Here is a 111469-nt window from a genome sequence, read left to right on the forward strand (position 1 = left end):
AAAAAAAAATCTTCTCAGTGTTCTGTGAAATAATCGAGTGCGTCGATAGTAAATTTATTGCTGTTCATGCGGCAAGGTGTAGACTGTAGATGTTCATTTCGCCACGTTATGCAACCTATAGGTCTCGGATCTACATCCTATATGTGTTGTATATTCTGCACACATATAGATAAATGTCCATTATGTAACACTTATGTACTTCAGAAACATGTATTGGTTAAATGGAAAAGTAGATTACCCACTGGCAGAGTCTGGCCATTCACATAGTGCTCGTAGTTTATATATTGATTGGTTAACCATAGAAAATCTTATCATAAAGTTGACTGTGGTACAACATTCGAACTGTGTTTTAAGAGAACGGTTTGCATATAGCAGACGGCGAATTTACACTACACACCAGAGTGGACTTTTGTTACAAACGACAGCATGACGGTAACAGGATGTGTTGCGAGTTGCGACCCGACCATCCGACATCAATTTTGGCCATCGATCGTTCGATACAAACGAAAAAAACTGTACACGGTCCTAGAATTTGTTACCCCCACCGTAAACAGTAAGGAAGAAGCCACAAAACCACACCTACTCAACGGCGTTTATGTCATTGCTCTACCATTGAATCAGAGCTAACTGTACTATGGTCAGAGTCATTAAATCAACTCTGAATTATTATTTCCTGCTATTCCATACCCTTTCATAGGGTTAACCCATGGTTATAAATATGATATGCTGAACTTGCAACACAGGTTTCCAAATACTGTATTGTAACCTGTCTAAATTCCAGATTCGTTTATGCGAAAGTACCAAGTAAAACAATCGTAGCCGTTGTGACTGTTTTTTTATTTTGGTCCATATTGTCATTTCAGAATACATAACACCGTTAAAGAGTACGAATATATATGTAGGGCGATTACTCATTTTGGAGGGAAGCTAAACGTACTTTCTTTCTGAACCAAAAGAAGTTTTGGAATGGTGAAAAATTAAACAGCACAATTTTGCACAAGTATTGTGCTACACACCACTGTAAGCGTATAAACTGTACACAATATTATAAGCGAGGAATCGGAAACATTTCAAAATTTGTTTTATAGTGTTCGTCTCAATATTAGGAAGTATAACAAACACAACATACTCTATTTTAACTTCAATATTATTTTAACACTACAGCGGCAAATAGTAAACTTCTATTAGCACAAAGTATCACTTGGTGAAGTTTCAAATCTTGAAATATGTAGAATCTTAAATCCAAAAGGTCAACCATAAATCTAACTGCTTTTACAAACTATGCGCTACACGATTGCATACTAAATGCTTAAAGTTAAATTTACTAATTCCAATTTGTTACATAGATTGCACTTTAAATATTGGCAGATAGATAGAGCATCCATGATTTTTAGCGGCGCAAACGCTTCTGTCACACCCACGTACTGATCTTAGAAGTTAGGTAAAATAGGAAGAACTTCAGGAGCAGATCGCATAAGAAAAAAATCTTATTTATAATTAAGTTACCAATGCCAGGACAATTAGTTTTGAAGCTAGCATTGTTTGAAACTTTATATACAAAAGATCAGGTACTTTCCTAACGCTTTGGTTAACTTAAATCGATGGTTTTGGTAAAACTGAAATCAAGAATTAACCAAGAAGATTGTCAGTGTTTTTGTTAGCGACCTGTTTTTCTACAAGGGTATTTAATCTAAGTCACTTTCAGATGACGATGATGATGAACTGGATGAACCTTCCTTCTTCTGAAAGAAATATTTGTGTCGGCAATGCACAAAAAATACAACTAAAAGCATATTACACAGGTATCATTTTTTTACACAGCATTAAAACCGTAATGACTATATCAGGATCTATTTTAAAACAATTTATAAAAACATAAACTTTGAAGCGCAATGCTTTATGCAAAATTTTAAGGTTTTACCTTTTGCATAAGTTCCTTATTTTTCTCTCTTTCTTTACCAAGTTGTTCTTGTGTTTGTTTCAACACATTTTGTAATTTCCCAGCAGCAGCTCCTAAGTTCTTTGTGAGTGTTTTCTCTTTCTCCAGTCTCTCCTGTTATATTATATTAAAAATGTATCATTATTTATAAATAAAAAATATAACAGTAATAATATATAAATATATTAACACTTTCGCAACTGGAAACATGCATCAAAATAGTGCAAAAACAATTGCAAGAAACAATAAAGTAAACAGAAGTAAAAAAATATTTTTAAAATCTGTGAATTTATTAAAAACAAAAGATGATAACAAATTAAACATTGAAAAATCAAACAATGTAAGGCAGTTTAGGTTGTCTTGCCTTGAGTTTCGCAATCTCGTCAATGTGGCCGTTTTCTTGCACACTGCTGTCCCGTGACTGCATTCAAGAAAAACAAACTTAAAACGCATCCAGCAAACTTAAAGTGCAATTATATGTGATTATTTCAAACCATGCACGTTTGTTCATGCAATGTTGGCAGAATCTCGTATGTTGATTGCCATATTATGACACCAATCAGAGAAAGCTGTGCAACTCATGCTTTATTAAACAAAATGACAAATGAACGTAAAGATGAACATGCAGGGTCCCCTCAACTTGCACTGGCTACCTGATCCTCGTGGGATGTGGATGCATTACTCTCGTCATGCTCAATGATGAGGAAGCCATGATCGTCCTCTGTTAGTTCCGCTTTGTTTATATCAATATCTGCGTCTTTGAGCGAGAGTGGGATAGGGGAAGAAGTATCCCGAGAGTCAGTGCCAGATTCACAAAGCTACATCATGTCATTGCGTTGCATTACAGATGATTATGAGCATGTATATGAATAATTAAACGTTAAGCATGCTTACATGCCTGAATGACAACTATTAGTCACTAACATTGGTGTTCTATCCATGCAATACAAAGCACCACTCACCTCTTGTGTGTCGTTCACTTTCTCACTGGACAAAGAGGTTTCCAGTTCCCCACATTTCCTCAAACAAGTGTCCAATTCACTCTCCCTCTGTAAAGAAATAAATATTGTGATCAAAATTACCAAAAAATAATGCTGTTATTAATGCATGAGTAGAACACCATAGTAGTGACTAATAATTGTCATTCAGGCATGTAAAAGTCAGTAAATTAAAACTGCCCTTTGACTTAAAATTAAACTTCAAACAGAAGGTTTGAAAATTGTGGAGATATATAACAACAACAGATAATAGTATTGGACTGCCATTTTTAACTTTTTCTGACACAGAAATACCTTGCTTTATAATAATTTTTTTACCTGTGCTACACATTCCTTCAAATTATCTCTTTCCTTCTCCATGTTAACAAGCATTTCAGTTTGTTCTTTTAATTCCTGGCAAAATAAATGGCAATAATAAATATTATGAAATTTAGATCATACATGCTGAACCTAATACAAATGGAATCTGTTTCTATTTTACAATTTCAACATAAAATTGTATCCAACTCTTAGTTTCACTTTTGCCAAAAAAATTGTTTTAATTTTTGTTCCATAAATTCGTTTATTTTAAGTTTTAAAATAAAATACAATTCTTACACACAATAAAACAAAAGAATAATATAATGACACACCTTGTTTGACTTAGAAAGCTGTTTCTCCAACTTTGAAACTTCTTCTTGTTTCTTGCTCTCCCACATAGCTGCTTGCTCCTGTTTATCTTTCTCAGACTTTTCGACACTTGATTGCAATTGATCAAGAATGCCCTCCTAATGCAAGCAAATGTAGTTGATCAAACACATGAAACATTGTTAAGTTAGCAGAAATCAAAAGAATGATAAGTATGCAGCAAAAATAAAGACTAGTTGGACAGTATTTAAAAAAAAAAAAAAAAAAATGAAATAACATATTTAATATTTTATAAGAAATAAAAAAATGGAATAACATATTTAAGCTAACTCTAAGGGTCTCATATTTGTCTTACAGTATTCTTAAGGATCTCTTTAAACTGTAAAACTTCTTCACTCTTTCCTTTAATTTCTTGTTTTTGTTTATTTATCATTTCTTCGGTTTCCTTGTTCCTTTGGAGGGCAGCAGAGAGCGACTTCTCAAGAGCTCCCACTTGTGACTGGTATTTATCAACTTTATCGGCTTTGCCCTTCGCCTCTGATAGTTGCTGTTAAACAAGAACTTATTATTAGTCAAAATGTTGGACATTGCTTTACAGTTAAATTGAAAGTTATAAAGAAATGTTTCACTAATCAAGTTAACACTTTTAGGCTAGTATAGGGTACATACACAGCATAGATGTAACATTAGGGGTGTCTGTCACTCTTATCTTTGAAACAGGGGTGACGTCATGTATATTAGCCGTATTAGCACCTAAGTTTTTACAACTAAAACAACTTTAACCTGCTGTTTTACGTGTCTATACAAACAAGGAAGACTAAATTATATTGCATTTACTGATCAATTAGGTTCGCTATGTTTGATTACTAGTATATAAACACTGTATTGGAGAGAATGAGTAAAACGTATTTTAACAATGTCAACCTAAATATTACTGAAAATTCCAAAAAACCTGCCCCCTATGATACCCAAAAACAGCATGATACCAAAGAGACAATGTGCCAATCCTTTTAACCTAGTACCCATGGCATACCAAGCTGCACGACCTCACCCATGTAGAATAGAAAGATAGCACATAAATATTACACAGAATGATTCGAACCTGTTTAAGATCTTGTAATTTATCTTCGTTATCAACAACTTCAGTAACAACGACACTCTCCGATGCTTTTACAAGGAAATTAGACAACCAACATTCAAAGTCCTGCAATATAAACATTAATTGATTGACGGATTGAATGAATGTAATTTACTTCCCACGTACATAACTTTGAGGGTGATACTTTTTTGCGATTCTGCTTTTTTTGCAAATTTATTTAAATTTGAGCACAAATCACAACACAAAAATATCAAAACAGTTAGAAAGACAATATTCATTATTTGGTAAATCTACTGTATAGGGTAATATCTTTTGGGTTGTCTGAATTTTGAATAAATGTAAATTAACAACCAATCCAAAAAGTAATCACCCACGAAGTTATATTAATGGTAACTTTTAATCAGGCGTATGAACCAGAATGAAATATTAATTAAACACAAGTAACAGCATTAACAGTTACTGAAAATAATGTCTCACCTTTCCTTCTACTTTAACTGATGGGAAAGATTTCGAAAGTGATTTTTTCACTTGGTTTTCTGTGTCGAGCACTGCAGTATCTCGCTCGTCCTAAATATAAAAAAAGAAATAAATATTTAATATTTACTTCTACCAGAGGCAGATATTGATTTTTCGAATTAATTTACTTATGAAATAATGAAAAGTAAAATAATGATGCATATGCTAACATGCATGGATTAGCAAGCATTGCACTACATATTAATAATATAGATGCAATTGTACTTTATTTTACCGGTAAAAGACAACAGCTTCAGATTTTTAAAAATTATTCAATACTGTTCCTTTTTTAGAAAAATGATTTTAAATATTTTTTGGCCATTTTATTACAAGTAATAACAATATACTAATAATTTAATTTGATGCAAAATAACGAAACAACTAAAGCAACTAGACAATTATTTAACAAAAAGGTAAAACTAGCTGAAACATTATATATTTATAGTTTGGCAAAATTTCTTTTTAATTAAAACTTAAAACATAAAATAATGAATTTTTTTAAAGAAACAATAAACAAAATGATCATCTAAAAGCTAAAATGTGAACAAGTGATATTTTACTGCATATTATCCATCAAACATGCAACAAACATCAACATTAAGACCTTCGCAGCGGAACATTTTTCACGAGCAACTTTTTCTGCGGCAGCTACAGCCTCCATTGCTTTCCAATTCCTCTCTCGCAACTCCTGTACCAGCGCGCACCAAAAATATGAAAGCAAAATCACCCGACGGAAAAATACAAAAAAAATTGACAAAAACTATAAGCTTCGTAAAAAAAATTTTCCTGAGAAAAAATATCCCAAAAACAACACCACAGATTAAGCTACCAGCAGTGGTGTTAGTCCTCCCATGTTATACTAGTCCCACAAAGCTTGCACTTACATTGTTTTTCTTGTCAAGTTTTTCAACTTGGCTTGCAGCCTTCTGAGATTGCTCTGTCAGATCATCAAACCGCTTTTGAAGTTCAGACAATGCACCTTCTTTTTCTTTTAACCTAAATAATTTTTTTTTTATGTTATATATCAAGTCATCATTCTTGTAAAAGCTTTTCTTAGTATAATTTAGGTAAAAAAAAACTAATTAGCAGCATGTAAGTAACATTAACAAAGCTTCTTCGTGAGATCTCATATGTTGGTCTATGTTCATATTTCCCAAAGAAAAAGTTTGGAAAACACCAACTGTACTATTACTTTTATTGTGGGTTATAAAACATGCACAGCCAAAGTACATTTGCCAGGTTAATCAAGCAGGGTACTTATGCATACCAGCTTTGAAGGTAACTGTATATTAACATTGTCACCCCAGATTTGTTTAAAAGTTAAAAAGTAAAAACATAATGCTACTTACTGTTTTGTCACATTGGTTACTTCGTCACTTCTTCCCTGCTAATTAGCAAACATTAATAAAGTGAATCATGTTAGTTTAAAAAGAACTTCTTACCTTATATTTATTAACTTCTTCTGTAGCTTTGTTGAGTTGTTCAGTAAGCGATGTCGCTTTCAGGTTAAGTTGATTGTTTTGAGATTGAAGACGCTGAAAATAATGCGTTATTAATACATAGCAACACAATATTTAATGTATTGGGCCAAATCTCAAAAACAAAGCAAAATGTACAGCAATTACTCATTTCATATTATCATATAGCAATTAAAGTATTTTTTATGTTATTGACATGTATTTGTCAAACACAATGTAGAAATCAATGTAATGTTAAATGATTGGTAACAACATTGTAAGCACAAAAAAACAAAATTAAAACATGTGGTGTAACATTTTTGCGGAGGGGTCAACACTCGGAGATTATTTTTTACGATATGTTTGGCTACCTAATTAAAAACAGTGTAAAAAGTGAGGGGCACCATTTTGTGTGATTGACACTTTAGTTTAAAACCCTCAACCCATAAATCACGTTATGATTTATTTACCGCAAATTCATCAGCTGTGCTTTGTTCGTTTGCCTCCATAGCTGTGAGTCGATCTTCCAATGCTTGCTTCGTCTCTGCAAGACTTCCATACTCACTCTCTAGCGCAGACCGCTGGTCATTTTGCTCGGTAAGAAGAACCACTTGACTTATAAGTTGGGAGGATTTCGCCTGGTAGTTGGTTTAAATTGGAAAAACAACTTTAAACAACATCCAGTGTAAACAGATGTGAACACAAGCATTTTGATGGTTTTTAAGTTTCATGCATTGAGCCAGTGGTTCTCAACATTAGTTTGACATAAATCAATCAAATACTTTTTAACAGAAATTGAAAAATGTTAACCTTTTGCAAAAAATAATAAGTTTTACAAACAGTTCAAAAATGAACAATGTGTTTATGTCAAAAAGTTAAGAACCACTGCATCAGGTTAACAATACTAACCTATATCACCTACTAACTACAACTAATACATGCAGATTCTAAAGCATAGCAGAAATTAATCCATTAATAAAACTTAAACCAATGCGATTAGAAGTATTCACCAAATATAAATAAAGCATGTAAACTAAAGGTGTATGGATGATTTGTGGATGTAAGACTTGGTTTTAAACATTTGTGCGAAAGATGTCCAGTGTTAATGTAATGTAATTTGCTTTATCCTCGTGTGGCTGGAAAACGACAGTGGTTATAACTTGGGTGTTTATACACCTCATGCCAGCTTACGAGTTACCATGTATGTTACTTTGTGGGTGATTATTTTTTGGGGTGGGGTAGATTTATCCTTTTATTTTAATAAGGACCACTGCAACTTTGTGCATACCTGTGTGGACTGAAGATGGGTTTGAGCTTCCTGAAACTCAGACTCAAGCGCTCCATACTTTCCTTCAGTGGCTTTAAGCTTTGCTGCCATGTCTTCTAATCGTTTGGTATATGACTGTTCAAGTTGTGCCTATGCAATTTCCTCCATCAAATTATATCCAGCATTATACACCACAACCCATGATCAAGCAAATCACCCAAAAAATTAACAATTTCAACTACAGTGGCCAGTTACCGTCTAACACCAAATGAAGGGGGGGGGGGAAATGAAATAAATTAAAAGGTGTTCTCTACCGCTCCTAGTGATCATGCATGTTGCTAAGCAACAACGGTCACCTGGTCTTGATAAGTTCCAGAATATTCTGCGATCTTTCTTTCCATCTCTACCCTTATTTGTTCATTTTCCTTGAGTTTAGCCTGGCAGGCAGAGACTTCATGCGCAAGACGGTCTTTCTCTGCGACCCTACACGACATTTTTTTAAGTAAAAAGCTCTACTGCAGAAAAAAAAGGAAAAAACAAGGTTTCTTCTATTAAAAAAGTAAAAAAACAAAAATTCTTCTGTTAAAAAAATCGTTAAAAAACAAAAAACATTGTCTTCTGGTAAAAAAATTTCCAGTTAGGTGTTGCAAAAAAAATATATCATATATTAACTTTCTTATAAAGAAAAAAATTGTTAACATTTTTCAAAACATTTTTTGTAAATGCGTTTTAATTTCTCTATAACAAATGTTCAAAAAACTAACTGTGAAGCATTTGCTTGAATTGTCATCTTCAAAATATCGTTTTCCTCTTTCATCTTCTGCAGAGCATCACCACTGCTGTTCACAGACTTCAACTTTTCCTATAAACAGAAAATTGTCATTAGAGTAAGCTATTCCAGTTTAATTACCAATGAAAATATTTTTGAGTTTCATGCATGTAAGTAAGAGTTTGCCGAAGTCGTAAAAGCTCGGTTTTAATATTATTATCATGGAGATTAGAGAACATATTTCTGTTTAGTCAAAAATTCCAAATAAATAAGATCATTTCGACATGTGGCAGTATAATAGCAATTGCATGCAGACTGGGGGTCAGCCATATTTTTAGCAGAATACTGAGTTACCTAAAAGAAAACACTCAATCACATTCCTACTTGATAAGCAAAAAAAAAATATCATAAAATTTGCAAGTGTTAAGTTTTTTAACATATATCATAGCGTTAAATCATTTTAAAAAACATTCTTATTAAGCAAATCTGCATGAAGGACTATTGAAAAATTACAAATTTAGTGAGGAAACTTCACCTGCATTATTGTGATCATCTTTTTATCTTCTTCCATTTGGGTTTTGGTGCGAGCCTGATATTCATCAAATGCTTTCCTTGTTTTCAACAATTCTTCATCAGATTTTTGAACCTCACTTTTTTGTTGTAACTTAGCTTCCTGTAATGCCTGTGCACACGCACAAAAAAAAAACGTTTAAAAAATAAACAAAATATGCATCAATGCAGTAAAACTGTAGTTTTTTTCCATAAAAAAAAGTTACCTGGTTCAGCTGCTGAATTTTTTGACTCTGCATTTTTGATTGAGAAACGGCATTCTGCATTTCCACAGATTTGCTCTCATATTTACGTTGCAGTTCAGCATATTGTTGCTTGCTTACATCGTTACCAGCCTGTAAACAATGACTCATCAATTATTATCATTAATAACAGAACAATTACTTCCGCAACCAACTTTAAATCCAAAATTAAACTTTATTTCCATAAATAGATATACATATTGTTTTTGTTACATTAATATACTGTGTATAACAAGGCAAAAGGTTTTTTATAATAATAAAATACTCTGTATAAAAATGCAGAAATGACTTACAGTTGCCCAATCCCCACTAGCACTTTGCAAGCGTTGATTCAATAATTCAACCAAATAATAAATAGTGGAGTCATCAATATCTGCTGACGAGACTGCTTGAATAATAGGATGCTCTGGAAATAAGAAAACAAATGTAAAGATTTCAACCAAAAAAAATGTAAAGATTCCAACCACAAAAAAATGTAAAGATTCCAATCCCATTAGTTAAATCTAAAGAAAGCAATCCCTCTAAATAAATGTAAAAATTCCGAACACAGTTTTGACATGTCATTCATTCAAACCTTCTTGCTGTTTCCTTCCCTTCTTTTTCTTGGATTTCTGTTCTTGGTTTCCTGAATCGACAGATTTCACGTCTTCGCTGAAAGAGACTTTATGCTGTCTCGGTTTACGTGGCTCCTCAACTTTTGTTTCCTTGGCTGGCTCAGCGGACTTCTTGCTTGACTTTACTGCAGGTTTAGATTGCACATTATCAGCAACAGTTGGTTTAATAACTGGTTCCACTTTTTTTGCTTTTGGTTCAGGTTTTGGTTGTTTTTCCTTCACTGGTGCGCTGGACTGCTCAAGTTTGGCAACCTGCTATGGATTTGATCAATAAATGAATTTATTTCAATAACACCAGACTATGTCCGTGCGGTAAGACACATTGTTACAAAGTGATTATAAATCAATACCTTTGCTGGCGGGTCTGAAACAGGGGTTGTTGCTTTTACTTTCTTAGTTGGTTTTTCTTTCTTTGGTTTCTTCTGTTCGTCAGCAGCAACAGTGGTTGGAATACTTTGTACTGGATGAACAGTGGTTTGCTCTATCACTGGTTTCCCATTTTCGGTGTTGCCTAAGTTAATTTTAACAAAATGATAAAAAAACATTTCACACTTATAGTTATAATTAAAATTTGGTAGGCTTAAAAAAACGAATAATGATAAATTAGACGAAGACAGCAAAGTTTACTGCCACAGTAAGTTATACATTCATTTTATTCTATATGAGTAAGCTCCTTGTCAAGGAGCTAGGATTAATTGGCGCATTATTCCAGACTGATATGTTATAGTTTTCCTATTAACATATATATTTATACAAGTCACTATACCTTTCTTTTTTTTAATTTCGAATTTCTTTTTAAAGAACTCCCGCTTCTGCTTGCTCAAACGTGACCTCTCTTTATCCTCGAGCTCTTTCTTTCTCCGTTGCTCGGCAACAACGTCTTCAAAACTCGTCTCTTTCATGCTGAATGTGTTCAATATTTTTATAAATGTTAACATTTCAATTTTTATAATTTTCACATAATTAACGTAGGTACACTATTAATTTTTTTATACATGTTAATAATTAAAATTTTCTAATTTTCACATGTTAATACAGATATTAAATTGAAATTTTCATAATTTTTCCTGCTCATTGTAAAATTGAAGATACAATAATTAATATATATTTTTTTAGTTAATGTGGAAAGTTTAAAAATATCATATAGTAATTGTAGATAGGCTTTTTATAAATGTTGAAGGTGGAATGTTTCATAATTTTACACAATTAATGTTGATATTCAATCCTTTTATAGTTAATATGGAAATTTGAAAATATCATAGGCTAAATGTAGTAGATAAGTTATATAAAGATTTTCATAAAGTGAATAAAAATAATTGAAAAATTGAATAGTTTTATTGACTACAACATTACATAATATTCAGATTGAGAAGTTTATTGCAAGCGTGTATTTTTTTATTTTATGGATCGCAACGCTTTCATTCATATTTAATATAAATAGGTTAAAACGATTTCTTAACAGTCTGTTTTTAGATCGCGTGTCTTTAAAGATATTTATATACACCTATCTTTAATATTGCAATGTATAAAACTAATGAACAGATAAATTATACCTGAAGAAAGAAATAGCTGCCATCAGCAATCCACCAACAACAACTGCCATTCCAAATCCAACCATTGACCACAAACCAGGATCCATAATTTCCATGTTTAAGTTTACTTGATAAATGTCTTGCACAAGAATCTACAATAACTGCCTGATTCTATTTTTATGAGTCAAAATACTGTAATATTAAGTTTAATATTAAATATAGATATATATTACTTGAAAAAATAACAATTTATACAGATACAAACATTTTATAACTGTTTATACAGAGACTAAGTTATACACCATGGCAAATCGTGCCTATCTGAATATAGCAAATTATACTCCGGTTAAATTTGCGTATAACAACCTTATATACATTATTAGTATGCGCTAATAAGTTTGCATAATTAAATCAGTATCCTACGATTCTACAAAAGTGTAGTCAAAGCAAAACCTAGACAACCAACCAGCTGACAACTCGCCGACATGCAAACTTTGTTCTGAATAGCAGAAGCGGCCGTCGCGTCGCGTTCGACGTCATAAAAATAACGGGGAAGTGCCATGTCAACAAGACCTACATACCCGGATGTGAAACGCGTAGGAGTTTTGCCACGTAACGTATCAGGGAATTTCCCAAAAAGGAAAGATCGGTATCGTGAAATTTGTAAAGTGTTGAACACCGAATCCAATATACAACAAGTACTAACTAGTTATATTACCTAATTTTACAAATAAATAGTACAGTTTTACGCCTAGAAGGGTCTAGGGGGATAAGGAATAAGAAATGAATGATGAACAAACGGGGACGTATCGATACGATACGGACTCTGATTTGTTATATTTGGCTAAGAAATATAGGCTAATCTTGAACCGAACAGTTGATTTTACTTTTGTTATAGATGAACATCATACAACAATTTGTTTTTTAATGCAAATCCATTTGACCTCTAGTGTTTCATTCGTTTCTATAGGGTTTTCAAATGTGTTCATTATCTTATAAACTGGTTTTGATGCTTACGAAGCGGCCAGATCAAAATTTTAATACAGGTTTTCTTTGGTGCTCTACAGGTTGTGGCTTTGTACATCTCATGCATGTATGTGAGTGATCAGGTAAAATTTCGATCACAGTACATAACAGTAACCACTAAGTTGACTTGTAACCATTACCGTTTGTTGTTTTGCCGAAGGCCATACACGCATACAATGGCAACACTATTAAGTTTCAAATCTAGTATCCCCTGGCCACGGATTCATTGTTTTTAATGACCACTGTAGAACCAACACTATTATATGGTAGTTACAAGCGTTGGCCCAATTCCCAACAATGAACGACACTGGCAATATATGCGGATAAAGACGCAGTCGAACTTTAGTATAGCAGGGTGGGGGAAGATGGGACATATTAACATTCTATTTTCTCAAACCATTTTAGTGGTATACAAAAAACATTCTTATACGGTATAAAATGTGCTTACATTATAAAAGAAACAAAGTACGTTGGGTGGGTAAGGAAGCAGCATTACCTATATGGCTTTATCCAATAGCACGATGCTGTTAAAACACATAAGTTTCCTATTTCATACACATTTTGCCCGAGTATGAGTTACACAATATGCAACTTTGTGTGGTTGTTTTGCCATTTTATACGGCACCGGGCACTTTAGCCGGAGTGTCATACAGGGTATACGAACTTGCGACTATGTAAGTTGTGGTTTAAGTCTAAGTTTTACAGTACTGTGGGGTAAGATAATATAGGCCTACCTTTATTTGGGTAAGATGAGATACTTACTATAGAGAGTACAGTTACTACCTGTTCACGGTTTAAAACTTTTAGTTAACAAAATCCAATACCGCAAACTGCCCTTGCTACATTTTTACTCACCTATAACAAACCGGCAACAATTTCAATAGTGTAATTTAATTTGGGTACTAGATATAAACAAAACAATTGATTCTGTTACAGAGTGAATTCTAATTATACGGCCAAATCTGGCCGAAATCGTATAGGTTCTCGAACAATGACCTTACTCATATATAGTATAAGTGAACAAGTTACATAATGGAACACAACGTAGCAAAATTATTCAACGAGAATTAAAACTGTTAATAAGGTTTAAACGATTGAAAGCCACGTCTGTTTAGCAAAGGTTGATTTCAAGGCGACCCCTGCAAAATAAAAAGCTCTTAATATAATTCAAAAGGCTGATGATCAAATAATGTAGTAGGGTAGAGAAGATAGGACACCTTTTCATTCTATTTTCTCGTCACAATCGGTAGTAAACAAAGAAAATTCAAATAATTATAAAACCGTATCTTCACGACTTCTATAGGCCGTTGTTAATTGTTTAAAACACGATCAGGATATTTAGATATTGTGCTAAAGGTGTCTCATCTCCCCCCCACCCTTATATAGTAGGGGCCATGCTGATCAGTTAAAGACCTCTTAAATTAGTTTTGTAAGATAAAAGTATTAGTACATCTATATAGTATACTATGGGTTAGATGGGACATTTTCACAAAATATTCAAACATCATGATCGTGTTTTAAACTATTGACAACGGTATATTCTGGGAGTTATATAAGGATACGGTTTAATAGTTTGGATGTTCTACGTTTACTACCAAATGGGACAAGAAAACAGAAAGAAAAACGAAAATAGAAAGAAAATCTTCTCGCGTTGCGGTTCAACAACAATCGTTATAAAAACGGGTGTTCTGTTCCACATTCCTCGTGCCCGCTTACGAGTTAACATGTAACTTGGGGGGTGAATATTTTTTAGATGGGGGCAGGCGCGCTAACCGTTGTGTCACCACGGTGAACAGAATTCGTGTTGCGATTAATACTCTTAGCCAAACTTTAAACAGCAGGTACTTGCACTTACTCGTTGCATCTTTGTGCATGCCTAAGAAGACAGTGGTTCGAAAACTGTCTGGTGCGAGGTTCTCCGTTGTACAGCCAGCATCCTCTCACTGGCATATACTCCAATGTGCATAACCTGAGAAAATTTCTAATTTAAATTGGTGCAACGTATTTGAACACTATATCGGTAAGTTTAGCGGCCACGTTTTTATTTAAATTTTTTTACCACTATATAGTGTTTTTAACGACTTTAGTTTTGCTGCTATAACTTTCCCCTCTTCGTTGTTTTAATTAATCTGATTTTGGTTACCGTATCCGAAGAGACAAATACAATTTTTGTTTTATGTTTTTATGTGCATCTCACCCCAGACAGTTAACCAGTCCATCTTCGTCTGGCTGAGACAGTGAAGCAGAATATGAATATCCCACCAACGAAACCACTAACAAACAGATAAGTAAAACTTTCATAGCGCAGATTTAATTTTGCAGTTTCAATATATAATACTTGCTCGTTCTGTTAAAATGTTAACAAAATATATAAGAAGTACATGTATGCACAAGCAACTAATATATATTAAGTTAATACAAGCTGTTAAACCTATAACTTATCTAACTGGGCTTTAACCCTTCTCTATGCAGCACAGCAAATCTAAATCAACTTTCGAGTATAATCATATATGGTCGCTGTGGAACTTCCTTTTATACCAAGCACCTACAAATTATTTTCTCTATACGCTCATTCGTCACCCCAAAACACGTCATAGAATCTCTGCTGAATTGCTCAACAACATGTTGACCTACGTCACAGACGTCAAACGGTTGATTAAGTTTTGTTTCTTTAAAAAATCTTTAAAACTTACAAAAACACCACTGCCTTAATTCTAAAGCAACTAACTGTATATGAACGATAAATTACTGAAACCGCTATCTTTGTTCTCGTTTTTCACCACTTCAAACATATCAACCAGCCTTGGACTTTGATTGTGGCTGTATAGGTTTTGCAACTAGCGCATTTTGTTATTTACATCAACCGTTAAGTAAATATTGACTACCAGAGGTTCCTGGGATATAAGGTCAATTAGCAGATAAGCTGACACGTAGGCTATCCGGTTAAACTGCTGACCAATTGCTGACTCAATGCGTTTGAAAACATTCACACGAAATCAGCACAGTCGACATTCGAAACATCAGAGTAAATATAACGCTGTGTGACATTCTGCTGTTTGTTTGGAAAGTTAATGATTATACCAGGGGTGGTGCAACGGTGTACCGCCATAAATCATTTTACTTTGGTAATATAAAGTTTAATACTTTACATGGCAATAGTAATCATTAAAAGTTTTTATAATATTATTTTGCAACTTTGGTGTAATCCAACAAATTAAACTAGTTGTGTTAGTTTCTTTACCACGTAAACTTTTTAGGGTGGGGAAGATGGGACACCTTGGTATTCCATTTTCTTGTCCCCATTGGTAGTAAACAAGAACATTCAAAGAATTATAAAACTGTATTATCACGACTTCCATATATACCGTTGTTAATTGTTTAAAACATGATCAGGATATTTGAATATTATGTGCTAAAGGTGTCCCATCTACCCCAACCCTACTGTATACAAAATTTAAAACGGTAATAATCATGAATTAAATCAAATTGACCCCTGCTGCCTATTTTCTCATGTTAACGTAACTCAATTTTCTCACAGAACTCACTACTTTTATCAGACAAAACCAAACTGGTCAAAATATAAAAGCCAATTTTATTTAACTACGATATTAAATTGATGATTTAAACCCGCGAACCACAAAACTTCGGTGGTGTTAATATGAATTAGCAAACGTTTAAGTTTAGCACCTTACTTTTACGTTGTTTCTGTTTAAAAAATAATGTTTTTATTTAAACACCGATTTGTAATAAATTAAAACAGTATTCGGCTTTGGCGCGCGATTTAAATAATCGTGAGGATACTGTCGAATCACCCAATAACATTTTTTGTTTATCATCAAATAGAGGCTCGTTTTTTAACATAAATTATAAAAGCGTCCCACTTTACCCCATCCTATTATATAGTTTTAAACCGGTCAGATATATTTTGTTGCACAACGTTGTCATTTAAGTTTATCAAGTACACAACTTATTAGTTGAAAGCGAGTGTCTTATACCATTAGTGTTTTCCCAGAGGACATTCATACACACCAGTGCCCGTCGCTGATGTTCGTTTTCAAGATCCGGTTACTCGACCTATACCATTAATGTCGTCCACGAAACCATTGTCTCAATCATTTACTTATATTGCAAGTTACCCAAGTACAAGCTTTAATTCGATGCAAATGGCTGGCAATTTACACAATTCATTAGCTACTAATAAAACAATTACCGCTAATTGTATTGCAATTAAGACACACCTGCTCGCAGCGTTGGTCATGGGTATCATACGATTTTACTTCAAACAATCGGTGCAATACTGACATTCATATGCTAACCTTGTACAGGAAATGTATATTAGTGAAATGAAATATGACACTGACCTTGTGCTTAGGCCGCTCAAGTTGCTCCAGCGCAGTGATTACAGGGCTTAGCGTTGTTACATTGTTGGCGTACGAGGCCTTTCAAGAAACCTAACTAATACCATCTTTGCTTAACTCTGTTTAAAACAAACAAACGAAAGAACTTTGGTTAAGAAAATCATACCGTATGTGACTAATTACTGCATGATCTTTTATACTAGACGTCCTTAGAAAAAACTTCACACACAGTAATTACGCACTCAGTCAAACTTGTCCGAAAAAACTTTTAATCAAATGTTCTGCTTGCAGTTGTAGCAGCATCATAGCTGCCTTTAAATTGAACCGAGAATTCGCATAAATAAATCAAGAACAGCATGCAAAAAGAGATGACTACTCCTGTGACGTAAACAAAACAATCCCGTACTGCATAATCCGTGAGGTGGCGCTAGAGGATCGTTGTCGGGCAAACCCGAATGAGTGAAACACCACTGTTACGGCAATGGCCGCCTTGCATAGCTCTTTCGGTTTTCCAAAAGTGTTTGTGGGTGTGAACAACTATAAATGTAGATTGTGGAACAAATAGGGTCAAAATAAGGAAGACTTAAATAACACCACGAACACGTAACTCTCGAAGAAAGAAAAACAAAACAGAAGATTGTCCGGTTGGGGTAATGAGTTGCGTGCATTGGACACGACCGTTTGTACGTTCGCTCAAATGAACAATTGCGATCGAGCAGCTCTAAGTTTGTCAGGATTTTCAAACACACAGAATATGCAGCTGTGGCAAGCAAAAATGGAAACATACGCGAAAAATAAAATATGGCTGGCAGTTTCGGGGTTACAACAAAACTGCATCATTATTTGCATGGTACGAGCAGCTTACAGTTATAGACAGCGTCGTAACCTGAATTATGATTTGACGCGATGGATGATATGGTTAGTATGAATACACTTGTGATGAATCGGTACATAGGATAACTACATGTTGCTAAGCCTTCATGGCTTCGTCGTATGATTGCTCTTAATTCTACATGATTCCAATATGAGTGGAGGCAGGGATGTAATGGAGCAGCTTCAGTAACTTAATGTTTGATCCCTGAACGTTAGCCTGCACGTATGTAAGTTCGGTGTGCAGCCTTCGAGACAATCCCGAAAAGTTTACACAGAATACGCGCCCAAAAATTAAGGCTTTGATCGGAGAGAACGACCGCCGCTAGGAGAGCTAAAGAGCCCCGCAAGCCGGAGAAGTGATCCGGCAGCAAGTTTAATTTCTTCTTCTTCTTCATCACTTGCTCTTCCGCTGATCAGTCTCTTCCTGCTAAGAGCAGCATCTTGCCCAAGTAACTTGTGTCCGGATGACCTGGTATGGTAGTTGGACGGGTTGAAACGAAGACTTTTCGTTTGTGGAGAATCTTTCCCACTGTCAGCATCACTTATTTTCCTGGACCTTTTCACAGGAGTGCTCTTCTTGTTGACTTGCTTCACTCCCTCCTTTGCAATTCGAACCTTTAGCTTTTTATTCTTGGACTTGACTGACTTTTTCGTGCGCGATTTCCCCTGCAGAGATTTTCCAGACTTCGTACCTGGAGACTTTGACGTTTTCCGACTCTTCGAAACAACTTGAAGATCCTCTTTCGACTTCCTCTTTTTCCCTGACTTGTGGCGGAAGCTCTTCATGCTCCCGAATCCAGAATCAAAGAGACTTGGCTCTTCATTTTCGCTCTTCTCATCATCTGACCCTTCCACCTTGACATCTTCCATAACCACCATCATGTCATCAATGATGACGTCATCATCATCTTCCCCAAGCCCATCATCTTCAGTCTCGAACTCATACGCCGCATCCGGAGCAGATTTTTCGCTCTCAGGAGTGACGCAGCGGGTTACTTCATCTTTGGATTGAGTCCGGATGTAGGAATGATCTTCGGAGGGATCACGGATCACCAAAGTTTCCGACCCAACAGATTCCTCGCTGTCTAATCTCTGCCGATATCTAAAACAAAAGAGAAGAAAATAAATAAAGTAACAAAAAGTATATTTTTTTAGAAAAAAAAAACTTTGGAAGATATGATAGTTTCAGTTATCCGTATGGTTCACAATTATAACAACTTTAAATATTACTGAACAACATTCAACCAACAGCGTATTGTCTTCTTACCCAACAGCGGCGTTCCAATCAGCATCACGGAAAATATCCTTTAAAGTATTTCTTATGTTGGATGGACGCTGGGTGGGCGACGAATCTGAAATTAATGATGAATGTATAAATTAATGACGGAATGTAACTTACTTTATCCTGGCGTGGTAAGCCAACGACAGTCGTTATAACACGAGTGTTCTGTTTCATGCACCTCATACCCGCTTTAAAGTTACCACAAATATGTAATTTTGTAGGTATTATAATTATTTTGACAGAAAGGATTTTTTTTGTTATTCATAGCTGACGATTTAGACAACCGTTAAGTCTTGGCCAAGGACACACACGCCCACAATTGTAGCATCATTGAGCGTCGAACCCATAAACTCTGGGCTAGAAGCAGGAACTGTAACCATTTTACTGAAGAACTTTGTCCAAACATTGGAAACGTCATTTTACAATAAGAGTCACACGGCAAAACACATTCCGTCTAATTGCTTTTTGTTGGCTTACCGTTTCGTCGAAGTCCCATTAAATTAAGCGCTGCCGAGGCCATGTCCGGGTCTGTAGAAAAAACAAATGGTTTTACTCCTTCGGCTTTTGTTTCATGCCTCGTAAAGTTAAACATGGGTGTCTGGATTTGCTCATATATGTATTGTAGTTGCTTGCAAAAAACTCTAATGTGTTTTGTGATTTTAAACATAGAACATAACATATGTTATAGCAATCTTTATAAAGTTTGCGAAACAACGTATTACAAAGTTGTTATAACGTGCTGCGTCAGGTTATTCGGATTGGCATATACAGTAGAATACAATAAAAAATCAACACGTATTAATGTATTTGTGCCTGATGTATTTATACACTACGGCGGCAATTTTGTTATCAAGGGATTAATGCGTAACCAACGAAGCCGAGCCGGGTGCTTGTAGTAGATACATGGAAACACTTAGTTGGCTAGTAACGTATCGACCCCGGGTTCGAGTACAATAAAACGAGGGTTAGTTTAAACCCGACACTTAAGCTGCTACTCCACTATTGTAGGAGCTGGGATAACAATAAATGGTAAACAGGCGCCAGACAAATGACTTGAGGGAACACACAAGGTTTGTCAATAGAATCTGAGGCGCAATTGGCTGTAGCGTTTTGGGCGGGAAACTGAAACACGTGTGCCGAATCGCAACGTCTTATATCCACAGGCCGAGAAATACTCAAGACTATTTTGAAGATTTAAAATTCGTTAAGATTATTCTTTAATGATATTTTAAAGTGTTGCACATATTTATTATTTGAGGCTGTTTTAAAAAAGAGTTTAAATTAAATTATGATATCCTAAATAAGGAAATTTATAAGAGCAACATTAAGTTTACACTTATTCATTCAAGTGTACCATACGCCATTCGTAATTTAGTGCAGCTATCATTTGATATTAGACATCTGGTTCTTGTGCTTTGCGGTTAGAATTTTTATTAAACCTCCTGTAATAACAAATAGCGCTGGGAAAGCGTTGGATATGTTAAATACACTAACAAGTAACAGGGTATTAGTTGGTATGGTATCGTACAGTACTGGGCAAACTAGCACAAATGTTAAAAAAATCTGGTTCGACTGTGATATAGCGATTAACAATAGGAATTAGAAACATGGGCGAATGAAGAACAACAATGTAGGTTGTGCGTATGGGATGTGAAACTGGTTCAATGCGGTTCAATGCAGTTTCGACGCTAATACGGCCTACACAAGGGCTGTATCATGGCTCGCAATAAACCGATTAACATGGCATTAGACGGCAATAGCGAACGCACAGCTTGATTCGGAGTTCGTTTAGTGGTCGCACAGCGGGTGGGCTATCACAAAAGTCACGTGTCAGTATCGAAACTCTTTTAACACGAAAGCAGTTTAATGTATAGTAGGATGAAGGAAGATTGGACACATTTAAGTCTTTTCTTGTTTTATTTCGTAGTAAACAAAAAACATTTAAAGAATTATAAAACTGCATCCTCATGGCTTCCATATACCGTTGTTAATTGTTTAAAACACGATTAAGATATTTGAATATTATGTGCTAAAGGTGTCCCGTCTTTCCTCCCCTTTATAATTATATACAAGACTCGATCAACAAGCGTACCGTTTTTTGAAGCTTTAGTAAAATCTTGGGAGTATTGGTAAATGCAGTTTAACCCACAGTTGTCAAATAAAAGGAACCGCATTGATTGATGTGGTAAATGCAGTATACTTTGACTCTACTTGTTTGTATAGACGCATAGCAGCAGGTTTAAAGCTGTTTTAGAACTGGGGTGCTATATGATATCACATCTTTTCCTTAAAATATTAATTTGCGAGCGGTAGTTATATTCTAATTGTTTTTTAATAGATTTGTAAACTGTTTGAAATTTTATCGGCATTCGTTATTCGACTTTAATTTTATCAAACCAACATATTAGTTTACCACAACCATATAGGTAGCCGGTCACAAAGTAGTACATGTAAATCCAATTTACAGTGAATTAAATTGTTCAATAAGTGAACGCGAAATCCAATAAGCAGCCAGCGATGCAAAAGGAAAGGAATCTTATCGTGAGGCATACGAACGTAGCAGGCACTGTTTATTATACGAAGCGAGGCACGGCTCGATACTTTACTGTTGCCACGCAACTGTTTAATCCCAAAGGACGCCAAATGTCGCAGTCAGCCATACAGGGACTTCGATATATTGACCGGCGAGTATAGCTATCGAATACTTGGTTAACGTTACGGGGTTGTGGCTTTACAATACGACGGTACATGCATTCTCTTTCAACGCTGTCTTTGTTCAAAATGACAATTTAATTATACCCAGTGCATGCTGTAGGACATTATTATACCGTGCGTCCTAATGATAAGATTTAAAATATTGTCCAAAGTTTAAAAATGTTGTCCAAAAATCTAAAGCATTCACTTATTATATTACTAAATGAAATTACTAATAATTTGATGCATGGAGATTTAGAAAGGTGATCGGTACCTTTAAATTACTGAGTATACTGAATTAGTAAGTTAAGTGGTACAAGGTAAATTGGGTCAAGAAGTCATATATAGGGCCCTATGGCCTACACTGCATGGTCCAGCGCATAACTAAGTGTTTTGAGAATAAACAGAATTAAGACGGACATTCCAGTGATAATGGGGAGATATAAAATATGCGGCAACCGCTAAACGAACTCGGAATAGATTTAATTCGCGGCGTTCAAAAGCACTTGGCACCAATGTAGCACTAGTTACAAGTCAACATATACGACAACAAAGCGATACTTCAATCAATGAAGAGTTTGCTTAAGGTACTTATACAGGACTGCCGCACACATGGCTACTACCACGTGCTGGATACTGACATTTAATTGACTTGTCAATCACATAAGTTGAAACAGGCAGATTAAAAATATGAATAATAATCGCGAATCAAAAATGAAATATCTTAGCGGTCCTAGTAGATTTAAAATATGAAAAATATTCCTACAGGCATTTTTATTTTTAAATACCAAAATACGTTTAATTTTCTGGACAAATGCATAGTGGGGTGCATAGTTCATAACACTCCAGTTTATTACTTGCAGTCATTGAACTTATGATGGCAGGGCACAAAGATTAACTATCGCTATAACATTACTCTCAATGAAACAGATGTTTACATTCCATGGCACTGCTTGTCACCACTTTTATTGTGCACCCACAAACATATACAGCTCAACCATTGTGAAGCTCTCTATGTAGAAAACTGCACTGTGAGCTATATTTCCCTTTTTATACTACACACTGTGAGTTATACTTTGCAAATATCACTTACCTGCCCATAATGTTGAGTCTGCTGGTGTATTTGGACTCCAAGAAGGCACTCTTCCAGTTTCAACACTAAAATACAAAGAATGTCAATCCAGGTCAATACAATACTAGTTTATATTTAATCTCATGTCACTTGAGTGTTAACTTACCCTGGCAGAAGGTTGGCAAGATTGTTTAATGACAATGGTTGTCCTATGCCATTGGGGTGCAAATATGGATAAAAGGGACTCCGTTTTAAAGCTTGTACCAAGTTAGGTCTATATGCCGGGTCTATACACCACAACGAGCCTTTTACTGTTTCCTGAAAGAGAAAACATTACGTGTGAAATCTATGTTTATAGTGATCATATATAATTGTTACATAGGACATATATATATATATATATGATATAGCAAAAGTTTATAATGTCAAAAAGTTTCGATAAAAAGAGTTCTAAAATTGAACACATTCAAGCGGAACCTTTATGTAAAGTCACAAGCGTAAAATTGCCAACATGAGCTATCTAACCCAACCCTCAATTTTCTATTATATTAACACCCCCTTATCTGTGTTTGACAATATGATTGCCATGTAACTGTGATTCAAANNNGTTATCATATATTTGAAACCTATTACCTTTCTTTTATTTGGAATTTCCGCTTTTTTGAAGCATCTGTTAAGCGATAAATTATGACGGATTGAATTCTTCCATCCAGAAGGGGCAGTTTTGAAGTAGGGGAAATGCTTACACACCCAAGAATAAATTTCCTGTGAAATCAAAATATTCAATATAAATTAGGTTTACAGACACTAATATAATAGACACAATGTAAACAGGGGATAATCAGGATTTATGCTGACAGATATTGGTAAGAATAAAATTACCTTCACGGGAAGGCGTTTTTCAACCGAATCTTCAACTGCCATAAATATGAGACAACTGAATGAATAGGGAGGTTTACTCATTGGGTTATATTCGAATTCCGAAGCATTGTATCGACCTGGGGAACTCTGAAAATATAAAAATTTAGTTGGTATTAGTTTCAATGGAATTTCAATGGCAGTACAAACATAGGTGATGTTTTTTAAATTTTAGTAAAACTTGCGGTAATATTAGTAAAATACAGTTCCATTCATAGGTATCAAACATAGAGAACATAAATTGATTAATGTGAAAAATGCATATAATTCGGCTCTGCTTGTTTGTATAGACATCTAACATCTTAGATAATCTAGAATTAAAATGGGGGTGCTGAAACATAAGTTGAACACCCTTGGCCTTGTTTTTAATGTTGGATTAACAGTACTTTTTAAATAAATATTATTCAAATTTAAATGAAATTAGTACATAACCAGAACATACCCTTTCATTGACCCGAGATTTGGCGGTGAATATCGATTTGTTCAAATCCTGGTTGTCTTCACTTTCATCTCCACTGAGGCTGATTCCAGGATCATCAGGGTTACATTTTCTTATCGCTCGTATAAGGTCCGTGTTGTTCTCACTCAGCCATGAAAGACAAGTTAAATCATTGTCTTCTTGTTCCATGCCTGGCAAGCTTGGTAGTGAAGCAAGAGAAGAATCTAGGGGACCCGATTCGTTTGAACTGATCACGCTGTCTTTATCATCACAACCCATGCCTAAGTCGGATGAAACAGAATTCATGAATTTGTTCAGATCTCCATAGTCGTTGCTATCTCTCTGTGGTATGATGGGCATCGAGTTCTGTGTTTCATTTCTCCTCGAGTGCAGCTGCATTGACGGTGCTATTTTATACGGTGAACGTTGTATTTTGCCCACTGTAGTCACACGTGGCGGTTGGTTGAAAGAAGTTGTTGATTCTTGTTTAATAACTGAGGTCCGTGAAGAGGAGACTGCGATACGAAACGTTGTGTTCTTTGAATCTTTAGTTAAACTTGGAACACGAAGCGACTCTTCTTCATTCTTCTTGGCTAAACAAATGGGAATCACGATACGATTTCCTATTGTCTTGAAGATATCCGCCTTTGTGCTGTTTTTCAGCAAATCCAACAAGTTAGGCTTCTCCAATGCATTAGAATTGGGATTGACTGCAGCATTTGTCTGCACAGCAGTTGCACTTGGATATGATTGATTTACAACGGGTGGCATCTTCTTATTGTCTTCAGATGATGGTACAGATATATCATTGGTGTTTGGTGGCATCATATTGCTCAGTAAACATATTTCATAAACACATTATAACTACATTACAATTGATTGACAGATTATGATTTCTGTAAACATATTACAAGAAAAGGTAAATAAACTATTTCTGATATACACCTATTTTGGTCACAACACACAACTAATAAACATTTATAGTTTGACTTTGACCTTGCTTTTCACATCCGCCACTCAAAACCACTGTATTTACATTTTCTGAAGATAAGCAAACACAGTCACTCCCCTGATAACTAATCAACCAGTGGTACTAATAAGAGAAGAAAACTTTAATCAATTACTGCGGATAACAGCGCCTCGATCACATGCTGACGCGTATGTTGTTTGTCACTTTTAATTTAAAAGCCAAGCACACATATCAGCATAAACATGACGTTCAACCGACTGGCGCAACATTGAACCGCCAAGGGGCAACGCTGCAGTTTTAAAATCGCGGAACTGGGCAACCTGTTATGGGATCTCCATAGCAACCAAAAGCATTCAGTGCAACCCAATCGTGCGTACTTCCCCGAACGTCGTCTCGCGTAACCGACTTTAAAAAGTCCACGAACGCCAAATCAGAAAATGCTTGAACCACACTAAAAAAAACGTAGTAATCCACGGTCAAGCAGTATCGCACGATTTGTGGAAACGTTGTGTACTCGACACATCGTCCAGACGCAATTAATCGCACCCGCGTGTGAGACTTACATCATAAAGAAGAGATTACGGTCACAGGAAAGATTAACGGAATACGCACAGTTTGACTAAAACACACGAAACGGGAAATATAACAAATTGGAGTAAATACTAAGTCAGCGACCAAAAACAGTAGAAACATTATCACATATAACGTTTCTGAGGTTGAAACAAACAGTTCACCGCGTAATTAGATACGCACGACTCACCTACTTAGAAGACCGTATAGCTTTATAGCGAATACAAAGTAATGAAATACCTAGATGTTTCTCCATAAACGTACTCACTGCCTGGAAATCTTTTAAAGCCTCCACACTAAAGTCAACCAAATTCTCTGTCCTGTTCAACAAAGTTGTTTTTCTTCTATCTTAGTGTGAAGAATTCGCTCTAAAGCGTCGATTCGTAAAAGCGGGAGACAAAAGTTTTGTAATGGATCTGGCAGAGCCTGGGGCGCAGGTCTGGTGGTTAAATTGCTAAAACAACGTAGATTCGATGAACCGGAGAACGATTCACCGTTACGCACCGAAGCTCACGACCCTCAGGCAAAAGTAAGAACTTTATTGCGAATTGTTCCTTTCGGCGCTTGTAAACAACTTTGCCGATTATTTTGGAATATTTTCGCCGATAAGAGCATGTTGTTTCTCAATGACTATAACAACTGCGTTTCAAACCAATACACAGAAATTAAAACTTAATATAAAAACAGTTACCGCTATACGTGTTATACTTGTTTTGTAAAACAGCTCGATACGCAAATAAATGCCAAAAGAGCTGTTTTATAAAACAAGTATAAAGTGTTACTGTTTAGAACCTGTGAAAACTTCTTTAAAGCGTCTGACTAGCGTTTAGATAACAAAACAGATACGGTACATAATCATTCGTATTGTTTCATGCAGTCGAGTATGTTTATGCAAGACGGCGTCAGTGGTGCCTAGTTACTAATCCTACAATTAAATCCGAATTACGTCATTCTGTATTGAGTTTAATACCAGATAAGAAACTTTATATTTCATGGAGATTTTAAACGACACGATTTTTTTTGTCAAACACAACTTTAACTCGCAAGATTGTAAAAATATAAAACAATTTAAAACACATTTTATAGTTTATACGATCTTGACATAAGGCGTAAGCAATGACGTACTATCTATCACTTCAATATCTTTCGTAGCGAAAACTGTCTGAAATCTTTTGACGCGAACCGAAAAAAAACTCGCATAGATACTAAGGCTTTGTTCTAGCGACAGATGTCGAACCAGACTGGCTTCTACTCGGCCTCTCTCTCAGCAAGCAAGGAAGCGTATTAAAGCTTATGCAGAAATGATGTCACGCGGTAGCCATGACGATTCAAAGAGTTGCCATGGTAACGTTTCCTGAAACCCAAGCTCGTACCAGCGAAGAGCAGGAAATGGCGTCACGTGACCATACATCGACTGCAGACGTGTTACACGAAACAGCGCGCATGTGCGAAAATAGCCACTGTGCTTGTGCGCCACGTCAGCGCGTCTTATTTAAAGAAATAAGACGTCTTAGTGGCGTGCGATAGTAACAACTGCAACGACTCTCACCACTGTATAAATAGATCTTAGTAATTAGCGCGTCATGACCACAGTGCATGTCGCTATGGGATACAAAGATGCGCGAGTGACAACGATGGATTATACCAAGCTCTAATGTAATTGATCTACCCTTGCTTTCTTAAGGCTCCCAAGCATGCTTTACATTTAATGTATCTCTGCATAATCATATACCAGGTTTACAGCTATTACAGAATATGTGACTAACACTATGATATTATGGGCATGTTATACAATATAAAATCACACATATAGTTACACAGTTAAATTTTATTGCAAACAAGTGAATTGAAGCTTTGTATTAAGCGGATATTGCTGAGCATAACACTCGCGTGTTTGCATATCTTCTCTCATGTAAGAATTTGCAAAGAGTATTTCATTGTGCTTAGTTTTCACAGGCCCTCCATACTATAGCCTACTTAACAAATGTTGACATATGATTACCCTCTGTCCTTCAATTCCTCAATTATCAGTTATGTAAATTTTAGAGCTGGGTAGTGCCTGGTATAATCATATACTAATATAACTAAACACTTAAACTGAGTATTAACCAAGCTTGATAAGGAATGTTTACCAGTTCATTTCTGACTCCTCATTCACATAGGAATAACTGTGCAAAGTGCATACAGCTCTCACGCATGAGATGTTATAAGTAATAAAATGTTTCTCAAACATAATTAGAACATAATTATAGCTGTTAATGGCTAAGCGAATCAGGAAACCATAAATTAAACACAACCAAATGCACCAACTGCTCAAGTTAGTTTGCAATTAAATTATAAATCACTATGTGCGTAAATACAAACCTATATAAAACGCAAACAAAAATAGAAAAGCAACAATTCCCATGCCATATAAACTGCACTTTACACCTGCATGTCACAAACATTTGCATTAGCACCGCTTAACGCAATCACTGCATTATTGGAACTGCCATATTTAACATCAAAGCTCCTGTATGCAATAACCGCCATGCTTTGACACCATACTTATAATGATTAATATTCATCACAGCAAATATTGAGTGTCCTGTTTGTTTGACCAAATAACAAATCACTAGGCTTAATGAAATAATCTCTGATAAGAATCAAACAAATTAAGCATATTAGTGTATGAAAATTATAAATAGTTGTAGAATCTAAACATATAATACAATGACTTCAATATAAAATGAAATTCATTTAATACAAACTTCTGATTTCTAAATATATATGTTTAAACTTATTTGCTTATTATCCATAAATAACACAATTTTACCAAACCTAATTTTAACTCTCTTTTATACAACAAGATTTTTACAAAAATCTCATTTTAGTCAATGTCATCTGAACACAATCGGTTAGAATATCTTTCTAAATCATGTTCTTAAAAAATATGCATAAGCTGCTTTACTAAATTGTGTCTTATAGCAAACTTTTTCTGTAGTAATTACAGTTGAACAAATTGTTTTAAAAATGGAATACAGAACATTTCAAACTTTTGAAGAGCAAATTTTAACCAAATTAAACACACGATTAAATATACACATGTTTAAAATAAGAAACTTAAACATTAATTAAAAGTAAGTGTAACCGGGTATGAAACAAATATTTACAATTGGCATGTTACTAAATACAACAGACCATATTTACAACACACAAAAACGCAATGCTTCCGCATTGTTAAGAACTCATGTTCAAGTAAATACACACTGAAACAAAATGCATTCCCTCAAAAACGTTTAAAAATATAAATTACAAATTCTTGATTATATGACCTTGGGTAAAATGTCCAATACACATATCTATAACACACATTCACTAATGGATTAACCAAAGCTGGTCTATATTAGCAACGTAGTAAAGAACAGACCAAAGTGGTTACAGTCAGCAATTTTTTAATTTTTAGCGTCCCAAATTTACGCTGAAAGTTAAGTGCCTAACGCAATAAGATAATTTATGAGTAAAACTAAAATGTCAGGTTAACATTTTTACAGTATTTTTAAAACAAGGCAATATACTAGAACTATAAATAGCGAAATAGTCAAACAAATAAAAAGTAAAACATTTCTTACCAGTTCCTGTAACGACCTGACAACCAACCCACGCTTAGAAGGCAAGTGGCGGGTAACATAATGACGTCATTTACAATTTTATTTTTTGTTGTTTCTATGTTCGCAATTTTATTATGAAAGATAATAAGCAGTTTGGGATTCTTTTGATTTGTTTATCTCACGGCGATTAACTATCCTCATTAAACGAAAATATTCTCTTTAGCTTTTTTAAGTTTTGCCAATTTTAATCATTTTACCCTTTTCTCGTTTGCAATCATTGTTTTTGGCTATAAACGATTTTCCCAAGTGTCAAAGAGACTTTGATTTTAATAACGAATGACTGTGTTACATATAAATGTACATTACATGTTAATGCTATCACAATAATTATCAAGCATAAGGTTATGCGATAACTTGTACCAAAAGTAATTATCGTAACAGATTCGATGTCCGGGACCTTTACGATCATCATTCCATTTAACATTGGATAGTATTGGTAAATTTTCATGAACAAAAGTTAAATAGGTATGTAAAGTGCAAGTGACCATTTACACAGAAATTTTCAAAAAGTAAATCGACGTTTTTTGGTTATTTTGAAGTGATTGGTCAAGTGTCTTGGACGAGGCTTTTCTACACCTTTTTTTCTTTGTAAACCTTCATAGCTTTGTTATCCTGGTTCCTTTGATCCCGTTCGCATACTTTACGGTGTCCCTTGAACTAAAGAAATGCAAAATTAAAAGTGTATATTGTAGCATCGCGTATTATTGGGTATAATATCAGCGGATACTTGCATACAATATTAGTCTATAGGAAAACACTTGAAATATCGAAGACCGTATAGAGGGGTCATTTTAAATTAAATTAATAACTCACCGCGTTATATAGTTCAACAAGGTCATATTTTGTCGATAAAATATCTCAGCTTCGTCCAGTGACGTCAAACAAACAGCTTTCTCGGTTTCGGGGAAGAAGAGTGACGTCATGAACGCGAAAACAGAAAGAATTCCAAAAATTGTCTAAGCCAAAAAAGTGTGCGTAGTCAACAAAATATAATATAGTAGGGTGGTGGAAGATGGGACACCTTTAGCACATATTATCCAGATATTCTGATCGTGTTTTAAACAATTAACAACGGTCTATGAGAGTCATGAGGACATAGTTTCATATTTCTTTGAATGTTCTTTGTTTACTACTAAATGGGACGAAAAAATAGAGTTAAAAAGTGTCCCATCTTCCTCCATCCTACTGTATTATTACTTTTTAGAACAACTGGCATTAATTTTCGTATCTATACAGTTCGACGGTAGGCCATGGGACGACCTATATATGTACGGCGTCGAAACGTCGGTAAGCAAAAAAAGCCAAAAGAGCTGTTTTACAAAACAAGTGTAAAATATGCCTGGCAGCAATAGTAGGTATGTATATATATATATATATATATATAATATAGTAGGGTGAGCAATGATGAGACACTTTTTCAGTTTACTCTCTCGTGCTAAACGTGCCCCATCTTACCCCACCGTACTATATACAAAATAAATATTGTGGTGTAATATTAATCGGACCTGTATCAGCCAAGGAATACTGTTTTGTAACTCGAGTGTAAACGGAGTGACAACACCACCGACTCGTGCAGCCATTGAGCCCATTCCCACACCAGTTGCTCTGAAATTATAGAGGCAACGGTTTCAAATCCGGTTATACATGTAACTATTATATACATCAGACGTATATAAGCTGAACGAGGGGACATGGGGTACAGTGTGCTCATAATATCGCTATTTTCTCAATTCTCAATCGTGATTTTAACAATTATAACAAAGCTATTTTAGAGTCGTGGACATACGGTTATATTTTAATTCTGTAAATATTCTTTGTATTCTACCAAATATGACAATAAAAGAAACGGAAAAGATAAAACACCTTACAAAAAACATACCTAACTACAGTAGGGTAGATATCACTGGTAAGACTGTAGATAATAGTGAACACTGATGTTGCTCCCATTTTGCCCATAACTGCAAGCACTACGCTTGTTGTCTCTAAAGCTGTAGAACAGAATGTGTAAAGTATATTCATCAAGGGCGTATATACTTTTATCATGCAACGCGACACTCAATGTTTTAGTAGATTTTAGAGAAAAATTAAAACAAAATATGTATTAAGCAATGTTTTCGTATTACTTTGGACTGTATCGAAAATAAAAAAATGTTTAACCAAACGCCCTAGTAATAAAATTCGTAAAAATAAATGAATGTGACTTATTTATTCTCGCATGGCGGGGAAATGACATTCGTTATAATACGATTGTTCTGTTTCACAAACCTCGTGCCCGCTTACGGGTTGCTACTTAATTAATTTGTATAAGCGTTTTTTTTCAGAAGTATATTTATATAGTTTACCTTGATTTCCATTTGCAAACTCGACACATACTGTCGATGCAAAACATGATATTGAACAAAATAGAAACGAAGCACATAGCAAGTTTCGTTTGCCCGTCCATGGAGCAAATAATATAAGTGCTGTACCCACAATCTCGATTGCTCCATTTATTCCAGCGTTCGTATAAGGGTCGCCTGCAATGTACAATACATTGTGACATATAAAGAATGAATGAATAAATGAAACCTATTTATTATTGCGCAAGACAACGACTGAACAGTAATAACTCGGGTGTTATGTTTCATACACCTTGTGTTACCACGTATGTAACTTACGTTGTTGATTATAATTCATAATGGACCATTGGGTTAGTAGAGGAATTCTCGTCAAGTGCATGTCTCCCAAGGTCACATGCGACGACAATGGTAGCAGCATCGAGCCTTAAATTTGCAACCTCTGGAATAGGGGAAGGCGCGGTAACCCCTCTGCCGCGGTACCAGATATAAGATTGGAAAAAGCAATTATTTTATTACGGTGTAGTAAGTGCTTTAGCAACGAGACTTCAGCATGTCTCTAACTATGTTGTTATATATAAACCCATTACAATGAATGATAGAATTGAGCGACTGTACCTACCTGACAGACTTCCAACGTTAAGTGCCAACCCATAAAACACAAGATTGGCAGTGAACCAACCAAACACAACCGCTAATGATATAATTCTCATGAGTGGACGTTTGAATAATTCGATGACGGAATACTTCTCACTTTCCATCGCATTTCTTTGCTAGATCACAAGAAAAACGATATTTATATTTTATACAAGACATAAAAGGCAAAAAAGGGTCCGCGTAGCACAGTTGCTACAATAGCGCTAGTATATGGACCAGGGAATACGGGTTCGTGGATTGATGATGACGCCAATGTGGGCGTATATATCCCTGGGCAAGAAACCTAACAAAAACTGAAACGCAATAGTTCCTGCTGATAGGTTGGGTAAAAGTCAGTTAGACAAAAAAACTTTCTCTCCCAAAATTTACAATAAGTTACCGATGGGGTATAACTCGGTCATCTATACTGATGTATGAAACAGTATATACCCGTGTTATGAAACAGTATATTCCTGAAGTTGCGCCGCCACGAGAATTAATAAGCTACACTCATTTATCTATACATATATAAGTGTTACCAATAAAAATAAAATAAAAAGAATGAGCGAAAATAGTTTTAACTTTCACCTTTTCCTTTTCATCTTGGACCACCATCTCCCAGTCTTCATCCCTGACATGAAGAGAATTACTTTGAGCATATTTTTCCATAATTTGTCTCGCTGCATCACTTCGACCAACAGATAACAACCATCTGTAAAAATATTATTATAAATATTGCAGATATTTTGTTTTTGTTTTGCTTTAAAAAATAGTTATATATATAGTGGGGTTGGGGAGGATATAGGACATTTTTTCATTTTGTTTTCTCGACCAATTTGGTGGTAAACTAAGAACATTCAAAGAATTTTAAAACCGTATTCTCACGACTCCCATAAACTCTTGTTATTTGTTTAAAACACGGTCGGGATATTTAGATATTATGTGCTAAAGGTGTCCCATCTTCACCCACCGTACTATATATATATACCTATTTTTATTTATCCTGTCGACTTCGATAACAAAGAAGTAAGTTACATTCATACATATGCAGACGTATGAATGTGGCACGACATGAAAAAAAAAGCAACTAGTTAGGCAAAACGCCAACCCCAACCAAAGCTTTTACATGCTGTGAGCAGTAGCCTACACAATGAAATTTACATATACCTTGGCGATTCCGGCAAAATAAACCAAATCAGAATAAATGGAACACTTATGAGGCCAGTAATGAACATGAGGTTACTCCAAGTTCGAAGAGCGTAAGCGAAACCTGGCAGAGTTGCGTGGGCGATGTTGGCTGACTGAAACACGAACATACCAACAACAGTGCGATGATGTTTCGGACAGATTTCACTAGCTTGTGTGAAGGAATAAATATACGAGGAGTTAAACTTTTTAAGGATAAAATGAATTATATAATGTATAATGGATTAGAGTATTCATTTTAATTCTCTTTTTGTCGTATAAAGGAGGGGGGGAGATGAGACATCTTTTCATTCTATTTTTTCGTACCATTGGGTATTAAACAAAAAACATTCAAAGAAATATAGAACCGTATAACGTCACGATTTCCATAGACCGTTGTGAATTGTTTAAAACACGATCGGGGTATTTGGACATTATGTGATAAAGGTGTCCTATCTTACTTCACAGTAATATATATTGTTAGGTAGAAAACGAAGAATATTTAAAAAATTCTATAACCGTATTCTCAGAACTCTGTAAACGAGTGATGATAGATGTTAAGAGACGATTGTATGTTAGCGGTATCCACCTTACCCAATAGTATTATATATTCATAAATGTGGAAACTCTATAGTCATATATGGAAATACTTACTGTAAACAAACACCGAGATAAAACAAGCGATCGCCGACCCAGCTGATAATACACGAAGACACAAATATAGTTCGAAGTAGGGCGAGAAACATAAACTGATCCCAAATATAAGGTGACAAACACAAAACACCAACATCGCAAGTTTACGACCAAGCCTATGTAAATAGCTTACCGTTACAAGAGAGCATAGCTTTAATGAATGAACACGGAAGTTAGAACGTAAAAAACAGACAGGCTTGCAAAAAAAGTTGTTCATGTAAAAAAATAAGTTTTACTTACGGTTAAAAACATTTGCTTTTACCTGTCTCCGTATACACGAAACAGTGCCAGAGCCATGCATAGTACACTTATTAACAACTAAGATCTATTTTACGTGGTTGAGGACCATAGGATTTAGTTCAATTTTTAGACCCATTACTCAATTACGCTTATGCGTGCAAAAGTAAAGTCCCTTAACAACCATGATGACATAATAACTCACCAATCTCCCACAGGCCCATATGCAGCCGAACCAATAAAAAATCCAACAAAGAACAAACTATTTGCGATGGTGTCCAATATACTCCGGTCGCATACCAGATTCCACTAAAACAAAACAAAAAAACAAAAAAACTTCTTGTACACCAACATTTATATATATTTTGTCACACTCATATCTCATATATGTCACACTCATATCTCATATATGTCACATATCTCATATATGTCACTCATATCTCATATATGTCACACTCATATCTCATATCTCATATATCACACTCATATACACCCTGCTGCTAGCATTTTTTTTTTTCATTCTTTTTACCGTCCAAATTGTTAGAAAACAAAGAATATCGACAATTTACATAACCGTATTCTCGCGATTCTAAAAGAGCATCGTTAGTTGTAAAAACACGGTTAGGAAATATGGGATACTGTATGCCATCGGTATCAATCTAAACCCTAAGTAGCATATAAGATACCGGTTTAAATTGTTTCACCTGCGTCACTGTTGTCATAGTGTAAACATCGGTATCGTAATGATAACCTTTATCGCATGGTATGACGTCATTGGTTGGCTGAATGCAAGTAAGATTGACATAACAATTCGTTAGATTCAAGTCGTACCTATGACACGTGTCGTATTTCTGGCAAAAAAATTATATCGTGGTTAAAATGTGTTACAGCATTGTATATTTGAATGGTAGAACTACTAAAATACCTGCTTTTCGTAATCATAAGGAATCGTATAATTTCGAATTTCCGCCTCAGATAAGCCGTAAGTTGGGTCTTCAAGGGGGGGTACAGCACACCTGTAACAAAATATTCATGTGTTGTGTTGCAAATCATACCATAGTATAGCGTGTGTACCTGAATACAGGCACAGCGCTCAGATATATACCACTCTGGTGAATATATGCCGTTGCATAGGAAAGATAGGCAGCTCCAATGCAAACTAATATCTGGTATCTTGTAAAACCACCAAGCTGTTCCTGTAGGTCGTCAAGATCTTTCGTTTTCTTATCCATTCTAATTACAAGTTCGCAACGTGTTGGCATTAACTTATACACGATGCATTACAAGCTTTAACAAATGTTTTGTTAAGAGGAAGCCACAATGTTAGCTTAAGAGGTTAAACATTAACGTTTCTGACCACGGAATGCGTTTTCTATGTTGAGATTTGCTGCAACAGTTAACAACGATGCAAAATCACTGAGTCACGAAATAAATACGGCAATTAAAAACAGATTCATCGAATTTACAAGCTACAGGGAAATATGTTAAAAGCGACTACAATAACAACTTTCAAAATGCATGCATCACACGTAGATATTATGCAATATTATGTCCTTTTTCTCATAATGATCCCACTTTTTTTACGAAAAATCAACTAAAAAAATAATGAAAGCGAAGGCAAGACATTTGTACATACAAAGTTCACCGAAACTTTTTGTCTCTTTTTCAGCCTCCATGGAATTTTTAAATGACCCCACGATGAACTCTAACAACTCGCACAGGTGTTAAGTAAACATCACACAATCTGGTATATATAGTAGGGTGGGGAAAGATGGGACACCTTTAGCACATAATGTCCAAATATCCTGATCATGTTTTAAACAATTAGCAACGGTCTATGGAAGTCGTGAGGATACGGTTTTAGAATTGTTTGTAGGATCTTTGTTTACTACCGAATAGGACGAGAAAATAGAATCAAAAGGTGTCCCATCTCCCCCCGACCTACTATATCTCCTATACGACCTATGGTCGGCTTATATACGTATACAATACCTGAAATCAATCAAAACAACGAAGGGAATTAACAGCAAAATGTCAGTCACGATGGAACAAAACGAATGTGTTGAAAGTCACAAATACTCCTTAACACCGATGTCTATATACGAAAACCTAACTCACATACTTTTAGGTTATAGATTTCTGCGCGAACTTTTTAAAACTGAATTGACTTTTAGCAACAGCTGTCTTTGTAAAACTGGTAATGAGCCATCACATATGCTAAGTTGCTAGACATAGAGACATAGACCTCATACTAAAGCATCACGAACGTCAAACAAAAACTAGAATCACAGTTCCGCTTCAATGTATCGACAACAAGAGTCGAAATCGGCGAAAAATGTTAATTGCTATAGAGCGGCGGTGTGGCGATTAATTATAACGGTGGGAGTAAGTTTAAAGTGCAGAGTCCTATTTTGGTTGCCTGCACTGGGCATGACTCAACTCTTGGGGAAGAAAAATGAATAAACTAGATTTTCAGCATGCGAAGTGGTGGGGTAATGAATCCTACAAGCGATGCTTATACGAGTATGATAAGAGTGATTTTATTGAACAAGGAATTGATAATGTTAGTAGTTTTAGATATTAAACATTAGTGTAGTATATTACCTCATATATCCTTGCATGCTGACGGGACAACGCTTTTCGTTAAAACATGGGTGTTATGTTTCAAATACCTCGTGCTCGTTTACGCGTTACAGCTTTGTGACTTGCGAGTTTGTTGAAGTTTATGGCTTGGCCAAGGACACTTACGTCATCATCGTCTGTAGGGTGTCACGCCTTTTATCCTAAACATTATTTCTTTTTATTTTATCAATAAGCGTGTTTTAACAACTATTGTTTTACCGTAACTGCCTGTTTTTTCGCTTTTGTCAACTCTCTTGTTCTTCGTTACATCGGGACCGAAGAGACGAAATAAATTTCATTCATTCATGTAGCATTGAGCCTTGAATCCATAAACTTATGGCCTAGAGTACAGTCCTATGCACTAACCACTTTGCCGGTTCCTCGAAAATCTTGTACACAACCCCAAAATGGTAAAATAAAAGTTGTCTATTGAACATTGATGGTAAAAGCTGTATAAAAGAAAGCGTGGCTGTTCAAAAATCGAACACTTATTTTAAAGAACAGATTTTATTGCAGAATTCTGTCTTGGTGAAGTCTTAGGGGTCTTAGGCTATTTGTAATGTACATACCAACAACATTCAGACAATATACAACAGAGGGTAATATTTCTGTATTACATAAATTTGTTACCACTCGGTTTAAAGTGAAGGTAATTGAAAAGGAACGTAATGGAATATATGGGGAGTCTCAAACACAAACACAAACACAATAATAAAATACCATAGACTTTGTATTATAATCCAAGAATTTGACATTAATTTCACTACATCACGTGCCACCTATTTTTACGTCACAGTGCATAACTTATACGTGTTCTAGAGTCTATTCTACCAATTAAATTTATAGAGTGCAAATATTTTGTCAGGGGTTTTACACGAGTGAGCAGCTATAGTCGTATTTAAATATGTACAGTTATAGATGATATTACTGCATTAAGTATAATACGCAGTAATCAGCACATAACTTAGACAACATTGTAGATATTAGCGTATTATATTATTAAAGTTGGCTACACCACTTTCCACTGCATAGTGCTACAATCTTGTCCACCCGTAGATATCAAACGATCGTCGCCCGCCATGAATTGAACCGATGTCACGTGACTGCTGTGTCCGCTGTAATTATGGCTGGAACTCTGGAAGAAAAACATGTCATTAATAGTTTGAACAATTGTACTTAAACATTGAATTAAACTTAAAGACGGCCGGACCACGCTCATACAAGTTGGTTTTAAATGAAAGTTTATACCTAATAAATACTATCTGTGGGATTTTTTTGTGAAAAAAAATACTTAGTTTGGCCAAAAAAAAACGTTTTAAAAAGTGCCAAAAAATTCGCCTATTGTTGCGTCACTCGCGGGCACTATGACGTAAATTACGTCACGATCTGTTCTAATCGATCAGCTGATTTAGGCTTTGCTAGCAGAAAATAAAATATTGCGTGCAGCAAAACAGAGTGTACCGTCGACATAGCGTTTTCTGTTACTTTTAAATTAAGAAATATGCGTAGGTATTGCCGTGGCTTGATTTTAGTTTAAAATTAATGTTTTTTTAAGTTGTTTGTAAGTGTATTACACCATTTAAATTTGTCAGTTAACAATAATGTAAAAAAGTGTGACGTATAGTTGTGTAGAAGTATTTTATCTGATGAAGTGACATAAGTGAAGATCCTAGTCCACTAGCAATAGATATTGAGCCGTTCCAGCTTGAACCTGTACTTCCAGCAAGTGTTGGGGAAGTAGACATGCCAAGTTTACCTACCATTGGAAAACAAGTTAAGTCGAGCAAATCAAAAATACAATTTGGTGGGTTGACTAAGAATATAATTTATTAAAAAATGTCACATTTAATAAGACTGTTGACTAAAGTGTCTACTGTCTTTTTTACTGAGTTTGCTGAAACAGTCAGTTACAACACTTATACAGCAAGGCTCCGTATTGTCACAGAGCAAAGTCTCTCGGCATTATCCTAATAATGCGGCTTCCTCATTAATGCGTTTGTGTGTTGGCATTGTTATATGTGGGAGGGGAAACGTTCGTGTTGCGTCAGCTAGCAACTTTATACACGACACACAATCTTTATGCATATAGTAAAATTTAAACGAATTTTTTCCCTAAAAACGAAATATTGTATTGTGACGTAAATTAAATCGAATTTACATACAAGTCGACTCGTAAGCTACCACCCATGTTACAACGACTGTCGTTGCCCGTCACGCGAGGATAACCAGGTTAGATTCATTCATTAACTGGTGTTGTATATTCTAGCAGCGGTCGAACCAACGCCCACGAAAACATCTTTTATAAACATGCGGTTAGTGCCGTGTGCACACGACCTCGCACAGAACGGTTGAGCAGACACGCAGTGTATGAACCACCGCGTGCCTATCACTTTACAATGTAAGTGAAGCACCGCAGTGTGTTAGCGTGTGGTTTGTGTGTCTGAGCACGCGCCCTCATACTGTGTAGGTCTGTAGGATGTATAGCGCAGTATGCTAGACCATGTACGTTTTGTAGCCGAGTAACAATGTCGTTGTTTGATATACTAGCGTTCAAATTGTGTCAGTGTGGATTGTATGAAACTGTACGGATACTGAAAGGTAAGGTGTGCTTTGTTACGTGTAATGTGTTTTGTTACACCAATATGAAGTTTTTGTTACGTCATTATCATTTTAGAAGAAGAAATCGAAAGTGACGTATTGGATATGATCACGGAAAACATGTTGTTTAAAATCGGGGTCAAGTGAGTTGTTCATAAACTTACGTATTGAGTGAATGAATTTAATCTATTTATACTCGCGTGGCGAGGCAACGGCAAAAAAACGGGTGTTCTGTTTCATACACCTCGTGCCCGCTTACGAGTTACCACGTGTGTAATGTTTCGCTGTACAGCAGATATTTATGCCAAAAATATCGGTCTATTTACTGTATGTAAGCTTCAACATTACGATTAACATGGTTGTCTTGTGACGCACCTGTTGGTTACAAAACAGCGGTGGTGCCCGTAATTAGAAGTTGCTGTGTATTAACATATTACATACTACAGACCACTTGGAGTTCGTCTCCGTGTGTTGAAGTTAATATCCCAGCTACCACGCGAGGTAAGATATGTGGCTATTTTAACATTAATACTTCAATATATGTAGTAGACTGGGGAAAGATGGGACACCTTTTCATTCTACTTTTTTGTTCTCATAATAGTAAACAAAGAACATTAAAAGAATTACAAAACCGTATCCCCACGACTCCCGTATACCGTTCTTAATTGTTTAATACACGATTAGGATATTTGAAAATAATGTGCTAAAGATGTCCCATCTTCTCCCACAGTACTATATGTTGCACATACTCAATATTTTCTTTATTGCTTCAACCCGGTGCTTCCTTTTGGGTTGTCTGTCAGCCATACATTAAAATAATGATTCACTAAATTTATGACACAAAAAGTTACAAATGTGGTAACTTATCAGCGGGTATGAGATGTGAGTAACAGAACACCCCTGCTATGACGAATGTCATTGCCTCACCACCTGAGAATAAATAAGATTCATATTCATTTATTTTAATAGATTAAGTTGGAGGTTCAAGAAAATGTTCCGACGGAAGTTATTGATGTCCCAACATCAAGCATGAGATTTGAGGAAGAGTCCTCCGGACACACAGATCAACTGAGGCAGGATATGATCTTCGAAACATCAACAGAACAAGGGAAGCAAATCAGCGAAGTGCCGGAAACGCATGTTGGAGCAATGAATAGATATATAAGTCATGATGAAGCAAGCATGAGTTCTTCTTCATGTGAAAATGATGAGTCACTGATGATCAATATAAACTCACACAGTCTCGTGAATGAATTACCGTCACCGATTCCGTACCCAAACTTTTCTATGTTTGTTTTACGAGCGGAAAAAGAAGGTTCAGTTTTATCTGTGCGCTCGCACATAATAAGGGAATGTGCGGTTTTCTATCTTGCTTTGGTTCCTAACCTATCCAAACATTACAGCCCAATCTGTAGAAGAATAATCCAGAGATTTCCACAGTTGATGGATAAAGTTTTCGTGCCAGGCAAACACAGATTTGTAGGTGAAATATTATCAAACTGTATGGTTCGTGGCTCAGTGGTTAAACATAGTAACTAAAAAACACCGGATTCGATGCTTGCTGTTGCTACTGAAACTGTTGAAGCTGTATGTGTCGTTACATACACATAACAGACATTGCTCCACCTAGTCAGGGTATTGGACCAGAGTCTTCAAATTCTTGCCAAAACTTTAGGTCTCCTATGGCATATCATGCTGTGGGACCTCATCCACATAGAATAGAATCTTTAAATGTCACAATTTGTGATTTTAAAACTGCTTTATTTGCAGATGAAGTTAAAAAAGGATTTAGCGCAAAGTGTTCGTAACCAACGGCGACCAGGTAGAAAGAATGCACCTCGTGGACGTGGTATGCATGGGAAAAACTTTCAGACTACAAAGGTTTGGTTGAAATAAGTCATATTACTTATATACAACGAGAAAATATGACTCCTATAGAATATCATATAACAGTTATTGTCAAAGTTTGCATTTGTTTTCTAAAATTGTTCTTGTAGCATTTATTCTGTACTGATGTCCTACACAGGCGTTTTACCCAAAAAAATATCGAAAGAGCTATTTTTAGCAAACATAGAACATTACTGGGACTGTTTCACCCAATTTTACTCCACCATTGACAAAAAATATCTTTTAGTTATCTATGAATTTGCAGCAAGTTTTATAGAGACCCGAGTAAAACCTGGATATTTTCAGGTTGTAACAAGAGCTTTGTTGGATAAAGAGGTTGAGTCGTTTAAAATGTGGATGAAAGTTTCCAAACCTTCTGTGGGAGATGTGTTGAAGAAATACAAGATGTTGGGTTCATCAGATTGGGTAAGTAATATAGCATACATAGGCGTGATTTTTTCTTTTTAAATTTTATTTTCAAATTATCCCGTCTATGATGACATATATAGGTGCCAAAGTTTCAAAATGCAGGGAATGCAGAAACAGTTATACATGTTTTTTTATGAAATATATTTTATTGGTTGTGATGTTAACTGATTAATGTGGCCTAGGAAATTTCAGAGTTTGACCACCATACTGCCCCTTGTTCGGCACCTATGATGATATGTTCTGTTGGTTTTCTTGTAACCATTTACTTGCATTCACAGATGGTGTACCAAGCAGGGTTGTTGCTTCAGATTCCAAACTTCATGGAATATATGGAAGATAGTTTATGGAATCTTTTCAAAAGGTAAAAGCGTGGCATAGGGTCTCAAAAACTTTGAAGAGTATAGTAGTGACTGGAAAATGAGACATCCTTTCTTATTTTTGTTGACAAATATCCAAGTGTGAGTGCTTAAAGGGGGTGTTGGTAACTAAACACAAGTACCTAGTGCAAGTTTGCTAACAAAGGAAGGTATGTAGTGCTCCACTGTAATTAAAACTGCTTTGGTTCTCAAAATGACAATCAAACTGTAAAATCTTTTTAACCCCACATAGTAAAAGGTGCTGCAGCAAAAGTTCTTCTCACAAATTCACCTAATAAACCTGAACCTATACATACACAGTTTCCACAAATTAATGATGAACACAGTTGAAGATGAGACATATGATGATGATGAACAGACTGAACTTGACCGAGTGGCAATCCTTCAATTTATTGAACAACAAGTTGGGACAAAGTCAAGTATTCTGATCGAGGAAGGGGTCAGTAAACTAATGCTGAAACTTGTGTGTGAACAATAAAGGTTCAATTCATTTTTACAATTTTTGTAGATTTCATAACATTCAATTTTATTTTTTGTCATTATTAAAACTTTATATTTTTTATGTTTTTAGGGTGTTAAAATCATCTTTATTATTGTATATTTACAGCTTAAATTTTGTCATATATTGTTTTGTGACTGAAATGTTAAAAATTTTAACTAAAATTCATATTTTTTTTATTGCCGGTATACATTAATTTTTTAACTAAAATTAATATTTTTTTAATTGTCGTATATACTATATACATACAATTATATTTATTTTCTTGTTGGTAAAACCTGTTGTTAAATCTTATAAATATTTTTTTGTTTTTCAGACTGTTGTATCATCAAGCCCACAATATGTGATCACCAAGTCATGTGATGGTGGTATTAGCACAGCAAGGTTAATGTGTGATGGACAACCAATAGTAGTGGTTCAAGATCCATCTGTGTTCCTACTACTTACAATGTGGATATCTGTACACTGCGTGTTTAATATACCATATAGTGGATGCATGGTAAACCTAGCTCAACTGATAGAGAGCATAATACTAATGGGGAAAAATCAAACCTTCATATACGGCAATGAAGGTTTTGAGACACACCACATAAAATCGGAGAAAATGAAAGAGTTTTTATCGAAACTAAACCTCACAAACATGAATGTTACGGACTTACCCTTGGTTGTACCGCAGGATATTTGAATAAATGGACTTTCCCGAAGTCGTCACCTGAAGCGAGTAGTTTGCCTTCAGTAGAACGAGCTACGCTGTTAATGTCCGTTCCATCAGCCCCTTCAGGCCAAACACCTGCAGTTACAAATTTCATGAGAAAACTAAAAATCAATGTGTTTTTCGATACAATTAAAAAATGTTTTTTTTTTTTCAGAAAACTAAAAACCAATGATTTTTTTATAGAATTTTGTTTTTCTCTTCTGTTTAAATATGTTTTTAGCCTTATCCAATATATGAGTTTTTCTTAAGTTTTTAAAATGTGTTCTACATGTAAATGTAATAAAGTTGCAATAGTACAAGTATTTGTTACAGTGTAAAGAAGCTAGTAGCAATACAGCTACATCTAATTACAATTGATTATAAATAATCAGATGACCATCCAGGTATTAATATTACGTGAAATATGCACAGTTATACAAATTATTCTGATTCTCTGAATATCAATGTTTATATTAAACAGTACAGCGCATATATAAAAGAATAAAAGTCTTTTGTAAACTCTCTTCACTTTAAACAATTTGTTTTTAAGGTCCAAAGTTCACTGTACAACTTATTTGAGTGTGTCGAGTAATAACTAACATGCATGAATGAACATACACGCTTAGACACATACACACACACACACATATATATGTATATAGTATATACAACCCACCCAACACAGTGAATCCTAACGTACAACTTTGTGTCGCCCACTCAATATCTCGCATAGAAGGAGCTGAAGTCATTTGTCGACAACTTTGAACATCCCCTGCGTTATTTCAGTTCATTATTTATATTCAATTTATCAACTAAAATATAACATTTAATTAAAATGAATTTCAGGCACAAACGTTGGCATGCCAGCTTCTAGCCAAGAGGTTATGGGTTCAAGGTTCATTGCTACCGTTGTGGGCATATATGTGCTTACGCAAGATAATTAGCGAACATTGTTCGAACCCAGTGGTCACTAAATCAGTTGTAGCACCCCGGGTGTTGGGGTAATGGACCAACTGTGGCCTAAATCTTAGGTCCCATGGCTTCTTGAGCAGGACTTTTCTAAGTAATAAAATACAACTAAATGAAAAATATCTTTATTCATAAAAACTTACAATACAAAAGCTCATAATCTCCAGAATTTGATTGGATATTTTGAGAATCAGCCGACCAATCAAAATGCGTGATATAACTGCTATGTCCGGATAACTTCCCATGTTTGTTATATTTCCTTCCGTCATCGCTTACATTGTAGATGTAGATCATGTTGTCATGGGAACCAATGGCTAAGAACTTGCCATCTGTGTAAGAGAATTATTTCATGAAAGGAAGTATTATTCAAATGGGGTTTTGTGTAAGTGTATGTCAGAGGTAGGAAACCAATAGCACGCAGATCAAAGAAAGTTTTTTCTAGCATGATTGTTACATATAAAACTACTCTGTAATTTATCATTAAGTAACAATTTAGTTGTAACAATCAACTATTATTCATAACAATTGTGCTAGGAAATGCCAAAGCTATTTCAGTCGATTGAACTGGTTTACCAAGCTATTTCTGTGAATCAAGTTGCTTTTTGATAGATTTACTTAAGCAGAATATTATATTGCTGGCCACAAAAATACAATTAAAATACGTGGCATTCATGGCATCTAAGCCAAAAAGTTTCTAACCTTTTTTTATTATTTTTATATTAATTTTTTTTATTAAAAAGAATAAACTTTTTACATGTGAAACTGACCAGGTGAGAATTTGATGACATCATGTTGTTCGTTGCCATCAGTATGTACGGTAATTAACTCCAAGTTAGATGAGTCGAGTATCAACCATCGTCCTGTTGTCATGCCAACCGCGATGATGTTGTTGTCACATGGGTAGAAGGAAGCTGATTGGATACCATCATCGAATGTCTGAATTGGAAGGAGGGGGGTATTTTAAAGTTTAATGTATAAATGTTAATTATTTATTCTGGCACGGTGAGGCAACAGCAGTACTATATGCCCTTACTATATGTTTTTGAAACCTGTTAAAACAAATTATCATATCCTTACTTTAAACCATAATGAAGTATGGTTAGTAGCATCCCACATAACAAGTTGTTTGTCGTAAGCTCCTGTGAGGAATTGAGCTTTTGAAGGATGGACAGCAAGACACCAAAGTTCTTCAACATGGCCCTGATATTAAGAGCACATATGATTAGTTAAACATAATTTATTTAATTCAAGGAAATGCAAATATACAAGGTAAAAAATTTGGTTTTAACATTTTAATGTTAATAAAGAGAGACCCTGTTTGGGGGGACACAAATAAAATAACATATCATTATTTATATCTTCGAAAACCAAGATTAAACTAATTAAAACAGTCAAGAAAATGATATTAGCAGCAAACGCACAGGCTATAAGTAAACTATTTGGGGAAGATGATCAGATTTTTGGAATATTTTGTAAACAAGAAATTTCTTTTTTTAGGCCAATACACACATAAGAAATGCAATTTCTTCTTTTAGCGCAAGTCCAAACAAGCGGTTATAAAAAAATTGGATTTAAAAAAGATTTATAACCACTGGTGTAAAGACTTAGGAAAATATATAACGCCACTTACATGAACAATAGTTTGGAAGTCAGCCTCGAAGTCTCCAAGGAGAATCGAATTTTTCTTCGTCCCAACCAACAACTGACCTTTGTCGTTACTCGCTATTGTACGAACACTACCCGATTCTTCAGGTAACTGGAATATTGTTGGTTGGTTTATTTTTTGTTGAGTATTAATAATTAAATGGCAATGGTTACAGCCCTTTTGATGCTAGCTGTAGTTGTGGCTATTAAAAAACTTAGCAGCGATTTTTACAAGCCAGTGGTACATTATAAGTTGTCTAAATTATCAGCCGTACATTGTTATCTTGGTACCAAACTAATTAGCAAATAATAATGAATACAACATTGAAACATTGGTATGCATGAAAAAATTGTTATAAGATATATTTTAGAATTTAATTTGCCTGACAGCAACAGCCAATACAATAATATTCGGAGATTTAATATATGAATATCATATAAAAATTTACTAAATATATATATTATTACCAGCTTTGGATAATATGCAATATTATATAAACCTGTGTTTGTTTTACAGTTTGGAGATTTTCGCTCCACTTTTTGATGCCGCCATCTTTGCCCCCAGTAATAAATCCATCACGTATCGCGCATATACAGAACACGGGACCATCATGTGCACTCTGTGTTAACGGGTGCATTAGATATTATATATGAGTGGCTGGTTGGCCTGTTTCAAGATATGCAGACTAAATAAGTGACAGTATTAATTTTATTAAAATTGTTTAAAAAAAAATGTTTCAAGCTTTAAAAATTTAGGTATAAAATACAAAGATTAAATAAAAAGGAGAAAAATTTTGATTCAACATACCTTGGCGATTTACAAGTTTAATAACAAGAAGAAGCATTTAAAAATTTCGTGGCAAGTTAGGGCAAAATCACACACAATACCTAACTAGCCAAACTTGTTTTAAATCAAATAAGGTTTTATTTTTAATAGCATATTATACAAGATAGATACCTCCAATATCTGGGCAATCTTTCTTCCCTTGGTCCACACTTGTACATTACCACTTGAATCACCAGATATAACATCTCCATTTGCTGTGAATCCAAGACACAAGATGTATTTTGGCTTTTCATGTCTCTGTGTTTCAATGTTTGGGGTTAAATTAAACATACAAAAAATTGTTGCATCAAGAGGTTTTCCTGGGTCGGCATTTCCCCTCTTTTAAAAAACAAAGAAACAGTCTCGTAAATAAAGCCCTTTTATTTATTTTTTTTGGATTAAACCCTCCCCCCCCTTTTTGGGGGGCTGTGCCACTGGTTATTTTAAACATTGATCAACAGAATATTGCATATATTATACACTTAACCTAGTAGACCAACCTCAAAAAGTCCTTGCTTCTTAACAAGTTGTCCACCTTCCAAGCTCCAGAAGTTGATGTGGTTTTTCCCACAGCTGACGATACTTCCTTGGATCTGAGGGTTGAACTCACACAGCAATACTTGGTCTTTAGAAGACTAAAAGATAACATTTCAGATTAGAATGAATGAATGTAACTTATTTATTACACACAACACAAGGACAGAATATACAACACAACTTTCTTTTTGGGATATAAGTTTCATAATGAACTTTAAAAATCACCTTGGCTTCAGTAATTTTCACTTCTTTCTGCCAATTCCACACAGATAGTACGTGATCATTGGATTCATCAACCACGCCTAACATTGCTCCACCATCCTGTTAAATAAATATAAATAAATAGAAAAACATAAAATTTTGTTGAACTCCTTCTGTAATTAAAATGTAATTTTTTTGTTACGCCATTTTGTGTGTCATTTGAGCCCTTTTTTCGACCAACAAATACTTTTTAGGCCAGTTACTAGAAAGGTGGTATGTTGTTATAAATATTAAATGGAAAAACAATAAAGCAACTTACAGCCTTTGAGAAGCTGAGGCAAGCAACTGATCGATCAAATGAGTCAAGTACATGAAGAGTTGTGAGACTAACCGCATCCCAGATATGAACTTGTGGTAAACGGGGCTGGAATATAAGTTTATGTAGGTTAATAATAAGTCAAAGGAAAACCTTTATTTTAAAATGCTTATTGAACAGTTTTGTTAAAATACAGAATCGTGGTTTTGGCCTACATAAAAAAACATAAAAAGTTGAAGGTCTAGTAAATATACAAAAAGATTTTAAACTTAAATATTTAAATACAAGAAAAACAAGTTTAGCAATTATTATTTTTGAAACTGTGAAATGTTTAAAAATACTTTTATTCTACCACGCATATAATAGTAACTTGTTGGTATATGATACAGATCTACTATGGTATATGAAGCCACAATATGGATCAAGCAACTTCCATGCATTGCACAGCAAACATTGTTATAATCAATTATTCATGCTTAAGAAGATTGAATTTATAATACTTCTGCCAACTCTACTAGTTTATGTTAAAATATATACTTCAAATTTCAATAAAACAGGGAAGGGAGCAGTTTGTGGGCTTAATCTAAATTGATTTTTGAATAAAAACAGTTTATATATTATGGTTGGTATAGCCTATATACATTGTGGTATATATTGGACATTTTAACTTGAACATCACTGAAGACTGTTTAGTCAAACTGATATATATGAAAATGAATACAATCGTGTGTAAATCAGTGATCTATGAACCTGGATATCTTAGATTCTTTAGTTTTAAATTTGACAGATTAGTTGAATTCACTTAATGCTACTAAACAAACAACGGAATTACTGGGTTTATGCACCAATTCATAATACATATGTTGGGCCAGTTAAAAGGGGGACCTAAAGTTTGCCTACCAATACTTCAAAAACCATTATTAGCAAATCAGGTTATACGTAGATTTTATTAATTGTTATGTAACACAGTATAAAGTTTTTGTTCAATGGCAGCAAAGTTTTGTAAAGTAGTAATGCTATAGTAGAGTGGGTGAAGGACACTTTTTATTCTATTTTCTCGTACCATTTGGTGGTAAACAAAGAACATTCAAAGAATTATAAAACCGTATCCTCACGCTATTTTGATAAAACCGCATCCTCAGGCTACTTTGATATAATGTGCTATAGGTGTCCCCCACCCTACTATATTTTATATAAAACATAATTTTGATATATTATACAAGTTAAATCACATCATGGTCCGTGAAATGTTACAACATTTTTTTAGTAAAGAGAGCAAGAGCAAGTGAACACTGTTGAGATTATTTTCAATATATTTACCTTTCTACAAGTTTTGTGTTTGAATTCCTTTTAAAAATTAAAGACAAGAATTCAAAAATTAAAGTTCTTGATTGTATAATGCTTGTATTAGTTAAATTAACTGAAATGATAAATCAAAATATTGGAAAACTTTATTTATTCTAATGTTATAAAAAATCTGAATATAAACAAAAAATTAAACAAATTATTGCCTAACTAAAATTTATAAAATTTAAAATAAAAATGTTTTTAGTATTTATAAAAACTTTGGCAAACTGTTGAATTTATTTACAGATTGTATATACAAGCATAAAGTTAGCTCGCTTTATATTTACCCTTCCATCAAGCTCAAGTCCCGCCACTTGACCTGTTGCTATCTTCAGTTTATCCGGGTGAATGGCTATGCTGGGATATTAAAATATTTTCAGTGTTTGGAAATCGAATGTGAATGATAAACTTATGCATAGTATTATCTATGTGACAATGTTGACCAACTTTAACATAAACTTATATTCATCTCTTAAATGCCCTCTTTCACATAGTATTTTTGAAATTGAAATCCACTAATTACTTGCAAATAAATGACACAAAAAACACCCCTAATATAACCACTGTTGTTGCCCAACCGCAGAAGGATAAATAATAAAAAGAATAAATAAATGTAACTTATTTTTATCCTTGTGTGTCCACAAAAGGGCTGGAAAAGTAGGCTGCATTCATTAACTCTTTCAGAATTATGATTTCTAAAAGGAATAGGGTATAGTCTTTCTAATTATCCTGTATCTACCACAACGCATTATAAATGAAATTATGCTAACTAATCAAGTTTGTATCATAGCTTTATATAGTTACCATTTCACATCATCATTATGACCAAGATAATGACGTTGATATCCATCCTTGGGATCATACAGGACGACCACTGCAGCGACAAAATAAACAATTTCACCCGTTGGTAGCGAATAGAGGTTTGAGCGACAATCTCTTCCACGATATCCATACCTGGTAAAAAGATTTCATATTTATTTATTTTTTATATATATTTTTTGCTTAGTTATAGTTAGAATTTGTGATTACTGTCTTAATGAGCCTTGTCGTACGGCAGACGAAACATCGGAAATATACTACGTTTTATACCAGATGAGCTGGTGAAAGGTTATTAACAGTATGTTTGGTAGCAGAAGTAACAGGATAAAAACACTAGTTTTTTTTAATAAATACACATAATATATCAACATTAGTTGAATAATACACATGATATTTTTAATTATGTTTCATGATTTATAAAAATCATGAATGTCCCACCATGTGAATAATAAATGAATTAATTTCCGGTTATTTAAAATCATGAGCAAAGTCTGGTTTAACACAAAGCAAACAAATGAACAGTCGGTTAATACTATTATGCGGCAAACAGCCAAATAATATATCAATTTTAGCTTCCTAAATTTTAATAATTATTGCATGCATAAGACAGGCACACACATTAACCTAAAATCCTATTTAATAGATAAAGATTATTTAATTATAACAGTGGTTCTTAAACCTATGAAACAAATCAGTTTCTTAATTTACTAAATAAATGAAACTTTTTTTTTCCTAGCATGGAGGGGCTACGACAGTAGTTATGACACAGGTGTTCTGTTTCACAAACCTCATAGCTGCTTACAATTTCCACATATGTAATTTTGTGAGTGAAAAATACACTATTTCCAGTGAGGAAATGTAATACTTGGATGTATTAAGTCTAAGAACCACTGATTAGGCAAGATTGACTGTTACCAGCAGATGTAAATTGTACATATTGACAAAATAAAAAGTTGTTCAACTTACACCCATTCCAGTTTCAATTTATTATCAGGTAGTGCAGAAGATGAGTTGATGTTATATGATGTTTCTATGTCAGTTGGTTTATACAAAACAACTGGTCGTCCTTTTAAATGCATCCTCACTGAAGCATCTTCAGCATTGAATGTTGGTTGTTTGCCGTTTCCACTGAAAAAAAGAAACATTTTAGATTTAAAAATAAGTTGGCGGTATGTCTTAGTGGTTAGGACTAGGAGCTTTCATCAGAACCGAAAAATACCAGGTTCAATGCTCACATTGCTCAGTATAGTACTGAAAGGCATATGTGTCTTTGTACTAACTGAAACAATAATCCAACTCAGCGGCCGCTATTGGATTGTAGCACTCTTTGTGTCGGGGTAATGAGCCAACTAAGTCTCGAGTGCAAAAGGGTGTCATGATGCAGGACCTCACCCACATAAATAGATTAGGTGTAAACAACAAATAACTATGCTTTAAATGGAGTCCAAAATGAAAAATGCCATGTTTACTCACAATTTAGAATGTACCAAGCTTGTACCAAGCTTACTCCTATTTTGATGAAAGGCTACCAATCATATTAAATTGTATTTATCAATATCATCAAAACATATTATGATGAAAGTTTTACAAATTTATTTTACAAAACTGCTTTTCCAACCTTGATTTCTTTGAACGAAAACTTGATCTTTTATTATCTCGGTTTAACTGATCAGTAGAAGGAGCGCGCCTTAAATTAATTAAAAATAAATTAAATATTTCAACTTACCGATGTCTTGATGTCATCATTATGTTGGTAGGTACACTTAAACAGTTTAGTATTAAGGTATTTGTCTAATTTTTAACAATACACTGTTTAAAGTACAGTTATAAAATTTGTTGTAAACTGCGGGAAATTTGTTTACTTTAGAATACTTTTATATTGTAGTTATATATTTAGAATTATAGACTATAATTATGGGAAAAAATGCAAAAATCGTTTAACGCTTAATATTTAAACTGTATAAAAACATACAATAGTAAATTTATATGCAATAACCACATATAACTACAAAGGTTAGAACATTTACAATATATTGATATAAATGTTTACTTTTTGTTATACACCTGATACTTATAATTTAAACCTCATTTAAAAGAGATATTTTATTCAGTAAACCACTTGTAACTAGTCATGACAAACTGACACTCATCATAACAGTATTCTACCAATTTCATACAAGTGCTCTGTCTGGTTCATAAATAATTAACCAATGATAATAACCATGGTAGCATTGTGTTGGTTTTCTATTTAGAGCAAACAGTTATAGTAACCCTTTAATATTGCAAAGCCAATTAGACAGATTGTTAAAATAGGTAAGTGCATGAGAGTTTAGCAGACCAACATACACAAACACATGTTGTTGCGCACACACACACAATCATGTACTCAAACTCATGCCCCCTGTGGTACACACACACACACACACAGACATACAAATTACCAAGCATACATAGTGCTCATCTAATGAGAAGGTTAAGTAAGTTCAACCAATTTCAATATTGATCAAATGAGTGGACACTGGACAGTCAGATAATTAAATTATAATTGATTACTCCTACAAGGGCAGCCTTTATTACAAATATTGGCATCTGTTACAAGTGGTATACCGGCATACCACATAATATTTTGGGGTTGAGTTTTGCATTTATTTAGGAGTGGCGCCAGCAAAAAAACAAAAAAAACAGTACTGTTCTTAATAAATATGGATGTTCACAAAAGGTTTGGGAACAGTGGCCCAATGTTTTGACGTATAGATATAATTGCAAAAACACAGTTTACCTAGCAAATGCACAGTTTACCTTAAATCACCAGAGTTTCCATTCATCTTATGACCGTCATCTTTGGAGGATGGGATTCGTTTTCGAAGACCGGGTGATGGGGGTCTAGCACGGGGTCGAGGGGAATTTTCAATGTGGGGGCGAGATGGGAGAGGGTGAAATGTATCTGGGGAAGATAGGACAATTGAAATTAAGCAGGATTTTTACCCATTTCATAAACCAACTCAATTTATTGATACATTCAGTCATTACAGCCGGCCTACCCACAGTAATTAAATATATAAATGATATTTGTTTAAAATACTTAATTTGTTATTTATAAATAAATGAAAAAGCTAATGGGATTCACAACTGGCTTCAAGTTTGGTAGAAAAGGTAAGCTATATATAAAGCACAAAAACAAATAAAGCAACATGGCCTATTTAACATTTTTTTTTAGTTAAACACAAAGACTATACATATATAACATAAATATATACAATATAAATATCTTCCACTTACTCTTCAAGGGAGATGGTTTCTTCATCCCTCCATAATGAGATGATGTTTCAACATCTTTTAATCTTCTGATCACGTCCGATAACGAAGATTTTAGAAGAGTTATCTCATCTTCCTGCAGCTCCACTCTTTGCTCCAATGCTCGGATTCTATCTTCATTTCCTCCTATGACATCACAAGAAAAGGGTATGACATCACAATAAAAGATTATTAAATCCTAATAAAAGCCTATGACATCCCAAAAGGATGTGTTATTTGACTTACTTTGATCACCTTGTTGACATGCAGCATCTGATTCAGCATCTGAGTCCATTATTATGATACAATTATTTTTATAACAGTATGGAATGCAATAATAACGCACCAAACTAATGTCTTTATACTTAAATACAATTTATCACCAAGCTGTACCAGATGAAACAGGAAATATATGTTAGAAACCATAGGCATATACTACGCTCTAAAACTCACAAGTAAACTAAACCAAAATGAACTGTAAGAGGAAATATCTTTAAATTTAAACTTTTCCGTTGCTTAACTTTGAAATCATTGAATGTGGAAAACCAACAGCTGCTAATATTTAACTACACATCAATATACAATACAATGCCAACTGAGTGGAACTGAGATGTAATGGAAGGTCCACATGGAATTGTATGCCTGGGGGCTTTTCAATTAAAATGTAAACAGTGGAATACAATAGACTTTGTGAGTGGTTGACTATGCAAAAACTACTAGTCTGACACAAATAAATAATGAAACAATAATTTAAATATGTCATATTATTTGTAAAGCACAGACACATTTTGTAAAAAGATACAGATTGATATCAATTGGAAATGGATTTCTTAAAAAAACAAAAAAAAAATGATTTAAATATAAAATTATTCTGTTAACACTATTTTTGTTTAAATATCTTGATAACTGTAAACCCAGACGCCCAACATGTAAAGTAAACATTTAATTCAAATAAATCCATTTGATTTGTTTACTCTTAACACAAAATATGTTTGCACAGGACACAAGTGAATAGTGCCAGTGCATATTCAGTTCAATTCTTATTTGATCAAGAAAACCCTTGGGCACAAAACACGACCCTACAAAACGCTTTAATCAATTTGATAAATCCTAAATATTATTATGCTAGTACAAAACCAAATCTAAATAAAACTGAGTTGACTATACTACTGCTGTACTGCACCATACTCTTATTTTAAACATTATAGAATAGAGCCTATTAATCCTAAGCTACAGAGTACAGATCAACTGACCCAGTGGAACTATTCTATGACTTGCAATGCAGTTCGTTACTGCTGCATGACTACAGACAGGAAGCAATTCAACAATCATGAAATTACATGCGCTCAATCAAACACGTTTACAAAAACTGCATAAAATTGTTTCATTTAAAGATGAAAAAACATGTAAAAAAACATGTAACATGTAAAAAACATGTAAAAAATAAGCTAAAAAGCGAAATATATACATATATATAAATAAATATTTATTTATACATAAATTGTAACACCTGTATACATATATGTATAAATACATGTATACAGGTGTTACAATTTATTAAAAATAATCACTAAACTAATTAAGTACCTTCAAACATGTTAAACACATGATTTGATGGTCCATTCATCTCTGTTTTGTGAAGATATAAAGTTTCTCTGTGTGTCCGTACAACAAACTCAGGTGTCAACTTTCTTTTGTTGTGTGTTTAACAGGCATACACACGTATAACACTTGATACAATCTTGTAAAAAAAACAGAATACAGTTTGGTTTACCCTACATTCCTAAACAAAGCGCGATATAAATTGAAGCTACGTAACTAATAAGGCTACGGCGAACGGTCTGCTAAATACATTATCGCCAGGTTAATTATTCGCACGTTCTGTCTGATACCGCGTTTTAATATAACAACACCTCTAACCGTACAAAATGCGATTGATGTTTTGATTTTACCTTAAATGTAAAACAATAAAATCATACCAATAACAATTTACAAAACGGCGACGAAAACAAAGCGGATAGCGATGAGACATTTGATTCGTCAATCAAATTAATCGTCGAACCGCGAATCTCGTTTGCACATGGACTTCGTGCAAACAACCAGAACGTTTCAGAACAAATCAATATCGAGCGTTGGTGTAAGTAAACACAAATTGCCCAATTTGATACGTCGGTATTTTAGATGATATATACCAGACGTGCTATTTCGACGGGCCGCTACATACCTATTAATACACCGACTTTTGTTGGCTTATTTTGTTTTACTTTGGCACCATTTTAAATGCAATATATGAATCACACGTTGGAGTAGGTAAAAAAATGTGTGTTTTGTGGTTTTGTGGGCAAAGTGGTAAATTGTTCAATCATAAAATGCTATACTTATCTTGTGTGCAAGGTACGCAAATTAACACGTTTAAAGGCAGCACAAATAGCCATCGGGTAGGTTTAAACAGCATAATTGTACAGTACAGTCTAAACTCTAAATACACGACAAACTATCAAATATCCACGTGCCTAACAAAGTTTTAAATTTGGGAATTTCCCCTCAATGAATTGTTGACACAAAACGAATGAATTGCTTTGTCAGCAAATCTAAGAGGTTTTTGACTTCGTATGCAAGATGTAATTATGTTCTTGTAGCCCTGCCAAACTAGAATGCGTATAATTAAACAGGAAATTGCATTTTTGGTATGGTAGTGCAATAAACATTGTTTCAAAAACAGCTTAAAGATGTTTTTTTTTTTAAGTTTTTTCTGTTGCATTTACAGGATATTCAATCAATTATATTAGAATGGCACAAATATTAGATGGCAAAAAATTGTCTGCAAAAATCAGGACAGATTTGGCAAGAAATGTTTCTGAAATGGGTGAAAAACTGGATGGATTTCAACCTGGTTTGGCAATTGTGCAGGTGCTGATCTCAAACTGTGCATATATAATAATACGATTTAAAGTGCTATTATTTTATATTCCATTGTTGGTTCACGTAATAAAAATCATATTTACTAAAATCATTTGAGGTTTTTATACATTTAACCCAAAATTTTTTTTTACAAAACAATCATTAATTTGGGAGTTTCCTAAACGGCATACAAGTACAGTAAATTGAAAGATAAATTTGCAAGTCCCCAGAAAATATATACGAAAATTCATTTAAAACAATTTTATCATCACAAGGTCACAGACTTAAAGACATTTAAAAAATCTTCTAAGCAAAAAATATAAATTTTCAATGTAGAATGTGATTAATCTTCTCGTGCATTCATCATCAGGTTGGAGCAAGGGAGGATTCAAACGTTTACATCCGGATGAAAATAAAAGCTGCCAAAGAAATCGGAATCGCGGCAAATCATTTCAAACTTCCACGATCTACAACTGAAGCAGAACTTGTGGAAAAAATTGAGAAGTTGAACTATGACAGTGGTGGGTGGTGTTCTGTACATCGATATCAGGGTAGAACATTGAACCTGGTATCCTTGGGTACATAAGTGGTATTGCATTTTTAATTGGGAAATATTTTAAGATTTTTAACTGGTAACAAACAAGTTAAAGTAATTGCTGTAAAAAATGGCTGTTTGTAATATTTATAAATCTCATAGATCTCTTGTTTACTTTAGTGTACATGAAGTTTGTTTTGATGATAAATAAATAAATTGAGGGCAAAGCCAAAGGCTACTTTGTTATTTTACATTCTAGCAATTAAATTGCACAAATATATCGAAAATTTACATTGCAAATTTACCAACAGAAAATTCAGTTTACATGCCCTTGCAGCATTGTATTAATAAATGGTATATCACACAAATTCAATAATTTGGTAAGTATCCGTGTTTATTTTCAGGTGTGCATGGAATAATCCTTCAACTACCAGTAGAGAGTGACTTTCCCATAGATGAGGATACTGCAATGAACTCAATACATCCAGATAAGGATGTGGATGGTCTGCATCATTTTAATGCAGGGAAATTAAGCAAAGGAATAATTGGTGATGATACATTTGTTCCATGCACTCCTCTGGGATGTTTGGAGCTTATCAAGCATACAGGAGTACAGGTGTGGTTTTGTTCATGTTAAATAGTACAATATACTATGCTGATTTGAATGCATAAATAGAAAAAATATAAAAAAAATTTGTGACTAAAAAGAAATAAGTTTCATGAATGAGAAAACAGTTATTTAAAACAGTTTGATGACCCGTTAGATTTCTGGCAAGCGAGCTGTTGTGATTGGTCGAAGCAGAATCGTTGGATCTCCCATAAGCGAATTACTCAAGTGGAACAACGCTACCGTCACAATGTGTCATTCAAAAACCGAGAATTTACAAGAAATTGTTTCAACGGCTGATATTTTGGTGGTGGCCATTCGCCAACCGCAGGTGAATATATATTTAGTTACTTGTTTTGTTGCTTAAAAGCTGTTTGATTTATTTAAATAGGCTGAAACATACAAAATGAAGTTTCCTGAAATGTTAGTTGGTTCGCCAATGCTCTTCTTTTATTTTATAATACTTTATTTATTCATTCATTCAATATTAAATACTCGGCAACATGCATTACCAATTGTCCCATGCTTTTAATTTCCAATAATTTTACTTCATGTAAACTTCTCATTCTATATACCTAACTTAGAGTGTTGCCACCTTTTACAACTACAGTGTCTATCTTTATATTTATACGATTTTACTCAGGTAGCTAAAATATTTATGAAGCAAAACACAGAGGCAATAACACAGCGTGCAAGGATATAAAATATACATTTATTTGTACCAAACCTTAGTTTTTTCAAATAGCCTTTTTTAATTGTGTTTAGGCATTATAACGAATGTTATTGCCACGCTGCTTAGGCAATCAAGTTTCATTCATTCGTTTTTTCAGTTGTGAACAAAATATTTTGACCTAATGTATTAAATTACTTATATTTATTTCTATATGCCATGTAAGGATAAATATGCTACATACATTTATTTATTCAACTGTGAACAAATTATTTTGACTCAAAGTATTGAATTGCTTGAATCATCTCCTTGTAGATGGTGAAGGGAGAGTGGGTCAAGCACGGAGCTATTGTGGTCGATTGTGGAATTAACCCAATTCCTGATTCAACCAAGAAAAGTGGGCAAGCATTGGTTGGGGATGTTTGTTATAGTGAAGTATCTAAGGTTTGTGGGGTTTTGGTGGCTTAGTATATTGTTGTGTTATGTTAACTTGCGTTGTAGAAATATTAGCATATTCATGCTTAGTATGGCTATGTTGTGCATAGGAAGTTTCATGTTACTTTGTTTGTTTTGTTTAACAGTGCAACTGTGTTAGTCAAATTATAATGAGATAAAAATTGTAAACACATTGTGAAGGATAAACAGGAAACAGGATTGACCTGTGTTAGTGAGATTAATTCTTAGTAGTGTGGTGTTGTGGTTTTGAGGCACAATCATTGTGTTTGCTGCTAGTATAATATATGATGCATAGGTTGAAGAAGGTAAGTTATATTGGGTAATTAGGAATAGTTTCCCAGTTTGTTCATGCCAAAATTTTACTTAAATGTAGAATATTTTGGTTGTTAAAGTTTAATAATAGTCAAGTAATGTAAGAAAAGCTTGTATGATGAATTTATGAATTGTCTGCTCACTACCGTTCCTTAAGATGGAAGATACGTTTGTGTTATATGTGGCACATTTTCTGTGAAAAATGGGATGACATGCAGTTACACACAGTTGTCAAACAGAGGAAACCTTATTGATTAATGAAGCGAATGCATTATATTTTTATTCTACTTGTTTGTATAGATACTTAACAACAGAGTAAAAGCTGTTTTAAACCTAAAACTGTGATTCTATTACATATTATGTGAACCCTGTTTTAAAAGTTGGGGTTCCATACATCGATACATGTCATATCAGGCCCCTAAAGTTACACAAATAACTTGTGTAATGTATGTTTCAACTTATGTATTGTATAGGTAGCATCATGGATCACACCCGTGCCTGGAGGTGTGGGTCCAATGACAGTAGCCATGCTGATGAGGAACACAGTGCATGCAGCACAGAAAGTTTTAGATAAACGACTTTCACCATCGTGGAATATAAGGTTTGATTATAATATTGCTGCTCGGATTATTTTTATTTAATAGTAAGTAAGAAGAAAGTAACTTAACAATGGTTTACTGTGACTTTAAGATATATTATGATGTGTTTGCTGGTCAAACTGGTTTGATTGTTAAATTAGCAATGGTAAGGAAAGTGGGTTTCTTGGCATATTTCTATGTTGTACATTTTCTTCGTATAAATGTAACTTATTCATTCCCGAATGGCTGACAATGAAAGTCATTATAACACAAGTGTTTTGTTTCTACACCTTGTTTTCATACACCCTGTTACAAATTACAATGTAGGTAACTTTGTTGGTGTTTTTTTTTATCTTTTTTGTTTAACTTTTGATGTATTACTGACAACTTAGACAACTTATAAGGGACCACCACCTTATGCCATTAACCAGTGTGGCACTATATCAGACATATAGATATCGTGTTATTATTTCATTTCCCTATTTAGGTACCTCCCCCTTAAACTTCTGGACCCAGTACCAAGTGACATAGAAATAGCAAAAAAGCAGAAACCCAAAGACATCAACGTATTAGCTGCCGAGATTGGTCTTTTGCATGAAGAGGTTAACTTGTATGGGAAGAAAAAAGCAAAAGTTTCACTAGATGTTTTAAACCGATTGAAAGACGTGGAGAATGGAAAATATGTTGTGGTCACTGGTGAGAATAATAACTTTTTTTTGTCTTTTTAGTTATATATATTTATATAGATATATTTGTTTTTTAATTATATATGTGTTTTTTTCATAATCTAAAGAAATATTTTTAAAAACCAAAGGTTAGATAAAAAAGTGTGTTTTTTAAAAATATGTTTATGCCTTATGTTCACAGGTATAACACCCACACCACTAGGGGAGGGCAAGAGCACGACCACTATTGGCCTTGCACAAGCGTTGGGTTCGCAACTGAATAAAAATATTTTTGCTTGTGTTCGACAACCATCGCAGGTAAGTTACTTAATATGAAATCTTTAATGAGGATGTTTATTTATTATTGGCTTATCCATTGGGTTTATAATGCAATAGTAACAATATGGTTTTATAATGTTATACGTTTGTATTTTCATTTAAATTTAGACAACCCAATAGTTGCCACTTGGGAAGGTTGTGCAATTTAAAACAGAAATTTATCACATCATTTGTTTTGCTTTCTCAATAATTTTAAATTTTCTTGCTACTTTTCCAGGGGGGTTAAGTTTTTATTTATTTAATGAAACTAAATATTTAATTTTCCTTTTACAGGGTCCAACATTTGGAATAAAAGGTGGAGCAGCAGGTGGAGGATATTCACAAGTTATTCCAATGGATGAGTTTAATCTACATCTTACTGGTTTGTACAACATCTCAGTTATTTTTTATTGTGGGTGTTTTAACAAAAGTTTGCGGCATTATTATTTATCCTTGCAGAAACTCCGAGTTATGGATTTCTTATTTTATACGTTACTTTTCTGCTCTTAAGTTATTTGTTACTTTTAGGGGGTTTTAGAGTTATGCTTTTATATGTAGATTTGATTTTATTCTTGGCATCCAATAATTGGGTTCAACAGCCACGCTCTTTAACTGACGCTCTTTCCCGCACCTTTTACCCATAGCGTGTTTTAACGACTGTTGTTTTGCTGTTGATTCCCTTCTCTTCGTTCTTTAATTAACATGATCTTTGCTATCGACTTTAAAAAGATAAATAAAAAAATATGCAGTGTTATAAACGTTCTGCAATTTTAACTGCATTAATTTTGTTGTGTTTGGTATGTTTCCCCATAAACAAAAGCAGACATATTGCAGACATACTGATTGCAGACTTACAATATCTATAACTTGTTGATGAATTATATTGAAGTAAAATATTAACTGCACGTTATCAGCTAAATCTGCCCTCACTGCAGATTCAGCTGACACAAGATTATAATATTATCATGGTAAACAACATGAACTTCAAGTTGTATACAGGACACATGAACGTTCTGTGTTAGGGTACACAAGAATGTATATTTGGAACAAAATTGTTTAATTTTAGATAAATTTTATGATAAAGTTTCTTGTAACTTACCATTTAAATTAAAGTATATCAACTGTCAAACAGGGTAAAGCATATATCTTTGATGTTTTAGCTTTGTGGGTTCGCTAATACACATTAAGGGTTGTATATGAAATAAGCTAAAATTTTCTTTTTTTTGTAAAATTTACTGACAATGTATCTAAGTGGGTATAACGTTTGCATTGTAACCAAAGGACTAAAGCTCAATGCTGCTGCTATGGCGTGTATGTGTTCTGGGCAAAACACTTAACAATATTTAGTTCAACCCAGTGCCCACCAATGGTTTTCCAAAGTTTCCGCAAAACAAAAAAAGGTTTCAAAAAGTTACATACTTGAAAATCTTGCGTTATAACTTTTAAAGTTGGCCTGTCAGGCGAGAATAAACAGCCGCCATTCATTCGTTCATTTGATTGACAGGTGACATTCATGCGATCACAGCAGCAAACAACCTTCTAGCTGCAGCAGTCGATGCTTGTATATTCCATGAATCAACACAGAAGGATGAAGCTCTTTATTCACGTCTTGTACCCAAGAAAAAGGGGATCAGAGAATTTTCAAAAATTCAGGTATTGTATATTATAGAGATGATTGAAGATCTAAAAATAACACCAAGTACCACCATTTTTGGTACTGTGTGGCTTGCCGTGGGATCTGAGATTTATGCCAGAGTTGGTATATTTCCGCTGACACCCAGGGTGCTACAACCCATCAGTGACCACTAGGATTGAGCAATAACCATTTAGTGTCTAACCCAGAACATATTTACTTACCAGTATCGAGCATTGAGCTCGGCATTCTTCGGTTACAATGAAATCACCAAACCACTAAACCACAATACCAACCAAACATTAACAAACCTCAACCTTAGATTCGAAGATTAGAGAAGTTAGGAATCACTGAGCGTGACCCGGACCAACTTACCCCAGAGGATCGAACCCGTTTCTCGCGACTCGACATCGACCCTGACCTGATCACATGGCAGCGGGTGATGGACACAAACGATCGATTCTTGAGGAAAATAACCATCGGACAATCACCAACTGAGAAAGGAAAAGAACGAACGGCTCAGTTTGATATCACAGTGGCTAGTGAGGTGGGTTTAATGATTTGGTATAAATTATTTGGCTTGTATAACCTTAATTTATACAAAAATGTACAATATTTTATATAAAAAGTTAAATAATATAAAAATAGCAATTCATTGAAAATGCTATAAATAAAAACAGTATTTTTATTCAAAAATTGTGTCTGTCTTTCGAATAGACCATCGGGGTTTAATTTAATATAATTTGGATGACTCTAATCAAGTCTGCCATATTTCATTCTTGAAAGTTTTAATTTTAATTATATACGAATAATTGCTGTGGCTCCATGGTAAAGCGAGGTGCACAAAGCAGAACAACCGTGTTATAATGACTGTTATTTTCACCACCACACAAGGATAAATAAGTATCAAGTTATATTGAGTCAATTATAATCTAACTTTGTGTTTTGTGTTACATGCATAAGGTATACATAATGAATGACCATGTTTTATAAACAATACATATATGATGTATATCCCAGGTTATGGCAGTCCTCGCACTAACCACCAGTATATCGGATATGAGAGAAAGGCTTGGCCACATGGTGGTAGCAACGAGTAGATCAGGTGATCCAGTGACAGCTGACGATATTGGAGTAACGGGTCAGTATTTATTATTTAACAATATTAACTCTACTTGTCTCTTCAATTAGGTAGCAAAGAATTAAAAATATTTTAAACGAAAAGAGAAGATATAGGACAAAACAACAGTTGTTAAAAATATATTTAGTTTACTGCTATGGCGCAGTGGGGTTGATTGTGCTACCTTTGTTGGCATATGTGGAAAAATACATTAAGGTTTTCATATTATTACTATAGTGGTAAAAACTAAATCAGCCAATTTCTTACAATCTTTAGGTGCGTTGACCGTGTTAATGCGAGATGCAATTCAACCCAACCTGATGCAAACGTTGGAGGGAACCCCTGTATTCGTGCACGCTGGTCCATTTGCGAACATCGCACACGGGAACTCATCCATACTTGCCGATAAAATTGCTCTTAAGTTAGCTGGTGAGGTTAAAGGGTTTCAATTTAACTTGGTTTGTTAGTTTATTTAATTTAGGGGGTTTGGAAAATAAAGAAATTGTGTTAATTTGTATTGGACCGTTTTTATCAGATTTTTTAGCTTTTATGGGTAGTTTATGTTTAATAATACGACACACTGTCACAGCATAGCAGACTATACGCACATAACTATATAAAATGAATATTCTGTTATTTCTGCTACCAGGCATAATAAAAACAATCTTTTAACGGCTCATCTGGCAAAAAATGTAATTCCCTAATGAAGTTTTGCCAGATGGCTAACGAAACGTTGGAAAAACAGCAATACACTATGATTTAAACCAGATGTGCTGCTAAAAAACTGAAATAACAAAGGAAATAAAATGGAGTCAAGCGATGTACATAAAATATTCTTAACTTATTTTTATCAATAGGTCCAGATGGTTACGTGGTAACTGAAGCAGGATTTGGTGCGGACATTGGAATGGAAAAGTTTTTCAACATTAAATGTCGAAGATCTGGTCTGCGTCCTCATGCTGTTGTGTTGGTGGCCACGATTCGTGCGATCAAAATGCACGGAGGAGGTCCTACTGTTGTGGCTGGGAAACCACTGGCAAGGGAATACTCTGAGGTGAATAAAATGGCACACTTTATATATATACACTGTAATATAGGTTCAATTTAATTAGTAGAACATATTAACTTAAAGAAAATTATTTTGTTATTTTTGGTCTTGTAAGAGAAACTTACTTTATTTTAAAGTAAATTTAATTGCAAATACTAGAAGCCAATCATCAAAATTTGCCAACATTGGGCATTTACAGTTAAAACTCTGGAGATTTTTTCAATAGCGAATACATTCTATGGCACATAACTTTGGTGATATGAATTAAAACAAATATTTGCTAATAGTGATTGGGTTTTATGACATACAATATTAATTATCAATATACTACTTGATTCAACTTACTTTAAATTTACAAGTTACAGTACGACCAATGTTTTACCTACAGTAAATATTTCTGGCTGGCATATCTTCATAATATGTTACAAACTTCAAATACTAATTATTCTGTTTCCTAAATTTCTAAATTTTGTACACCAAGGAACACCTAGAATTATTAGAAGCTGGTTTTTCAAATCCCCGCAAACAAATAGAAAATGCCGGATATTTTGGCGTGCCTGTTGTATTTGCGCTGAACAGGTTCGCAACAGACACAGATGCTGAGGTGGAAACCACGTTAAGACTCGCACGGGAAAGTGGAGCAATTGATGCTGTTTGTGCATCACATTGGTAAGGATCAAGTTTAATATTTTGCATGAATGAATATATTTCACTACCCTATCACGCATGGTGGGACATCCTTAGAGATTAATTCACAATACAGGGTAATATTTTGTACACCTTGTTTCCGCATACGAGTTACACATATGTTTTGTTATTTTATGTCTGGATAATTTTTTTTATGTCTAACAAATTAGTGTCCAATGGGTTTAAGCAGTTGTCGTAAAGTGTCTTGCCCAAGACCACACACTCCCAATGGTGGTAGCATCAAGCCTTGGACCATGTCACACTTCTTTCTTTTGTTTTGTTTTTGGGTTCCCAACAGACATTGAAAAATTGTATTAACATTATTTAACATTCAATATTCATTTAGGTCGCATGGTGGTGTTGGAGCCGTTGATCTTGCAAAGTCTGTTGTCCAGGCAACAGAAGCACAAAGTGACTTCAAGTTTTTATATCCTCTTGAAATGGGAATATATGAGAAGATTGAAACAATTGCCAAGAAAATCTACGGAGCTGATGGAATTGAGTTGCTGCCTGAAGCTCAAGCTAAAGTTGAACTTTACACTAAACAGGTGAATATTGTGTGATGGTTGAATAATTAAATGTCCGTTGTAATGTCAATAACGTGCATGGAATGTTTGTGACCAACAAACAAATTCCGTGATGAATATAAAACAAAAACAATTACCTACAAAATTTCATATATGTGGTAAAAAGACGAGGTGTATGAAACAGAACACTGTTTTCTAACAATTATCGTTACCCTGCCACGCGAGAATAATTAGGTTAAGTTCATTCAAAACTTTTGTAATAATCTTAACAACAACCAACATAACCAGGGTTTCAGCCACCTCCCGATATGCATGGCTAAGACACATCTCTCGCTCTCCCATAAACCCGAGCTAAAAGGATCTCCACGAGGATTCGTTCTTCCGATCCGAGACATCCGGGCAAGCGCGGGAGCAGGTTTCCTCTTCCCACTAGTGGGCACTATGAGCACAATGCCGGGGTTACCGACGAGACCCTGCTTCGTTGATATCGATATTGACCCAGACACGTTGGACGTAACTGGATTGTTTTAACCACTAGGTGTTGTTGGTGTTTGCTTTCTTCTATGTGATGAGTATCTTATTCTTGGAATCTGATCTTTAATTATAAAATAACGTACCCAACATCGTGTTCGCAATTATAATAATTTACCCAAATTAAATTTCCTCCACACTCTGAACTGATTGCGTTTAATTCTAGTTCTATGCAATACATCATTTTGTGTTGACTCTGTTGAGCTGTTTGTTTAATCTTGTCAGTCAGATTGAACTGAAAGTATTGAATATAAGAATCCCAACAAAGCTACATCAAACCAACACCTGCAACTTTTTGGTAATCGAACAGAAAGCAAGACATCTTTTTTTTTCAATGTCGGCAGCACCCACAACTTTGGCCTAAATGTCATGTACCATAGGACAACACACTACAGAAACCCAATTATGTAGAACAGAGAAGGTTCAATCAAAGCTTGGTGTAAAAACTATTGATCAGTATTTTAAAACTAGAAACTCTAAACTGGTATTAAGATCTTGAGTCTTATACTCTGGTTACCATGCAAGCTGTTACTGCAAAAAAAACTAATCATGATTTGATAGTTTTATTCTTACACAACAAAATAAAATTAGAATAAGTGTAACACATTTAATTAGATAGTTACGTGGTAAGTGACTAATACGAACTTTTATTTTGATGAGATTGCTAACAACTTGCATATTATTAAAAGGCTTAGTTATTTAAAGCGCACTTGAAATTTAGTGCACAAGAATTAATGTCGTCATCGCAGCTGTATGCCACTTCTGACATCACAGTGGGTAAGTCACATGACCCATGTTCGGTCATGTGTAATTGATAGGAAATAGTTCGAAACGAGAAAATCAAAAAGTAATTAGAAAACTTGCTTCGTACCAAACCCATTGTATTTAGGCATCTGCCACGTATGCATAGTATTAACTCTCCAGCGATTCTAAGACTTTTATAACTTCCTGTCGCTGCTCTGGTGACATCTGGTGGGCAAGTTGTACCACGGAGTGCATTGCAACTTCTGGACTGTTTTGTGACAAGATTCGAATCTGGAGGTGGAAAAAATGTAAAAACATATAATACTGACATTAATCATCAAATATAAATGTCTGGTTGTTTATGAAAAAGTTCGCAATTTGTTTTATCCATGAGCATGTTATAACAACTGTTGTTTTGTTATTGTAAATAAGTTCTGTACGTTTGTTTTATTCATTAGCAGTTTACAACCACTGTCGTGCTACCTTTGCTTGCCGTAATTGATTTTGTAAAAATGTTTGATCTTTGTGACCGAAGCGACAAAAAGGTCAAATATTCTTTCGTGATAACTAACTTAACAACAATAACAAAAAAATGCCGTAATAAACCACCTGGTGGGAAACTGAGTCTCGTTGAAGAAGTTTAATATTTTCCTCCAACAATGAACTTCCTTCACTTCTCCCCTTAGATGAAGATAATTGTTCCGACAACCAAGCTACAACTGCTTTGTTGTCATCCCATAGATGTGCCTGTGGTGTTACAACATTATGAATAGGAAGTAAGAACATAATATTATGAATAGGGGCATAATATTAGTCATTACACCGACATTATAAACTTACATAAACAGTAAACACAATAGTTATACCTAAACAAAACACCCCCTAGTCTTACAATAAATAAAAAAATTCTAGCTGCTTCACATCGGTCTGCATTTTCTATTAAACAGATAAGCTCTGCTATAGAACCTCACCAATATAGAATAAAAAGTTATACTGTTTGCCATCAAACATTGAAATTAAACTTACTTTTACAGTTCCTTGATCCTCCACAAACCATCTGCGTAACATCACATCTATCTGAGCATTAGTAAGATCACGATTCGCGCCGTGGCATCGACTTTTAACATCATCTTGTAGAATAAGTCGTCTTAACTTCCAGTATAAGTAAGTACGTGAGGTCTTCCATTCGAGGATACCCTGTGTATAAAAAGGATCAATTTACATTCAATATTGGGTTAAAGCTCTTTTAAAATGACTGTAAAATTAGAAAAAAGAGACAAATATAAATTTGCAGAAGTTCGGTAAAGCTTCTTTCCATTTTGCTCATTTATTGGTAAATTTTCTTTCAGATAAAAAATAGTTGGCGAAGATAGGTTGGATGTTGGGAAGTGAGGTGAATGTCAAAGCTGCCTGTTGGTAATTGAAGTGCCACACTATGAAATAATATATAAAAAAAACAACAAATGTTAATTTAAAGCGGTGTTAACTGCAGTGTTGAAAAACAATCTCCGCAAAAATAAAAAAACAAACAATAAACTAAAAGTAAAGGATACAAAAACCCAAAATAGAATGGCAATTGTTTGACCCAAATGTGTTTCATTTGATACAGACGGCAATACAACATATTAAACACACAGACACAAAACAATGAACCATCACCCACCGAAATACATCCCTTGGCCAACATTCCGCCAGGTGTGTCGTGTAAGTCAGCAAACTTTACTGCCACCTGGTGGTACACTGGTTCAAGGTATAATTCTCGCTCTTTTAGTTTTGCTTCAATTTCTTTCTTTTCCTTCACGGTTAGTGATCGGTTTTCTGCCGAATGAATAAACTATTAACGCAATCTTTGTATTATTAATAATATCAACACATGGGTATGCATTCTTGAAAAAAATAATTTTGGAGAATTTTTTACCCCAAAAAATTATCTCCTACAAATAATATTGAGAACATAAAACCATTGTTTTTTCAAACTCCATTAAGTCAGGAGTAAACAATTATGCAAACAACTGAAATATTAATTCTCAGATACAAAATAAATCTTTCTAAATTACAAAAGAAATACACCTAAAACATTTATTCTCAAATATCCTTAAAAAAAACTTATTTTTGAATAAGCAAAAAATGATATAAATTTGTAATTCCTATAAAACAAAAACTGCAAATTATCATAATAATAAACCAACCAAGCTCCTGAGATAAAGCAGCAAACTGTCGATCACATCTTTTCATTGTTTTGATAATTTCTTTTCGTCGATATTTAATTTCCACAGTAGCTTCAGGTTCCAGTACACCACCTCTGGCCTCAGCATCAGCATATAACTCCATGTGGCTGGTTAGAAATAGAAAGTTTAACAATTTGTGATTATAATAACATCCATAATATATACCAATATGTACATATGTTTGGCATATGATAATTTTTTGCACAAAATTTAGGCAAAGTACATGATTTTATGTATACACCACATTAGCAAATTTGCATTGATTTCCTAAATTATAACTTTAAAATATAAGATTTCTTTTTATCCACATTATGCCTATCAAAATGAACAATATTTAAACAAAACGAAAACCTGAGGTGAATGAGTGTTTTTATATTACTTACGTAGAATTAATAGTTGGATCGACCACCACCCACGCCCCGCCCCTTAACTCAGCATAAGGTGGAATATAAACGATCACTGGTTGATGATATTTACGTAACGCATCAACTATGTAGGAACCAAACTTCAATACTTCATCATACATATCTGGAAATTAAAGGGGGTTTTATTGAGCCTGTTAATACATATAGTCAGTCGTTATGATATGGGTGTTCTGTTTCATACACCTCATGCCTAGTTATGAGTTACCTTGTATGTAACTTTGAGGATGGATTTTTTATCTGTTTTACATTAAGTGCTTTGCTCAAGCTAAGGGCAATAGTAGCAGAATTAAGCCTTGAACTCAGTAGCTTATGGTTATTAGATTTGCCACATTTGAATTAGACAAAAGGCAGTGTTGTGGTAAAACATTCTATTGAATAATGCCATTATACAATACCATACAAGTGATCATGTATAACTAATGTACATTATATATATTCAACGTATTATCCAACACACCTTTCATTCCACCAGAAAATCCTCTCCAGTTTGCAAACATAATAAGAGGAAGCCCCTCACGATCAAAGTCAAGAATTGCTTGCGCTGTTTTGAAAGCTGAGTCAGGATACCATACCTGTATGTGATGTATGATGGTAAGTGTGAATATAAGCATTATTTCTGGTAAATACTGGTTACACAATAGTTTTAATTGTACTTAATACAACTTGTTTCAAATTATGATTCCATGTCAAATTTAAAAGTGGAAATTTAAAGTTGACAATTCCATTTGGTGTGTGTTATGATATTTTAATAAAACACAACTTGTGCTTCCTGGTTCCATGTGCGAATTTAAGTTTTACTTACCTTTTTTCCCCCCCCCCTTTCTCCAAAAAACCAAAATAGGCTTATATTATTAAATAATTTTTTATAGGCATACAATTATAAGCACACAACAACCCAATAACATTCTCACCTGTCCTGCTCTATGTAGTGTCTTCTCCTCACTTTCAATATCAGCGGGATCAGCCGGTACATCGACGGCTATTGACCTCAGTTTCCACGGCAACCACGCCCACCGGTACCCCACCCAGTCGAGCGCGACCAACGATCACCGTGTTTGCCCAACCGGAAAGTATTTCATCGAATGAACCTCGATCAAAGAATCCACTTCGCCAAGTGTCAGTGTCTGTAATCGGTTTCAAATTGAGTTTAACTATATACTTTACTGAAGTCCGACTCATTGGTTAAATGCTTGCATTGTAATCCAAGGATACCGGGTGTCAGGGTAATAAGGTAACTGTGGCCCAAATTTTAAGTCCCATGCAAAGACCTCACTCATATATACTAGGAACTTAAATATAAGCTTCATTTGTAATTTTAACAACATTGAATGTAATATATTTAATTTATAAAAGGTATGTTTCAGTTAAAAAAAAACATGTTCTTTTCTATCAGCTTAAAATAAAAATTAGTAATTTTAATAACAATTCCAAGTATTATATATAACTTCTCATAATTATGTTTTAAGTATGTTTTAGATGGAAAAAACTTTTTCCAGCATCAATAAAAACTTACCTGCATCGTTACAACCAGCGAGCATCCATCTTGGATCATAACTGGTTCTGGTCGGTTTAAACGAGATTTCGCGGTCGATTGGATCCTTAGGCACGATGATAGGAAGTGGTGAGTTTCGTGTTGAAGGTATATAAGACAACCACTTCAACATCACCACCATCCCTTCATAATCCCATGATACTGTTGCATGGCTTACACCATTGTTATGCATGATCTGTATACCACCAAGCTGGTTGTTGGAGTTATAAACCTCCCGTCCCAGCACCTGTGTTGGGTATATTACATGTTATTCTACATATGAGGGAGGTCAAAGAATTCAAACTGAGTTTGCCCATCACCCCACAATAACCCCAACAGTTATGTAAAAATTTTAAAGTTTATAAAAAAATATATAATATAATGAATAACAACCACGTTGCAACTGCACTATTTTACGCTTATTACAAAATGGGTCAAAATTAAAATTAAGTAAGTTTTTACGAAATGTAAAATGTGTTCTTAAAAATGCTATTCTGCAAATAAGATTAACAGTATGTTATGATCATAAAGGTTTTAGAAATCACACTGTATAAACCCTTATACACAGGAGTTAGGTATATTGCTTTAATATTTGTAATTAAGTGAGTAATGCCATAAAAAACATTGCATTACAAACACACACAGTACCTTGTTTAATGCTTGATGACCAGTAAGTATGATGTATGAGTTATCTACTTGTATAACACGTTGACCCAACCTTACCAAGTAAGCTCCAATACCAACTGCTCTACATGTGACCAGGGATATTGTGACAATCTGTGTATTGGTTATTGTTGCATTTAGGGGGATACAATTTAATTTCCATTTTTAAACATAACTTATTAGCAATTATTGCAGCGTAACTAAAAAAACATTAAAAAAGAAACTGCAAAACACAGAGTGCAGTGCCTTTTACATTATCTGTATTCTCATGTAAACTAAACTACTAAACAGCTTAAGGGGATTTACATCTGGCTTTTACATATTGAGCCAATACTCATGTTACTGTATAATATAATAACTGTTGGCGAGTCTGTAGAATATATGAGATCTCGAGGCCAAGACAAATATTTTTGTGTGCCATTCATACAATCGTTAAAAATCGGCAAGTAAAATACATTTCCACACCACGTTTAAAAGTCATACGTATTTTGATATAGATGGACTCTGTCCTGATCATATTCATGATCATATGAAACCTACCTCATCATATGCACGTGATGTTTCCCCAGCAATGGTTCCGCTCCATCGGAGACATCGAGATCCAAGCGCTTCATCTTTCCCGATGACATCACACACCTTATACCTAGATTCTCCGCCCTCTTCTATGTGTTGCGCAATCACTGAGTTACTCGCACTTAACTGGAAACATTAGGTTGTTGTAATTAATACACACAGATATATAAACATTTTCTCATGAAGTGTTGCTGAAAAAATGTTTGAAATCCACCATGTTTTTATACTAGATGAACCGCTGTTCTGTTTCATACACGTCATGTTCATTTTCGAGTTACCACGTGTGCAACTTCGTAGGTGAAAATTTGAGTATTAACAATGATATATAACAAACTATTTATAAGTGATTTAAACGCAACTATAGATGCATTTATCATAAGTCATTTGATTTTACAGTTATTTTCACGAATAATTTTACATTTATATTTCACATATCCCCAACCTTTTTATAATCATGAGGAGTAAGATAAAGATACTTGACTCCCTTCTGTTCATCCTCGGGATCATTCCATGCAACACGGAAGAGATGACGAACCTCCTCAGCCAACCCGATCCTTGCTCCACTGTTCGCTGACAGGTAGATACGTGGGATTCCCTAATTGAAGAATATTGCGATAATAAAATGTACATCATAGGATTATTAGCTCCGAGGGCATAAACAATTCAATGTTTTGTTCGCCTATTATCAGGCTTCATTAGGGTTGGACAGTTTATACAAAAATGGTATGGATACCACTATCTAGGTCCAAACCCTTTTTGTTGTTATCTTGGCCACAGATGTAGATGTAAAGAGTGTAAAAAACATAAATTTGTTTTTATTAGGGTGGGGAACTGCCCTTCTCACCCCTCCATTACCTACTGCTGACACCAGCACACAACAAAACACAACATACAACACACTACCTCCATCCTTGCAAGTTCCGATGCTCGTTGATAAAGAAGATCTTCCTCCGGTCCAAACGAACCAATATTACAAGTGATGTCATTAGCAATGCAGATAACTTGTCTACCATCTTTATACTCAGGGGTGTACAATGTTAATCTCCATGACACCATACCAATCTATTAACATGAGGATAATTTATTGGTATGTAATGGGTATTCTATGTGGGCGTGGTGAGGTCCTACAGTGTGGCACGCCATGGGATTTGTGATTTATGCCAGAGTTGGCCCATTACTCTGACACCCAAGGTGCTACAATTTATTGGTCACTACTGGGTTGAAGCAATTTCCACTAAGACTAGTCTTTCTCAAAGACATACCTGAATATCAGTATAACTGTTAAGCATTTTGAACTCCTTTACAATGCATTCGCTTAACCACTGAGCCACATCCCATGAATTAGCATGTAAACAACATTTTGATTATCCAGTGTGAACATTTTCCTCTAATATATTAATTTTACAAAAAAAAATTGGATAGATAAAATGAAACAAATATTGTGCAGGAAAAATATCAGCACACAAGAATATGATGTTTTATTAATATGTGCATGAAATAACGAACAGGTAAAACAGGTTTATAATTAAATTCACCTCATTTTCACCAGGTTGTCTGTTAATGTTCACAAGTTGTCCTTGACCATCTAATACAAGTTCATCAGCTGATACCTTTTAATGGAATATATTATTATTAATACAAGTTTTTTTTATATCTTTCAACTTTTGAAAGTAGAGGTTAGTCGTTAGTGGTAACTCATAAGCTGGAACAATGTGTATGAAACAGAACACCTGTGTTATAACGACTGTCGTTTTTACAACCACAGGATAAGGCAAGTTACATTCAATGCAATATATTAGTAACTTAAGGGCTTGAAGCCATAGAACACACGTCTTAAAAATGGGATCTGACCGACTGTTGTAGTATAATGGGAATATTGTATACACACTATCACTTTTATGAAACTTCATGAAAGAAACAACAACAACATACTGGGTTCTCTGGAGATTTTACATCAGGATCTTCACTTTCAAGTGTCGTCCACATATCTTTCAATGCTTGTCTTATCATCTCCGGGAAATCATAAACATAAGTCGTCCCCATCTCTTGTGCCTTGAACCTCTTGGCTTGCAGTAAATCCTTGGTCACATACGGTGTGCTTGTAAGCATGGAGTGTAGAGGGCCAGGCTTGTTGATGTTGTATGCTTGGAACATTGTCTGGGGGAAAGATATACTTATACTGCTGTCATCATATTATAATAAACAGATGGGGTGGTCAAATCATCTGGTTTTATCATCATGCATATTACAGTGATGTAAATTTATACAATTTGTTAGGCTTGCCATAATAATAATTGTGTTAGCTGTAGGTAAACATGTGTTTTTATTAGATTTTTTAAGGATCACTTGCTCTTGGCATTGAAAATTCCTGTTTCGTAAATTTCTTTGTTTTTTACTGAAAAAAAAAGAAAAAAAGAAAAAAACATGAACCATCTGAACCCAACCTACAATTCAAACTAATTGTAGATTTTATAAAGATGATATAACACAACATACTTGTCCAGTGACAGGGTTGGTGACTTCCTTATAAAGGCTGATATCGAGGTAATAACCTGACTCTTTTGTTAGGAAGATTCGGAAAGGTTGAGGTTCGCCATCGTCCTTTAATCTGTGGTGATAGAAACATAGAAACATTATAAAAACATAGAAATATTATACAAACATAAAAGAATCATGCAAACATGGAAATATTATAAAAAAAAACGGAAATGTTATAATAACATAAAAACATTTTACAAATAAGAAATATTTTAGAACATGGCAACATCATACAAACATGGAAACAATAGATAACAAGATCTAAGAATAAATACGACAATCCTACGTTACGAATATATTCTAACAGTGATTGCAATAAAACTAACAAAGAACATCTGTCCATGAAACAATTAGCAACATGACAGATAATGTATAGTTAACAGTTTAACTTTAACCAATTGGGTTTAATACTATGTAACACAATCTAAAACACTGATATATAATAATGGAGCTTAATTAACCTGATATTGACTTTAATTTCAGCTTGAAGAACTCTTAACTTCCATAATCGACTCCCATATCGAAGAACCATCGACCTTATAGATTCCTCAACACGCACAGGGTCAATCATTACATTCCTGTGCGACACATACGTGGATTAATTAATAATATGGTTTTCCGTATATATTGATATAATAATATTAACTTTATTTATCTCTTCAATTTTGGTAGTGAAGATGGAAAAATATTTCAAATAAAGACAGAATATATAGATGTGTAATATAGAGTATAGCAATGTTTTGCAGTTAATTGAACTGGTTTGTTGAACAACTTGATTAATAGAATAATGCAAGACAATTGCAGAAATGTAGCTGGTTTAAGAATACCTCAAAATTGTAGGTAATTCAAATATATCACATAACTGTAGGTAATTCAAAATTATCACAAAGTTTAAACTCACGGGACAAAGTTCATGAAGATATGATTACAATCTATCCTTGTATTCTCTGAAGCTGAGAAAGCAACTTCTAATTCATCCATGGCTTCAAGTAATAATCTCTCAGCCTCGTTGTGTAAGAATTCAAATGATGCTTCCTATATATAAAATAAACCATGAATCTGGCTGACTTGGCTCTTCTTTAGATGTTCTTGGAATTTGGCTATCGTTTATTTATGTTATCGACAATATATCTGCACCTATTTATCAAGAGTGGAGCATTAATAAAGTTATAGACAACAGTCCCTTATTCGCTACAGTGTTATGTTGTATATAGATAAAATTATAATTTATATAGACTATTCATGCCTTATTATTTATAACAAATAAAAAAGAATATACATATATGTTCAATATAAAATTTTTAAAGCACTTGAATTAATTTTATGAACTTAACTTTTTTTGTTATTTGAATAATATTATCTTCGCTATCGTTTTTAAAAAATAAATACAATAATATGTTAAATCTGACATCATAATGACCTTTGTAACGAGATCGGAATGCCGGATAATCGCTCGGACGAAGAATCGATGATCCATGACTTCGGCTCCCTCCTCCACCTTAGCTGATCCGAGATAAAGATGGAGACGATGGTTGTTGGTGGGGATCGCTTTCAAATGGAAGTTGCGCATCCGGTTCAACTCAAGCTGGAACGCAAGAGCTGGCTCCAAGTGACGATAAATACGATCCTCATCAAACTGAAGAGAAGGAAAATAAAGGTTTGAGATCATAAGTTTTCTATGTGAGTGAAGACATACAGCGTCTTAGATTTAGGCCAGAGTTGAACCACTACCCCAGAACCCTGAGATTTAGGTCGGAGGAGGCCCATTATCTTGACAACCATGGTGCTACAACCCATTAGTGACCATTGAGTTTAAGCATTGTTTTAAACCGGAAAATTCAAATATAAAGACAACTGTGTCATATATATATATGGGTTGTTAATATGTTTGTAATAAAATCCCAATGGAACGAAAAAATTATTAAATACTGGTAATGGGCAAGCCCATAAGAAATAAAACAAATACATTGCTGAGGTTGTTACTTACATAATCACGCGCACGGTATGTGAAATACTTTGGAACTTCTTTCCTCTCATGAACAAGGAACGTAATTCTTCGTAATCCAGTTTCAAACAATTCAACCTAAAGTATTAACATTATCATAATAATGTATTTAAACTAAACAAACTAACAGTGATATATTAATACAAGTTGCACTTAATGAACAGAAGACTTGACGTGGTAAAAAAATCTGTGCAGGTTTATAAGCATATAGGTTTAAAGCATTAAAAATGTTATTAGTAGTGTTATTGTTATTTTGAATGTTACTCTTAAAGCAGCTCCTTCATTTTTAAGTTTAAACAGCTTTAATATATATATAGAATTAACCTTAAAACTGTTCTTATATATATATGTACCCAATATTTTACCAGATAGTATCCACTAATATCCTCTACCTATTATCCGCGATCTAAATTTAAATATTATCCTTATAACAGCTTATATTTTAAAATTTCTCAACATTTTACCAGCTAGTAATAACTATTTAATATCTCACCTTATGTTCTTTCACGAATTCATGGAATTGATTATTTAGCATGTCATCATCCGTTCTATGGCTGGTGGAGATTGCAACGTTTAATATATGAATGGGTTCATCACTGACACTGCATAAGGATGTGGAGTCCTCATCTTTTGAGCTCACCGAAGTAACGAGGCTGGCTGAGGATCCAAAGCTTCCCACGCATGATGACATCATGGCCGTGGTCGAGTTTGAACGATCGAAGAAGATGGGCGAATCAGGAGGGCTCGCGTTGTGGAAGCATTTCATGATGGATGAGAAGTGTCTGCGGGGGGGGGGGTAGTTGGTTATTTATATTCAATAATGTTTTAAACGACTGCCGTTTTGCTGCTGATTTAAATGGTATGATCTTAATTACCTTTTAAGGAACAAAAATGTATGTCATGTTTTGTAAGTGTATGTTATTACTTTACTCATGGACCACAATAAGATTTATATATAAGCTGTTTAAATAAAGCGATTTATCTTGATATAAATGTTCCACCAAGTACTCACAGTTTAAATGCATCAAAGTTACTGAAAGCTGCCATGATTCCCATCCTCTGGCATGGAGGTAAAGTGCTTGGGTCCATTGCATTCAATCCCTCGCCCACACTTGCTACTTTAGGTAGTGAGGAAGTGCTTGGGATCTGGTATTCACGCTGGTGTAAGCTGTGTGAAGGGTTATATGATTGATAAATACTATTTAACTGATTGAGTTTAATCTATAGGGGTAATGTTTTTTATTTTTTAGTAAAGTTGGGGTGATCTTATTAAAATACAGTTGCACTCAAAAGTTAACAAGCATAGGAAATCTTGAATAATGTGGTGAATGTAATATATTACAGGTATGCTTGTTTATATAAACACATATAAAACTATGTTAAAACATATATAATGTCTCATGTCACCCAGTTTCAAAAAGTACCCAACATTCCGCATATAGTTTGACCGTCGTAAATTAACAGCATTAACGACACAATTCGGCAAACTACATTTCATACACTTTTTTAAGGTTAGAATCAAAATGATTTTACTTTCAAAATAAGAATGAAAGTAATAAACACTGTTAGAATTGTGGGCCAAGGGTTAAAAAGTACCCAATGATTAGGCTATACATAAAATGTTAAGCTGTTGTAGCCATTGAAAGTGAATCATTTAAATAAAAATAGTTTATAATAATTTTATAATACATTGTACAAAGATGTATTAAAAACTGTTGTTACAGAACACCATCACCAAATTATTAAAACACAAGAAGCTGTTAAGCAAATATGTGCTTGTCACATCACATAGTCAAAAAAAGTCAATAATTTAATTATTTCACCCAATCAATAAATTAATTGCTGTTAAGAATTTTACTAAGCTACTGGACTAAGAATTAATTGCAATTATTTGATTTGCATTGCAACATTAATCATGTACCACCAGCACAGCAAACATCATGCTTTATTCTAATTTAACCTTTCCATGGATTTCTCCTCCTTTGATAAGATGGCACATGATGGGTTTTGCGGAAACCTTTAAAAACTTACATTCACACAACTATCTATGTATGGTGTTGCCGAATGGCGTATGAATATAAGCGTGAAAAAGATCTTTGTTTGGTATTTGTCTTGTGGTCTTTTTAAAGGATCAATAAAAATACGATAATATAAAGATCACAAAACAAACACCAGAAGATAGCTCTCATACTTATAATACAACTATCTATTTCAACTCTATCAGCCTTAGTGGTTCTCTTCATTAAAGCTTGTATTAATTTAGCTTGGCATAAACTAACTAATAAATTTAAGTTTTTTAAAAATTGATATCAATATACTACTAAGCAGCGTTGTATGTTCAGGTATATGCGAAAGGTATTATTAATACAAGCAAATATCATTAATACAAATGCATGTATGCAGCATTCCTTACAAAACTATACATGTACCCGCAGAATTATGCACACACTGAATACACCTGCATGTTAGAAAAAAGCCACCACAATTATGTGTCAAGCGTTTGTTACTCACCGATTAGGATGTGTGGTTGGTAGCATAAACTGGAACTCGAGAATACAATTTCCCTCCCCAATCTCATGGTGTTGGACACTGTTTAACTCGTATGCAATGTATGATCTTCGTACATATACCTGTTAATATAGTATGGTTGCATTATGCACACTCCTAAATAATAAACAAATCTAGTGAAAATCTGATATACACCTAATGCCTGATATAAGTATACCACATAGGCCTACCCTATTTATGATATAGTGTATTTGTCATTTTTAAAGCACCTGTAATGGCAAGACAAGTTTACTAAAATGAACAGTTGCTTTGTAGATAACAAAATATCAAAACAAAACATTAATTTAAATACACAAGCTTCTGATGCCAGGCAGAAAGCATGGTTTAAGCGACAAATAAAAGTTATTATTTTATTATTATTTACCTATATTACAAAGCATTGTACTTTACATTGATAAACATAGAAGTCTCACATAGAAGTCTTTGTAAATGTCCAAAGGTAAAAGTTTGTATTTCACATACATAGATAAACATAGAATTCTCACCTCAAAAGCAGCCATCCTAACCACAGGGTTGGCATGGTAGAAGAAATCGGGTAAAACATCAAATATCGTGGTTTCCGATAAAATCAACTTCTTTAAATGCTCCGGACAAAACTCAGTTCCATAAGAACCAATGGATGACAGAAATATTGACTCAAGCTGAAAAAGTGGGGAAATTGTAAGTTGGCTAGACCATTGACTCTCAAACTGCTAGGTGTGTCACACAACTTTTCGTAAGTAGAAATAAATTATGAGAATTTTTGACATGTATTTTTTGGATTGCAAAAATAGGAGCTTTAATAAATGTGGTGTGCAGCAAAAACAGATACAGTAGATCAAATGTACTATGAACCTAAAAAGGTTGAGAACTGCTGATCAGGTGTATAGAAATTTAATTTGTCTAATAATTAAGTGCAAAAAAACACATGTCCTAAAGACACATTCTGATTGATAAAGCACAATCAAAGTGCCATTGATTACCCTTATGATGTTTAATAAAATGTATAGCACTGGAAAGTCGGAAATTTAATCTTAGCTTCATGTTTGTTGTCCTGGCATCATTTAAGGTTTACTCAGATTTTACTTGTTTTGCTACTTTGTATACACAAATTTACTTTTGTTTGAATTGATAATATATGTGGGTCAATAGGTTATATAAGGTCACTCCAATCATTAAATAGGTCACTGTATAAAATAAGTGACAACTCAATGTACCTAAGGTGCATAACAAGCTGTATATATGTCACAACATTCAATGGTGTAGCATGCTGCTGCGTTTGACTAAATCATATTCCGCCAAACTAGCCTTGCAGCGTGCACCTAGTAATCTAATAACTTTTTATCGTTTAGTCGGTACAGCTGTCAGCAATAGTTAATTGGTTATGTGGTTTACTGAAGTTTGGGATGTGCTGTTGTTTGAAGAGAACAAACATTCATTCTTTTAGCTCGGTAAACCTTCATAAGTATTAGTTTAGTTCACCTGGTTATGTCTTAATTCATATGGGGGTTGATGGGCTGCAATTAACACTTGGCGAGCTTTCAAAGCAACTTTTGAATTCTCTTGTTTGCTCAACAATGCTAGTTGTTCCAGAACTGTCGCCACATCTGGTGGTAGTGAATGGTCTCGTCCAGAAACACAACCCTGGGAAATGAAGTGTGGATGATTAGAATGTAGTTAGCCTTGCATGGTAGGGCTTTGACAATTGTTATAACATCATACATTTCATGCCTGCTTACGAGTTCCCTTGTATTTAACTTTGCAGGTAATAATTTTTGGATTTTTTTGAACTTTTTAGTTTGTAAAGTATGGCTGACAATTTAGACAATCCATAAGGTAAGGTCAAGGTACCATTCTGGGTTGGAACAAATATTCTTTGCACCACCATTATAACCCAACTCAAATATTTCGATTTTCCTACTAAACAACAATATATGCTAGACAGGGTCCATTAAATCTTAATATACAAATTAAAGGTACAACTTCAACTTACAATAAGTTCAATGATGAGTGAGTTTTTGTTCCCCACATTTGCATGCGATAAAATGTCTTCCACTACAGCTCGGACATTATCTTTCCTCTTGTCTCGTATTGCGACCACACTTTTGTCGAACGAACCATGTTGGAACTCTAGCTCCACCCGGTGATAATCAAGTACAAGTCCGAGAACAACGTTTTTCATGTGACCTCGAATTCCGTTGCGATATCTGAAAAGTTTGTAAAAAATAATTTCTGATATTCAATTACAAAAAAAACTTCATGAGTTAGATTCAATGGTTTTATTTCACTACAACCTTAATTGCTTAAACTTATTTTATATAAATTTAGTATTGTACTAAAACTTACTTAATTACTAGAACTTTTTTTCTAAAGTTGTTGTTTACAAATACAACATGCATTACAAATTACAATCATATATATGTTACGGCCCCAGTTATTTTAACTTACTTGTTTACTACTTGTAATATGGGCTGGGTGTTCACAAAGAAAACATCTTGGTCCGATTTATTTGTGAGGGTTGCAGCGAATGCGTCAACTGTGCGTCGAATACGGGAACCAGGGAATTGTGACATCATAGAGGTGATATTGGACGCATAACTTGCCATCTCACGACGAATACTTTTCTCAACTTTGGCCGGTAATCGACCTGATATGTTGGTCATCACCTCCTGGAATAATGTTTTAATTTTTAGATACAAATTAAAAGATTTTATGAATATGATGAAAATAAGGATAAATAATCACTGTTTTACAAATGATCCCACTTTTATGTTGCAAATGATTAGTGTTCTATATATGGTGTTTTAACCACTGTTTCGCTGCGACGCAAGGATAAATAAGTTAAACAAACCTGTAGCTCCAATAATGGCAGAGATGGATCTTTAAGTGCACTCATCAACATCCGGACTGCTTCGTGCATCTTTTCCATAAATATTTCATGCGGATGACAAAGACCTTTCATAATGCAGGAAAGTCTTTTGTGTGCTACCTCGTAAATCTGGTGATGACAAAAGATAATTTGATGAGAATATTTCAAATATTGGGTAGAAATGTAGAAATAGTATAAGCAGTGGTGTAGCCAGGTGGTTTCATAACCCTCCTTAAAAAAACACAAAAATAATTGAAACATAAAACTGGGAGTTTAGGCGAAAGAGGAGTTTGTTTAAAAAAACACCTTTTTGCTAAAACACCTCTGATATTTTTCTGGCTGTGCCACTGAGTGTAAAGGCTCTTTTTATAAAGTTGGAATAAAATCTTCAAAATTCAATGTTCCAAACTACATGAGTGTTTATAAAATAAACAAAGATTTCATAGAAAATTTGGGCATCGATTTCTTGTAACTAACCTTGTGCGATTTCTCTTTACTTGGAAGTTCCTCAGTACCTTGTAAGTTGAGAAGTTGACCTTGGAATAATTCAGCTCGACGTACGCATGAAGGATCATCAGGAGTTAGTCTGTGGAAATGTATTTAAATTTATATTCAATGATGATGTAATAATGTATTACATTCTTTAATCAATTAAGCTTTACAAATATACAAGAATTCCTTTTCAGAAAATGTAAAAAGTTATTTTAAAACCCTGTTGAGCTGCAAGGTAGATGAAACATTGGTCAAATTAACAATATTTGTTAATTTTTATGCCAGAGGATTAGTTTTAAATAAATATATGTACATTATTTGCAGAAACAGCAGCGCAATATCAAAAGATTTGCTAAAAAACATAATTTCTAATTTAATTTTTTTTCTTAATACAAGTATTTTTAAAATACATTCATTCTAATATAAATGACAAGACATCACCTTGCTATGATGGATCCAGGTTCAAGTACCGCTCCTGCCCGCTTCACATAATGTATGTTCCCACTCTCAGGTGCAGTAAGTGACATAACCATCTTCATAACTTCTATCTCAGCATAAGTTTGCCCAGCAAACACATGAGCCCCATCTTCAACTATAAAGTTGATCAACTTGCCAGCTGATGGGCCTCGCAGTATGGAAGGGTCGTTCTCTTTCTCAAACACCGAGGTTTGGTTGTTGATTGTTACACGGTACCTAAAGTAAAATTATATGAAGTTATAAATATGGTAGGGGGTGTACAGGCTTGGCTTGGTGTTGTGTAATGGGCCAACTTTGGTCTAAATCTTAGGTTACATAGGTGTATCATGTAGGACCTCACCCATATAGGATAGAATGTGCATATACAATGTTTGGTAAACTCTGGCCTAAATCAAGTCCTATGGCATGTCATGTTATGTAGGACCTCCCCATATAGATTAGAGTGTTTTATGGCTGCCCCACCGGTAAGCTGGTTCACTTGTGGTAGTGGTAATAAGCCGTATGGGGTATTAGTATCATTACTAAGCTTTATTTCAATTTTTTCATATGTAAAAATACATTACATTTGCCTTTAGTTGTTTTGCTCACAACCAATAATGATTTGTAAACCAGTCACCGTAATGACGTATTTGTCAACCAAATATCCTGTGTTATTTCCGTCACACTAATGTGTGCATACGATGGTGTGTGTTTGGTTTCAGCAGGTTAAACCGGTTTAACTGCCGCTATTACACACACTGCAGTCTACACCATGTTTAAATGTTACCACACAGCACATATATTAATACCTGTCAACTTCTTCTTTCATGTATGTAGTGCGACTTATACCATCCAATGACAGAAGCAATCCTCCATCACTTAAACTGGATAAGAAATAGAAGAAATATTAATTAATAAATATATATAATGCTTAATTAATTATTAATACAGCAGATAGAATGAGTTAAATATTACCATTTATATTTATATATCTGGTAAGGCACTAAATACAAAGGTATAGAAAATGTTTCTCTGTTTGATGCTACATAAGTTACACACATGGTAACTCGTAAGCGGGCACTGTTGTTGCCTACTTGCGATAGGAATAAGTTACATTTATTAATTCATACTTAGATATAAAAGTAGCTTGGGAGTTTGGGAAATAGGCCAGCTTTGGCCCAAATCAACGGTCTGGCATTTACCTCACCCATACAGAATAGCAATACAGGAACATATTGTACTTATGTAAGGTAATAATGTAATTAATTATTGATTATTCTCAAATAAAACCATATATATATACTTAATGGTTATTCCCATATACATACTTAATCATTATTCCCATATAAAACCATGTGACATACTGAATAATACTAAAACTTGTGACGTATGTGTATTCTGACTCACCTATATACATCAACTTCCATGTTCCAATCATTACATTGTATGTAATAACTATTATCCGATGTCTTGGTGACCTTGAGTACATATTTAACACCTTGTGCTATCAACTCCACTGTCTCACTTGTGTGTAGACTTGTAGATGTGAGCACTTGGCCTCTGCATGGATGGTGAAATTAAAATATTTAAACATGCTTCCAAGTAATTAAAAAGTATTTTTTTTAATAAACAAAAAATATAAATACATATACATTTTAGAAAAGAAAAAGAAAAGAAAAGTATAACTCAGGCCAGGTTTTCAAATGCAGGAAGCAACTAAGATGTTGTTATTTGCAACCTTGAAATTTACTACCATATTACTTATTAAAAGGGCAAACATAAAATATCAAACTTTTTATACAAATGGAAATGTTCAAATGTGATTTTGTTGGTAAATTTAAAAGGTTGATGAGTGTCGTTTGTTTAATATTGATATACAAATACAAGTTTATACAAGGTCATATGTTTGATCTTCTAAAATTCTAGTAGGCACAAGTTGATGTTACATAACAACCCATGTTTCATTGTGTTGTGTGTGGCCCCTTTCATAGTTACCCAACCATACAATACATTAATTCATTCATTAATTAAATGTTTCACTTTATATTACAAAATTAATTAAATTTACCTTTCTAGTGAGTTGACATAAAAGTCAAATCTTGCTTTGTATTTTGAATCAGCAATGTGCAAAGCACAACATACCAAACCAACAGTCGTGCATGGTTGTTCAGACTGTAACAATAAGATGTCGTCAATATATTGTTTGTTTGGATATAAAGTCTAGTTTACATAATCACTTCACCCACGCACTTATTCAATACAATGTGCTGATTGAAACATTAATATGTCTGGTAAATATTTACAAATTCCCAGTCTGGCAACCTTCAACCTAGTATTTGTGGGCAGATAACATTAAACGTTGGCAGATTCATTCGAGTCGCCTTGAAAGGATAAGTAAACAGCATGATCAATCCAAAGGTTAGAAAAGTAATGGGTCAGCAAAAATCAGGTTTGTTTGGAAAATATCGGGTAGAACTCTGACAGCAGGTCATTTTTAAACACACAACATGTTGTGCAAGTCTGTTTACTTAGTTGTTCATGTTTAGCACAAGTAAACAAATAAGTACAAACTTATTTTTGATTTTACCTGTTAGATTGCTATAAAAAATACTATCACATACTTAAATGGTTAAGAAAAATTGATTTCTTTATTTTTTACCTTGACTTTATCAGCAATCAAAGCATCCAACCATGCTGTATCAATCTGGTTATGTTGAAAACAAGGGTCTTCCAACAATCTACCAAGATATTCAACTGTGGTGCGGAAGTCCCCACGAATAGAAAGTTCTTTTAATGCCATAACCATGTTTCTGTGGTTTGGGTAAAACAACAAAATATTCACATCATTGTATAACTGTATCCTCACAATTCTTCAAAACATTGTTAATTTTTAAACACACGATTAGAAAATATAGAAAGCTATTTGCTAACCGTATTAATATTACCCCACAGTACTAACTATTAATTACTAGTGAACACTTGATTTTAAAATTAAGCCAGTTTTCTTCAACAATGAAATAAATGAAAGTTAAACTCACGAAATTGCATATTCCCTGTTCTCTCCCCATGCAAAGCAGTGACCAAATTGTGAATCAGCAAATTCATGCAAACCCCCTGCTGCAGCTACACTGAAGTAACCCCACACGTTCTTATTGCTTCGAAAGTTTAATTCCTGCACGGTACCTGTGGATGTGAAACCAAGTTAAAAAGTGTTGAACAGGCCATGAACGAACCATAAACTAATAGAAAAGAAAATAATAGCAATGAAAAGTAAGTTCAATAAACGCCCCAGGTGTTTGATAATGGGCCAACTCCGGCATAAATCTTAGGTTCTTGACAAGGACCTCAGTCACCTCACCCACATAGAACATAATAATGTAGTCTGTTGAATAAACCATGATCGAGCTATAAACTGATAGAAAAGAAAATAAAAGCAATGAAAATTAAGTTAAATAAACAATGGTGTATGTGGTAACACCCTGGGTGTTTGGGTAATGGGCCAACTCCGGCTTAAATCTTAGGTTCTTGACAAGGACCTCACCCACATAGAATATAATGTAGTTTACGAATTATGCATGCCTACATCAATCAGATAACTAATGAAACCTCACCGGAGCTGGGTTTAAATCCTTCATCAGGATTCTCACTAGTGATCCTGGCAGCGATCACGTGACCATGAGGTTCAGGTTTATGTTGGGGCCTGGGTGGGAATAATGTTAACTGTGTATGTAAGTAATTGTAATGGTGCAGGTTATGTTACTTTACAAAACCTGATATATTTACTATCGAAGGAAACCATGGCAGATTGGGTAGACTCCACTGTCAAGTGGTCATTTAAAAGACATTTAATAGAATGATCGATATGAAAGTGATATAATAAAGCAATTACCACTAATTAATACGAAACTATACAACACACATGTGCAATTAATACTAACCAATACATAACCATACAAGATACAATATATGCCACAAATACTCATTTTATCAATAAATAATACTCAACATACTGTGTGAAGTCAATAGGGTTGGTGGACCATGGATCCTCCCCATATAATATACGGATGTCCCTCATACGATGGAGAGGTATCCCCATGGCAACCTGTAGTTGGGCGGCAGGAAGGTTCACGTCGGCAACCATCTCTGTGCACGGGTGCTCCACCTAGTGAGAATAAATTTTCATTTTTAAATTTGAATTTGGCAGATATATTGCTTGTTTAGTATATTTTAAAATTATTACTCTTTATTCTATGTGGGTGAGGTGTTACAGTCAGAGTGTGGCACGCACGTCAAAGGACTTAAGGTTTAGGCCAGAGTTATCACATTATCCGACACCCAATGTGGTACAACCCATGGTAGCACATGAAGCAACGAACCAGATATCATAGCGTCAGACATACAAAACAAATACTTTAATTGAAACACCAGTTCTAAAAATCCACAAGAAACAATAATGAATCCTAACCTGAAGTCTTGGGTTAAGTTCAAGGAAGTGATAACTTCCATCATCACTGAACAAATATTCCACTGTTCCTGCACTTACATAACCCACCATCTTAGCTAGAACAACTGCATCCTGTAAAGATAAAGCACTGTAAGTTGGAATTTATAGCAAACACATTGCACAAATAATTATCAGGTCAGTTTTACTAGAATTTTTGAAAATAATTATTCAGAAAATACAAATATATATTTCCTAAGTTAAATAATTATATTTCCAAAACAACACACAATTATACATATATATATGCTGTTGCTACCAGGTGTATTACATGTCTGGAAATCCAAATAAATATTGCCAAACGTTCTATTTAAAACTTAAATACATATTATTATCTATTCACGATCAGTTGATTAGCACCTTTTCCATTCTTGTCCACACTTCTTCACTAGTAACAGTGGTTGGAGCTTCTTCAATGATCTTCTGATGTCTTCTTTGAATGGAGCAATCTCTTCCAAACAATGAAATAGCATTCCCATATTGATCAGCAAGAACTTGGACTTCAAGATGGCGAGATCTGTAGTAAACAACTTGCCATATTATTAACTGCTATATAGGGTAACCAATCTTTAGGTGACGGTGTATAATATGGAATATTATATTTCATTAAATTAAATCAATGGGCAAAAAAGTATTGCCAGAGCAGAGACAAGATTAGTTGCTACTGTCTACCAAACAGGATATTACCTAGACAGTTATTAATTTTCATTTGGGTAAATTAACTTTTATTATCCATAATCCTTCTAACAGGCAATATCGTAAATCAAAATGTCATTTTCACAGCTGATGTCAACTAATTAATCTAATTATGCTGCCATTACTGTGTGGCAAGCTTCATAACGAATATTGGAGAACCAGGGACTTCTGATTGAACTTGTCTAAGAGCAGCTGGGAAATCTTCAGCATTTGCGACCTTCCTTATTCCCTTCCCACCCCCACCTTCTGAAGCTTTGATCATCACAGGATACCCAATCCTCTGTGCTGCCTATGGTGTATGGGTGATGTTAATGCTTCATATTACATCATTCAGTATGGCATGCAAAAAGTTAATCATAGGAAAGTAATAACATAAAATGTTAATGCCTATAGATGCATTGAAAATGGTATTGGCGTTACTTCAAATCATAATAGGCTTCATGTTTTTTAATTTTTAATAAAATTTGGGGTGACATTGCTAAAATAAAGTAAAATTACACCCATAGTAATCGAATAGTACAAGAGTAAAAAGCTGTGGGGCATAAAATTGAGTTGGTCAAACTTATGATGACATGTATCATACACAATAGATGTGAAATTAGAAATCTGTGTACTTCTAAATTTATCACATGTAAGATGTGACATTTGTATTGTATTGTGTTCCATTTCTTTCTATTCTATATGGGTGAGGAAAGGTCCCGTGGTAATGCAAATCCGAAATTTTCCATGCATAGTTAAGGCATGTGATTGTTGGTAACATCATGTATTAAATTTTAATCTATATGGGTAAGGTCTTGTGGTAAAGCATGTATTGAGGCCCGGAGGGCTAGAATTCAGGCTGGAGTTAACACATTAACACCAAGTACACAATTTACATCATACGTTCATACCTGCAGAGCATTCTCCACCCCTTGAACACAGCCTTGCATATAAATATCATCAGGGACAACAATAGGTGTAAATGTAGCTGTGGTATCTTCTTGTTCATTGTTTGCTTGGTTAGGTTGCGAAGTATAATCCACAGTTAAACCTGAACCACTCCATGGTAGTGTAGGAACACCAGCTGTTTGTGCCACGATCGAAGATGCTATTTTGTCACCTAGATGGAATACATTGGCTTTAAATACCATATAGGCTATACATTAATTGCTTATCATGTACGTTTAAATTAATTCTTTTCTAACAAATACTACATAATTCATATATAAAAATATATATTACATATTAAATTCAAATTGTATATATAATATATATATTATATTAAATATATCTATAACACACAATTTGAAAACTGTGACGAGAAAGTAATTTTAAAATATATTACAAGTGTACTTTTTATTCAAGTAATTTTGAAAAAAACAGTGGCTTTTATTTATTAGATATTTTTATATTTTATGTGATATTAATCTGCAAACTTTTCTATAAAGCAAAACTTACCGAGTGCCCACATAGCGGAAGCAGACGGTCCCAAAAATGCAATGTTGGCTTTACTTAACATTTCCGGCAACTTTGGATTTTCACTGGCATGTCCCCAACCAGCCCATACGGCCTGTTAATTATACAAACTCATGAGTGATATAAGTACGAAATAACACAGGTGTTAAGAGCATAATAGCTAGGTAGAGATACATTGTGGCATGGATAAGAATAGAATGTATAATCAAGTGCTAAGCCTCAATCTCACACCACAATTGAACAAGATCATATCGAAGGTTTTTTACAAATTACAGGTTTGTATTCGCATGAAACCACCAAAGCTGCGAAGTCACTTCCTTTCACACAGGTATGTATTCATTATTGTGTTGTCACACAGACACAGAGTGTGTGACACAGTGTTATGCTAGGTTGAATTCTACCTAGAATGTTAGGTTACTATAGGGCAAACAAATAGCGTGGGTGGTATCATTCATGTGTGAGTCATACACCATTCACAATAGCTACACCCTACAAGCACTCTTCGCCTCTTTGTATATATTTTTGTAAAAAGGTTGACCGTTATTCGTGACATTGAAGCATATAACATAAGGTGCCATATATTTATGCGGCTACTTTAATTTATGTATTAAACATCAAAGTTGTTAATACACAATTATACAGTTCATGTATATTGTAATAACATAGAAAGTCATAGATCAATAAATCAAGACCATTTTACTGGTGTGTAATAAAGACTTAAAATACTAGACTGTTAAAAAGTTCTTATTCCTTATTACGTTGAAATATGTGTTATATTCCCACAATTTCACCCACCATAAAATAAACAGATATAAATAATTGATATAACGACCAACCTGGACAGCTGTTCTTCGAGCCAAGTCAAGAATAAGTTCCACATTCGCATAATTATTATTGTTTGCACCACCAGGAACATGAACATAGCTGTCAGCCATCTTTATATATTCAGCATTCGCGTTTAAATCTTCGGGTGTAACCATGGCAACAAAATGAATAGGTTTCTCATTCCTAAACAATTCATACGGCCATCTTCGAAATGATCTCATGCAATTTACAGGCGCGAATTCATTATTTGCAAGGAGAATCTAAGTGAAGTTCAATATTAAATAGGAATAAATACCGCTATTTTGGATACCTGGGCAACAGAGGTTATAACAAAGACACGGTACCCTATTTTAAACACCTACATGCTTACGGGATAACTCAAATGCAACTTTGTGGGTAAAGGTGAATACTATTTTGGAATTTTTTTATGTATGGCTGACAATTTGGACAACACATAACGGACCACTAGATTGAAGCAATTGCTATTGAGTGTCTTGACCAATGACACATACAGTTCCATAATAGTAGCAGCATCGAGCATTAAACCTCTTATTCTTTGGCCATGCCATGATGGCACTTATAACTACTTTGCTTTTATCAACAGACAAAGTAAACCAGTGTTAAACAACTTACCTTTTCAATAACATTGTTTCCCCCTAGTATCTTAACCAGTTCTGGCATAGTAGCTGCAACACTACGGCTAGATCCCTTCCTTGATATTTGCTTACGCATTGGGTTCTTGTTAACACTGGGTAAGTTTGGGTTTGAACTCGAAGCAGTTGGCGAAGAAGCATTTTCACTTTGCTCAGGTGTTGATTCATTTCTGTGAAGTAGAAGATTTAATTAAATGCACAATACCATTTTTGAATTAACTACAGCGGGTGTTCTTGTTTTAAAGTTTTGGGGATTACTTTAAAACAAAGATTCAACAATAACAATAAGCCAAAACGATCCCCCATAAACAATGTACTATTATTATTGGTATAATGATTTTATCTAAAAAACTATTAGCATGTAGATAGGGACACATGGTCATATCACGCACTCATTATCAAAGCATTCAGCTTCCCAATATTCTTCTTCTACAATAGGTTGCATTGGGAGTGGCCAAGTCATGGATCTCCTAACACCACCGGATGATCTGGGAGATTTACGCCACCCTCTCCTTAATTGACTGTATTGTGTGTAGCGTTTCCTACAGCCACTACACTGGTATATAACTGTGTGATTCACTTCTTCATTTAAACTTTGAGTGCGTTTTTTCAGGTCCCCTTGTTTGGGACTATAAGTAAATACATTATGTATGTTTTGAGTAGCTTCAACAAGCGCTGCGCCACAGCGATTACACGTATGTCGTTTACGCCTCTTGTTTTTACGTATAAGTTGCGTAAGGCCGGCGCAAGGGTCATGCGGATCTGTTTCCACATGTTCGTTGTTGCCAGAACTACGCTCGGTGTTTACTCGTGCTAAGGTGGTTCCCCCAATAACGTTAAACGGCGCGTACGCCTCGGGTGCGTCTTGTGGTTTATTGCAGTTCGTCGATTGGTTTTCTAAACCAAATTCCAAGCGTGACGAAGAATTTGTGGTAGTTACGTCGTAATTAGTAAGAGGGTCGGTTGGTTGGTCAGTTCGTTTCGATACAGACTTAGGTTTCCCGATTGTATCACTCTTGGTTGAAGTTCTTCGCAGTCGAGACAGAATTGTTGCGGCAGCTGAACGGTCAAACTGAAAACATTTCCCGTTCTCGCCCTCTTTGCCGGCTTTATTCAACATCAACCACGAGAATGGAAAGGTGCTGGAACTTTGCGCTGTGGGTATCACCGATGCTGTCATTATTTCAACTGTTCGTATTTGCACTCTCTGAACTATAAACGTACTTTTTAATCATCTGTTCACACTAAAACACAATAACATTTCATGACAGCAGTAAAATGACGCAAATTAATACAGTTTCTGCCATTTTTGCGACAACAAATGTCAAAACACTTTAACAAATACCATTAACCAGACACGCGTGGCTAAACGTTGTCTGTCTCTGGACGAATGTCCTAAATTGAGATTTAGTTTCCTGACCTTTTTGTAATAACAAAAAAAAATTGCTAACAATTTAAAAAATACGTGATATGGCTTTATGTTTGCCTGTGCACGACTGTCGTATACCAAGATACGGATTCACGAAAATGACAACCGAGATGACGCAATCAATTTCTCGTTATGCTAAGTCCTGACACTATCTGAAATTAGACCACGGGCTGCCGAAAACAAATTGTCAAAAAAGCAAAAACAAACGTCATGCGCCGACCGCGTGCACGAGGCATGACGGTAAAGGCGTGAGAGACGGTAACTTAACATGACGCAATCGTTTCTAAGCCTAGATGGGCAGTTGCCGGCCAGTGGGCAGTCGGTAAATTAATTTTATTCTTAAATAAACAGGAATGCAACTAACACGGTCATTTTTACTGACATTACATAAATGGATAAAACATAAATCTAGTCAGTAAGCTACTAGCTTTCCACCGTATATCCCAATAGCAACCACAATAAGTTAGTTTAACTGACCTTCATGAGCAATATGCGGAACTTAACATCTGCAGGCTAACACACCAGGGACCAAATCGAGTAAACATAAAATCTGTCGGCAGATACTATTAGAATAGAACGAATGACGGCCATTCGATGCAGTACGTCTCGTGTCGTACCAGTATGATAGATACGTAGCTTTCACATGAATAGCACGTGATGACAGGCGGGCACTATTGATGTAACATGTACGTTGAGTCGATTTATAATTACGAGGCATACGGCTACTGCGTTTCACAAATACAGAAAGATACTAAATGCAAACTTTAAACTTTAGGGTGTGACAAACTTTAAACCGAACTTTCTACACAAACTAGGTCCAAAGTTAAACCTACCATACAGCTTCGTTAAGTCAAATCTCTGACAAGTTAAAATAAAGTCCAAAGTTCGAAAAATGTTGTTTTTTTGACATAAACCTTCGCAACTGACTTAAGACGTAAACAAGGCGTATGCTTGCGTCAGAATCTGCGCTTTTCGTTGTTATTTTCCACTGTTCGAAATAAATTTTCTCTGAAATATCGGTCACAGTGGAGTATAATTTCAATCAATTTATAAAATACAACACAAACGTACAAATTTCTGAGAATTTTTTAATTGAATGTAAATGAACTTACTTGACTTACCTATCTAACTATCGAGAAAATACGCGGTTTACATGCAGAAAGTTTAACACTAACCACTATAACCACACCTGGCAATTCTTATACGCCGCGCTTTAATAACTCAACTTCGGTTTGGATCTTTGCCGCTAATAGTAATGCCGAAACATTCGTGCAAGTACAGCGCAAAAGTAGCTCCGGTAATCTCGAGTGCAAAGGCCAGTGCGGTATTGCCATAAGCACTGCACGACTGCTAGCTGATTTAACTCGTGATAACCAGAAAAACGGTCATACCAAACCACAAGGAAAGGTAGCATGAAAACTTGACGTCTATTCGTATCTACCACGCAACTTTGTTTGTTTACTATACTTCAACAGTGCAGTTATAACACGACTATTGTAACATAGGTGGCTTGTGTATTTACAAACAACATTACTAAACCATAACAATTGTTAAGTCATACTCGATATTAAAGGATATTAAACCTAACTCCTTCCTGCAAATAAGCTGCATATAAACATAGCTAATAATATAGCCTGGAAATATAACACTAGGACACGTTAATTGTACATACACTGCAGGCTAGAAAAACTGCATCCGTTCTCACTGTAAATAGGCTTTATATAAACTTTATCCGAATTATAATCAGCAACTATTCATAAACTCTTGAGCCAATCGCATCAGACAGTTTTGAATTTTACTAACTGACCTTTAGTACACCCGATCGAATGGCTGGCGTCACGCCTGAGTGCACGCGGTGTGAACGCAAGTAACCTACGCGACTGGCCTCATGACATCGAACCATTATTTCGATACGTAACAACAGAATAAATAGGCTTTTGCTGCAACTCAATTACAATAAACTGGCTGAAACCCAATTTAATAATCCTGAAACCTTGAATTCGCCTTGAAACTGCCTTGAAGCCGCGCGTATGGGAACGAAAACTGTTGAACTTTGGTCTGGGTGAATGAAGGCCAAATTTTGATCGATAACATACGTATGAATAAACCATAAACCACATGCGCGACACCTCATGTGAGAGTCGTAAAATACAGTCATGAAATTGAAAAGCCCATGCGGACTGTAAGTTAACAAAAAAACAAATTATGATGTATGTTGCAATATACTTTATATATGTCATACACTAATCGAACATTTGCGCCGCTTCAAATATGGTTTTCCCCTAGTTGAAATCCTACCTCGATAAACAGTCTCGTATTGCCAAATCTGCTGTGTTGCTACAAAAATAATTATAAATTCAAAATAGCTTTATTATCTAAACTTTTGTATTGTAATGTTGTGTAGGTTACTATGGTACAAGTCATGTGACGTAATTATAATACAGTTTCCGACTTCAGTGTTCTTTTAATCGTTACATGGGGGGGGGATATTTAATTATGCTTATATGATAAGAACACAACACAGTCTAGTTTTGCATGGTTCGATTAATAAACGCAGTATGATTAATCACTCAGTGATAAACCATAACGCTGTATGACAATCGCAAATGGTGTGGTGTTACACAGGAAATTAAAAGGAAACCACACCAAGAAAACATTATGTTAAAATTAATTATTTCGGCGTTATAGGGCTTGATGGTATTTGTTTTTTTCTACCGTGCGGAACCAAAATCAATTGAAATCGAATTATGTCATAAAAGTTACTGCGTCTCGCTGTCGCGACCTTCGGACAGTGGTGCGAGTCGTCGAGCTACTGCATAAAATTAAATTGCGTTTCCGTAGCCTGGACCAATTTGTCCAGGAAACCTTGAAACTTTATGACCTTGGAATAACTAACGAGTAACTGCGTAAGCAAAACAGCTTGAGGTCAGTGGTTAAACTGAGTGGAGGTCGACGATGTATTTTGAAATCCTCCGGTAGATACATAGCGCCATCTACCGGTCACACAATTCGGGCAATACACGCGTAATATAAGTACATGAGATTTACGCCTACAAATGGATCTGTGGTTTTTAATAAACATGAAGGCTGGGTATAACACATGCTGGCCTGTTGCAAATATAAAACCTATATATGCATGTCTAAACAATAATAATAACATATCATAGTAAAAGTTATAATTTAGCAAATGCAAATAAATATACACACTTTATTAACATACATATTTAACTGTAATTTCAGTCGTCAGTGTATTTAATATGGAGGTATACAATACTGTAAACTATTGAAGTCTATTCACCTTGGTCATAACAGGTGGATCCTATAAAAGGCAGCAGAATAATGTAAAACTACAAACATTTGTCAAATAAACAACCTGTGTAGCATGTGTAACTTATTATCAATTAATTAATTTCCAATGCTAGGGCTGCAACATTTGGTAGGGCAACAAGGTACAGTCAACGATTGCAAGCAGATTATTGAAAAAAAATAAAGGAAACTTATGCACGCAAGACGCAAAGGTAGTGACAATCGGCATATAAAGTAACATAAATGGAAACTATGCAGTCAGCAAAAGTGAACTTCCTATAAAATTCATAAATAGGTTATTTATTTACATTTTGCAATGCTGTTTAAAGTACGACAATGCTGTTTGAGGTATGACACCACATACAATGCCTGTATGTATTTTTTTGTGAAAAAGATATTCTTGCCACAGAATGTCAGGAAAATAAATGTTTCAGTCAACTCTAACTAATTGACCATCACTAACAAATACTATAAAGATATTTTTGACCATAAATATATAATTGACATTTGACACTTAGTATCTTGATGTCAGCCCATTCAGTCATGCAACATACAAACACACAATAAATTTCATTTATCTCCACAAATACGATAGCGAGAATCAAAATTTAAAAATAAAAAGAGAATTTTGACAACAAAACAGCATTCATTAGTTACATTCTTTGTCCACAATAATCAACAAAAATAGCATAATTTGGTAACACTTAACAATAGAAATATAAAATAATTCATTTTACCTCGGAGTTGTTTCGTCTTCTTCAACAGTTTGTTTTTGATCATCATCTGTGTCAGAAGAGGATGACAAGGACCCCAAAGTAAACTGAACTGCAGCGTTATCCATCCTGCACTAAAACCATATGCTACTATAACTTCTGCCTATCATAATACATGTAAACACAGTTAGTGAGAGTTGAATAACTAAGACCAGTACCACATAATATATATTAATATACATCAATACATAGCCTATTCATTACTGCATCCACAAAAGGAACCTATTTCTCATAATCTTTTGCTATAGATAATATGAATAATTAAAAAACTTTACCCTGTATATTTTACACAAACAGAACAGCAAAACAAACCACTAAAGAACCTGTTTTAAGACTTTCGACTCATCATCATCCTTTTTTAACCTAATGTGTGTATTGTAGGCTAATATACCTATCTGTAACATTCAAAACTACATAACCTGTAATCTGGTACTTACCACTTTACCATACACCCACACATGTGCAACACGTACGGACAACGGACACTACATTACAATCAAACTATGACCGTTATGTCTATATTACAGACCATGAGCGCCAAAGTGCGGTTGTTGGACTTTGTACCCGACCAGTTTAAGTCAACAAGGCAGCTCAAATGTTTGGAATGTACACAAATCTGTAAGCAATTTTGAAGTACAAGGCTTTTATGGGTATTAACAGCACACGTGTACGCTGGATGGCACTTGATGTGGTGGATGCAACTAATTTGCACATATTTTTATTCTTCATCGGCGCCGGGCAACACAATGTATAGCGGGCACGAGGAGTGCACGAAAAGGACACCGGTGTTAGAACTGTCGTTGCCCCGCCACACGAAGATAAATAAACTACATTCATTTATTCATTTCTTATATAGAGCATATTAGCAAATTTGAGCACTGTAATGGCAAGCTTAACCGTTTGCAAAGCGTCCCAGTAAAAGTACACTTAGAATTGTAAATTTTCTCCGTGTTTGTATTAGGACGCAATTAAAAACACGCACAGTGGCGTTGGAACATTTTTTAGGTTGCATGCATAGCCTATAGCTTGTGTTAACCAATGTAGCAGCAAGATACTTCGATTTGGAGCATTATTACGACTCTTTGGTAAACGTTGGTTCAACAATACGTTCCATATCTTTCTTAGCCACTGCCAATGACTGTTCCCAACTGTATAGAGGTTTGTAACCAATGTGTTTCCGCAGTTTTTCATAACTGGTGGTAAAGTTTGTGTTAGATATCCTTATGACAGCTGGGTTCACAATCACCTGCGGAAAACAAAAAGGAATATAGCAGGGTGGGGGGAGATGAAACACCTTTAGCACATACTGTTCAAATATCCTGAACAACTAACGGTCTATGGTAGTCGTGAGGATATGGTTTCATATTTCTTTAAACGTTTTTTGTTCATATACTACCTAATAGGACGAGAAAATGGAATGAAAATGTGTCCCATCTTCCCCACTCCCTACTATATAACTGTTGCAATAGGTCTTACTGAAACAAAAATCAATCGCAATTTAAACATAACATTTTGACAATGTAAATATAAGTTGAATGAACCTTAATCTTTATTCCGAACCACGACATAAACTTGCTGGCGAATACGTTGATATAAGCAATGAGATACAACTTCCATATTGAGAAATAAGGTTCCGGCTTTGCCAACGTATACCCAAGGTGTTCACAAAATAAAAGATTAAGTCTGCTGTAAGATAACTTTGGTGTATCGTCTCCGATAAAGTAAGCGTTTCCTCCAATCAGGTCCGGTTTCTCCTGCATAATTAGTGTTTATGATAATTTATATCTGATGCAGCGCATTTCACTACTCAAGTCGATACGGATTAGACTTGGACCAGGTACTCAATCTCACTGATTCCTTATTGGTTGTCAGTGAATCCCTTAAGGTTACACACGCGTGGTAACTTATAAGCGGGCACGAGGTTTATGCAACAAAGCAAAGTTCTTAAGGTTTCTAAGTTTGCTACCAAATAGAACGATAAAGGGGTATAAAATTATGTCCAATCTCCCCCTCTACAATGTATTATATATATAAATGAATTGTGTAAACCTGGATCTTTTTCGCAGCAACAATATGACCCCAAGCAACATTACCGAGGTATGGCCTTTCCTTTAGTGCGGTTGGTTCACAAACGGATCTTATGGCTTTCGATTTACCTAACCTAGACACTATAGCTTCTAACACTGGATCATTCTCACCATATATTCCCCCTGGTCGAAGCGCACAAGAGAAAAACTTCTAAAAGGGAGGAGATTTGTAAAAAGTCTGTTATACACGCTATGGCCATTTTAAATAGGAATTGAGATATATTTCGTAAAAAAACATAAAAAATCCATAGTAAATGATAGACATAATAGCCAAATATCCTTATCTTGTTTTTAACAATTAACAACGGTCCTTCGGAGTCGTGAGCACAGTTTTATAACTCTTTGAATGTTCTTTGTTTACTATATACCAAATAGAACAAGAAAATAGAATGAAAAGATGTCCTATCTTCTCCCACCCTTAAATCAGTTCTAACACGTACAACCATACCTTTCCATTTTCCAATGGTCGACCATTTGCAGCAACAACTCTTTTTTCAGCAGCATTTTTAGTAGTGGCGTAGTATATTGGAGGATTAAACTTATATGGAGTATCCTCGTTACCGTTAACGAACGAATCCATGTCCCAATTTGGTCCAACGGCGTCAATAGAGCTTGTGTAAACAAAGAACTCTACGTTTTGATCCAAGCACGCTTTTAGAACCACTTCGGTACCTGTAAAGAAATACACTCATGAAAATGCATTAGTTGCATTTTGTAATCTTTTGGATCACGCGGATGGGCAACGACAGTCGTTATAACACCGGTGCTTTATTACACACACCTTGTGCACGCTCACGAGTTATCACGTATGTAACTTTGCAAGTGATTATTTTTTGTCGTTAAGTGTCTTGCCCAAGGACACATACCCCACAATAATAGCAGCGACAAACCTTGCACCCATTATTTGACAGTTCTAACAAATGACACATACATGAGCAGCGCAAGTATACACTGCGATTATAGGTGTTGTCTTACATGTATGTCGAGTACCTGTTTATATTGCCCGGTTATAAAGTAATTTTTAGCTCTAATAATTACCTCTCACATTTGTATCCCAAAGTTTCGAATCCGGGACTTCCCCTGTGTAATCAACAATTGCCGCAGTGTGAATCACAACGTTAACTTGATTGACAGCTGACGCCATTGCTTCATAATCCGTGACGTCATTTTCGATCCATTCGGCCGTTATACCGGCACCTAAAACGTGCGTGTGTGTAATGCGACGGTAAATAAAGTAGAACATTATTAACTTCTTGCTTGACAAGGACACCAGCGTCGACCGACAGTATTAAACTGATATCCTTGAACAAGTATACGTATACATACATTCAAATAACTTAATGATTAACTTTAATCGCATAAACTCGCTATAGCATTCTAAATGATTCAGCTTGCAACAATCGTTAACATATTAAAAAATTCAACGAAAACTAACAATACCTTTGCAATATTCCTCTTGTTCATCTCTTGTTGTTTTACTGAATCGAAGATCGACAAGTTTTACTTTTTCCACATCGTCAATGTTGTTCTCACACAACACACGAACAACTCTTGAACCCAACCGGCCGGCAGCTCCACTTATCAAATATACTTTCCCCATTTAAGCTCAGCAGTAACAAGTAAACTATATATATAGCCTATATAAGAAACCTAAATGTAAAAAAACAAAATCAGATTAACTTCTTGTATATATACTAAATGAGTGAATGTAAAATATTCTTTCGCATGGCGGAACAATCATTATAACACGCGTATTTGCTAAATTACAAAACTCGCAAATTCAATGCTAAAAGCGAACGTTAAGTCTCGTAAGTGCGTAATAACTTCTTCAATAGCTCATAGCAATCTGTACCACAGCGTCACGCAAATTAACAGGAAATTGATTAATACCAGCATGCTTGTTCGTAGTTATATCTGATTCCAATGATGCAGTAAATCTCCAAATTTATCGAGCGATGTTATAATATAAATGCTAGCAAGTACAAATGATATACCCCGCTTAATGGAGTATATAGGCGGCAAAGTATCACGACAACACCATTAAAAATTCAGCTGTTTTGGGCGATGAAGTCGATTTAGCAAGACAAAATTGCACTGATAAAACAAAAAGTTAGAAAAGAACTTTTGCGTTGTACCTGTAAACTAAAAACATACAGGTTTTATAGCAATAAATTGTGGATCTTATATATAGTGCTACTTTATTGACAATTTGTTGCACAAAAAAACAGGAAAAATATCATACATATACCGAGCATATTTTTGTTTCCATTAAATAATACGTTTATATAATCAGCTTTATTAAAAGTATATTATTATTTTGTATATAGTACAACAAGATAAGATGGGACACCTTTAGCACATAATATTCAAATATCCTAATTGAGTTTCAAACAATTAACAACGGTCTATAGGAGTCGTGAGGATACGTTTTATTAACTCTTTCCCTTTTCTTTGTTTACTACAGAATAAGACAAGAAAATTATAAGAAAAGGTGTCCCATCTCCCCCAACCCTACTATAACATCATGTACGACGATTTCTTCTTTCTTCAACGACTGTTGTTTATCTTTGCGAGTCAACAATTCTTTCTATTTCCTTCTTCGTAGCTTCTAACGAGTGTTCCCAGCTAAAAAGTGGTTTGTAATCGAAATGTTTACGAAACTTGGCATCACTGGTTGTAAAGATGGTACTCGCCATTTTGATCATCTCTGAATTCAAAAGAATCTGCAATCCGGTATTCGAATTAATGGAAACAAGAATAAACGAATCTTATTTGCACACAACTGGTAAATATGAAACGTCATATACAGACCGCGAAAAGTCACTATGTTTCGTAATGCAGCAAACATAGCAACGTTTAGAAATTACGTGGAAATGAAAAAGTCGACGTAAGACATGGCCTTCTCAATACTAAAGTTCATAGAAATCACCAAAGTCCAACGTGATTTCTATGATCTTTGCTCAATACATGGGCAGGCCAGCATGCGTAAGGATAGATCTTATCTGTCCTCGAGTGCGGCGGTAACATAAGTCATTATAACAAAGAAAATAGGTGAAAAGTTCCTGACTATTAAATATTAACAAACCGGTATCTTGATTCCGAACCACGACATAAACTTTCTGGCAAATACATTGATATAAGCAATGAGATACAACATCCATATTGAGAAATAAGGTTCCGGCTTTGCCAACGTATACCCAAGGTGTTCACAAAATAAAAGATTAAGTCTGATGTAAGATAACTTTGGTGTATCGTCTCCGATGAAGTAAGCGTTTCCTCCAATCAGGTCCGGGGTTTCCTGCATGTTTAGCGTTTAAGTTAAGTATAGACCGTAACGGGGTTATATACGTAATGTAAGTCTACATGTTGGCCTATATAGTATTGTGGGGTATGGTAGGATACCGCCGTTAAAGCTCCTCAATCTTATATTTCCAGATCGTGTTTTAGACAACTAACAACACTCGTTTAAGAGTCGAGCGCCTATACGGTTATAAAACTCTGTATTATTTTTTTTTACTACCAAATGCGATGAGAAAGAAGAATAAAAACATGCTCCACCAGGCTTATATAAAAGAAATGAAATAACAACGTTCTAATATTATTAACCTGAATCTTTTTTGCCGCAACAAGATGAGCCCAAGCTACATTCCCAATGAATGCTCTCTCTTGCAAAGCAGTTGACGCAGTTATGGATTTTATCTGCGTGGTCTTTCCAATTCGTTTCATCATCTCTTTCAGCGTTGGATCATTTTCACCATACAAACCTCCAGGCCGAAGTGCACAAGTCCTAAGCACCTGAAAAGTATACAGGACGGAACTATTTTTTCTGAACATCCAATTATAACATAATTTTTTTTCTAAATTTTTGGTTTTACTTAAGATGGCATTACTGCCATACTAAAACCATATTACACCAAAGTGACTTAAGCTTACTATGCCAAAACGATACGCCGATAAAAGCACAGTGGTTACAATTATGCGATATTCCTGTGTATTCAGTGCACAAACCTTTTCATTTTTCAACGGTCGTCCATTAGCTTCCAATACTCGTTTCTCCGCTTCTGTCTTGGTGATTCCATAATAAATCACTGGTTTATGATTATAAGGAGTCTCTTCGTCGCCGTTCACAAACGAATCCATGTCAGAATTGGGTCCCACTGCTTCAATGGAGCTTGTATATACACAAAACCCAACGTTCTGGTCGAGACATGCTTTTAAAACAACTTCCGTTCCTGTTTAAAAAATAGAACCAATGGACTTGGAGCGTCATTGTAGTAAAGCGTGCACTTCTGCTTTACTGTTTTGTATGGGATATTTTTTTAATTATACAACTAAACATGGTTAAACTGTCAAGTAAATTAGAAAGAGACCAAAATTATCTAGGAGTATATTCCTATATAGCAGCTACAAATACCAATTTAAACCATTGGATTTTTTTAATTTACAGTGTTTGTTTTGGTGGATTTTTATGATAAACATGCTGTAAGAGATACTTGTCACTTCACTTATATGAAAGCTTTATAAACATTACCAGTTACGTTTGTTTCCCAGAGCGCCGAATCCGAGATTTCTCCAGTATAATCTATGCGCGAAGCTAGATGAAGCACAACGTCCACGTCATCACATGCTGACGTCATTGATTTGTAATCAGTGATGTCACTCTCGATCCATTCAGCCGATATACCAACACCTTCAAGATAAAAAATGTGAGTTTTGTTTAGTTCATAGGCTAATTTTATATATGCGTCAATTTACAACTGACATTACAGGTATTTTTAATGTATGGGTTACCATACTAGGTTTCTACCACGCGATTCAAATATTTCACAGGTTGTATTTCCCCTTAAAACTAAGTGCATACGCTGAAGTGGCATACACACACCAACGGCCTACTAGAGATAGCCGTGACACACCGCGGAAAGTCACCATGTTTTAACAGAAAGTTAAAATAGCAACGTTCAGCAATAACGTGGATATAACCAATCTACGAATGAATGTAACTTTACTTTCCTCTAATGGCGAGGACATAGGGCGAGGCAACGACAGTCGTTATAACACGGGTATTTTGTTTCTACCACGTACGTAACTTTGTATCAAACCAAAGCAAATATTAAACTTCACCTTTGCAATATTCCTCTTGTTCTTGTCTTGTTGTTTTACTGAATCGAAGATCGACAAGTTTTACTTTTTCCACATCGTCAATGTTGTTCTCACACAACACACGAACAAGTCTTGAACCCAACCGGCCAGCAGCTCCACTTATCAAATATACTTTCCCCATTATATGTTATACAAACTTAAACTTTACAGAGAGAGAGATATATAGTAGCACTGAGCAGGCAGGAAATACTTTGTTTTGACTTGACTCTAAAGCTCTGTGTACCTGTCGTATTAAATCAATAACACCTTAACACAAGTCATGACCGTATCGTTTATGAATACAAACATTTCACAGAAAGTAAATATTATCTGACTAAACACTCATACAGTATAACACTGACCGTGGCGTTAATATTTAATAAATTTAGTCTTATATAACCAAGCAATATAACTCAATATACGTCTCCTTCCACTGCCTGCACGAATTTGATGTAACAACCGATAAACCAGCCTTCTTTCCGTCTACAAATACACCATGTTAGCCTTGTAGCAATGCGATTTCTTTGCTCGTAGTTTCTGTTACATTGCACGTTTGTTTTAAAGTGCGTCCTATCGTGCTGGTTAATCATTCAACGTTTTATTTGTTGCCGCAGGAATTGCTGCTTCTTCAATCAGCAAGTTTTTCTAAATGTAACTGTAGCCTACACCAGACTATGTTTTATTCGCTATACACTATAAATTCCTACTTGTATATGCAAGTCAACACATACCATGGGCAAACGAAAATTACGCTTTATATGTTGTGCACAACAAGGAAAAACATTAAAGTTTCCAAATCATTTCATTATTGGTTTAGTTCTGCGCAGATGTCATGTTTTGAATCAAAGCATGTGAATTTACTCATTTTACTTGTTAACATACGAAAGTAAACATTACTCGTATGTTTTACAATATCTACACAGATATTTTATTAAAAGGTTGCTGATTCGAAACATAGCTTGCTGCACTTGGCATGCCCTATGGAATAAATCATGCAAAGGAAATGCGGAAAATCCATTTGATTTTTGAAATATAGGCCCACAATAGTCGTTTACTTGTGTTTACGATGCAGTGAAAACAACTAATAGTTCGCATTTTAACCACACTGGAAATCTGGTGCAAGGCTGGATGATGCTGTTACCACTGTGAGAATATATGGCCCTATAGGCAAGAAAGTTGACACCATTTGCTCTAACTAACCCAATAAGGGTAGTTCAAATCAGGCATACAGAAAAATGATCACCGACAAAATAATACCTATTGTAAGGTGGGGAAAGATGGGACACCTTTTCATTCTATTTTTTCGTACAATGTGGTGGTAAACACAGAATATTCAAAGAATTATAAAACCGTATTCTCGCGACTGTCAGGATATTTGGACATTATGAGCTAAAGGTGTCCCATCTTTCCCCAACCTACTATAGTACTATACATACGGAACTTTGTGAGTGATTATTTTCCCTGTGTAACGTTTCGCCGACATCAAAGACAAACCATAAGAAACCACAAGAGTTGGAGCAAACCTGCCACGCTTGGCCTATGCAAACCTAAATTTCATTATAACCGATATCCTAATTGACTGTTACTTAAAATACATTTCATCATCATTCTACTTAAACTCTGATCAGAACCCCCTCGCTGCTTTAACCATTCCTTACGAAGACTTGTAGTGCACACACTGTAAAATGATTAAGACTTATTCACAAATTGCAACACAGCGAAATATAATGTGAAACAAATATATTGTCAATGTGTGTTAAATTCACGGCGAATTTGGAGAAGTTTATTGGCCTTAAAAACAGGGAACAGTTTAGTTGCAGCCAAACGACCAAGTAACAATACGAACACATAGATTTACAGAAGCGAGATGTTTTCTCTCTAAATACAAATGGCTGAATTTAACTTTTCACTCTTTTTCCTCCAGTTTGAGGGTTGAAATAATCAGCATTGTCTTGCTTATCTGCTTCCGTGACGTCAGTGACTATACCGGTACCGATTGTGGTGTTTCCCCTCCTTAAAGTGAATCGATCACCTTTTAATATGACCATAGGCACACGCATGGTCAACCGCATGTTGCCTTGTTCTCCAGGCATTACCATTCTCTGGAATGGTAAAACATTAAGCTTTAAATGGAGTTACATTCATAGTTGTCAAACATAAGGAACCTCATTAATTAATGTTGCAAATGCAAAATATTTCAGCTCTGCTTATTTGTGTAGACACCTAACACCAGTGTAAAACCATATTAAGGTGCGTAACTGTGATGCTAAAACACATGCCATTTTTACCTGAAATGGCTTGCTTTGTTACGTAAGTACATATGGTTAATCACTGCAGTATTTTGGTTTAACTGTGTAATTTTTTTACGAGATAAATTTGCAATGTTGCGGTGCTATTTATGGGTACTTGTAAGGCTTAAGAAAATTTCTTACATAGTGATATGTGGGTAAATTAAATGGCATAAGTAATTCAAGTTTGTATAGTAGAGCTATATATAGCGTTTGACTAGGCACAAAAATATTACTGTCATTGTTTAAAATCAATGTAGACATTAATCTTTTCTGAATGTGAAATTGTAAAAACATAGCGTTAAACTATAGTATAAAATAATCATCAAATAACAAATGTAGTTTTAATCATGCAATCCCCTACCTCTGATTCCTCCATCTCCGGTCTACACGTACACCCCCATGTTTTAAAGAACATCATTTGTTCACTACCATGTGTAAGGGGTTTGTCTGCACCTCCCTCTTTGGAAGATAGAAGGTAAACCTGGCAAAGGTAAAAAAAAATGAATGATATAACTTGTTTATATACAATAGAAAAATGTTTTAAAATGTATATCAAATAACTAACTATCATACAGTTTCTCCCTTAACCAAAATTTTTATTTTAAAATCACAAAATTTTTCAACATATGACAGTTGTGGGTTAGACAAGGCTGGTTCATACAACAAGTAAAAGGCCGTGATAGTTGGGAATAATTTTAACCTCCTAGGTATAGCAATCCAATCAAAATCAGACGGTTCTCAATTTTATTTATTGACAGTTAGGATAATTTAAACAATGCCGGTCACTTGTTGTAACCACCTGTGCTTAACAATCCAATCAAAATCAGATGGTTCTTAATTCTCATTCATTTGCTCATACCATTACAAACAGTGGCGGAGCTAGAAAAACAAAAATAAAGGGAAAAAAAGAATTTCCACGAAAACCCTTTTTTTCCATTTATTTAAACGGACTCGGAGACCCCACCGACTACACCACCGCTAACAAACACATGTTTCAAACCAACCGTAGCATTAAGACTTCTTGTTGGTTTGATTGAGCCGGCCTTCACAGCAACCATCCCTGTTCGCACTTCTTCTCGTTTGATACCTTTCGATAAAACTCCAGCTTGATCGCCAGCTTCTACTCGATCTAATGTTTTGTGAAACATTTCCATACCTGATGAAAAAATTAGAGATTAAGAACTATGAATATCCTATAACATTCTATAATATTCTATTGTAAGTTTTAAGGCCAGGTAACTTGGGATTTAGACTGGAATGGTTATTAAATGACTAAAAACTTAATTTTGAAATCATTATTTATGTTCTATTTATAGAGCACATGCCACACATGTTCCCATATTATTAATTTTTGTCAAAAAGTTTTTGTTCTTTGCCAACATTATTATCTAAAAGAAAGTTTTTAAAATGAAAATTACACAAAATATACACTTACTTGAAATGGAACATTTTAATGATTTTCCGAAACCAATAATATCCAAACTATCTCCTCTCTTCAACACTCCTTGCTTTAAACATCCAGTAATAACAGTACCTATACACACATTCAATTTATATACAATACATCATACAATGTGTACATTGTTATTTTAAAAAAAGTATATTTATTTATAAAAACATTAAAAAATCACAGAATGAATGAAGTAAAAAATCTAAAACAAAACACAGAATACTTCAATTATTTGGGAAGCGAATAATTATTATAAAAAAAGATTCTACCACTGTTTGTACCGCCATATTGAGAGACGGTATCAGATATTATTTATTATATATAACATTTTATAGTTTAATATATGCCTGGTAGAGTGGTAGCAACAAACAGCATACACACAACATTATACAAGGTACAAATAACTCACCTCTTCCAGGTATTCCATAAACATTATCGATAGGAAACACAGGTGGACTTGTCAGGTCACGAGGTGGTATTGGTACGGTGTCAATTGCCTCGCATAACTTGGCTATTGAGTCACGACCAATAGAAGGCTCTTTTTCCTGAAAATAGTTTACTTCCCTTATTTTTTTATGTTTTTTTTATTTTGTAAGTTGGTTGTAACTTGTAAATGCAACATGGGCTGCCTATATGATAAAAGCTGATTTGACATACTAAAACCAATCCGGGTAATATGGAACCAACTACAAAACATAATGTAACCAAGGCCTTTTCTATTTTATAAGAGCGGGCTGAGGATCTACAGCGTGACACATCATAGGATCTGAGATTTAGGCCAGAGTTGACCATTACCTTGACATTCAGTGTGTTATAACCAAATAGTGACCACTGGGATTAGACAGAATGTCTTGCCCAAGGACACCTATCGGTATCTGTATCTAGCATTGAATTTGCCTAACAATTAAGCCAATGGTCTATGGGCATCGTGAGGATACAGTTTTATCATTCTTTAAATGTTTTTTCCCTAGTTGCGTACTACCAAATGGGACAAGAAAATAGAATGAAAAGATGTCCCATCTTACCCCACTCTACTATATAATATGAACAATTACAAATAGTCTTGTCAATGTCAAACTACAATCAGCATCACTTAAATAAAACCCACTTCTAATGAACACAAAGCAGATCCTGCAATGATAGTCGTATTCTCTCCATCAAATCCATAACTTGTTAAAGTTTCTCGGATTTCCATCTCAACCTGTTTAATTAAAATTAAATCAATCAATGAATAAGCTGGATTATTTTAGTTTGAGTTTATGCTATACTAAACATTTGGAGGTGATAAAGATTATAAACAATTAAACTAAGTTAGTTTTTTTTCAATAATGAAATTGTAACTATGAAAGAAACAATGAAGTGTGCTAAATACTAAATAGTTTATTTTATATTAGTAAGGTGACAACAAATTCCTTTTGAATAAGGGACTGACTAAGCCAGTGGTTCCCAAACTTTTTTTTCACCCGGCGCCACTTGAGCTATTCAAAATGTTTGCGGCGCACTTAGCCAAAGGTCTTAGAAATAAAAACGCATTTTTACAGTTTTATCGTGTATTTTAAGATTAGGCTCGTTTAAGCATATGAAACTTAAGCATATGAAAAGTGTTGTACCACAGTCTGGACATGATTATTGCAAACCGAAAGAAATAATTGGCATTGTTACGTAATATACAAATCTACTGTACAGATAGAAATGCGAAAACAAACTTTTTAAATTTTATTATTAAACAAACACGTTGGATTTTTATATAAAACAACAATTTATATTGCAATAAAATATTAATACAAAACAATTATCTCGACCATGCTAAATTGGAAATGTTTCTGCAAATTTTCACGGCGCACTTGACGAGTTGCGTCGGCGCACTAGTGCGCCGCGGCGCCCACTTTGGGAACCGCGGGACTAAGCCATTTAGGCTTAACAAATCCCTTGTATTATAAAATTTGTTAGACTTTATTTTTGTCTGTTACGAATTTTGTAGCACCAAATCCTGAACATAGCATCAGTATTACTTTATTTTTAGACAAAAAAAAGGGAAAAAAGCACAAACCAGTTCAATCATTTCTTCATCAGCGGCATCAACTTTATTCATATAAACAACAAGGTTTTCAACTCCGATCTGTTTGGCCAGTAGGAGGTGCTCACGAGTCTGTGGCATCGTCCCGTCAGTTGCCGCAACAACCAATATTGCCGCATCCATGGATGAGGTGCCAGTGATCATGTTCTGTTAATGTTGGGTTCAATTGTTGGGTGAAATATAATATGTATATACATATATAATTTTAAGCACTTTTTCTCGAATACGGTAGAAAAGATGAACTTCATTAAAATAATGAAAGAGGGAATTAATAACAAAACGACATTCCTCTAAAAAACCCTGCACACATGACAGTGCTAAAGTGCAATTACCTTTCTCATAACATTAGGAACCTCTTTTACTAATGTGGTGAATGCAACTTCCTTTTAAAAGCTGGGTGACATGACTTATTTTAAAAGCTTGGGTGACATGTTGATGTCACCCTAGGCACCCCTAATGTTACACTTATGTATTTCACCAACCTTGATGTAATCTGCATGACCTGGACAATCAACATGGCCAAAATGTCGATGTTCGGTTTCATATCCAACATGAGAGGCGTTGATTGTTATCCCTCTTGCTTGTTCCTCTGGTGCGTTGTCGATCTTTTCATACGAATAAAACTTAGCGCCTCCTTTTTCAGATAAATCTATGAAAGTGTGAAAAAGTTATGTAAGTCATTCATTTCCGGAAGCAGATCATAACAACAACAAACAATTTACATTTGGTAATCGCTGCTGTGAGAGTTGTTTTCCCATGATCCACATGACCGATAGTGCCGATATTCACGTGAATCTTTTCACGGTTGTGAGCAGTTTTAGCAGCGTAAAATCTCCCAATTTGAACTTGGAAACTTGAACTCTTGCCGTGCTTTAAAAACGCATGCTTATGACACAGTTAAAACAATAAAATAGAAGAAAGTTAGTTTTTCGCCTTTCCCCAAAAAGCATATTCAATCAGAGCATGAAATTTATCAACCAGGATTGTAAAAATACCCCCTTTTCAGTGATAATGTCACCGTCCGGATCGTCGAAAAACGTCCGGATTTTTTTAGTAGAATAAATCCTATTTATATTAAAATCAACTTTCTTACGTTCGGCCGACAATATACTCTTTGGTTTCTTGGTTCCGTAATTATTGACAACATAAACGTGCGCTCTATTTTAACCGCATCGGTTACATTGCGAGAACACGGCGAATAGCTAAAATGACGAAACGGTTCATGCAAACATTAAAAAAATGCATTTTCCTAACACCTACTATACTAATTTTGTCACAAATCATGTCACATGGAACCTTTATGTGGTGAATTTAAAATGATATTACATTTATTAAAACGACGTATCTAAATCGGTAGAAACAAATGAAAAGTTTTACGCACGTTCATCGTGGATTAAAAATGTAACGATGATTACGTCATAATACCTTTGATAAACTATTAAAATTTTAGATAACAATTGTGGTTTATGTGCTTCTATATTTCGTATAATTGTTTTAATC

The 111469-nt window shown here is 34.7% G+C and overlaps 10 protein-coding genes and 1 long non-coding RNA gene across 38 annotated transcripts in view; 2 read left to right on the top strand and 9 right to left on the bottom strand.

Annotated features, from left to right (window-relative positions):
• Positions 1–818: 818 nt before the first annotated feature.
• LOC445756 (ribosome-binding protein 1) lies at positions 819–11832 on the bottom strand. Of its 15 annotated transcripts, none has more exons than XM_009862815.3 (25): positions 11652–11832; positions 10865–11001; positions 10449–10609; positions 10059–10350; positions 9778–9890; positions 9449–9577; positions 9208–9354; positions 8668–8765; positions 8260–8386; positions 7925–8053; positions 7107–7274; positions 6622–6714; positions 6529–6566; positions 6064–6175; positions 5784–5867; positions 5141–5230; positions 4667–4768; positions 3920–4111; positions 3570–3704; positions 3256–3330; positions 2902–2988; positions 2593–2757; positions 2304–2360; positions 1922–2053; positions 819–1742 (listed from the first exon to the last, which is right to left on the bottom strand). In XM_009862815.3, exons 1-25 carry the CDS (start codon positions 11744–11746, stop codon positions 1686–1688), a joined length of 3015 nt encoding a protein of 1004 aa, XP_009861117.1. In that variant the 5' UTR covers positions 11747–11832; the 3' UTR covers positions 819–1685. The 15 variants fall into 15 exon arrangements, with proteins under 15 accessions (XP_009861117.1, XP_002128512.2, XP_009861118.1 ...); XM_002128476.5 differs by having other exon boundaries at positions 6529–6563; positions 10059–10353; XM_009862816.3 differs by having other exon boundaries at positions 819–1739; positions 10059–10353.
• Positions 11833–13529: 1697 nt separating this feature from the next.
• On the bottom strand, positions 13530–15037 carry LOC101242673. Its single transcript, XR_182178.4, has 3 exons — positions 14854–15037; positions 14512–14625; positions 13530–13795 (listed from the first exon to the last, which is right to left on the bottom strand). It is a non-coding gene; the product is annotated as an uncharacterized LOC101242673 (long non-coding RNA).
• A 2223-nt stretch (positions 15038–17260) lies between these two features.
• foxn2/3 (transcription factor protein) lies at positions 17261–25132 on the bottom strand. The gene is given in 8 exon segments (NM_001078248.1): positions 17261–18989; positions 19155–19239; positions 19647–19697; positions 22957–23021; positions 23102–23253; positions 23569–23700; positions 23818–23943; positions 24296–25132. Coding segments are annotated over 8 exon segments (2247 nt in total). The 5' UTR covers positions 25121–25132; the 3' UTR covers positions 17261–18178.
• Positions 25133–29729: 4597 nt separating this feature from the next.
• Positions 29730–37451, bottom strand: LOC100180097 (organic cation transporter protein-like). Of its 3 annotated transcripts, XM_026838021.1 has the most exons (15): positions 37411–37451; positions 37174–37352; positions 35644–35802; positions 35495–35585; positions 35274–35420; positions 34775–34878; positions 34294–34448; positions 33622–33811; positions 33043–33166; positions 32441–32591; positions 31825–31998; positions 31362–31470; positions 30988–31087; positions 30296–30438; positions 29730–30139 (listed from the first exon to the last, which is right to left on the bottom strand). In XM_026838021.1, the coding sequence occupies exons 2-15, from the start codon at positions 37188–37190 to the stop codon at positions 30079–30081; spliced, it is 1725 nt and encodes a 574-aa protein (XP_026693822.1). In that variant the 5' UTR covers positions 37191–37352; positions 37411–37451; the 3' UTR covers positions 29730–30078. The 3 variants fall into 3 exon arrangements, with proteins under 3 accessions (XP_026693822.1, XP_026693823.1, XP_002122393.1); XM_026838022.1 differs by lacking the exons at positions 37174–37352; positions 37411–37451 and adding an exon at positions 36562–36694; XM_002122357.4 differs by lacking the exons at positions 37174–37352; positions 37411–37451 and having other exon boundaries at positions 35644–35951.
• A 328-nt stretch (positions 37452–37779) lies between these two features.
• On the bottom strand, positions 37780–55411 carry LOC100180942 (echinoderm microtubule-associated protein-like 2). 8 transcript variants are annotated; one of them, XM_026838015.1, is made up of 21 exons: positions 55216–55405; positions 53875–53913; positions 53614–53775; positions 53134–53278; positions 51953–52021; positions 51301–51462; positions 50320–50469; positions 49803–49872; positions 49489–49515; positions 48172–48276; positions 47877–47972; positions 47615–47749; positions 47247–47372; positions 46789–46908; positions 46275–46400; positions 45722–45844; positions 45412–45580; positions 44788–44973; positions 44352–44447; positions 43641–43771; positions 37780–38326 (listed from the first exon to the last, which is right to left on the bottom strand). In XM_026838015.1, the coding sequence occupies exons 1-21, from the start codon at positions 55253–55255 to the stop codon at positions 38201–38203; spliced, it is 2403 nt and encodes an 800-aa protein (XP_026693816.1). In that variant the 5' UTR covers positions 55256–55405; the 3' UTR covers positions 37780–38200. The 8 variants fall into 8 exon arrangements, with proteins under 8 accessions (XP_026693816.1, XP_018670763.1, XP_026693818.1 ...); XM_026838016.1 differs by lacking the exon at positions 37780–38326 and adding an exon at positions 38781–38947; XM_018815218.2 differs by lacking the exon at positions 53875–53913 and having other exon boundaries at positions 55216–55411.
• Positions 39013–43692, top strand: LOC104266486. The gene is made up of 9 exons (XM_009862826.3): positions 39013–39789; positions 39866–39932; positions 40236–40290; positions 40759–41268; positions 41560–41670; positions 41983–42102; positions 42384–42466; positions 42783–42921; positions 43298–43692. The coding sequence occupies exons 1-9, from the start codon at positions 39717–39719 to the stop codon at positions 43664–43666; spliced, it is 1527 nt and encodes a 508-aa protein (XP_009861128.1). The 5' UTR covers positions 39013–39716; the 3' UTR covers positions 43667–43692.
• Positions 55412–56374: 963 nt separating the features above from the next.
• On the top strand, positions 56375–66410 carry LOC100185664 (C-1-tetrahydrofolate synthase, cytoplasmic-like). The gene is made up of 17 exons (XM_026838014.1): positions 56375–56538; positions 56900–57050; positions 57469–57680; positions 57829–58002; positions 58657–58785; positions 59583–59710; positions 60175–60383; positions 60555–60670; positions 60965–61052; positions 62175–62323; positions 62626–62850; positions 63324–63444; positions 63700–63852; positions 64281–64477; positions 64953–65140; positions 65505–65706; positions 65974–66410. Exons 1-17 carry the CDS (start codon positions 56419–56421, stop codon positions 66214–66216), a joined length of 2805 nt encoding a protein of 934 aa, XP_026693815.1. The 5' UTR covers positions 56375–56418; the 3' UTR covers positions 66217–66410.
• A 353-nt stretch (positions 66411–66763) lies between these two features.
• LOC100184805 (acetyl-CoA carboxylase-like) lies at positions 66764–93254 on the bottom strand. The gene is given in 47 exon segments (XM_004226973.4): positions 66764–67251; positions 67570–67707; positions 67987–68157; positions 68624–68778; positions 69150–69295; positions 69572–69716; positions 70071–70185; positions 70525–70602; positions 70604–70737; positions 71127–71391; positions 71793–71921; positions 72348–72506; positions 72823–72975; positions 73284–73442; positions 73916–73990; positions 74313–74537; positions 74877–74988; positions 75380–75496; positions 75820–75953; positions 76339–76554; positions 76906–77001; positions 77417–77705; positions 77936–78091; positions 78884–78940; positions 79435–79553; positions 79977–80132; positions 80953–81114; positions 81464–81677; positions 81919–82139; positions 82322–82468; positions 82817–82925; positions 83273–83524; positions 84097–84171; positions 84695–84847; positions 85356–85459; positions 85947–86097; positions 86326–86470; positions 86899–86987; positions 87298–87449; positions 87753–87863; positions 88149–88305; positions 88610–88773; positions 89375–89583; positions 89922–90033; positions 90776–91024; positions 91398–91587; positions 91810–93254. Coding segments are annotated over 47 exon segments (7776 nt in total). The 5' UTR covers positions 92598–93254; the 3' UTR covers positions 66764–67128.
• A 4360-nt stretch (positions 93255–97614) lies between these two features.
• Positions 97615–100664, bottom strand: LOC100177791 (3 beta-hydroxysteroid dehydrogenase type 7-like). The gene is made up of 6 exons (XM_002127543.2): positions 100453–100664; positions 100051–100209; positions 99461–99684; positions 98975–99163; positions 98467–98679; positions 97615–98171 (listed from the first exon to the last, which is right to left on the bottom strand). Exons 1-6 carry the CDS (start codon positions 100610–100612, stop codon positions 97998–98000), a joined length of 1119 nt encoding a protein of 372 aa, XP_002127579.1. The 5' UTR covers positions 100613–100664; the 3' UTR covers positions 97615–97997.
• Positions 100665–100825: 161 nt separating this feature from the next.
• LOC100175469 (3 beta-hydroxysteroid dehydrogenase type 7-like) lies at positions 100826–104423 on the bottom strand. Of its 3 annotated transcripts, XR_003396652.1 has the most exons (7): positions 104134–104422; positions 103544–103702; positions 103021–103244; positions 102619–102807; positions 102098–102310; positions 101486–101735; positions 100826–100944 (listed from the first exon to the last, which is right to left on the bottom strand). XR_003396652.1 is itself a non-coding variant. In XM_026838024.1 (6 exons), the coding sequence occupies exons 1-6, from the start codon at positions 104291–104293 to the stop codon at positions 101574–101576; spliced, it is 1107 nt and encodes a 368-aa protein (XP_026693825.1). In that variant the 5' UTR covers positions 104294–104423; the 3' UTR covers positions 100911–101573. The 3 variants fall into 3 exon arrangements, 2 of the variants coding, with proteins under 2 accessions (XP_026693825.1, XP_002127558.1); XM_026838024.1 differs by having other exon boundaries at positions 100911–101735; positions 102619–102803; positions 103017–103244; positions 104134–104423; XM_002127522.4 differs by having other exon boundaries at positions 100911–101735.
• A 1451-nt stretch (positions 104424–105874) lies between these two features.
• Positions 105875–111469, bottom strand: part of LOC100180143 (elongation factor Tu, mitochondrial) — a 7047-nt gene continuing 1452 nt past the window's right edge. Inside the window, exons 3-11 of one of the 3 annotated variants that reach the window (XM_018815213.2) lie at positions 110692–110854; positions 110452–110618; positions 109943–110116; positions 109001–109093; positions 108302–108437; positions 107878–107976; positions 107447–107598; positions 106804–106923; positions 105875–106253 (exon numbers count right to left, since the gene is read on the bottom strand). In XM_018815213.2, the coding sequence (XP_018670758.1) occupies positions 106050–106253; positions 106804–106923; positions 107447–107598; positions 107878–107976; positions 108302–108437; positions 109001–109093; positions 109943–110116; positions 110452–110618; positions 110692–110854 (1308 nt within the window). In that variant the 3' untranslated portion in view covers positions 105875–106049. The remainder of the gene's footprint in view (positions 106254–106803; positions 106924–107446; positions 107599–107877; positions 107977–108301; positions 108438–109000; positions 109094–109942; positions 110117–110451; positions 110619–110691; positions 110855–111469) is intronic. The other 2 variants (XM_009862832.3, XM_018815215.2) reach the window with 2 other exon arrangements.

Source organism: Ciona intestinalis, unplaced genomic scaffold, assembly GCF_000224145.3.
Source record: "Ciona intestinalis unplaced genomic scaffold, KH HT000049.2, whole genome shotgun sequence".
NCBI lineage: Eukaryota > Metazoa > Chordata > Ascidiacea > Phlebobranchia > Cionidae > Ciona > Ciona intestinalis.

Coding starts and splice junctions, on each gene's coding strand:
- LOC445756 (XM_009862814.3), bottom strand. CDS start 11,746: ATGGAAATTATGGATCCTGGTTTGTGGTCAATGGTTGGATTTGGAATG. Junction 6,567..6,621: donor AAGAAGTTAATAAATATAAG/GTAAGAAGTTCT, acceptor TTTGCTAATTAG/CAGGGAAGAAGTGACGAAGT. Junction 2,758..2,901: donor AAGTGAACGACACACAAGAG/GTGAGTGGTGCT, acceptor GACATGATGTAG/CTTTGTGAATCTGGCACTGA.
- LOC100180097 (XM_002122357.4), bottom strand. CDS start 35,831: ATGCCAACACGTTGCGAACTTGTAATTAGAATGGATAAGAAAACGAAA. Junction 35,421..35,494: donor CTTATGATTACGAAAAGCAG/GTATTTTAGTAG, acceptor TTTTTTTGCCAG/AAATACGACACGTGTCATAG. Junction 34,449..34,774: donor TATGGGCCTGTGGGAGATTG/GTGAGTTATTAT, acceptor CTATTTACATAG/GCTTGGTCGTAAACTTGCGA.
- LOC104266486 (XM_009862826.3), top strand. CDS start 39,717: ATGTCGTTGTTTGATATACTAGCGTTCAAATTGTGTCAGTGTGGATTG. Junction 39,933..40,235: donor TTGTTTAAAATCGGGGTCAA/GTGAGTTGTTCA, acceptor TACATACTACAG/ACCACTTGGAGTTCGTCTCC. Junction 42,467..42,782: donor TTATGGAATCTTTTCAAAAG/GTAAAAGCGTGG, acceptor ATACATACACAG/TTTCCACAAATTAATGATGA.
- LOC100180942 (XM_026838015.1), bottom strand. CDS start 55,255: ATGAATGGACCATCAAATCATGTGTTTAACATGTTTGAAG. Junction 53,279..53,613: donor GAAACCATCTCCCTTGAAGA/GTAAGTGGAAGA, acceptor TATCTTCCCCAG/ATACATTTCACCCTCTCCCA. Junction 51,463..51,952: donor TTTCGTTCAAAGAAATCAAG/GTTGGAAAAGCA, acceptor TCTTTTTTTCAG/TGGAAACGGCAAACAACCAA.
- LOC100185664 (XM_026838014.1), top strand. CDS start 56,419: ATGGCACAAATATTAGATGGCAAAAAATTGTCTGCAAAAATCAGGACA. Junction 57,681..57,828: donor TCAAGCATACAGGAGTACAG/GTGTGGTTTTGT, acceptor ATGACCCGTTAG/ATTTCTGGCAAGCGAGCTGT. Junction 58,003..58,656: donor TGGCCATTCGCCAACCGCAG/GTGAATATATAT, acceptor ATCTCCTTGTAG/ATGGTGAAGGGAGAGTGGGT.
- LOC100177791 (XM_002127543.2), bottom strand. CDS start 100,612: ATGGGGAAAGTATATTTGATAAGTGGAGCTGCCGGCCGGTTGGGTTCA. Junction 100,210..100,452: donor ACAAGAGGAATATTGCAAAG/GTATTGTTAGTT, acceptor CGCACGTTTTAG/GTGCCGGTATAACGGCCGAA. Junction 99,164..99,460: donor GACCATTGGAAAATGGAAAG/GTATGGTTGTAC, acceptor CCTCCCTTTTAG/AAGTTTTTCTCTTGTGCGCT.
- LOC100175469 (XM_026838024.1), bottom strand. CDS start 104,293: ATGGGGAAAGTATATTTGATAAGTGGAGCTGCTGGCCGGTTGGGTTCA. Junction 103,703..104,133: donor ACAAGAGGAATATTGCAAAG/GTGAAGTTTAAT, acceptor TTTATCTTGAAG/GTGTTGGTATATCGGCTGAA. Junction 101,736..102,097: donor GGTTCGGAATCAAGATACCG/GTTTGTTAATAT, acceptor ACCGGATTGCAG/ATTCTTTTGAATTCAGAGAT.